This window comes from Siniperca chuatsi, linkage group LG9 (assembly GCF_020085105.1).
Source record: "Siniperca chuatsi isolate FFG_IHB_CAS linkage group LG9, ASM2008510v1, whole genome shotgun sequence".
Lineage (NCBI taxonomy): Eukaryota > Metazoa > Chordata > Actinopteri > Centrarchiformes > Sinipercidae > Siniperca > Siniperca chuatsi.
The window spans coordinates 13,200,952-13,333,555 of NC_058050.1; the positions used below are offsets into that span (position 1 = coordinate 13,200,952).

A 132,604-nucleotide genomic window follows, 5' to 3' on the forward strand; every position below is an offset into this window, starting at 1 on the left:
TTCAAAAACGTCTACAGATAATGGCAGCAGATAAAGGACTCCAAACAGCTTGTTTTGTCTGTAAACCGAATGAATTCATGTCAAGGCTGTAGATGCACAGATTTCTAAGTCATTGAATTTGCTTTTAGGTACTCATGAGACTTTAAATACCCTCAAAGAGTTGTAAAAGGCTGTGTAACAAACTGTGTGTATGACCTTTTCTGTGTATGCTTGTGTGTGACACACCTTGAGGGATGAGAGCACGTCCTTGGTACCCATCACAGTAAGTACAACTCTAGGCTGAGGGCCAACACGAAGCAGTGGAACGCCGGCAGGTAGGGCAGCGTCTCTGGGACCCCTGTTAGCAGCTGTGACAGAGAGGGGACTGACCCTGCAAAGAGGCTCAGAGAGAGAAATGAGAGGGTCAATGGAGAGCAGCTGGAAAACAGACCCTTCCTGAGAGTGGACAGACACTCGACATCTGTACGCACCTGCAGGGAATGAAAGATAGAGGAAGTGTACACTTTGTTAGTACAGTGAGCCAAGGATTATAAAGGGCTATAATGTGTAATGTTTATTACTGGTGTTGTGATCATAGTGTGGTGGTACTTCAGCACTGACTGTAAAAGGCTGGCTTGCAGTTGCAGGTAGGGGGTGCTAAAGACATCACAGGGTGCAGCCTTGAGAATGGAGTAGCGTAAGGCAGTTTGGTCAAGGAGTCATTCCCCAGAGGTGAAAGGATAGGGATAGTCGAGGGTTCCTCTTTAATCTGGAGCCACAAGACACGGTCCCATAAATACACAATCAACCCAAGGCAAAAACTCTATCCATTTGTGCATTTATCCATACATCTATAAATTAGCCCCACTTCTCTCAGGACTTGTTCTTCCTCTAGCCTGTAGTAGACCATCGCTGTCCCACTATGCTTTATGGCTGCCCTGAAACACCTGATTAAACAGCCGTCCGATCTGAGCGACAATTTGGTTTGCTCTAAGCTCTCCTGTTTGTATGGTACTTAAGCAGTGCATTTCCCTGTCAGAATGGATACAGAAAGGCAGAGATAGCAGGAAGGAAATGTAGGGGAGTGTAGTCACCGAGGGAGGTGTAGGTTGGATCCATTGGCACTGCTAAAACTCTTTGTCCTGCAGACAAAGTCTGGACACCAAAAAATGGCTGTCAAAATCTGAAGTCACCTGTGCCAGGTCATCTCTGAGTGGGAGGCAGAGAGGAGGATGGGACGGGAGGATCGATAGCAAAGGGCAGAAAAATCATTCTGAGACATGGCCAGATGAGTTTTTACAGTATTGATCTGCGCAGTTTGCATTCTCATCCCAGCTTTAAATCTGGCAAAACCAAAGTTGTACAATAAAAAATATGATATGAAAGAGTATTGGGGAGAAAGACAGAAATTAAAAGAACCAGAAACTGTGAAGAGATTACAAGAGTGTACAGGAGAGGCTGTGGGGGTGAGGAAGCGTGTGTGTGTGTGTGTGTGTGTGTGTGTGTGTGTGTGTGTGTGTGTGTGTGACTATTGTACAAGGTTGTCACAGAAGAGCACCCTATGACAAAGGGAAGACAGGATGACCTGCAGGATGACCTGGCCCTCCTACACTGTACAGGGATGAAACCCTAAACAGAAGCACAAAGCACACTAGAGAGACCTAGAGTTCAGCACACACACACACACACAGCATTTTGTTTGTTTGAGTTTCTCCTTTACCAAGGACAGAGCCATTACACATCATTAGCATCCAGTGCACAATTAACTGACCTGAACACTGATGAGCAGAGTCTGGCTGACCCCACGTGTCTCCATGGCAACGACCTCCAGCAGAGCAGTGCCCGTGTCTGGGCCACATTTCAGAACCTCCTGGGAGTCCACAGTGACAAGCCGTGTCCTGTCACACACTGACACACAGCAGGGTGCACAGGGCAGATGGCATCTCTGGTACACAACACAACAACACACAGTGTTTATGACAAACAGACTCTTGATTTCTGGGTAAATTTTACAACATTGCTAGAATTTATTGAATGCTTTAGGAAAACTTCTTTTTTCGTTTAAAGCCCCATCCACACGTACAGGTAGGGAGTGAGATGGATGAGCAGATGCTTATTGATATAAACTTTAAACTCATAATTCTGATTCAACGAGTCTTCCAACTCACTACTCTGTTGCCTATATGCCTTACACAAACACATGTGCACACATGGAATCTATTGGCATTCAATTTGAAGAAAAACAACTGAAAATTGGATTTAAAAAATGATTCATACGAAAATGCTGGTGGCAACTGGATTGTAAAAACACCATTTGCAGCACACTCAGTTTAATTGCTTATTGGTAATGACTTTGATGACTCTGGTTGATCTGTGGCATAATAAGCAGGTAATTTGCATTATCTCCCTATTTTCCCCACTCCTGATTATCCTGAACTGTTTTTGCTATATGACAGGATCTTGTTTACTGTAAACTGCCGCAAACAGTGTCTTACTGCCACAGGAATCTTTCTGCTGCATGGAAACAAAGTATGACTGAAAACCAGTTTAAATTGACCTACTGCAGTCACATTGTGCTGAAGGAAAGACAGATAGCAAAAGAACCACATTTTGGTTGGACAGGTTTTCCATCTTCCATGTCTAGGTAAAAGGAGATAAACATGATGAAATATGAGTGTAAGTGTGTGTCCCTCGTGGGTTACATCATGGTGATTGTAAAGGTTTAGAGTCGGTCTGCTTTGCAGCATGTCTTTCACCATTTCACAGAGGCAGTCAGAGTGGTGGCCCTGGAGCTCTACAGTCAAAGTTGATAAATTAGTAAACATATGCTTAAAGACACACGCAGACATCTGTGCCATGCACATGGACACATACACACACAAGCTTGCAAGCAGGCACAGAGAAATGGACAGGAACACACACACTACACACACCTCTGCAGGAGTGAGGGTCACTATGATGGATGCTATCCCTGAATGGCTGTGAGTATTAAAAGCCTGGCGACCTGGTAAAAACAATCAGTCATGTCAGCTTGTCACAGCTTGAAATTAATCACTCCTGTGTCTGTGATAATTTCCTGCATTAATTATTCTGACCATGTAGCTTAAATAGTCTGCGCACTGTGTGTGTGTGTCTGACAGCACTATGTGTGAAAGAACATTTAGGGAGATGAAGAGGAGTTTGAGGAGTCACTGAGAGGGAAGTGATGTTGTCAAACTGCACCCCCTTCTGGTCAAACCCTGTTAACAGCAGCTCTACACCCTTACTATGTGACACTGCCAAGAGGACAGAGATACAGAAGGAGGGTGAGGATGGACATAGGAATAAATCATTTCTGGTGCGGCTCTTTTTGGTGGTAAAAATACCAAAATATTTGTTCAGATCATCATCATGAGTTGGAGGGAGAAAAACAGGGTGGCAGAGAGAGGATGTAAACACTGGCTGTTCCAACCTACTGAGAATGTTTGAGCACACTGCTTTGTGTTGGCTAATTGCAGCCTACCTCCTAATGGAGGAGACAGATAATGTGTTAGGACTGTTGTCAATACTTTGCATGGGAGAGAGGCTCAGAAAATGTAAATATATAATAACTAGCCAGATGCCACTCAGTTGTTTTGGTTAGCCAAGTTGTTATTGAGTGTGTTTACACACAGGCGGCAAATGGATTATTGCCCCTGTCAGAAAAGTTATTCATGCATATTTCAGCTGATAGTTTACAAAGAAAACAAGTAGATAAATTCTGTATTTGAGCAATAATTTATAAAGGATGTGTTTCAAAAGTACACAGACAATACTTTCACAAAAATGTGAAAATGATGAAAGTGAATTCTTGTGCTACATACTGATTCCTAATCAACAGTTTCACAAATGCATGCATGTGAATGTGTGAGAGCGTGTGTGTTTTTGTGACTCCCCTTGTTCGGCATCCCTTCTAGTCCGTGTAAGGAAACTCCCCTCTGATACAGACATAGACGGTTGCTATGGAAACCAACATCACTTTTCAGGCAACTGGGGAGGGATGGAAGGAGGAAGAGAGAGTGGGGCAGGTAAAAGCACAGAGATTAAATGAATATGAAATTCTAATGTAATCCTCTGTGTGCGTGCGTGCGTGTGTGCGTGCGTGCGTGCAAGTCTCAGCATCTGTCTATGAGTGCATAAATATGATAAGCAGAAGGGAGGGAAGATAGAAAAGAGAAGAGGAAATAAAACTGAATGAAGAAACTTGCTGTGCTTGTGGGGTACTGGGACTGAGGGCAGGGTTTGGACCGGATGGAGGAAGAGGAGGAAGAGGAGGGGGGACAAAGAAGCAGGGGAGCTACAGCCCACTTTCAGCCTCTTCTCTGCCTTTGATGGCTGATGGTTAAGCTCCCTTCAGATGATAAGAAATTTGCTCTTCGCTCACCGCGAGGTAGAGCACAGAGCATATTGCATACACTTACAGAGGCAAAGCGCAGCTCAGGTATACGTCATCAAAAAGTGTGCAAGGAAGCTATTCACCATGTTTCTAGGCAACAACAAAAGTTGCAGTTGCAGACCGTTTTGTGTACGATGCAGTTGAGTTTATTTGAAAAGCAGGCCCTGGCAACTGCCATCCAGACCAGCTGGCGACAAAAAAAAAACGGCAATCAAGAAGAGTTTGGGTGCATGAAACATTGTTGTCTCATTATGCAAAAGGAGAATACACTTTTCCTGGTGAGATTGTGGTATGTCTTTGATGTTGAGTTCGGGGAAATCTGACACACAGAGTATGAGTTTTTCTTCCATCACTCTCTACCTCCCCTACTTGCATGTGTCGCTTCTGGCTATGTCACACACAGTTGTTATCTCATTGGTTGCGCTTTGAAAGGTCAGCGGCAACCGAGGTCAAGGTTGAAATAATTTGAACTTTGAGCGCAATGCTTGGTGGCAATTTCGAGCAGTGTGCCACACCAAGGGTAGCACTTCTGCCTATCTGGGCACCACCGCTCTCCCCATAGGAAAACAATGGCACAGCCAGTGCAGAGCGGTTTTATAGCTGATGTATGGGTGCCTTTGGATGCCTGACGTTTTAATACTATCAAACACCAGCCACTGAACAGGCACACATGCAGTTGTCTCATTTGACTTGAAGCACATACCAGAGTCCCACCTTGATGTTGAGCGCCAGATGAGTAACACTGCTGGCATGCTGCTGATTGTTCTTAAACTCTAATTGGCTGACTTTCTCCACCTTCATCCTGTCCACATCTTCCTCCAAGGAGCCAGAGGCCACGACTTGGGAACTGCCTCATATATAATGAGGCGTGACACTGACAGAGGGCACCACCTAAGAAACAGAAACCTATATGGAAAGAGAGGGGAAAAAAGCCACACAGTCCGAGAGAAAAAGAAAATGTGAACTGGGAATTCAACGTCTGAGTAACACTGGGCCCATTGCTGTGAGTATAGTATGCAGAGGAGTTACAGGTAGCGGAGTTATGTCAGTGGAAGTGGCAACAGTTGAAGTCCTGTCAGGGGAGGAAGCAAAGCACAACTCCCCCGTGGCATTATTAAAAACCCCATCGTCTCTCCCTTTATCCCAATTCAACTGAACAGCCTGAAAAATAGGTCAATTAACAACCTCTGCTCTCTTACTCCCTCTCTCTCTCACACACAGATACAGGCACGTCCCCTGCATGCAGCCTGAGGGGGGTGGGGACGGCCAGCGTTGCCATGGAGCTAATTTTGTACTGGTCCGCTTCTGTGGTGATGGTGACAAGGGTATGTCCTGGATCCACTGCTTCTACCTGGACAGCAACCTGAACCATGATCAACAAGGTTTACACTTAAACATATAGAGTATGCAGTTGATATTAACAAACGAAAACAAAGAAAACGTCTTTTGCATTATGGAAAAAGAAAAAGGACAACAAAGTTACCCTTGTACAGCAGCCAGCTCCCTGGGGACCATATGAGTAGCACTTCACCAACTGTATCGGTTCTTTCTAGGAATGTTCATCCCCTTTCGTTAAACTGCCTGGCTGGAAATATATGTACAGTCCACTTAACTGTATAAATTCCTGTTTGGGTGCTGGCCAACCTTCTTAAGTCTTGGCATTAAAACTACATAAAAGATTTATGGATTTCAAAAAATTAAAGGACTGCAGTATAGTGAGGGTGTGTTAAATTTTAATGCCCAGGAAGCTGACTGCACACCAACCTTAAGTGTGAATGGATCAGGTAAACATTTAAGAGCCTGTAATCTGATCTGTTATACCAACAAACACACGCATTAATCATTTCATCCAGTATCACTAATGGAATGTCAACATTGCTTCCATGATTGTGTATGTGTTAGAGAACCAACTAATCCAATCAAGTCTCAAATGGACTGAGAAAAGTTTATTGAACAGAAAAGGCAGAAAGCATATTGCCATAAACGCCTAAGCCATTTATTGTGTGCATCCAGCCCCATTAAATGAAAATGTCTACTTAGGTGTCTATAAAAGGAAGGGTTGGCATTAAGTAAGTGAGGGATGGTGATGTGCTTCAACAACTCTTTGACTTACTTGGGCCAAGCTGGGCAGAGCTGAAGACCAGTTAGTTTTGTCCCCAAAAAGGAAGGCGAGTCAAGTCACCCACAATGTGACTGTGTAAACGGATTTATGTCCCCACAACATGAGTAATATATGAGGCCTGGCCCTGTATGTGGGGAAGAAGAGTTGATGTCCCCTGAAACGGGTAAGGGAAGATTGGTAAACTGGGCAAAATGATGGTCTCCCTATCTGCAGTGTCCTCTCCTCGGAAGGACAACATGACCTGGACTCACCACATACAGTGGTGTGAAAAAGTGTTTGCCCCCTTCCTGATTTCTTATTTTTTAAGTATACACAAAATGAAGTTTTTAAATGAAGGTTGTTATTATTAAGGGAAAACAAAATCCAAACCTACATGGCCCTGTGTGAAAACTGCCCCACCTGTTAAAACATAACTTAACTATCACACTGAGTTCAATTTCTCTAGCCACACCCAGGTCTGATTACTGCCATACCTGTTCTCAATCAAGAAATCACTTAAATAGGACATGCCTGACAAAGTGAAGTAGACCAAAAGATCTTCAAAAGCTAGACATCATGCCGAGATCCAAAGAAATTCAGGAACAAATGAGAAAGAAAGTCATTGAGATCTATCAGTCTGGAAAAGGTTATAAATCCATTTCTAAAGCTTTGGGACTCCAGCGAACCACAGTGAGAGCCATTATCCACAAATGGTGAAAACATGGAACAGTGGTGAACCTTCCCAGGAGTGGCCGGCCGACCAAAATTACCACAAGAGCGCAGCGACAACTCATCCAAGAGGTCACAAAAGACCCCACAACAACATCCAATGAACTGCCTCAGTTAAGGTCAGTGTTCATGACTCGACCATAAGAAAGAGACTGGGCAAAAATGGCCTGCATGGCAGAGTTTCAAGAAAACCACTGCTGAGCAAAAAGAACGTAAATGCTCGTCTCATTTTTGCTAGAAAACATCTTGATGATCCCCAAGACTTTTGGGAAAATACTCTGTGGACTGAAAGGGAGACTAAAGGGAGACACAAAGGCAGAGCAGGTTGAGTTAAAGGCACTTTGCTTGAAACTATGGTCAATAAAGAGGCTCACAGTTTGGCAACATGAAGGCAGTCCAAAGAAATCTGACACAGCTAAGGCAGAAAGCAGATCACAGACCAGCAAACACAAGCAGGTTTACAGAACATGGAACAGGCAGGCTGGAAAGACTGTAACACAAAGGCAGTATGGCACAAGAGAGTGGGATGTGAATTGGTCTGGCCCAGCTTCTTTCCCGATATTATTTCTCCTTTCATCATCACCGCGGCAACATCACTGTCACTCTCTGACCACCTCACAATGCTACTTCCCAATTTCTACCTGCTCAGCACACACACATTCATAAACGCACACAATCACCCAACAAATACAATCTTTCTGAATTCAATACTCCCACTCATAATACATACATAAATACACACATGCATGCATGCACACACACGTACAGACCTGTATGTGTTGGTAGAGTTGTCCCTCTGGTTGCCAGGGAAATAGGGGGGTTCATAGATCCCCACTTCCTGGTGAACTGTGACTGGTGGAGTCATCAGAAGGGTTTTACTGTCATGAAAAGGATGGGAGAGTTTGTGTACGTGTTTGCTTGCTCCTGTGCTATGTGTGTGCTGTCCCCCTGCAACAATCTGAAAGAGCTACACATTTCTACAACATGTTTTGTTGAAGCCTCCAGTACACCACTCATCTCTAATGTCAGCACAAAGAGAAGTTAGAGATAAACATCCTGTTGCGATAGGAACAGTCTCCCACTGACAGAACCTGGTGACATTTGGGCTGCTTGTTATGATGATGACATTATAGCTGACAGGTGTACCACGTGATTGTGGACCAGGACAGAAAGGTGATAATGGTGGCATCCACCTGTCTGCCTCTTCCACTGACAAAGCTACGTGCGCACACACATGCACAAAAACACACGAGACATCCTTGCCAATACAGGAGTGTGGGGTTAGGTCTCTGTTTTTAAGCGGAATGAGGCAGCTGGACTCCACCATGCAGACAGAGCAGCAGGGCACATGGAGTTCAGCAGAATCAACCAGGCCTGGAGAAAACGATACATGGGCAGTCAGAGGGAAGGAGAGTATAAAAAGACAAATAAGTTGTATTGTTTTTTTGCATTTGCACCATAGAACACACAATACCTGATGCTCCTATTAAAAGTGATTTTTTTTTTAAAGCAAGGCAAGTTTATTTGTATAGCACATTTCAACAACAAGGCAATTCAAAGTGCTTTACATAAAACATGAAAGCAACATAGGGCAATATAAAAAGACATTTAAAAACACTAAATAGAAATAGTTAAATAGAAAATAAAAACAATTTAAATGGACTGCATTCATATAGCACTTTTATCCAAAGTGCTTTACAATCTAATTCACCCATTTACACACACCGATGGAAACAAGATACCATGCCATGCACTAACCAAGGCCCAATTATCTGAAACAATTGGGGTTCAGTATCTTACTCTACATGATGAGCCGCAGCTACCCATTTCTTAAAGACTAAGCACACACATGTTACTTTGGAAAGTGGTCAGCTGTATTGTGTATTATAATAAATGGCTTAAAACCTGTGAAAATGTTCATTCTACTAATGCATCTTATTTAAATTTATTAACATGTGTTCTTCCTGGTGTTACATTTTGGCCATTTCCTGCTTTTGCTTTTTCGTATATACGTATAGAATGTTCTTGTAGTCATATTCTTCTCATTCCTTTGGCAAAATTTGGCTGGAATATGAGTAAAAACATATCCCAATTTCCATTTTCTCTGGGTCCTTTGCTATTCTCGGCTCAAATAGCAATCCTGAAAGACTAAATGGATTTTCTGAAAAATGGAGAGAGCCTGAGAGACAGTTGGAGAGAGAAAGAGAGAAGCAGAGAAGAGTGTTAAAAAACTAGGCTATGGACATTACCTTGACCTCAAAATTATAGTACACAATGAAAATGCACATAGCCTGAGAGTGATGATGAACGCCCTGGGAGCAGAAGAGCCCGCCAGTAAATAACACAGATAACAAGCTCATCACATCTGGGTATGTACTGCTCCCTGGGCAGAATACTGCCTCAGGCGTCCTGGCTTTCACACCTGTTTTATTTTCAGCCTGGGCTAGACACACAACAGCTGAATTTATATGATGCCTGTTTTATGGAAAAAAAAAATCTATTTCCTCTGTTAAGGAGAGATTGTGTGAATGCTGTGACTGCCTTCATGCTCAAGTAAATTTACTTATGCATGATAAGCTCTGAGACAATTAGTGTGTAGTCACCTTTGGGACAAACATTGGTGTTTAATTTAAATAACTTTGACTCAACTATAATCAATCAGTAAGAAGACATATAACAAGTTGTTGTTAGGATCTCAATATATTGAATGTGACTCATTATTTCACAACATGAGGAATGGCCAGTAAGCAATTATAGAATATTTTTTTTAGTTTGGCGCATTTTGACAATCCATGCACACAAAATGTAATATGTAATAGCGAAATACTTGATACTATTCTGAACAGCGATGTCTTCACTACCTTGATGATGAATGTAAGCGTCTATTTGTAATCACACAGTATTTGAAACTCTTGTACTCTAACAATAATAGTTGGACAAATCTACACAGTCTATTCTATACAAAGACCAGACAAGCGAAAAAGTGTTTAAATGAACAAAAAGTCAAAGAGACAAGAGAAAACTAACTTCACCCTATTTCCATGGCTGCCTATTTTGAGCATTATAAACCTAACAAAGGATTACACCCAATTAGAATGAGGACATCTGACAAACATGCAAATCCTAATAAAAACAATCTTGCGTTGTAAAATGCATCTCTCACTGGCAATTTGAATTACAGAAAAATGGAAAATAGGACAAACAATCTTACAGTATGAGTGACTGAGTGACCTGTCACCACAGGCATTTCAGACATTATCAGTTAAGCAAGGACCCAATTGAAAATCAGTTCCGTAGCCACATCAGGCAATGCAGTAAATGCAAGCACAAAATGACTTTTATTCTTATTTGTGCCACATGTACATAAGATTATTCTTGCTGGCTTTTAGTCTAGTAAAGTTTTAGCAATATACTTTTCCTGCTTTTGATTTTTATACTTGATTTGAATCTTAACTCTCTGCACCAGCAGTCATCACAGTTCAACTAAATTATTGTACTTTATATTCACTGTTGTTGCATTGACTCACATGTCAGGTAAAGGTTGCATATGGTTTACTGCAAACTTAATCATAACCAACACATACTCAATACAACCTCGACATTTTCCCTAACTATAACTTAATCTCAATTTAGACTCAAATCATTTTTCCTTGTGCTGAATGCAAATGCAGGGAAACAAATTGACAACATCATTCTTATCCCTACTTAGACAGCCTTCTCTAATTAGCTGAATTAATATGTGAAATTGGTCCCAGATTTGACAAAGGTAAAACCATACACAGACATACACTGACCATCCACATGTCTCCACTTCCCCTCACCAGAGTCCCATGCTCACATGATGTTGGTGCCAGTATAGAGGACACTGATGGAGCAGAAACTAGAATCTACACACACAGCACATAGTTTTTTATAACACCAATTACTTAGACTGTCCTCTCTGTTAAAAATAAGTTTACACTCATTCAAAAAGTAATTAATTCCAACTTCAGGCGTGAAGGACTTTGCACTCCAACACCTGCTCATATCGCCTTGGCTAGGTAACACACACACACACGTAAATTTTCTCGGCTGCAATTCTGAAATTTATTTTGACACTATTTGACTTAACTGACTATTTGATTTTCTTACTAATATTAGCTCAAAGAAGCAAAACTACTGCAATAAACTGGTGTTTTCGGTTTGTCATGGTGTAACGTTTGTTAGCAATATCTTAATTAGGTTATCAGGTAGCTACAGATAGCTAATTTATTAACCCCTGCCAAGGTGCATTCTTCAAATATCGCGAGAGGATGAGCAAGTACAAATCAGTCTCAGTGACGTACCTGGGAACTACTGAATCCATGGTAACCCTGGAATGTAAACATCCCTCACATCAGAGCAAAAATAACGCTGTCTTCAATTTTTCACAAACACAAAATACCCAACTTACTGGGCTCCAGAAATGAGTTGGCCACAGTCACAGAGAGAGATAATCTTTTTACAAGAAGATATGAGAAAATAGGCCCACGATTGACCGACAAAATTAGTAAAATAGTCTGTAGCAACTCTAAAATTAGCTTGTAACAGTATGTAGGCCAAGTGTCCAAATGGTACTTCTTCAGTGTCGAGATGCACACAATTAACCGCAAAATGTGCTTACTGTTGTCACACATTAAGGGGAATTGGTCACACTGAATGAAAGCTATACAATCTGTAGGCTAGTTCAAGAAAGTTTTTTTTAAATCTTTCTAAAGCATCGCACAAGAAGCCCCGTCGCACCGAGAAAAAACCCCCCAATAAAAAACATACTAAAAACCCCACAGAAAACATGGAAGCTATAATGTTATAGATATATACTTTATTAATTCTCTCTGATAAAATAAAATTACAAAAAAATTTCAACCTCAAACGGCACTTTCCTTATTCATAATTAGGTATTGTTAATACATGTATCATAATTGTCATGATGAATGAGAAGAATTCTATAGTTTAGTAATATTAGATATCAGCTATAACTGCGTTTAATCATAATGGTAGAAAAGACTATGCAATACAAAGCTAGATTTCGTTAACAGCATACTATACAATATTCCAAGCGTATGTAATTCAGTATTCCGGCCACAGCGTGTCGCTATAAGACAGTTTTCGATATTGTCTCCAATGCAAGGGTAGGCTTGTCTCTTTTCCCATCACACCATTATAATTCCTCTCAGATATACCTTAGTCTTTCTTTCTATGTTGTATTTATTTCATAAACAGCTGTTCCTTCATGGCCATTTATCCTTTATAAGGTTTATTTGTGTTCCCTTGTGTTCATCCGTAGTCCACCATGATCTGCTTTAAAGCAGTGAAGAGCGGTCCATGTACAGCACTGTAACAAGTCCATGCCCAGATTTTCACAGTTATTCCCTCAGAAATATTGTCAAGATATTTGCAACGCAACGCCTCCTTCCATATTTTGTCCCCAGTGACAGCAGCGTTCCCTGCCTCTTATTGAAGTCCATTTAAGAGAGAGCACTTTGGTTGTCGAGGTGTGTTAATATCTTTGTGTACATGCGTGTGGGTGTCTGTTCCTGTGTCTGCATGGCAGTTTAAGTGATAGAGCAAGCAAGAGTGGTTGAGTGTATTTCTTTACACAGAATACATTCATGATGAGAGTGTGTTGTTTTGGGACTGCAAGCTTGAAAAAGAATGGCAGTGAGTAGTCTTCTTCCCTTCATAAAGGGTCATAGACACAACCGTACACTGTGAAAAAATATTAATCACATCAACTTATAATCACACAGCTAAATAATTGTTGGATGTTTTCAAGTCAATTAAATTAATAATGTAAAAATAAATATTTTAGTAATTCCAAGTAAACATATTTTCAGAGAATGAAAGCAAAACAATAGATACTACAGCATCCCAATCAATCAGACTCCAATGACTTAAGTAAAAGAATAAGCAGATCATTTATTATTGATGGATAACATTTTGACTGTTATTTTAACTGTCTGCAGCAGATCTCTCAGTAGACAGACTCCATTAAGTCTAATAACATAAAATGAGAACACTTGCCAAATGTGGAACATTAAGTTTGTGCAAGGCTCTGTCTTGTAGAGTCAGTGTTTTATAAATAGTCTTGATATCATCTTCAGAATGAATCAACCAGATTGCAATGCCAGTTTAATAAATGTTGTAATCTATTATTTCTTCCAACAACCATCCCAGTATTAATGCACTTGATACAACTATAAATTTTCTGAGGTTTTCATAAGAAATGTTCACATAAATTAAACAAAATCAAGTTTTTTAAAAGGCTAATTTCAGTACAGCAAACCTACAAATACACTTAAACATCAGTTCCACTTAATCTGTAATTCCATAAATGCAGTAATAAAGTCTTGTTGTAGTTGTGTTAGGTTATTTTATCATCTGCTACTGTCTTCCTCATCACAAACAGACGTTATGATGACTCATGGCCGTCAGTTTCGTACCAGCTTATTTCAACTTGATCTGTAATTTGTGTAGTTAAGTGAATGGTTACGATTCTCCCAACTGAGTAGTTAAAAATGTCACAACTATGCATTGTAAGTCTAAACTACTGCATTAGCTCACACCCATAAAAGATAAGTCGTTTGGATGAAAATTTTTTACAGTGTGTCTACATTGCTTGGCAGTGCTCTGTGGAGATTGACAGTGCATTGAGTGCTTGGCAGTATAGGCTTTAGTATTATATTGTGGGCTACTGCATTCATTTCTTTGTGTGAGTGTAAATAGGGCCTGCATTGTGAAATATTGTGTATTGATGTTTGTGCTGTGTTAACTTGTATTGCGTGGATGGTATGTCGAGAGATATATATATATATATATATATATATATATATATATATATATATATATATATATATATATATATATATATATATATATATATTGTTTGTGTGTGTGCGGTGCATGCCACTAGTTTTTTTATCATGGTCGTATTGATCGAACCTTCTGTTAAAGGGATGCTCGTTAACACACAATTAGCATTCAGATAGAAAATACATCATAAGGATAAAAAGTCATGGTCATTAATTCCTGATGAAAGGAGAGAGAGTTTGCGAGATAGGGAGGGAAAGAGAGAGAAGGAGAGAGAGAGATAGAGAGAGAATAAAAGGCCCTTTTCAGTGACTGGAGTGGATTCCATTTAGGAGCTATGAGTTCATATAATTATTCCTAGTTATTTCTCCTCCTCTCTCCTTCCCCCTCCTCATCCTCTCTACCTCCATTTCTCACCGTCTTGACATCCTTCCTCCCCCTCACACCTTTAGAGTTTCCATTTTATCTCCATTTTTCTTCTCCTTCCCTCGTCAGGGAAAGCGCCCCAAAGTCCCTAACATTTCTCATCATTCATACTGGCCCTCCATCTTAATCCTATTATTTCTCCTCATAGTCCCCTCTTTTTCCATCCCTCGTGGAGCGTTAGTTTCAGAGGATCACCTCACATTACTCTCCTCCTCCCTCCTCATTCCTCTCCTTTAATTTGAAGTGAGAGGACTAGAACAGTTCCCCCTGCTCTCTCCCTGTTTTCTTTCCATATTTGTCCTCTCCTGGTCCTCAGAGCTGTCTTCAGCAGCTAGAAGTGCAGGTGTTGAGGTTGGGACTGGCCTCCAGGCTCCCCTCTGGGCTCAGTGGTGGGGGCGACAGAGGGGACTCCAAGGCTAAAATAGGGACCTGGGAGGGGGGTTGCACTGGAGATGTGACCTGGACTGGAGAAACTGAAGCTGGAGCAGTGGTTAAAGAGGCAGCCGGGGACAGTGGGACCACAGCACCTCCTCCACCACCTCCTCTTCCATCCCTCGCATCCCTCTCTCGAAGCAAGTGGACCAGGGCGGCGTGCTGGGCGCTGAGCGTAGCCGAGAGGTGGGCAGGCAGGGTGTTGAAGCCGGCGGTGAGCTGCTCCACCCGCTGCTCCAGGGACAGCATCTGGCGCTCCAAGTCCTCGCTGCGGTCGTTGAGCTCCGACATGAGCTCATACATGACGCTCTGCATCTACGAGAGGAGAGGAGAGGAGAAAAAAGGAGAGGAGAGGAGAAGAGAGTGGGAGATGACTCAGTGCACACAGAGTATTTTGAAGAAAGGAGACAGATTGCAAATACGTAAACAGGAGTATTATGAGGGTTGCTTTATTAAAGTTCATTATTATTTTGGATAGAATAAGAAGAGACAGTGAAAGGGGTTAGAGAGTGAAAAAAAGTGGAAAGAGGGTGAGCATGAGACTAGGGAGGAGTGAGTAAGACACTGAGCAAAAGGAAAAAAGAGGGGAGTAGAAGCTGGAATGAAGAAGAGGCTGGAGGGAAGTCTCTATGGGGGCGTTATAACATTGTGAAGCAAGAGAGAGAGAATGAAAGCGTCCCTGCCTTGCACATCCTGGACTCTGTAACCATGGTAAACGCACAAGTGGCCAGTTGAGATGGAGTCACATTGAGATGGCATAATTGCAAAAATATTTGCTGCTAAAGGCATTGCTCCTTGGAAAAACGCAAACACACACACCCTCACTTGATTTTTCTCTCCCTTTTATTCAAGTCTCCATCTCACTCCCTCTCCTCTCTCTCTTTCACAATCACATACACACTCACACGCAGACACACACACGTGTGCGCTCACATTCTCACTCAGACACCCACACAGTAACAGAAAAACATGAGCACTCCCCTTCCTTCTCTCTTTTCCTCCTCACTCTCTCACTCAGTCATCCCTGTTTTAACACTTGTTCTGGTTGCTAGGAGACACCAAGCCATAGAAAACGGGCAGGTCAGCATTGAAACGGAGGAATGTTGTGGTATATTTTGAGGGGCAAAGGCATGTTAGATCTGAGTTACTAACCTGTGCAACGGTTATGTGTCTGTGCAAGTGTATGACCTATATAAATAAACACAGATGTGTGTGTCAACTGTGTGTGTGTGTCTCACCTTTGAGAGGTCCACTAGTGTGTTGGCCTGATCACTGAGTTTCCTCTGCTCCATTTTCACACTGCGTAATCTGCAAACAGATACATACACATACACACATTAAATACACAAACACACATACAAAGTTGAAACCCAGTAAATACACAGCGGCTGGTCCAGAGAGCTAATCCCCCCGGGCCCAGACGACAACAGTGTGGAGCGGTCACCTTGCCTAGTTCAGCTTCATTTCTACCTGCGGTGTGTCGCTAAGTACAAACATAGTGAGCACACAGTGTGCTCTGAAACACTATAATTTTGTAATGCAGGTGAAAATATACATACATTTAATGTTGAAATAGGACTCTGGCTCTGGAGTGAGTTTTAATATTAAGAAACCTTCAGGGGAATAATGCCTACGGGGAAATAAACTAAGGGGGAATGAAATTGGATAAAATAAAATAAATCATCTTTCTTCAGTCCAATTAAAAATAGGCTGGCTGACTCACACAATACAATAATTAGTGAACTAAAGGTCTAATCTGTGTCATAAAACAAACCACATGGCTTCCTCCATTATAATGGAGACTTATTTTATGAGGCTGCACCTCCAGATGAACTTGTCTCCCTGTTACGGTAACAGGTTTGAACGAGAAAAAGGTACTCATATCCCCATAACATGTTACTGTTACTGTGTTCACAGAGTCAGCCTGTCATCCACAGTTCACATGCTGCAGGATTAGCCTTTCTATGTTACAATTAATTGTCTTAGGTCTCTTGACTCTGGCTTTTGAAGGCACTTGTTAATGTTCCCAAGTCTAGGCTGCACTGTTCAAGATCAAAAGGAACAAGCAACAAAAAAGGGCTACTTAATTGTGATGCTAGACAGAGGATATACAAAAATCTTTGAGTATAACAACCTTTAACAATACAAAAACTCTATCCAAATATAACTAAACAATGCTGGGAATATTACAATGCACAATTAAGTTTGGCTCTATGTATTTGTATCATCAACAATACTAAGCACAGATAATATGATGATCAGAGTGTCTCTAATAGTACAAAATGCAACGATTATCCAGTCCCACAACTGTATTTGCCTGGAGTGAACCTGCCCTTTAGCAGATGATGATTCATTTGTGTGTGTGTGTGTGTGTGTGTGTGTGTGTGTGTGTGTGTGTGTAGGGATTCATGCACTTTATCTGATTATCAGCGTTGATTCAAACCTGTGGGTGGATAGAAAGTACAGCTGATTTCAAAGGATTCATCAGCTCAGCGGCACTGTTGTGTGCATGTGCTTATGTGCATGTGTGTGTTTTTGAGTGTGTGGGTGCGTGTAAGTTGTGGTCTCACTGATGTATGGCCTGTAGGAACTTCCGCTGGTGTTTGCGGACCCTGGAGTGGTCGATCTTCTTCATCAGCTTGGTGTGTTTGTAGATGAGCCAGGTTTCCCTTAGCACGTTAGCCGCTGCATTCTTTATCTGCTCCCAGACAATTAGCACACACACATACACACACATTGTTAGCAACAGGTAGCCCTTGGCAACTGAAGCAGGCAACAGGTTTGCCCAGCCCTGTTCTCCATTGTCTCCCTGCAAAGAAAAAAGACTAAACCATCGTTCTCTTCTTAGAGGCTGCCCTCATTCTCTCTGTCTCTCTCTACACACACTGGCTTGCTTGCCAATGCTTTTCATAAACAGCTCTCTCCTTAGGGAGATTTGGCAATGAGAACCAGCAAGAGTCTCTCCCTCACACACACTTCTCTCTTCTCTCAGTCTGTCTATGTGCCACATTATATCTTAGACTAACTTAAAGGGCCGCATTATCTTGGCTGGTTGGAAGTAATTCACTACAGCACTATCGTAGTTCATTAAAACCAGTGATCTTCCATTTAATTATGACAGCAACTGAAAGAAACAATAGCAGCGACTCGTGCTGCTCTTAAACTAGCTGTCAAAGACAAACCTCATCCCTGCGGAAGAGACACAGTAGAGAAATAGCCTATGTAATGATGCTCACTTATGGAAAGCCTGATAGCCATCAGAGTCCATGGCAAGATGGTTATTTATCTCCATGTTACTGGTCAGGCATAGGCTTTCAGTTATTTTAGTTTGTACCATCTGAATGTGAGATTGCTGTGATTTAATAAAATACTCATTCAAAATGTCAGTGTAGGCTTCAGATCGATTTCTGTGGACAAGGACCGGGATTCTGTTAATTACATTACATTAATTTATATCCATATCTGCTCCTGTATGTTTCATGAACTGTATATCCCTATACATTGCTATGTAATTACAACACAGGGGTCTGACACCCAGCAAAAAAGCGCGGGTGGACACCATAGAGAAGGGAGAGAGAATCTGTAAGGACATAAATTGAATGAGAGACTTCAAAGAGATGCTGAGCACTGAACAAAGAACAATTATACCCCCGTCTGAGGAGCACAAAAGACCCCGGCAGCTTGGCTAATCAGCACCTATCCACTGCAGTCAAGGACTGCTCACACACAAACACACCTACACGTACACACATGCAGACAAACACACACTATTGGCTACAGATGAAGAGAGTAGGAGGCCCTGGGCCTTGCAGATGTGTTTTAAATGACACAGAGGAAGTCAAACCAAAAAGAGCTAATCCATCATACTATAGATAATATATAAGAACCCTCTACGAGATTGAGTCATACAGCTAACTTGCCATGTTACCAATCACTCTTAATGACAGTTAGCATTACAAATGTATACATTTTACCTTTGTACAGCTTGTTTACTGGTAGGATATTCAAATATAGTATGTAAATCTCATGTGAATAAACCCAACAAAATAAAAAAATATGTTTAGTTCACACGTCATGACAAACGGGATTTGGATGTAAATCTAGGGCTGGAGTATGAGGTAAACCCTGCTATCCCATGTTTCTCCCTCTGAGCCTCATCTCCCAGTGTGTATCAATAGGATTACAGAACTCCTATCCATGTAGCAAGGACAGGCACTGACAGAGCTGAAAAGATCCTAAAGAGGTATCATCAAAATAAATGTTGCTATGGCACTAATGTCAACATCATTGTATATTGATGATAGCGTTACAATCAATGAACAAAACACAGTTTCTCTAGTTTTAATCATGGACCAGGTTACTGAAGAGCACATTTAATATCTCTACAGGCCCATTGCTAAATTAATATGTCAAATCCTATTTATCAGTCGATTAATCACTGCAGGGTGAGTGAAATATGATGAATGATGGCACCTTGTGTCTGTCCGGCCGGCTCGCTGTGGAAATTTTCACACAAACTTCCAACATCTGTCCAGCACTGCAGAGGGAGCCTTTTGCACTGCTTCAGGGCATTTAATTATACAATGCTAAAGCTTAATCCTGGAAACTGCTCCACATGCAAATAACAAGGACTGACAATACCACACTGTTTGTATCTTACAGTTAATTCCCCCAAACAGCCTCTTTATTTTTCTTTCTCTCTCCTCCTGGGAGCAAAGACGGCAACTCCATAAAAAAAAAAATAAAAAAAATAAAGACAACATGAAACGCTAAGAATACTCCACAAGAAACCAAACGACAGCAGCAGCAGCCATTCCTGGACCATATGGCCTGTACTTGGGCAACCATGATGGGGCCATATGGCTGGTTTGGGTCAAAGATCTGTTCTGGCTACTCCCCTACATGGCACACCTTATGGTAGGTACATGAGAAATCTGTTAAGACAAGGGGTTCCCACACCTCAGCATGTTGGGTGGTTGATGACATATTGTGGAGTATAAATCAATCAGTACAAATAGAAATATTTTGGAATTGTCATTACAGACAATACTACTACCACTATTAATAATGACAGTAATGTAACTCAAATATTTAGATATTAGTATCAGAAAATAGAAAAAAAGAAAAGAATTGAACTCTGACACTTTGTTTATTGCTTATACTGAAAAAAATCCTGCATTTTTTCCCCTTAATTTTTTGAAGTAATGGAGACATTTTTCTAACATCAGAGGAAAAGCAGAGGCGCCTGACCCTTCTAACCCAGAAGAGCATTAATAACCTATGTGAGTATGTAATTACTAATTATGCGCTGTGGTGCTAGAGATACAATGGTGTTTTCTAAGAGAGCAGAAAACATAAACAAACGGGCCAATTATCTTGGCAACAACCTCCCACCTCATCCATGTGCCACAGAGACACGTGGCCTTACCTGCTTTGACCTTCCCCTCAAAAGGCATGGTGACAAAGGGAAGAGACAAGTCTCTCTCTCTCTCTCTCTCTCTCTCTCTCTCTCTCACACTCTCACACACACACAAACATGGTCACACATCCATGAATGCACACAAACACAAGAAAGAAACTCTAACAAATAAATGGAAGGTCACAGAACATTTCATAAAATTAAAGTTATAATTGGCTTCCACAGGTTTTATACGTTTTGTGTCTCCTGAATGAGGTCATTTGCTAGACGACACCCACAGCACACCATAGAGAACCTTCATAAATCTAGATGGTGCTCCATTAAAAGGAAGAGTACACTCAGTTTCAGTTGGTAAAAAGTGAAAGAGAGATGTGTAAATGCAGTCACTGAGTGTCAAATAAATTTTTTGTCGCTGTCACAATACATCCAAGCTAATAATGATCCATCTGGCTTGCGTGTGAATTAAAAGGCTGTCAGGGAGTTATTTTTACTGTGTGGAGTGAAAGCTAGCTTAGTAGAAATCTTCGGGGGTTAGATTGCTCCCATTTGGCTAGTGGTGTAAACATTGGAAAGCAATGCAGCACCTTCTTCTTGGCCAGAGCCCAGAGTGCAGTCTGAATATTCAGAGAGGGCGAAGCTCTGAATATGCCACAGAGACTTCTAAAAGTGCTCGGAATGAACTGATGGTCCAGAGTGGAGGCAGAATACACATTCGGAGTGCAAATTTATAGGAAGACGTAACATTTTCAACTGACCCCCAGAAACAGACTCAGTTAGCCATATTCACATGGTCAGTTGGCTTATTGCTTCAATGAATGGCATTTAATTGACATGGTCGTGCCATCAAAAGGAAGGACTCCACACCACTGACTTAGCACGTACAGGAAGTGCATCCTGCTTTTTCGGTGTTGAGAGCGTTCTGTGAACGTTCAAGGCGATATTCTGACCAGATGGACTTTCAGCAGTGCTCTGAATAACCAATACTTCAGTTTGGAGCCACACTACACTGCTGCAACCAGAGTGCCAGCCTTTTTAACCCACGTTTAACACAAGCTCTGACATCAAACATGAGCACTTAAAACCTCACACACGGTCGACTTAGGGGCTATGTTAACTGTTATTTAATTAACATCCGTATTAATCCTATCAAAGGGTGAGGAACACTCCACTTCACTGAACTCTGCATGAAAATTAGTCATGTGCATTAAACTCTCCCTGATAAGGTTATTACGTCCTCAGCACCCAATCTGCAGCACACAAGATTTCAACTTCAGTCTTGTCGGGCGCGTCTAAAAATCTGATCTGAGGATGAAAGCAGACAACACTCAAGTGATGGAAAAGTTTATTTTACTGTGAGGTGTAGAAGTTAGTTTGCTTGCAGTTTTAGGGCTCTAGTTCTGTACTATTTAGGCACTGGTGGACAACCACACCCAACACTTTTTTTTACACAACACATGTGTAATGATAAAGACAACAACATCAAACATAGACATTATCAGCAACACGGTCCACTGGCTAAGAGCCTCACTGATTGGCATTTAATTGACATTCTTGGTATTCCTGCAAAAGGTAGGAAAATCCATTTTACTGACGCAGAAAGCCAATGTGTGTGCTTTTTGGTCTATTTGTGCATGTGTCTATTGTTGCATTATTCATTATAAAGCCTTGAGTGATTGTATTCTCTTGTTACGATGATATGGCAGAGAATGGCCCCAGCCATGTAAATCAATGTGCATACAACAGCTTCAGTCATTGGTTTCTCAGTAATAGAGGGCAGGAGACAATTACCAATGCATAAACCGAAGACCCTTTGAAGGAAATGTCACCAAGCAGCATGCTGTATTGTGTTGAAAGTAACTGCTGTATGGCACCTCCCTTACCTAATGACTGGCTTTGTTAAGATTGTGATTTACTGGATTAGGGACGACATTCACTTTAAAATTGTATGGTATGATTGTCTTCTTTATCTGGGTTCTGATAAAATATGATCAGCACCAGTTTTTCTATCTTTATGGAATGAATGGCATTGCAATGACTTATTAAAGTTGCAAAAAATATTATTTTCCATTTAAAAAGATGTCAGGAACATAAGACTACAGTTGCTGGGGGTGGGGGTGGGGCTGATCTTTAGTATAGTTTAGTTATAAACTGAGTGGGGAAGTTGAAATAGCTAAAACGAATGGATAAATTAATTAACCGTGCAGCTACTCCCGCTCCAATTGGTACAAATATGAGTTTCCATTTGTACGAGTAGCATACTAACATGCTCACAATGACAATGCTAACATGCTGATGTCAGGTAGGCATAATGTTTGCTCACCATCTTAGTTAGGCATGATAGCATGCTAGCATTTTCTAATTAGCACAAAACACACAGTACAGCTGAGACGAATATCTGTACAAAATTTCATGGCAATCCATTCAACAGTTGTCAAGATATTTCACTAAAAGCCAAAGATGTCAACCTGTTGGTGGTGCTAGAAGAAAAGTCAGGGGATCACCAAAGTCATTACGATTCATCATGGGGACCATAAATATATAACTGTGTCTTATATAAAAATATTTATTATAATTATATAATTAAAACTGTTAAATAACATATATAAAATTCATTCATCAGACACAAAAGGTTAGGCCTGCTTTAGATGGTCAGCTAAATTCCAGATTGTAAGTAATCTACATGCAAACACACAAACACATGGTTCAAGGTGTTAAACGTCTTGTGAAAACAGATTCTGGTTGACCTGGCCAGAGCCTACAGCAAGGTGAGATGAAAGCACGACGCCAATAGAGTCTATTTGGCTTCTCTGTCGATATCTTATCCACGCTGAAATTGATCACCCTACCCCGTTCAGTCACCCAGATACCCTGCTGCCATAATGTACCCTACATATTTGATATGGGAGCTATTTTTAAAACTTGGGTCTTTCAACTGTATGAAAAATTGAAAAGGACTGGAGGAGGGAGGGAGTGAGAGATGGAGGGAAGGAGGCAGGAAGAGGGCAAGGACGAAGGGAAGGAAAGGGCAAAGAAGGGAGGAGAGGAGAGATGGTGACAGATAGAAAGAGGGAGAGAGAGAAAGGGATTTACTGTAAGAGAGACAAATGTCAGAGGAGAGTGGAGGTGGGAGGGTGGAGGGGTGGCCATGTGGGAGGAAAAAGATTGGAGACGGAAAGAAAGAGAGAAACGGTAAGTGAAGGAGGAGAACAGAGAGGGCGAGAAAGAGATGACCTTTTATTGCCTTCAGTCACTCAAATGACATGGCACTCTGTCACAACAATACAGGGTGTTAGTGTTATGTAGTAGTTGGGGAGGGTGAAGGAGGGGCAGCAAAAGGACAAGCCGTTTCGCCGGGCTCTCGACCACCTTGTCTTCAACCCCAAAATAAATCTGAAAATATAGTACAATCACCCAAAGGATGATAACACATAAAAACTGTACTTTTATAAATTACAGTTCTGTTAGAGTCCCAAGGGTGCATTCAGAAAATGTGTGCTTTCTCTAAAAATGATAGTTTTGCTTTATTTATGCAAGACACACTCATTCACACCACACAAGCCTACACACCCTCTTGGTGAGTTGCGTGTCCATCATGAAGTTGTGTACGTGTTTCTCGGCCTTGGTCAGCTCCAGCTTCCTGGCTACCACGGCAACCACCAGAGCCGTACAGCCAGCACCCTGAGAGAGAGAGAGAGAGAGAGAGGAGGAGAAAACAGAGCACTGAGTCAGTCAGTAAAGGGGAGGAATTGGTAAATCGGTGGACAAATATGAGGAAGGGAGCCGCACGACAGAAGGAGAAGTGTATGGGAGAGAGGAGAGGATTAAGAGGGATAGCTCAGTTTCAGATTCACATTTCCTCATGTTCAGAGGCAAGCCAAGTCTATTTTCACATCCAATCCATCTGGTGTGTGATTCCTTCTATATCGCCTCTATATGTAGCTGAAAAATATGCCCCATATAGACAAAAAAAACACACATGAAAGATTGACACCACCTAATTTAATGTAATTAGATGCTGTCAATCTGAATTACATGGTGTCAGTCACCGGAGGCTCGAGGCCTGCGGGAAGTGTAAAACACGGACCGGTTTGTCTGCATTCCCACATGGGATATACGGCAAATTCATTTGGGAGAGAGTGACAGCAGTCTCTCAACCAGAAAGACATGCATGAGAGGAGAAGAGGAGCAGGAACACGGGAGAGGAAGACAGACTTAATTAACTTTCAGATTAGACACTGTTTTCAATGGGACTGTTGAGTGCTCACAGGTTCCTCTGAAGGGGCAGGCACAGAGAGGAAAAAAAGGAGAAGGGAAGAAAAGATAAAGAGAGTGAGGAGCTATGGGTAAATATAAATGGGGAAGGAAGGAAACACGGAGAGAGCAGTTGGAGAGAGGGATGAATGCAGGATGCGAGGGTGTGAGCACAGGGTAGGAGGAGAGAAAGATGGAGAAGAAGGCAATGTTAATGAGGTCACATATCTCCTGATAAGTAATGAATTACGATTGAGAGTGTTTAATGAAAATGTATGAGTGCTCTTCCTTCCTGCTTGTGAGTGTGTGCACCTCACAGTGGGAGAGAGAGAGAGAGAATAAAAGAGATATAGTGAGTTAGAGCGAGAGCGAGGGAGCATGCAATATTTTGAAGCGTGTAGGAAATAGCCAAGACTTCACCGAGCACAGTCTTGAACGATAAGACAGGTTTGCCAAAAATAACTTTGGCTGGGTTCAGTAAAATGTAACGCACAAACAGGCATTAGTGCCCATGTCTATACACTCATCCACTCTATTTGTGTTTATTTAAAAACTATGAATAAAAGATGATGAGAGCTGATGGAAAACCCATAGAGCATTCATACATGTCTGTACTTTAGGGAAAAGAGCCCTTGACGAATTGCTACAGTACAGTATGTACAAGTGCAGCGTGGTGTGCACGTACCCAACTGTGCGTATGTGTGTGTGTTCGAAATTGTCCTCCTCGGTCAGAAACAGTGGGGTGCTGATTGGTTTGTCAAGGCAGGCTATGTGTTTATATGCATGCATGTGCTAGCGAGTGTGTGCATGTGTGTGTATGTATGAGAGTTTGTTTGTGTATACGCCTGCATCCATTTGATTTCAGCAGGGTTCCCTGTGCAATCTCCGCAGAGTGACATGGCTGATGATGGCTGTGCCGCTGTGATTTGTTTCATACGCCTGGGTGTTTCCCTCGCTTCCTCCACTACAGCGCAGCCATTGACATAGCTATCAGAAAAAGGGTGGAATCACCCATCTTTGCTTCTGTGTAACATCTACACACTCCAGGTAAAAAAAAAAACAAACAAAAAAAAAAAAAAAAAACTGCATCTCTTTAGTTTCATGCAAAAAAACAAAAACAAACAGTGGTTAGTTTCCCAAACAGGACAGCAGGAACACATAGAGGAGAGGAAGATGTTCAACACGAAAATAGGTGAAGTTTAATTGCTCAATTAGTGTGCACAATACAAGCACTTAGGGACAGACAAAATACACAAATATAAAATAGGTTTGAAATGGCAGCTACTCTGCATTTATTTAACCTGACAACCCATCCAGAACTACAGTTTAACAAGAGGCTGTAGTAGATGGAAGACAAACAAAAACAGAAACACATATTCATATAGTTTGCAACACTTTTACTATAACCCCCCCCCACACACACACATTTGGCATTTATAGTTGTAAACATTAACACAATATAATGTAGTTGTAGGCAGATATGAGGCAATATACAGTATTTGTCAACAATTATAACTTCTCCTATGAAGACATGTTTTATATAATTACAACTGTGTTTCATTCATTATCTGTTTATACAACAATGTCCACTTATGGGTGCACACGGAAGGAATTATACTGTAGTTGTTGACAAATACATTGATTCACTTAACACATATCTGCATACAACTACATTATAGTGTGTTATATATCATGTATTAAACATTTATCTACTGCTTATAATAGGGTGGGTTAAAGTAAAGTGCATACCAGCATGCATGAATGTAGATATAAATATGCAAATATACACATGAACTGAATTATCCGATAATAATTCAGACAACATACACTTTTTGCTGTATATAAGGTCAAGGTATTTAAACATGTTGTGGAAGTCTACCATACCACTATTCACCCACCCACAACGACACACACACACACACACACACACACACACACACACACACACACACACACACACACACACACACACACACTAACACCTGGCACACCCCCAGGTAGCCTCGGGGCAGTGGTATATTCCAACACGGTTGCCTTTCATGTGTTGTCATAGTAACAACGCCGAGATTTTCTCCTATAGAAACTCATTACAATCATTCTCAACAAAGGAAAAAATCATATCCTAGCCTCTGCCCTCGACCTTTCACCCCTGCCCACCCTCCTTCTCTATCCTTTTCTTAAATCTTCTTTTCACTTCACCTCCACGCTCTGTTTTCCCACCACCTGGTCTCCCTCACCCATACAAGCCTCACCTTTCTCGTTCTACCTGCATCCTCACTCCTTCTCTGATGATCAACGAAAATAAACCACTCTGAACACAGAGTGTAGTGAGAGTGTGTTTGTGTGCGTATGTGTGTGACAGGAGAGTGTGTGTGGGAGTCATACTGAGAGTCAAGCTCTGTGTCAGTGTTTGTGTGGAGGATGCAGTCTGTAACAGTGGGCTTGGGACATTCTGTATCCACCCCTTGTTTTGTGCCTTTATGTGTGTGTTAACATGATAGTAAGATTTTGACTCTAAAACACAGATTAGATGATTCACCCAGCAAATGGGGTCTCTCTCTCTCTCTCTCTCTCTCTCTCTCTCTCTGTGTGTGTCTTTGTGCATGAGTGTGTTTATTCACACATTTAATGGACCATACAGTAAATAACGTGGGTGAGCTACAGAGAGGTTGCACAGACACAGTGAGGATGAAAAGAATATACATGTAGGTTTTTAGGAGTTTTGGGGAAGTTACAAATATAGACACCAAAATCATCAACAGTATGTGACCCTAGTAGATGATTTCAGCCAGTACTACACACTTACACTACAATGTCAAATAGCAAATTCATTTTAAAAGGTTAAAATAGTGCATCATTTTCCAAAACAGCACTAGTAAGCGAAGTATGTTACTTGTTGTGGAAAATATTATGAGATTTTGAGAGTTATATTGAGGGCTTTCTAATTCGTACTCTTGATTTTTCTTGAACCATCTTCTAGCACTCATTAAATTGCATCTTAAGGCACTTCTACACTGGCTTCAACATTCAGCCTTAGTGGTTACTGCTTTACTTTAGGCGCACTTTAACAAAACACACTCAGCTCAAGTGCAAAAGCACTAGGCATGTAAGTGTGTAAATGGAAGATTGGCACAGTGATGGTATTTGTAATATAATATAATGCTATTTTAGCATCTTATTATCTTATTTTCTTGACAAAACAAAGCCAAATCAGACGCTCTGCTGTTTGTTTTATAATCACTGAGCCAGTTGTCACATTATCACATCTTACCATGTAACTTGACTGACCTGTGAACTGTTTAGAGGTGCTTTTTAAAAATGTTAAGTGGTGCTCTTCTTTTGTATGAGCACATTGCCTTTACTTTTCATTCACTTTAGCAATCTCAAGTATGCTGCTGGCATTATTTCTACGAGAAAAAGTTTATGCACAATGATTCCCTCCGGTTTTAAAACATGGATGAAAGTGGCATCCATGGATGGCATTATCTAGTTAATGAAAAATGACATTTCAAATTTCTCAGGCTTCGTCATCTTTTTGTAGGAATGCCATTTTGAGGAACACATTGATAATGTAGTACCTAATGCATTACATGAGTCTGTAATGCAGAAAAGTAATATTATTACATAATTTGTTTAAGAAAAATGGCATTACCCCCAACTCAGATGAGCACCCACTGTGCAGTGACTTTCAGCTCTTTAGCTGCACACAGTCTTCTATTACTCACTGTACTCTCCCCTCTGGCAACATAAAACATGTGGCACATGGTGTCATATGAGAAAAGTATTCCCAGGTAACATATTATTATCATATTTTTTCATATCCATATCTTATTTTTTCTTTCCTGACCATATAAAAATCAGCAAAAGCCACCACATTTAATTTGAGATAACATGACTTTTAGCTGTAGAGCTATTAAAAAATTCTGATTTTTTCCTCCAATCAAGATCAGTGTATGTTAAAGTGATAGCATGGAAAAAGATAGTGTCTACATTCAAATTACTAAATCAGTTGAGTAATTGGACCAACTTCCAAAAACAAAAGGAAGCTAGACATGAAGAAGAAAAAGGCCTGTATGACAAAACAGAGACAGTTAATGAAACAAACACAGAAAGCAAGCAAGAAAGACTGAAGAGAAATAGTTTGAGGAGGGAAGAACACCTGTGAAGTGAAACAAATAGAGGAGCAGCTTAAACACTGATACTAACAGATGGACGGTGGATAGAAATAAACACATGGCCTCAGGGAAGGAGGGATGGACAGAAAGGAAAAGAGAGATAGAGGGATAAATAGAAAGAGAGAGAGACGGAATGCGAGAGAGGTAGTGGTACAGAAAGCAAGAGAGAGAGAGAGAGAGAGTGGGAGGACATGGCACACTGAAAGGTGGGACCTTCATTATGCAATGAGGACAGACAAGGGAATAACACACATAGACACAGATACACATGCACACACACACACACACACACACAAACCACTAACATGCTCTTGTTTGCACGCCTACACACCCAAAACACACAGAAGCACAGATGCAGGCTAATTCAGGGAGGATTGCCTAAATTACACAAATGGCAGAATTTCTCTCGCAGATGACAGCATGCTCTCTAATCTGCTGACCTTTGAACGAGGCGAGGACATCGCCGAGGGGAGGGAGAGCGAGAGATAGAAAAAGAGGGTAGAGAGGAAGGAAATGTACTGACCATGATTCCTGTGAGCAGACAGACTCCTTTGCCACAGTAGGTGTGAGGAACCATGTCTCCATAGCCGATGGACAAGAAAGTGATGGAGATAAGCCACATGGCTCCCAGGAAGTTACTGGTCACATCCTGGGCATCATGATACCTGAAAAGAAATACCGTCCGTGTTCAGAGGATAAAGTCAGTCAATAGTCAAAGATATAAATAAATAAAAACAACATAACTGGCCCACTGGTCCTGTCTGCAAATGTGGGCGTCAAACCTCAAACACGCGTCATTCAACTTTGCCTGACACAGAACATAACACATAACTGCAGCTCTTCCCTCCATCATTCCTGTCCTATGCACAACACTGTTGCCATAGCAACCAAACCTGGTGCAGATCTGAAACAAAGTTGTTTTCTCAAAAACAGGGCCTGGGATGTTAGCAATAGATATATTTGCTCTTAGCGCTCTCTTCTCTAGCCTGAAGGGACATGCTCTCCAAATTCTTAAATTTGCACCATGTTTGAAGCAGTTTAATTGAATTTTATGTTTTTTTTTCCTTCGTTAATTTGGTTTGGAGAGGAGAGGAAATGCCAATTAAACTTGGATGTGGACCAAACAACGGCTTCCCAGCAGCCGGGCAATGATGCATTTAATCAAGCTTATTAACCAACTGACATTTTCCCATATTTCCTTGATTATCTCCAGAAGCGTTTAAACACATCAAAAGGGGTGGTCACTTTTTGCTTTCCTTTTGATGGTACATCAATAACATTACATAACTGATAAAATCAGATTATTAATGTTTAAATATAAGTGGACAATTTGATTTTACAATTTGAAACAGTTCCTTAATAACAGTGAAATGGCTATGTCAGTAGCTGTTTCATATTTGAAGTATTTAAGTACAATTTGTATTCTTCTACCTGAATGTAGAAAAACTCACTTCAGGACATAGTGAGAACCTCTGGGAGAAATGTAATATGTGGACTTTGAGTTAAAGCAATGTTTCAACATTTTGGGAAACACACTTATTGGCTTTCTTGCCGAAACTTAGATAAAAATATTGATACCACTCTTGTATCTTTCCGGTAAATATGAAGCTACAGTTAGCAGCTAGTTAGCTTAGCTTAGCATAAAGACTCGAAACACAGGGAAACAGCCTGGCTCTGTCCAAAGGTAATAAAATCCACCTACCAACTCCTCTAAAGCTCACTATTTGAAATGTAAAAAACAGAAGCTAACCGGCTGCTGCTGTGGCTTCATAATCATGGGCCAGAGATGACAGTGGTATCAATCTTCTCATCTAACTCTCTTATTTCCCGAAATGTCAAAGACATTTTTGTCAAACTTTTTTCGCCACTCGCCAGTGAATTATTTGCACATGTGTGTAAACAGTAAAAAAAAAGCTTAACAACACACTAAGGATTTTTTGTGTGTTTGTTCATATTGTGATTTTGGATATGTTATACTGTGTTATCAATCGCTCATTCATATGTGTATACACCATTTACAAATGCATCATAGGAGAAGGTATAGCTGACAAATGATCAAATATTAATGTGCTTATATCTGCTTAAAACTCCATTATACTGTGCTATAACAAAATTAAGTGTTTGTGTATTGCTTATAAATGCTGAATGAGGGGTTTAAAATAAAGTGTTACTGGAGGTATCTTTGAGGACACTATTATATTGCTCATTTATGAGACAAAATGGACAAACGAAGTAACAACTCCATTGCCTGGATCAAATTAAGTGTACAACTGGTGAGAAAGCCCCATAAACTGAAGTCTAAAGATGGATTATGTTACACACATGTCCCAGATTATATTTCATGCCAACTGAATTTAATTGCTTGGTTTAATTCCTTGTCAAATCACAGTCCAGCGCTCTGTCTCATGCACACACACAAACACATACAATAAAAAACAAACACAAACACACACCCAAACAAACCACCTTTGTTACTGACCTCTCGCACACTCGTACGGTCCAGGCAGCGATGATCCACAGAGAGATGCTGAAGACCAGCAGCACCGTCCCGGGGCAGATAGTCATGAGGGTTTTCATTACAAACCGTGTGTTAAAATGCACCTGCAATGCATGTACATACACAAGTACACACACTCAGTATAGCAGAGCTGATTAATGACATTGTAATAAACGTTTTTTCAAGGGTTAGTGTTGCGTTGCTCTGAAACCTCATCCTGCACACTGTTTCCCACACAGATTTGATGTTTTACTAATTAGTCTTCTGAGTAGCTTTTGATAGCGGCAGCACTCGGAGAATCTCCACTGTAATTGGAGTCGAGATCGGGGCTCGCCCTCTGACATGGGTCAGGCTATACAGTGTCTTTGAGTAATTGGCCTATTTCAGTGTAGTTTTTATCCGTGGCTCATTTGTTATCAACTTCTGGCAGATGGATGATCTGAGAGCAACTGTTGAGCCCTGGAAGGGTTAAGCAGCTGATAAATGAGTTGTCATGATAGAGCTGAACTTCAATGGCAGCTTCACCTCCTCTCACCATCACTGTAGCCTGATGGTCAGAATAGTGCCATCGCAGATACACTCGCAACCTGCTAAATTACTCATCTAAAATCTACTCCATCTCTCACGCTGTCCTTCTCTCCTCCTCCTTGTAGCTAGCATATTTCCACCACACACTACATCTCTACTTCTTGATTTTACAATAATGTTTATCATTTAAAGTCATTAAAAAACCTGGCACCAATCATTTCTTGCATGACTTGTACACATTTCTCCGCACTTGTATTGCAATCTCATTCGAGTCCTTTCTTTTCATGCCCCATTTGAGCCGTATGCAATATCTTGTTCCCATTTCACGCTCCCATCTCATATTGTATTATGAAAGATCCACTACCGTTTACATCTAAGTCTCTATGCACGTTGATAGCAAAAGGAGAGGAAGGAGATTTGAACTGGTAGATGAAAAGAAACTTGAAGGACAGAGTGGAAGGAAGGACTTGATATAGTTGGAGAGATGGAGGCCAGGAATGAAAGGGACAGTGCGGACACAGATTTAATTCAGAGGAGAGAGCTCTTGACCTTAATGCCTTTACAACTCCCTCGCCTCTTTCTGGCTATGAATGCATACTGCAAGCACAAAACGCTTCTCACCTTATTTAGGGCACCTATACTCCTGGAGGAGGCATCGGTGAAGAGTTTGCTGTGCAAAAGCATAACTCTGGCGATGAGGTAGAGGCGCAGGAACATGGGCACGCTCAGCACCATGTCCAGGTCGGCCTCGGCCTGCGACGGCGCATAAGAGAAGGCCAGCCGCGCCCGCCACTGAAACTTAAAGTCCCCGGGCACTGGATGCACCGCAGACACCAGCAGCTCCAGAGCGATCAGCAGAACCCTCTCCATCGTCATGGCGATGCGCCAGTCGTCTGCTCCGTTGTCGATGACAAACAGCTGCAGGGACAGGAAGGACATGAGAAAAGTCAAAAGAGGGAAGGAGTTATACTTGTTTTAATGTGTCGCTGTGCAAACTTTTCATCATGATCCTCTGCTGGCACAGTTCACTCATCAGTACAGCTGACTGATCTGATGATTAAAGGAACCAGCAGCAATTTAGAGTAAATGTCTCTTTTCCTGAGATGTATTACACCATCCATCTAATCAGTAATCTATTCAGTCTCCACACAGTGCCTTGGCTCATTTTCATATAACCTACAACTTTTACTAAAATTAAACCAAAGATGCCAAGTTATTTGAAGCTCGTCAGCAAAACAGGTTCCTAATTATCACAATATTTTTCTAAAAAAAAGACCTGGTATACATGCTGGTATTTTCGGCCAGTCGCATGAGCATGTGCCTAACAATGTTACTTTAATTGCAGTTTTCTCTCCCTGTATGTTGATGTTTTGTGTTCGTAATTGCTGTAGTTACTCTTGATATTGTTGCCAAAGCTGATGTTATAAGGAAGTGGTAAGAGCAGGTTTCATGTCAGGGGCCCTCCTCCAGACGGTGCTGGCAGGAACTGGGGGTGGGGGAAGTTGGGTTGATGAGAGGAGAAGGCAGTGGAAAGAGATGGATGAAGTGCAGAGGAAATGAAGATAATGATGGGAACGAGGAAATATCAGGGAAAGGAGGAAACTGCCAAAAAAACTGTTGTTTTTTTAGTCTTATTTTCTTCAAACAAGAGAATTTGCCAGTGCAGTAAAATTATTTCAACGTGTTTCTAGCACAAATAACTTGTTTTAAGAATTTTCTAGAAATGTATGTCTGTAAACAAAACATAATGCTTAATAAAGATCAAAATGAATTGCACTCATACAATATTCTTGAGGCATGATGATTTACACCTGAAACAGGTTGGAATCTTGCAATTTAGCAATGCAATTGCATGTATTTTTTCATTTATTAAAATAAAATAAAATAAAATGTACAGTATTGACAGGAGATTCTTGCAGTGGACAGAAAAGGTTACACAGAGAAAGAAGCACACCATAGTGCCTAAAAAGAAAGGCCGGGGCACAGTGAGAGAAATGAGGGACTCCCCTGCTCCCGTGAGTTGTACTGCCTCGAGAAACAGCCTGTGATAACAATTGCTCTTCACCACATAATTCATCTCAAGGGCTTTTAGCCCACACAAACATTTATTTAAGAAAACAAAACAAAAATACAATAATAGGTCAAACATCAGAACAAGTGGGCATGACAGCCTGCTGGTCACTGTCATGATGAAGGTGGACTGAAGCTCTGCCACTTCCTCAACCACCTATGGATACACACACTGCATATTTCATCATCATCTATATCTAGCTCAGCATGATGTATGTGTTTCCCTTGTTCTACTATTGTAACGTGTGTGCACACATGTAGCCAACGTGTACACACACATATGCAGCCTACGCAAACGCTTGTCATTGTGTAAGCTATCATTTGAACCAAGGGTCAAACGCTGGCTGTATTCTTTAATGATTTCAGTAAGCGTGTATGTGTGTGTGTGTGTACTGTACTTGTGTGTATTTGTGTATGCCTGAGTGAGTTTGAGAGAGAGTGTGCAGACCCAGCCTCGTCATGGTGACTGTTGCCAAGGCGACAACATCAAAGAGCAGCCAAGCTTAATTAGGATCCCCAGCGAGAGAGAGAGAGAGAGAGAGGAAGAAGGAGTCAAAAAGAGAGAAACACACTGAGAGAAGAGACAAGAAGAAAAAAAAAGGAGCTACAGGAAAAAAGACAGAGGTGTGTGTGTGACAGCGAGTGAAGAGCTACAGTACAGAGAGGAAAGCACAGACAGGTTATCTAACACATGTTCTCAGCAGAGTTTGCAAAGGTTTATGGGTGTGTGTGTACTTTGGGAACAAAAATAAAAAATAAATAGTCACACAGTCACATTACGGGGAGTCACCTCCCATTTGGGAACAGAAAGCTGGATCACCTAAGGTAAACCACTGAATTTCATGCAGGGTTAATGTTATCCTAAATGACAAAAGTAAGTTGCTGTGTGTGTGCTTGTGAGCCAGAGAGTAGGGCACCAAACTCCATGTTCATGTTGTCATTCATTCTTTTCTCTCAGAATGTGTGTGAGACAGAGCCACTCCATCAGCCTTGTCTTTCTCTTTTTCTCTACCTCTCTGTTTTTCCTCCTTCCAACATCCCTCACTCCCCTTCTTTCTCTCTCTGAATGACATCTCTCCAAATCAAAACGGAGGTGATCCAGTTTCTTGCCACTGGAGGAAATGAGCGCCTCTCCCTTCCTCTTCCCTCCGCCCTCCCCTCCTGTCCTGTCCTCTCTTGCGCTCCTGCTGTCGGTCTTTTCCTGGCTAAATCGCCACGAGGAAGGGATAAATAATTAAATTCCATTAGGAAAGTCATCTGTCAATGGGAGTGAGTGAGTGCAATTGCCCCTACATGACTAGGACAGAGGGAGGGAATGAGGGAGGAGGGGTTGGGAAGAGGAACAGTAGGTAGGGATTGTCTATGTGTGTGTGCACGAGGGACTTCAAACACAAGGTGTCAGCTTTATCAGGAGAGAAACAGGGAGGAAGGTCAGAGGACAGCAAAGCTAAATAAACTTAGACAGAACAAGCCCATAGGGAAAAATGTACAAGATCATGGGGGAAAAAGTGTCTTCTGTTATTTTCTTTTTTTCTATTTTAAATATAACATGGCATCACTGTGCAGAAGGCAAGGGACAAAGAAAGGCAACAGAAAGCGGACAGGACAGAAGGAGGTCAAAGTAAGAAAGAAAAAACAAAAACCAGGCCAGTGGGAGACAAAAAAGGGGGACAAAGGAGAAATGTGTGACAATGACAGCACCAAAGACAAGCTGAGGTGAAGGTGTGAGGTCTGAGACAACATGTTCCACCACAAGTATCCCCCAATGCTAAAACTGCAACCTGCTGGAGGAGTTTGCCACCCCTCCATCTTTCTTCTTCAGCCATCCATCAATCCATACTTCCATTCCTTGACCCCTTCCAGTCCCCACGGTCATCGTACCTTAGTAATCGTGTTAAGTCCCTGATTGCAGATGTCTTTCATCACGGAACCAGATGCAGTGCTGGCCAGAATCTGCCAAGCGAGCAAGCGAGACATGCAGGGACAATTTTGCACACATGCACGCACACACACACATACATACACACATCCAGACGGCCCTGTCAAATGCAGCGCAGACTCTAAAAAAAGATATAGATGCAAGCAAATCAGCTTCAAGTTGGCATTTCCCACAGGAGGGAAAAAGACTAAACCTCAGTCTGGGATGGAGACGGTCCTAATCACTGAAGGAGACGGTGACAGAGCGAACACTGCAAAGCATGCACGCATACTTTTACACACATAGTCATACCTCTGGGAAATGTCTGGGTCCTACAGCATGGAAATCCCTGAAACAGGCAGAAAATAACTGGGGCGAGCCAAACACACACACACACAAGCACAGACTCACACACACAAATATACGTGAATATACAGAGAGGATAACACGCTTTCCTTGACTGTAATTGCAGCTCTGAGGGAACACCCCCGTGGCTGTTTCTACACAGTTGACAGAGGAAAGGAAGGAGAGGGGGTGTCATGGAAGTGAAAACGAAGTGTTGGAAAGTGTGAGAGATGAGAAAAGGTTCACGGTTTCAGTGTGTGCATGAGCGATGTTGCCGAGTTTGCCACTAGAAAGTCTAAAAACAGCAACTGGGAGAGAGTGAAGAAAGGATTTTACCAGTGGTGTCTTGAGACCAGGAATCTCCTTCATTCATTGCAAATATGAAAAACAAACTGGGTTACTAAAAATGGCCAGAGGCTAGCAAGACACAAATGGCATCTGATAAATAAAAATTTCTTGGAAATGCTTCTTCCATGTCTATAGTCTAAGGAGGAAGCTGTGGTTAACCTCACTCATTTTTCTCTTTATAATTTCCAAGGCGGATGTACATTATGCAGAATCTGCAGAACTTGACATCATGAAATGAGTGTCCAAGTATTAGACGTCATGACTTTAAAGAAGACACCCTTTTTGGAAGACTACTGCTCACTTTATTTTCCTAATGGCATCTGCTTGCCTTTGAGTGGCTGTGAGTGCCAAGCCAGTGTCTTCTTGATCAATGGACTGCTTCTAAAATCCTCCAAAAGTAACTGAATAACACATTTCACTAATGCTTAAAGTGCACTAATGGACTGGAGAAATATCTCTTTCTCACACACTCTCTTAGAGTTTGTATTTGATTCATTCCAACAACAATTCAATTTTTGCCTTTCAAGTCTGGATTTCTTGCAAGTTTATGAGCTAAAATGAATCCTATAATTTTAGAGTACTTGTTGCTGGGTATGTAAATGTTTGTGTGTCTGTATGTGTGAAGAAAATAAGAGAAGGCCACTGGTGAGCTGGCAGATTAGTGAGTCACGCAACAGACAAAAACTTCAAACACATGAACGCATGCATGGACGTCCCTAGATGTTACATGAAACACATTAACTATAAGTTACAAGCTTCCTAAATTAGCAGATATTCTGAGTTTTTTAAGAAAACATTTAGCCTGGTTTTGGACTTATGAATCATATATCTTTCTGATTAGCTTCATAATAAAAGCTGTCATTAGAGTGTTTTTTTTTATCATTGGCTAAACTGATGATATTTCAAACCTCAGTCTCCATTATTCCTGACCAATCTCATGTTAACTCAAACTAATGGCGTGCAGCTGCACAGATTGGACAGTCAATCACAGTAGTTCATGGTGGTGATAACAATCTCAGTTCAGATTCTAATAATATCTGTAGATAATAGTCTTTATCTGTTAAGACTTAGTCTATACACAGTTACAAAGAATAAGTGGCAAAATCTTACAAAGAAGTACACAAAAAACAAGGTTAAACTCAATCGTACAAAATAAAAGGTGATTGAGGAAAGAAACACATTGTCAAGGGCAGTGATGAAACCATGAATACAAAATAACACAATACTGATTAATGTTGATGTTGCAGAGTTAAGGAGCTAAGGTGGTCAAGCCCTGATCATTTTGTGTTTTCAGTCTGTTTTACTCTTATTCAATGCTCAGTTCAATAACCAGGCCAGTGTCCAGTGACCCAGGCAACAGGCATAAACAAGTTTTCTCCTTAAAATTTCTGTTAGGATGTTAACTTTTTCTTGATAGAATAGATTCCTAAACCAGGTACAATACTAAATGATTTGTCACAGTCCAGCAGGAATATGGTATAGTTACCATGACAACACTGTTCAAGTTAATCCAATATTGACTGTAATAACAATGGTGTTTATATAATGTGGCTATCAAAATGTTATGCAAAATCTGAAAAAAGAGGAGGAGATGACAAATGTGTCTAAAGTGCATATACACAATATATTGCAAAGTAAATAAGATCTGAAATCATCCAAAACTGAGAAACAAATACTGCATAAATAATTGACAAAATCATGTATGTGAATGTATCTTTAGGGATAAAACCTTTTAAAGGAGTTCTCCACCGATTTAGCATTACACTCCCATAACATTGTTGGACTCAGGATGGGCAGTTTAAAAAAAAAAGTTCAAAATCAGAACCAGAGATGTCATAACCCCAAGCATTCTTCAAAACCTGGCGCCTAAATTACCCACAATGCAACTTGACTGCCAACAGTTTGCTCGGAAATTCAGGAATGTTATGCTAGTAGCAGCTAAGCTTTAAGGACAATGTGAGTTCAATTTAATGTGTGCAACTCATTGTTTTCGTAAATAATGACTGTTCTTAAGATGCTTTATGCAACACTACACTGCACACATGCGAACTGTGCGGAAGTACATTTATAGATCTGTAGAAACAAACTGTTCTGTTAAGAGCTGAAATTATTCCAGACTGCTTTAAGATCAAATGTCATAACTTTTTCACAGAGCCAGAGCCAGCAGGGTCTGATGGCCACTTGCAGTCCAATCTTGTGCTTTTATGCAAATTGCACAGGAGAGCTGAAATTCCAGACATAACACCCGCGGTGGAATGTAACTACATTTAATTACATTTACTCAAGTACTGTACTTAAGTACAAATTCAAGGTACTTGTACTTTATTTGAGTATTTCCATTTTATGCAACTTTGTCCTTCTACTCCACTACATTTCAGAGGCAAATATTGTACTTTTTACTCCACTACATTTATCTGACAGCTTTAGTTAGGGCTACTAGTTACCTTTCAGATTACAATTTTTCATACCCTTCCTGTCCAGTGGAAACCATGTATCTCCAAACTAGGTGATTTTGAAAATTCTCCTACTTCTTAAGATAAATAAACTATATACATTGTCACAAAGCTGAAAACAGCTGTTTTTCTGAGCTCATGAAAAGTTGACTATTTAAAGATATGTGGTTCTCACAGGACAGTGACGCTATATGATGATTTTATAGATTATGATGCATTGCTGTAGATTAAACTACCCAACAGCATGGGGCAGTGGTGGCCTAAAGGTTAGAGAAGCAAGTTTGTGACTGGGAGGTTGTCAGTTCAATCCCCCAGACCAATAAGACATTATCAGAACAAGGAAAGGCCTATTAATCAGGAATTGTAAATAAATATAACTTTATTTATATAAATTTAGATATTTTTGTACAGTTAATAATAATAATAATAATAATAATGATAATAAACTTTATTTATAGAGCACTTATCAAAACAAAGTACAAAGTGCTTGACAGAGAGAGAAATAAAATACCACAGTGAATGATAAAACACATGAAAAAAACAATAAAATAAACAGATAGCTCTGGTAAGATCAGGATATGCTTTCCGATAAAAATATGTTTTGAGAAGAGACTTAAAAGAAGACACTGACTCAGACAACCTAATTTCTTTGGCAAGTTGTTCCAGTTGGGAGTATGTGCAAAGGGCTGGAGACAGGCAGTCCTGCAGAGAACTCAGCATACTAACGTCAGTGGGCTTGACAGGGAGGTACAACTGTGTGTCATCCACATAACAATGAAAAGAAATACCATGTCTGCAGATGACATCACCCAAGGGGAGCATATATAAGGAGAACAGTATTGGTCCCAGAATTGAACCTTGAGGCACACCATAATTGATATGGGAAAAGGATGACATTAAGTTATTAATGGCAACAAAGAATTTCCTATTGGACAGATAAGATGAGAACCAGTCTAGTGCAGTGCCAGATATGCCCACCTAGTGCCTCAGTCCATCTAAAAGAATGCCATGATCAACTGTGGCAAAGGCAGCACTTAAGTCCAGCAGCACAAGAATTGAACACATGCCTGTGTCTGCATTCATTAAAAGGTCATTAGTGACTTTGAGAAGAGCTGTCTCAGTGCTGTGGTACTGACGAAAACCAGATTGGAACTTTTCAAAAGGTACTATTATTTTCCACAGCATCATGAAGCTGCTTAGAAACATTTTTTTCAAGAACCTTGGAAATAAAAGGCAGTTCGGAGATCGGACGATAGTTATCCAGGAGAGTAGGATCAAGCCCAGGTTTTTTTAGGACTGGCTGGACACAAGCAGTTTTAAAGTAATCTGGGACGCAGCCAGTTCAAAATAGTTAGCAAATGGGGCGCAATACAATCCATAACTTCCAATAAAAACCTAGTTGGGATTATGGCCAGAGGACTGGAGGATACTCTCATGTCTGTGAGTTCAGGCAGCATAACAGCAGAAAAACTGCACAAAGAATCCCTGAGCAGGTGATGTGGTTCTGGGTCTCAAACCCATCTGATCAGTAAAATTCGAAAATCTTCTAAAACTAATATGTAAATAATAGATGATGATGAGATATTTCAGGGATAATATCTTTTTGATCCAGTCAGAACCCTAGCTGCATTTTGTACAAGTTTAAGGAGGATTCTTGGGATTAGTTTGCTCAAAGAAGTATGTGAGAACAACTGAGAGAACATGACAGACTTTGGTAAGAATCAGAAGCCATCCCAGAAAAATGCTGGAACATGACTGTGAAAATCTAACATTTGTGTATTTTAACAGCAAATATCTCACTGCAAAAAGATTTAGATAATTTGGCAAAGTGCTAATGTGTGTTACAGCAGCATTTTTTGTTTAATTTTGCATTTGTTTTCATTTTTGGCCAGGATTTTAACTGCTGGATTGAAAATGAAAGAAACAAACCCAGTAGTGTCAATGTGGCCCTGCTGACTGAGCACAACACAAAACTGCAATGTTCTCATTTCAAATCAAACATTTTTTTCATGTCAGCTCCCTGTCATTTTTCACTGAAATGCTGGAATGACCTTTAAATCACACACACTACTGTTGTTCATGTCGGTTACAGCATGTTTATACAGAAAACAACTCTCTCTCTTCCATAACAAGCTAATTACTGTCAATAGTTCATAAGAACTCAAATTATTTTCTTTGATGGCAGTGAAAAAGAGATAAATCTGTAATCTGCAGTCTAGATTGATTGCTTTTCTTTATTTCATGCTGAGCACAATTGGTTTGGACTGTCCCTTGACAGATTAGAAGAGACAGTGAAGATGGAGGAAGAGGAGAGAAACATCCAAAAGAGGAAGACAGAGAGGTAAGATGCGAGAGAGGACTATAGCAGGGAAACACAGAATGGAAAGGGGACATAAAAGGCAAGGCGAGTGTTAAAGTACACAGGAGAAGGGCAAATAGGTTGAATGCTGAGTAACAAGGGAGGAGAGGAGTCAGGAAGAAAGGATGTAAAACTCAGCAACAAAATTGAATTGAGGCCCAGTGGAGGAGAAAGCAGACAGATCTGATCTGATAAGCAGGAGGAGAAAGAAAGAAAAAAGAAAGAAAAAGAGAAGCACACTGATGGTGGTAAACAAAAAGTACTGTGAGATAAAAGACACAAGGAGTAAGAGAGAAATGGAGATCAGTGTGTGTGAGAGAGAGAAAGGTGGTATAAATGCCAGCTAAACCCGATAACATCATTCTGATCTCCAGCGACTCTGGCTTTCCAACCTTCTGTGCAAATGTATATATACGTGTGTGTGTGTGTGTACGCGCATGTAATATCCTGTTACATGCTGGGCAAAATGCTCCGGCAGAGTGTGTCATAATCTGAGGATGAGATCTTTATTGAACAATGCCTTTCATTTTGCACAGCATTACTTCTCATGGTTTGTATCTGTGTGTGCTTGAACCATTCAACAATAAAAACCAGAGACAAACTGACTCTTCTTATGCTGCTCATGTATATAAACAAATAGGCTTGGCACCAACAGGCAGGCACTGAATAATAAAATTAACATGCATGTAATTAAACGTGTATGGTTTCTGGTGTAGCCTACATATATGAAAGCAGTTTTGCACGCAGTCTGGGGATGCTGCACACTGTCACTGCACTCAGCTGTTATGGATGTAACTCCCACAAATTTACAACCACAAATTTTTGTTTTTACATTTCCGTTTATGTAAGGGTAAAACAAACACGATATGATGTGTTAATTAGTTAGCTTGTAATTTTGAATTTAGACAGAGCTAGGCTAGCTGTTTACCGCTGCTTCCAGTCTAATGGTGACGACCCACTGGCAGCGAAAAACACTGTCTCTGCCACTTCTGTCTTTTTGCTGTGGGCATGTCAACGCAACATGTGAATGATAACGTTGCTCCGTAACTGCTGGATGTGTAAATAAGCAACTGTTTGCTTAAAAGTTGTTATAATACGTCAATGTTGTGTTCAGAACCTATTTCCGCTGCTCCCAAGTAGCTAAAAACTTGTTACTGCAGGTTTAAGGAACATTCCCCTTTTATCCAGTAACAATTTAAAGGGAAATTCCACAAGTTGGGCTTTATTTTTGTAATTTTGGCCATCATTCCTATTGATAATCATAACATATTACTGACAAAGTTAATTGCTGAATTGTGGAAATGCGACAACATTGCTAAAAAGGAGTCTAACGGGCATGAATCACAAGTGGTCAGCTGATCAGACAAGTTTTAAACAAACCCCCAGATTAGCCACATTTTTTTTGGAAGAGACACAAAGTGAAACAGTAAAATGATTAAACTTCCTGTTTCAACTTTGACCAAACTTGTGTGCATACAGTTTTCCTGTGCAATGAGGAATCATTACCAGCATTGGTGGATTGTTTGAAACCTGTCTGATTACCTGACTGCAATGTCACTGTGTTCCCAGATTTCAGCAATTTTAGTGAGTACAGTGTTAATATAGGTAATAATATAACCAACAGAAATGATGGCCAAAACTACAAGTACTACTCAAGTTGTAATAAAGCAGGATTATCCTTTAAAGCTGTCAGCTGCTGTAGTGTAAAAATGCTTATAAATTATCACCATCCTCACTCAAGTTATTATTAAAAGTAATATTGGAATTAATCCAAACATCACCTCCCCACCATGCTGTGACCCCCCCACCACCCACCACCACCACCCACCACCCACACACACACCCCCACTCCCGTACCTTCACAGCATCCACTCCTAACTTCATTTAATCAAAAGGAATGATTTCTCAGAGATTAACAAGACCCCACAATCTCTTCTTTTTCTGTCAGTATTAGTGTGCCTGTCACGTGCAGCTGCCACAGTGTGCGTGGGAGGATGAGGACTCTGAATGCGAATGTGACATCAAACTATCAATGAATTCTTAACCATATACACACACCCGTGCACATGCACCACATGTGCATACATTGAGTCGGCGCCTTTTCATCATGAATCTTAATACACGGCGGCTGCCTATTACAGACTGATTACCAGTCTATCAGTCCCTGTGTATGACAGAGAATAAGCAACGGCCGTCTAGTTATTGATCCACAGATGGAGAGCCTGAACCTCAGAGCTGAATGCATCAGAATCCCCATCATAGACCTGCTGGAACTTTAATAGACATTTCCAGCAACATCCAAGCTGTGATGTAATGAAAAAAAGTCACAGCATTAAACTTGTGGTTAGATGGATGAGTGTTGCTCTGTGGTTTAGCTAGTGGGAGTAATAGCTGGTGTGGGGGCACTCATTGGGTCTGATTCCCGCAAGGCTCCCATAAATAGTCAATGTGCATCGATTGCAAATGGCTTCAGATGAAAACCCGGGCTAAATGACCGTGGTACCATTATATTAGTGAAAATGACAAAGAGCAAAACAGATATCATGAAGCATGAAAGCATTTCTGATTCATTGTTTCAGCCTTACAAGAGGTTGAGGCTATGTGTGTTTCTGTGGCTTGCACGTGTGTTTGTATGTTTATGTTTGTTCTCTGTGCATCTACTGAATGATTGTTATTGGCTGAGTGTGTATTTAACATTCGGTGTGTATCTACTTGATGCAAAGCCATGCAGACAGTTTGGCCGATCCCACTACGACTCTCATTAATGTCATTAATTGGCTGGAGCCGACACACACCTGGGTCCCTTGGTCTATCTCAGGAGCCTGAGGGGCGGCAACATAATGTGTACACTATGGATAGTGCCTCTGCTTATATATGAAGAAAACCACTCCTAAACAAAAAGCTGAAGGCAATAAACGAATAGTCACTATTTTGGGAAAAAACATTTTCTTGCCAACAGTTAGATGAGAAGAAGGATACCACTCTAACATCTGTCCACTAAATATGAAGCTACAACCAGCAGCTGGTTAGCTTTGCTTAGCCTAAAGACTGGAAACAAGTGGAAACAGCTAGCCTGGCTCTGTCCAAAAGGTAACAAAGTCTGCCTACCAGCACCTCTAAAGCTCACTAATTGCCGAAAAGTTGTGGTTTTACAGTGTGCGTGACTATTTCTTGGCCAGGGGCGGTGACTTCCTGTAGTCTTGAAATAGTCTCTCACATGACTCTTCGTAAAATCACAAATGTTCTTCTGACATTTTAACGGCTTAAACAAACAATATAATGTGTTAATTAGTGAGCTTTATAGGGGCTGGCAGGCAAATTTTGTTACGCTTAGACAGAGCCAGACTAGCTGTTTCCACCTGCTAAGTCTTTATGCAAAGCTAAGCTAATCAGCTCCCAGCTCTAGCTCCAGACTTAACTCATAGACACGAGAGTGGTATTGATCTTCTTCTCTAACTCTCGGCAAAGCTAAGCTAGTAAAGCTACCAAAATACGTGCCTGTGAGTTAGTTTGTGCCAGTGTGTGTACAGGTATGTCTGCCTGTGGGTGTATGTGCATGTGTTTTACCTGAACTTCCCGTGCATGGTAGGCTATGATGAGGCCCAGCAGTATGACTGTGGATAGACTGATCAGACACTTCAGGGCCAGAGAATACATGGAGCTCTGTAGAGAGAAAATTGACACACACACTCTTAGGAACACGCAGCACAAACATAATATACATTACAGATCAACTTTGTGATGATGGTTGTTTTAATATTCAGAGTACAATGACAAAAAACATCTTTGAAAGATCTGACACTCATGATAGTCCACATTCTGTCACAAGTCTGGTTCAACTTGGAGCAAGGTCCAGATGTCCCACAATGTCCTCTGTCACTCCTCTGCTAAAATGGCATGTGTATCATAGTAGCACTGCCTCAGCATTGACAATAAGAACTAACATTTACAAAACAGACTTTCAAACGGTAAGCAGAAATAGAATGGTAGTATTCCACCCGTCAATATCACTGCAGTCGAGCTTTAAATCCTCTGCTTGTCTAGTTTCATGAGGGTTACAATCAATGCACTGGGGAACTTCCGATCAATACAACTCATAGCACTTCAGTGGCTTCTTTAACCCCCCTACCTCACGTGCTCAGCGCACAGAAACGCTTACTGGAGTTGCATACGCATGTGTACACACGCATATACAGAAGCACATTCGTATATTAGCACATTTACACAAGAAACACTAACACTAACACACATTAGGTTGTTTTTGTTAGCTGTTCTCTTCTGAGTGTATGTGTTCATTTCAGAATATATTTTTATTGGTAACAGCATGTTTGGTCGTGTGTGAGCCAAATGTGATGTGGGAATAAATGAATTGTTCCAGGTGCCACAACATCATCAGAAAGGAGAAGGAGCTTGAGCACCAGGTATCACAACTTAAAAAAGACATTCAAAAGCTGGGATAATAAGAAAGCATGCATATAACTATTTAAACACAGCTTATTTTATTTCTTTGGTAAGTGGCCATGGCATATGTGAATTAATGCCCTCTGAAGCATCCTGGCATATCAACAACAACATAAAGATTCAGTGGAGGAAATGTTACTCCACTTCACCTCCTGTTTTTTTTTCTCCTTTCACCTCATCCACAACTGTCATGCATCAGGAAACCTTGTTAGCCATGCTAGTGGCAATGTCGGTCTGTGTGTTGGCCGGTCCACCACTTTGGTCCAAACTGAAATATTTTGACAAGTATTGGATTAATTGTCATGAAACTTTCTACATACATTCATGTTCATGAATCCTACTGCCTTTGGTCATCCTCTTCATCTAGCACCATCAAGTCAAAGTTTTTACCTATTCAGTGAAATATCTCAACATCTTCTTGATGGATTGACACCAAATATTGTACAGATATTCATGGTTCCCAGGTGATGTATTCTAATGTACTACCTGACTTTTCCTGTAGCGCTTCCAGCAGGTTGAAATTTTCGGTTTTATTGTTTTATTGTATTTTCGGATGAATTGTAAAATTTTTTATCCCCATCTAGGGCCATCTTCATGCCAACATTTCTGTTTATCCAATACTTTATGACCAAATACCTTTCAAAATTAAAATCCCCACCAGCTTTAGGTGATAGTAAACATTATACCTGCTAAACATCAGCATGCAAGCATTATCATTGGGAGCATGTCAGCGTGGTGATGTGAGCATTTTGCTCAAAGTACTGCTGTGCTTAAGTACAGCCTCATAGAGCCCCTAGCATGGCTGTGGGCTCTTAGTCTTGTTTTTCATAATCATTTATTTTATTTTAGCATACTATCATGATAGTCAAGTCAATTTGAAAAACACACGACAAACTTTATCCTAGATCCTTGATTCAGATAATGAAAAACCCCATTTAACAGGAAAAAAGGGAGAAACGGAGTACACAAAGTATGTAGCAGTAATAGAATTGCAATATGGGGAAACAGAACTACAATAATAAGTACATAAAGTACATAACTATGATAATAAGTAACTAATAACTGCAATTAATCAATTAATGTAATTATTATATAAAGCACAGTCTTCAGGGGCACAGCATTACAAGTTATGCATAATGTTAGGTGTTATTTCAGGTGTCAAACATCGATAGATCCTGCATATAAGAAACATTTAAGGATAAGGCTGGTGATATTCTTTATTCTTCTTACTGTCAACAAATCTAACAAAAATACCAAAATCAACAATGATTCTCTCAATACTTTCCAACATCCTACTTCTTTACCATGTCTGACACTCAGCCCCAAGCGTTCCTACTGAAGAAGTAAATTAAAAAAAGGGTCACAAATACCTAGTTTAAATTTTTTTGGAACCCAGTGCAACAGTGTGGCTCATTGATGTGTGATATGAGGAACAAGATATATCAGGCTTTGGCAATGCTTGTTAGTAGGATCAAGTCATTGTTGGTTTTGGTCTTTTCATGGGATTTGTTAACAATAAGAAAAATATAGAATATTGACCTTTAAATTTTTAAGAAAAGAGGAAAAGAGCTAATAACAAAATTACATATGCGTCAGGTAAAACTACACTGTTTTAGCTTTGTCTACTGTCTATTTATCTATAAACAGGCATAAATAAGGCTTAGACTGATATTGGCTTGCTGATCTTTTATCAGAAATTGGATTTTGTGTCATTCATTAATTTCTGATTGAGCATTTTAGTATCACTATGCTGTTTCAAAAGCTTTTCCAACCAGAGTTACCTGTGAAATATTGGCAAAAAAGATTCTGCACACAAATGCAAAATGTCAGGAATCAGCAGTCAAACAAAACTCATTTTTCAAGCTTTAGAAATAAAACTAGCTGCATTCACTGCTTTGGTTTCTAAAAGCCACACTCGCTAAATTGATTCATTTGTCTACAGCAGCTCAAGGACTAAGTTTTGAATTCTGGAGTATATTACACAAAAACCCCAAAGTGCATTCATTCTCGAGGTCACCACAAGATGAGCACAACAGCCTACTGTCCTCTTCAAGAGAAGAGTTGAGCCACCTTAAGACCGCAGTATCTCAGATCAGATAATCGCCAATCACTCTCTTAATCTTTATACACGTACATTACCCAGCCTTTCCTTTATGATGTTATTAAGCACATTATACATTGCATTTTGGGTTCATGAATATATATTACAAGTCAGCCTCCTGGAAAATAGAGTGTGTTAGTGTGTTACTGTGTCTAGTTAGGGTCTCTGTAGATGCTTCGTGGCCTTAATGGTATTAAATCAACATCACACAAACACTTAGAAACACATACAAAGTCGAGTTTGTTAATCCTCACTGACACCCTTCTCTCTTGAGTATTCCCTTTTCACATAATTATCAAGATCTGAGAGGATTGAATATGAGACTGGGTGCCCTTTCTACCATTTACATATAGACATACACACACACACACACACACACACACACACAAGGAGAACATTAAGCGAGTGTTGTTCATTTGTTGCTCATATCAGTGTGGTTATGGGCCACTGAACAACATTGGGAAAATATCATCTAGCTTCAGCTTTCTACTGATTTCCTCTATCGGCTTGCCCAAAGCTCAAGCTGTTTTTTGGTCTTTATTTGCTCATGCTCTCTTTTCCTGTCTCGGTCTGTCTCTCCTCTGCTAACATCTCATTTGCACTTGCTGAAGCAAACTAGGTGCAAAGGAAGCCAACATTGTTGTGCTAATGAGAAAAATGCAGAGTTGGATTTCAGCAGTGTGTCTGTTTAAACACACAGTCACACTGGTGAGCTGAAATGGGATTTGATTGGAGTTTACTTCCTCTTTCTCTCTCTTTACTCTCTCACCTCTCTCGCTGCGTTTACCTCCAGCCGTCTGTTGGTCGTTCATTTTTTTTTCAGTTCTGCCCATCACACTGTCAAGAGCATTTTGTTTCTGCCTGTTTCCACTTCACTTACTTTGCCTGTATAGTAAATGACTCGACTGTGATGGAGAGGTATGTGTGTACATGCTTGCCTTCTGTCCATTTCGGCTTTTTTTATACCATGACCGCTGAGAAGTCTCGATTCTAATCGGCCGGCAGGGGTCCATTAATTTCTAGTAACTGGACACATCTGATGCAAGTGTTTGCGTTCTAAATAAATGCACCTGTATTGAAATCTAGATAAAGACAGCAACAGTGAGGCTAAAGGTTTGCTGTGGACAGCAGATGCACACGTGCGTCAATACATACTACAATCTGTGGCACTAGAAAACAAGATGGCGACCTCACAACAGCAAGAAGAAGAGCTCCTTTGTTTATTGTATTTGACTGAACAACAAGAAAAAGTAATTTGTGTGTCTTTGTACTTAGATGAATGATATTATATTAGTTGTGGATAGCAACATATCTCTTTGCACAGCCTCTCTTAACAGCTTTTGTGCAGTCTGCGCGCTTGTTGTGTTTACAGGCCACACAGACCTTTGCAGACATGGGCAGACGACAAAATGTACATCAAGTGGACCCTCGCAGCCATGTGGATGCAACAAGTATTAATTGGGTTTTAGTTAAAAAGCTTTGAAATGCCGTGACGTTTGTGTAACCAGTTAAAGTTACTATCTTGCACATCCCTACACAAAACACAGCTCTTTCATTTAAATAACAGTCATATTGTACAGATTTTTTTCACATTTTATTGTCAATTTTCTATTTATGCATCTTGATTACTTGCTTTATCATTCTTTATATTTTCTACTTACTATTTTTATTGTTATGCACCAATATACCAAGGCAAATTCATTGTGTCTGCAAACCTACTTGGCAATAAATCTAATTCTAATTCTGACATTTTGGGAAATATGCATATACTCACTTTCTTGCCAAAAGTTAGATCGATGCCGCTCTCATGTCCTTGCATTAGGTATTGAGTCAGAGCCAGCAGGCAATCAGCTTAGCATAAAGACTATAAGCAGGGGGAAACAGCTAGCCTGCTCTGTCTGAAGTTCAAAAATACACCTCTAAAGCTTACTAATTAATGACACATTGTGGTTTCACAGGGGGGTTATATGCAGTACTGTTTCTTGGCCGGGCAGTGACTTACTTCCTTCTCATTTGTTTAATCCGTACACAAACAGAAATGTAAAAATGACAATCTGTGTTTTTTTACGGGGAGAGCAGAGTACCTTTCCGGAATCGTGTCGTCACAGTGAAGTTGGTACAAGCACAGGTGTAAATAATCAAATTAATGATGGCTGAATACCATTTAGCTGTTTCAGTTTTAGGGTTCTGGTATTGTGCATGCTGGCTCACTGTCACACTGTCATGGCTCACAAGGACACTTGAATAGAACAGAGCCATTCTTAATGTTATTAGTTACACCTGTGCTTTTCCCACCATGACAAATCAGAATGTCTGCTGTGGAAAAGGCTAAGTGCAAGTGCAAACTGTTGTTCATCAAGAAATAGCATAACATGCAACTCCCTTTAAAACCTTTTTGAACATTTCTGTTTGTGTACAGATTATCAGAAAATATACCGTGTTAGTTGGTGAACTTTAGAAGTGTTGGTAGGTGTTTTTCACTTTGGACAGAGCTGCATAATAACAACCTCGTAGATTTAATCTTAAATCTGTTTGTTATTTGCGCGATTCTGGACATCCAAATTAACAAGCAGTAGACTTTTGAAATAATGTTAGCTTGACGTTGGCGGTCTGTGTACAGCCATAAAGGTAAGTTGTGAAATGTACAACTTGTTGTATTTCAGACTATCCCAGACATATACTGTATATGTTTGCATTCGTGTACATGTGTAATGTGTGTGTGTGAGTGTTTTTTTCCTGTTTCTTTTTGTCCAGCTGTGCATAAGTGTGTGATTAGTGTGTATTGATCTATGGCTTTGAGGACAGCATGCAGAGATAATTTGAGCTTCTTTAGATCAGTCAGCAGGCAGACACACACATACACACACACACACACACACACCAAACCAGGTAGTATCTAGATGAGGGTTTCCCCAAATTGTCCCCACCTCACCCTTATTGACACAGATGTGAGAGCAAATACACGTCGCTTAACAACACATTACTCTCATAGTCGCCCACTACATGTGTTAGTAATGCATGTAAATGTGAGTGTATGTGAGTGTGTTGTAATGAGTTAGCCTTGGGGGTCTCTCCCTGTCAGAGCGATGCCTTCTTACAATCAGTCTCCAGGAAAACAGGAACTAGACTGAGGACCGATGTCACCTCAACGGGATAATCACTGTCACACACACACACACACACACACACACACACACACACACACACACACACACACACACACACTCGACTGCACACACTAGCAGGTGCATTTATGGGTACTAATATGAGAGAACTGAATACATAGAGACATAAAGACACATACTCCATAGGTGTTATATACAGATGAGACGACTCAGGGACGTGAATGTTTACAATACCGGCAGATGATGCAAGTTCTAACACCCATATCTACCAACACACTCACACATACAGAGAGAGGTAGCCTAGCCTTGTTACACTGAAAGAAATGAGCATATTTGTACCTGTTAGTAGCAAGACCTGTGGGATCTACTGTCCCTTAGAAGCCTGTGATCTAGAAGATGAAGAGAGTGGGGAGCAGAGTGGAGGAAAAGAGAGGAGGGGGAGAGTGGCAGAGAAGTGCTGAGATAGCTGATAGCGCCTTTAGAGAATATGGTGGCAGTTGGTGAGTTTAATTCCCTGATGATCCTCATGTACTGTCTGAAAAGCAGCACGCAGCCACTGTAAGTGGCCTTGCAGAGAAAGGTCTGGAAAGGTCTCCCAGTAAATGTCGGTGAGAAATGTCATAGATAGGCGAGCAAGGGCTGGGAGGGAGAGACGGAGGTAGTGCAGGGGGAATGTGGGAGATGTTGTAAGCCTGCTGAGATGGCAATGACCTCCTTGGGAAAATGGAGACTATTTAAGACTCGCCAGGGGAGGAACATAAACAATCCTCATATATAAGAAGGACGGAAGCTAGGAAGGAAAGGGAGACTGGGAGCGAGCACTGCTGCAAATCTGCTGTGAAATCATCGATACTTGTGGTGATAAATGGACAGTAAGTGTGTACATACTCACGCCTGATACCCCGTCCTTCTGCCTTTCACACACACACAAACACACACGCGCACACACACACACACACACACAACACCCATCTGTATGTTGAGATGTCAGTGAGATGAAGTGTGTGTATTGACAGTGTGGCAGGTGAAGTTGACAACAGCTGTGCGTTCCCTCAGAATAGCCATGTTCCATTGCAAGCCTGAAACGTGCCGTGGAGCCGGGGCCCCGAGGAGTCACATGGGCCTTGAAATGATCTATTGATCTGACAGTGACAGGCCACATGCTGAAGTCCTGGGTGTCTAAGGGCCTCTCAGCTATTCTTAGCTAGAGACACAAGTCAGACCGGGACCCCCTGCTTTTTAACCTGTTCCTAATAAAATCAATAGTAAAAGTGTTTTTAAGAGGAACTTTCCTCATTCTGTTGTTAACAAGTGTCAAGGTCCTGGATCAGTGACACTGATCATGAAAAGAGGCCACAGAAAATGTAGAGTTAAAAAGACAGTGTGATGCTTGACACTCTGAAGATGTACAGTATAGAGACTCTCAGAAACATGTCTCAAGATAAGTTATTATAGCAATTTGAAAGGTTCAGTTTTGCTTTTGTCGTGGATGCTTTTTATGGGAAAACTCACAATACTGCCTGAGAGCAAATTAAATTATTTCACATTCATGAATTATTTCATCATCTAATATTCTCTCTGCATAATCTATCTTGGCTCAACAACTGTGATTGGACATTTACAGTATAGGAATTCACTGCCACTGCCTAGAGCGCTGAATATCAATGGTGGAAGAAGTATTCAGATCCTTTAATTAAGAAAAATTACCATAAATATACAAAAATGCTACTTTATAAGTAAAAGTCCTTCATTCAAGTAAATGCACATAAGTATTATTAGCGAAATGTACTTAAAGTATCAAAGTAAAAGTTGTTCTGCAAATAAATTGCCCCTGTGAGTGATACATTATAATATATTACATTATTAGATACTGATGTATCGATGTGTAAGTTTTGTTGTGACTGGTTGAAGTGGAGCAAATTTTAACTACTTTATATTCATTTGAGTATTTATGTAAAATCTGAATCTAAAAAATAACTATAGCTGTCAAATAAATCAATATTTACTTGTAAAATGAAGTAGAAGTCTAAAGTAGCATGAATCCCCAAAATTGTACTTAAGTGCGGTACTTAAGTCAATGTAATTAGTTACTTGTGGACTTTGTCTGAATTAGACAGAATAATAACTGAAGATAGAGGCTATAATAGAATGAATGGAAAATCTCAGCTGTAACCATATGTGCTGACAGGGTTTGCACATGAATATACATATGCTTACTCACTATACCCACAGTCACGAACACCATGCCCTCCTCTGTTAACCTCTCTCCCATTATCCTTCCTAACACACACACACACACACACACACACACACACACACACACACACACACACACACACCATCCAACCCACTCTGTTTAGTTCCATTCTTATTCTTCATCTCTATTTTTGGGAGCAAGATAGAGCAGCTGGTTTGGTAGAAACACATACACATACCGGCAGTATACAGTGACATTTAGTTTACAGCTACTGTCAAAGACACAAAGTCTTACAGTACTGTTAGCAGGATAAATATACTGTATATATACACATGTATATTTTCAATAATGAAAAAGGATCTGTACCTATCACATTTCCCCACAAGCTGTCAATACACAGCACACAAGCTAGCACCTCTGAAAGGCAGCATCCATTTCCAAGGTGCGAGTTTGTACGGCACGTGTGTTCTTTGGTGGGTGAGTGATTATCAATAATCAGTTGGAGAAATCATTCAAGGCTCCCCCCCAGACTAGTTTAAAGCGCTGCATGAACCTCTCAACTTCTCTCTCTGCCGTTCTCCCATCCATCTCCCTCTCAGTTCTCTCTTTCATCCTCATGATCTATCCATTTTTCACAACAACCAGCGGGCTTCTTTCCACCTCATTTATCTAAGTGAGGGCTTGAACTGTCTGATTCCAGTATCCAGTATCTGTTGGAGTCAAACCAAATCTGCAACCATAAAAACAGATACTATATATAACTTGGCACTCGGCATTTAAAAATTAATTTTGATCAGGCTTTGCTGAAGCATACTTAGCTCTCTGGATTCAACCTCTTTTAAAAAAATGCACAACCCTGAATGGAGACTATGAGGTGCAAAGATATTGTACATGCTATTCTGCCTCAACTCAGACTTCCTGTTCTTAACTAAATATCTTAATGAACATAGATTAACAAATATAGTGAGAGCACTGGAAAACACAGTGGCCATCCTGCAGGCTTTTCATTATCGCCTTTCCTTTTTTCTCTCCTTCCACAGCCTTTCATTTCTCGCCCAGCCGCTTCTCTCTTCCGATCACACTCCCCCAGTTTGACGCCCACTGGAAGAGTGCAGGAGCAGAGGGAGAGCGAAAGTGAGGGGAAAATGACAGAAAGAAAGAAAGAACAAAGAAAGCAGGATAAAGAGACAAACATTAAATAGAAAAGAGACAGACATAGAAAGAGAGCACAAAAAGTGCCGGCCTTCTCCTTCAGGGAGGAGAATAGGCCAACAGAAAGGAAGAAAAGAGACAAGGAGGGATTGAGGAAGAGAGATATTCAAACCATGAATTTTCATTAATAAAAAGACATAGGCTCTAAAGGAGGGATTTTCATAAAATAATGAGTGGGAGACAAAGGCAAAGAGAAAAAGAAGCAGAGACAGAGCCAGCAAAACAGTAAAGGCAGATTTTCTAGCAATGACAATAACAGAGAAAGACAAAGTATCAACTGGAGACCACAGACTACAAACAGAAACAGAAGAGGAGGGAGACAGAGATGAGAGACACACCCAGCTGCTCTATTCTAATAGGCTACCTGTAAATCTGTGCTCTCACATGATCCCGTATCACATGATCAGTGATCCATATTTGACAAGCTGACAAGTGGAAGTAATGTTTCCACCTTATTAGCTAAAGAAAACCAACCCTCTGTGACATATCAGACTGAAAGAAGAGATTGAATAAGGACAGAAGTATCTCTGCATTAGGAAGGTGATAACAACATACTTCTCACTGGGACCCTGTGGCGCGCAAACACAACCAAAATAAACAGACAATAGCAGCTAGGGGCCGATTCAGCTTATTACACTCCCCATTACACAGACAAATGAGATATTCTGCCCCCCATGTCGTTGTATTACATCACCCAGAAGCAGCAACTGTCAAGTCTGGTCATTACAGTACACAACCTTCCAACAACATGGGCACAGTGCTGGTCAGACTGAGTGGGATGTACCAATCATGAATTCGGTGATTAACTGGTGAAATCTGACTCTAATTATCTGGCCACTGACCCGTCAGAACCAACCAAAGTTTGGGCGTCCTGGTGACCTGGGGGTTGAAGACATGTACCATTTAACGTCCCCAGTTCGAATCTGGCTGGTGACCTTTGTTACATGTCATTCTCTTTCTTTCTTTCTTTTCCCCCTGTATTTCCTGTCACTTTTACTGGCTACCATCAAAAAAAAGGCAAAAATGACCCAAACATGCTTAAAAAGAGCTAAAGTTAACCAAGGAGATTCCAGCTAAGCACCAGTGTACAATGCTACAACCACCATGACAGCCTGGTGTAACATTTGTGGACTTTGTTGGACACCTTTAATGTACTGAGGCTACATTAAAAGGTCAGATAGAATTTATTGTTACACTTCCATAAAGTTGTGGGAGACAATGTGGATCCTACACTTCCCACAATGCAACTTGATTGTTTCTTAGACCCTCCCTGCCTGGTAATGACCATGCTTTTCAAACTCCACACCCTCAGTTTGTAACTCAGGCTTTCCTCTATAAATGTGTGGTCTCCAAGCTAAGATGACCCAGATTGCTATGACATCATCAGGGTTATTTTCTCACACTTGACAGAGCTCCTCCAGCGCCACAGAACACATTGTACAGCTGTAGTTGTACTAACCATAGTAAACTGATCTTTATGTGTGAAATCAGTTCCCCTTTAAGTCTCACTGGTCTGTCCTCTCACCTTGGTGTACACGCCCCACGACAGCTCCGTCTCAATCACCATGACGACGATGCCAAACATTCCAAAGATGAGGGCATAGTCACTCAGCCTCTTTCTCTTCTCGAACAGCGCCCTGCGATGCCCCAGTTTATAGCCAATGTTTTGGTTCTTCCGTTTGGAGGCCTTGGAGGTGCTGCCCCTGGCCCCGGTGCCCACCGCCCCGACCCCCCCCTGCCTGCTGACCCTCCCCGGCTGCGCCCGCCTGCTCTCCACTAGAGCATGGTTCTGGTGGTAGATGGACATCTGGTTGGATGTGGAGTCGGTGATATCATACCCGGCTCTGAGGTACGGCGAGTCTTCTTTGGATGAAATCACAATCTCTGGAGGGCTCTGAATTGGGGGTTGATTGGTAGAGGACTGGGCCACCAAGGAGGTAGGAGGGGCTTCTCGCTGTCGGTCATGCCCCCCAGCGGCCGTTGCCCCGGCAACAGCTGAAACGCCACCCTCTTTGGTTTCACTGCTGCTGTCTGATTCGATGAGGTTTCTACGGGAGGCGCTGAGGCGGCTCAGGGGCTTCATGACCCCGCCTGTGTACTTACAGGAGCTCATGGCGATCTCCGTGAAGGGGTTACTGTCCCTACGGTGAACCAGAGGGCTAGCCTGTCTGTGTTTGCAGCCCCTCTCCCGGTCACGCTCCCTGTCCCTCTCCCGCTCCATGGAGGGCGAGTGGGAGGAGTAAAAGAGGGCGTTGTAGACCGGAGAGTCCCCGCTCAGGCTGTGCTGCGAGCCTAGGCAGGATGAGAGCGGGGTGCTGGTGGGGTGCAGGGCATTGGGGATGGGTGGGGGCAGAGGCTGGGCTCCAGAGGATGACAGGGGCAACTTGGGGAGCGATGCTGGAGGCAAGTTGGGCGTGGCAGGGGATGGGGTGCTGCCATTTAGACGGTCGAGGCTTGATCCTCCCATGTGGTTGGAGTGGTTTGAACCTGGCTGGTTGCCAGTGGTGGAGGGATGGGATATACTGCCCAGGGGAAGGAGGAAGCGCTGGTCCTCATCCTCGCTCCCTCCTAGTAGAGCTAAGCTCAGAGAGGGGGGAGGCTCCATGGTCACGGCTGTGGCCACGCACCTGTCTACAGACAAACACAAAAAAAGAGAAGAACTTTAAAGACACGGGAGAAAAATGACAGAAGAATACAGATGACAGTAGTGATAAAGACAGGACAGACAGAGAGAGAGAGGCTGGAGGGAGGAGCGGTCTAGCTTTGTGATAGATAAAGGTTAGTTAAAAGAAATGAGGGAAAAGACTGAACTCCAAAAGCTGACACTGTGTGACAAAGAGGGGCAGCAGAGTGAAGAAAAGTGGCCATAATTGGGTAATATGTTATTCCTTGAGTCGCATTTGAGTCAGCTGCCTAGTCAGCCCCTCTCAGCGCTGTCTCTCTCTATCTGTGTCCTCTCCTTCTCTCACATCCGACAATGCTTCCAACAATCTATGCCATAAAATGTCATCTGTGTTACATTGCTGTTAGCCAGGAGGATGGGGCAGATCATCTGGCTTTACACCATGGAAATGAGATCATACTCAGAGACTAAAGGATAATAATTCCACATCAGCCTGTTTTGATAGCAGGAGAAGTAACCTACTGTGACTGTGTGTGTGCCTCAGTTAAGCACAAGTTGCATTTTGTTGCATTTGATTGATCCGAAACAATAACCTACTTTCAGTATGATATAACCAGACACCTTCACGGCCCCCTCCTCCCTGTCTGTTTCTCTACCTACCTCCTACCTCGTCTCTCTCAGTCCTTGTCCCCCAGGTTAGTTGTGTTGAATCACTGGCTGGATGAAAATAGACCACCACACTTTTTCTTTTTCATGTTGTCACGGCCATCCCGTCATCTTTTCGCTTCGCCTCCTTTCATATAGCTCCTTCCACAGGTCCTCGCTTGTCTCCTGAAATTGTGCGTCGCTTCCTACAGATGTTGCCTCCGTCTCCGCTCACTTGATACTATCAGTTTGTCTCTTTCTCAATCATCAGAGATCTCTCGATGGTTCCCATTTCGATCCCGTCAGTGACAATCGACTCGAGATGAAGAGGAATAATCCATGGTGACTGGATTAAATCGGTCAACCTGTGGCTGCACGTCAAAAATGTGCTGCAACATAAAACGAAAACAAAAAACAAAAACGCAAAGCTGGACGTCAAGTATCCTAACAGTCATCAGATGAGCAGTAAGCCTATGGTTTAATATGTGAAATCATCGACTTCAACTCAATCTACAGCTCACTGTCTCCCCGGATCTGTCTCTCACTCTCTCCTCCAACTTCTCTCCCTCTTTCTCCGCCTCCAGACCTGCCGTTCATTCCCATTGGACGGAATCAGAAAGGCGAAATAAGCGCTTAAAACAGGTGGCATGATTTGTAAGATGTAGCCGCCAAGCAATCTAATTGATTGTACCCGTGTTATTGTTATTATTATTATTATTTTACTGTAGCCTAAGAAAACAGCATTTGTGGCTGCTGCCTCTATATAATAAAGACTCCTATATAGCATATCTGGTCGCTTATGGCACCTGTTAAGCCCGTAAAAGGACGCTGGAACTGGCAACTCAATGTCAAAAACACAGCCATTCAGAGAAGAATCTATAGAACACGTGAATACATTTGTAAAACAACAATATCTATTGCTTATAAAACTATGATGTGCCAAAACAACCTGCAAGACATGGAGGTGGAGGACTGTGTGGAAGCAGAGGAAGCAGGAGCGTCTCTGTGCGCCTTCAGCTGAGTAACTACATTGAAAAGAAGTTCACTTCTGTTTTGCGATTAAATTGAGTAATGGAGAACTCCCCCCGGAGAATTGATCATTTAGACTACAATAAGATATTACAGGCTAATGTATTAGCCTATAACTATATTGTTTGCTGTAGTTCCTTTCTTATCTGTTGCTCTGGGCGGCGAGCTGCTGCATACAATTACCCTTACAGTGGTAAATAAAGTTGTATTGAATTGAATATTAGGTTACTAATTAATGCCTTAAGGTGAACACTTAACAAAAAAAATCTGATGCATAATTTACAGCAGATGGATTTAACCACAGTTTTTCGTTAGGGAGTCTGTGATTTCACTCCTCGCAGACTAATCAATTTATAATTCTAACTCTACAGAGTCTATACAGCATAATCCTACATAATTAGACTATTCTACCTGGCCTAATCGGTTTAATATTATGGTTCTCTGCGTGCGTTATGTGCGCCCTTAATCGGATGAGCACTGACGCGGAATTCTGTGGGAGCGGATTAGTTTCCTTATAACAGGACAGCCCATCCTGCGATTATGCAACGTGACAGACATCAGTAAAGCAAATCATGTCGTGTGCAGGATGATTCCAAGTATTTATACAACACCAGCCAAGTGCCAACGCCTTACTCAAAGAGTTAACGTGGAAGGATTTGGTCCATTAATGACGCAGAAAAAAAGATGTCCTACTATATTACTGTCAATATCATATTTAATTATATTTTTTCTTTGTATGTTTTTGTCGTATTTTATTCTCTAAATGACTCCTTGATTTGAACTATTGTTATTATTTCATCCATTTCTTCCTTATGAGGGGTGAAATAAACACAGTAATGTGCTGTTTCAGCCCTGGGCTGATTCGTGATGGGTCAGTGATGGAGAGTGGCTGATTCAACGAGGAGTAAATCCTTCATAGAAAAAGGCCTGGGGAAAGGTCAAAGGTCAGGTCTGCACCATCACAGATCAAAGTCCTTTACTGGGGACAATGGGACAGAAATAGGAAAATAGAGTGAAAGAAGTAGAAGTGAGGAGAATTTTAGGATTTTTAGGATTAGTACAGTGGTTTAGGATTAGGGTTAGACTCAGTTTTGGTAAAAGTCAGGGAGGGCAAGGTTAGACATGTAGGCTAGTTTTAATAGAATGTAGAGTTGAAATGATTAGTTGATTAATCGATTAGTTGACCGACCGAATATTAATCAGCAACAATTTTCATAACCAATTCATTGTTTTATGCAATTTTTCAAGCAAAAATGTGAAATGTTCTCTGGTTCCAACTTGACTAAATTGTGAGGATGTGCAACTTTTCTGTGTTTTATATCATTGTAAACTGGATATCTTAAAGTTTTTGACCTGTTTGTCAGACAAAACAAGACGATGTAAAGATGTCACCTTGGGCTTTAGGAGGACATTTTTCACAATATCCGGACATTTTACTGGTCAAACAATAAATGTATTAATCATGAAAGTAATCAGGAGATTGATCAATGATGCAAATGATCATTAATTGCACCCCTGAATGCAGTTGATGAGTGTAAAAACACAAATGTGTGTGTGTAGTTATGGAGGGTTAGCCCATGTGATTTTGATGTCACCTGCATAGTTGGTATTTGGGTTTTATCATCTTATCTCCTCAAGTAAAAAGACTCAGCTACATTTATAAAAGAATAATCATCTGGGCTAAACTTTAATGGTCTGGCAGCAGTTTCTTCACAGCTGCTCTGTCAATAAAACACAGGAGAGAGAGAGAGAGCAAGAGAGAGAAAGAGATTTGACGAACACAATACAATACAATGACGCACAGAAAATGGGAAAAGGGGCCGCTAGAGACCCAGGGGGACATTAGGACTGACAGAAAATAGGAATGATGGCAGGCCACACTGTATGTCTTTCACAAGCCTTAATAGTGTTGACAGAGGTTAGGGGGCAGGAGAGAAACATGGAGAGTTTGGAGCAATGAAAGCAGAGGGGAGTGACAGAGAGTTGGAATGATGGACCCATTGAATGATAAGGTTAGTCCACAGTCCTGCACTGCAGCATACGTCAGATGCATGTATGGTGTGAGAAATATGTGAACGAGAAAGTGAATAATAGAATACAAAGAGGAATAATAAAGTCGGATGGCAGTTGCTATGCCAACGCTGTAGTATACAGATGAATTCTCACTCCACCTGATCTAGCTCTTGTGTCTCCCTCTGAGTCTAAAGCCACATAAAAGCTTGACTACAGGAAATGATACTGTATAAATCACATAAAACTTCGAAGTAATACAACAGATGGGTGGGTGGGAGAGGAAATAGAGGAAGATAGTAATGTGTATTGGGTGGAAAAAAGAGGTGAGAGGAAATGTGAGAATTTGGACAAGGAGGCTCATAAGTGAGAGACATTGATTAGATTCTGGCCAAAAGGACAAAAGACCCTCCCACCACACACACACACACACACTGGACACTGCATTTCCAGTACAATTATTCCATTCACCATTTCCTTCAAACCTTTTCACATTTTATTGAATAGGAATCCACTTAGGACTGTATAGGTGCTGGTTGAATAATAGCGATGTTCACCTTGGTTTGTCTGTAAGAAAACACAGGACGCTCTGATACGGTTAATTCTAATTTGATAACTTTATCTAACAAAACAAACAAATACAAAGCTGCTGTTTTACCTTGCCTAGTTTCACCTGTTTCAGGTGAAACTAGGCAGGGCTAGTTTCACCTGTGTCAGGTGAAACTAGTTTCTGAAACTAGTTTCACCTGTGTTACTTAAGCCTGAGGGCAGGAAGGATTCTTCCTGAGGACAGGGTTTAAGTAACACAGATTAGCTTAAATTTCTGAGTTCTCAGACCATTTTTGACAATTGAGAATGACTTCCGGATGTGTCCAGATGACTACAACTGAAACCTTTTCTACGATGGAACATTCCTGGACGAATGAGGGACTACACTGTCTTAAAGTACAAGTATCTTAAAATTATACATAAAGACAATGTAAAATGTATTTAATAATGTACTGAATAACATAACCACACTCTGACTGAACTACAAGGTCAGTCAAAAAGAAAAAAGGAAATGGAGAAGCTGATGTGTCTTTTTTTCTCCAAATCAGACACCTGTTGTTGACCAGATTTATGGTAAATGTCAGAGAAGTGATGAGTAAGTGCATTGCATAGCTGCATGGCTCTTCTTAATAAACCACTGGGCTGGCCCCACTCTATCAGACTTTCTCTAATCGTTGCCCTACACCGGCTCCATTGTATCCTAATGGCTCAGATTGCATTAGGGGCCTGGAAGCTGTGTGGGCTAACCCATAGCTTAAAACCGACTGCTGTATGCAGATGGATCTCTGCACAGCAAACGGCACTCTGATCTGACTGCCTGAGAGAGACATATCAAATGCAGAGAACAGGAAACTACAGGGAGTGAAAGATGGTGGTGGGGGGGGGCGGCGGAGCTCACAGAAGGCTGTGGGTAATGCGGCCCTTCTCCCATTTAAGTGGTGAGCAAGCAGTGCGGAACACCTCGCCTCCAAACAACTGTGCCCTTTTAATGAAAGGCATGAACACACATACAGGCATACACACACACAGCATATTGACACAGCTTTATTGGACTCTGTCTGTCAGAAATTGTATCAAACACCAAACAAAATACTTACCAGCCCATGTCAGGTCTTGTTTTATAAGATGTAAGATATTACGTGGACGTAGAGCATTGTCACCCCTGACTGAAGAGCCAATTGGTTAAGTGTGCTGCTTACAAGTGTGTGCAGCTGTCATGTTACTAATATTTATAAGTGTTTGAAGAGTTCAGAGGCTAACTACAGTTTCACAGTGTCAGCATGATAGCAAAGTGTATGCAGTGGTGGTGCTGATGTACTGGATATGTGTGCGTTTGTGTCAGTTGTCTCCTGACTAAAAGTCACAAGTCAGCACACTAGTCCCTGAAGCCGAGATAGATCAGCTGCTGCATCTTCATGCCAAGTGGCTTCAGTCCGTTTGAAAGATGCCTTGTCACTGTTCCAACCAGGCAAGGTGATTAGTTTGGCTTTTGTAGGCTATTAGTGGTTGCTAGTTAGTTATTTTTTATGCCTTTATAAGAGATTTCATTGTTGGGGTCTTAAACCCCTTGGCTTGAAAGTAGCTAGGTACCTAGCTAGGAAGCTAGAGATGGCATACCCATTTGCAATCCCATGTACTAAGCTCTGATTGGTCAAGTCAATTTAAGTCAACTCAAGACCCAGACTCAGGCCCAGGAAAAGTTGGCGACCTTCTCTACTGCCTCGCGGAGCAGTCATGTGTAAAAAGGGTGTAAAGTAGTGGACTAAGCATGCATCACTGTGGAGCACCGGTGCTTAGGGATAGAGTGGATGATACGTGCTTGCCGAGTCTTTGTTAAGAAGTCCAATACCCAGTCGCATAATAAGGTGTTGAGTCCCAGTTCCCGTAATTTGGTAATGAGTTTGTTAAAAGCCGAATTATAATCGATGAATAGACTTCTTATATGTGTGTTTTTATGCTCCAGGTGCTCCAATGTAGTATGACGCAACATAGCAATTGCATCTTCTGTCGATCTGTTCTCCCTGTAGGCAAACTGGTGCTGGTCGAAAGAAGCTGGTATGATCATGACCAGTCCCTCCAGATATTTAACGGGTAAGGGGGTGAGTGCTACAGGCCTGTGGTCGTTCAGGCATGTGACAGCTGACTGTTTAGGCACTGGGATTATTGTTGATGTTTTGAAGCATGCAGGGACACGTGATGAGGATAGGGAGCGGTTAAAGATGTTTGTGAAAACCTCTGCAAGCTGATCCGCTCAGTCTTTAAGGACACCACCCACCACACCGTCTGGTCCGGCTGCTTTCCTGGGGTTGATGTTCTGTAGGCAGTCTGACTTTGTGAGGGCTCAGGATGGTTACAGGGAAGGGGCTGCAACACTTGGTCTTTGTTTTCTCTATCAAATCAAGCATAAAAGACGTTAAGTTCCTCAGCTAGAGCTATTTGGGGAGAGAGGGAGGGAGATGTTGTCCCCTTGTAGTCTGTGATCGCCCTAATTTTCTCCCACACCTGTGGGGGTTAGTTGAGTTGCTAAAATGTGTTTCAATCTGCTGTTTATGTTTAGATTTTGCAGATTTTATGCCTCTCCTGAGTGCCGACCTGGCTTCGCTATGGGTGATTGTTCCTCCAAATGGCAGAAACAGTCATCAGGGAGCTCACCAGACCAATTTGAATCCCTCAACAAATCTGAGATTTGCGCAGCAATTTAGATGTCTGGAATCAGGCTAACATTATCCGTCTTCTGAATCTTACCACTGATCAACTGCAAAAAAGTTGTGGCTGTTCCCCCCTTCAGCCATCACCATCCTTTCTTCTGTTGGTTAAAATGACAGTGATAGTTGTTATAATGGTAGGGAATGTGGTGTGAGAAATCTGTGGCCTGTTCTGCGTCGTCATAGTTCTGAGAGGATGTGTCAAATGGAGGCCTCTTTTAATTCACAGGTAGCAGGGAGTCAAGGTCTCAAGCCTTTTGACAAAAGGAATGTTGTACTGTATGAGTCAGCCTTGAGTGAAGAGGCAATTGGCTACGTATGTCTGCAAGTGTGTGCAGCTGTCCCCTGATACTGACATTTAGAAGTGTTAAAGGAGTCTGAGGTCGCCCTGAGTCAGCTGTCTCTTATCGCTCATCTAAGTGACACTGCCTGATTCCTGCCAGACTTTTGGTGACACTGTATATCTTTAAAAAGTACCATCGTACAGTAAAGTCAGTTTTACTAGATCCAATGTACTGTGCCATCATGGTAGTGACCAAATTACCATGCCACTGCACTTCCATGGTGCCAGGGTACTGTACACTCACTGTGGTATCCAAATTTCCATTCAGTAGTACTACAATTGACATTATTGTAGCATTATGGAAACACTAGCTTTGTGCTACTATACAATACCATGTGAGGAATAACCACCATTACATTTAGCTACCAAATGTAAGTAGGGAATGTTAAATGTCATCATGATTTAAGTCAAATCCAATAACCAACTATCCAGTTATTTGTTGTAGTTAAAAAGACACCATAATATAAAAAACATTTAACCATATTGGAAAATATACCAGAGATAAAAGTAAGTAAGATTTCCTCAAACAAAAACAAGCCAGCTCTGCAGCACTTCAGTAAAAAGTATCTTTGTCAGTGATGGAGTTTTTCCTCATTACCAAACTTGTCTCTCTGCCTTTCTAACGTCAGCCTCCACATTAACCACTCTAGTTGTGTAACCTGATAAAGGAGTGAATCAAGGATATCAGTTAGCAATTTACTGTAGTCCTCACACATGAACTATTGGCGTGGTTCTCATTTTGACAAAACAATCCCAATTCAAGGTCCACTTACTTGTTTGTTCTAGAGCTTTCCACCAAATCACAAGGTCCTTATCAGCAGATTGAGATTGCTCAGATTGCCATGGAACTGTAGATGTTCAATCTCTAGGACTGTTGTTCAATACCTTTAGGACTTCTCCATGCTGACTCAGAAGTTGAGCTTGACAAAATATTGTAGCTTCAGAACAAGCGAGTAAACTGACCTTGAGCTGAGATTGTTTGGTCAATTTCAGCTAAACCTCTTTATTTATTTAAATCCCAGGATAAAGCGGCCTTGTTCTTTAATCTTTGTTGCTACCTTTTCTGTAAACACATATACATTACACACCACAACTTTCCAAAATTGTGTAATGGAAAGTCTTCTATGAGTATTTTGTAAAGTGGCTCAAGCCTCCATTGGGCCATATTTTGTGCATTTCTGTTTGGGGGTTGCAGTCATTGGACAGAACCAATATATTTTTTACTAATCCTCAGGGTATGAAAAGTCACATACCATTACATGAAAGGCTAAGAGTCCACAGCCAAGCTAGCGACCCTGTGAAGCTGTATTTAGATTATACAATTTCACTATGTACCATTTATTCAATGACCAACACCACTGCAAAACTGTACTCAATATGGCAGTAAAATGGCAGTTCAACTGGGTCATTTTTAAACTATCACCAGTACCATGTACAATATTTGTACCAAGCTGAAAATACCACCCATTACCCTCACAGACCATGGTACTTTTCCAGTGTCCCTCTTTGCCTCTCTGATGCTTCATGGACTTGAGGTCCGATCCCTCCTGTCGCACCTTTGATGGCCATTATAAATTTGCACCGGACTCCACAGGTTCTCATGATCTTGTGTTTTTAAGCTTGGCTTCTAAACCATTTTTCTCCCCACTCAGCCTTCATGTATTCCCTCCTTCCCCTCTCTCATTTATTTCCATTGGAGAGCATCGATTGGCTCATTTAAGCTCTTCGGTATGGACTAATATTACACTCCATGCAGCCCCGTTCCACTCGTCCATCCTGCCCTCCATCGTGCTTTACTCCTTTCCCTCTATCATTAGTTCTGCCCTCCCACCATCCAAATACTTGACAGAAGAGACAGTATGAATCCAACATGATGGGTGGAGATCCTGATTGAAACACGCCCTCACTATTGCACAGAGACCATTTGGACAGCACAAACACGCTTCTATATATGTACACGTTTATGTCACTATTGTTAATGTGAATTACGTCCAACTGTAATTGTAGGTCTATTATACAAATTGGTAGAACCACTGTATGCCTTTAAAATATGTCTATTTTTTAAAATCAGAAGTTGTTGGGATTCTGCTGCTTGGAGGGCATTAACAATAAAAATATTTATGAGGGACTACACTGATTGGCTGGCAATATTGCTACCATCATCCTGTCCCTTGACAGAAACAATTGCTGCTGAACCAGAGACAAGACCGGATCTAATACTACACAGAACTGATTCAGAATTACACACAGAATATCACTATTTGTTTCCAGTGAGACATCACACCAAGCGACAGCTCTAAATGGCATGTTAAAATGTTCAAAGTGTTACTGCATCACATTAAGACACTACAGAGACAGTGTGGAGTATCAGTATTATCCAGTATCATGATCTTACAGCACATAATTAACATCTCTGAAAGACTCACCAATGGACACATTTTGACTTCCATAATAGGACCAAATATATCATAAGCTTGTAGAATCATGTAGTTTATGAAGAGACCACATAATATAATATGCCAGTCTATAGATAAAACAAATGTCAGCGCTGCACAAAGCTTAATTTTGATCTGGGGCTGATTTCACGTTCTCCACATGCACACAGCCTCCAGCCCTAAGGCGAGGACATGTTTCCATCTGCTGATCCTTTGGAGCATTGCAATAGGCTCTGCAGCTATTTGGAGGTATACTGGATCTAAACGCCACCCCGACGAAAGGAGCTCCTGCTGTGAAAATTAGCATCTCCTACTCAAACTTTCAGCCTACAAAGTGTCTTTCCAGTCATTGTTTCTGCATAAGTGTAATCCAAAGCTTTCTCATGGATGACGAGTCAGAAGCAGAGGTACTGATAAACATGTTCAGTCCCCTTAATAAAACTCAACAGCAGCTCTGACAATAAATATCTATAATCCCCCCCAAAATGTCAAAGCCCTTGTATCATTCAGACACCTTAAACCACCAGGTGAAGGAAGTAGTCCTTTGGAGATAGAAGTAGGTGACAAAGAAATGTAACAGACAGTATAACAGGCTCTGATAAGAAAATATCAGACACACATCACTGAAACACTGCTACTTATTTTATTTTTATTTTTTGGTAAAAAAACAGCATATTCCATTGCAGTTTCATTAAAACATCAGGAAAAAAAATTATAGAAAAGCAATTGTAGATGATTTACAAAATATATACATTAAACCTATACATATACATACACACACAGACAGACACTGCATATACAGCATTATACTCATTCATCCATTTTTGCATACAGTGGGGTCCAAAAGTCTGAGTCCACTACCAAGAACTGTACGTTTCAATGATAAAAACTACAAAACTAATAAAAATGTAATTCAGAGCTGACATAAATCAAAATAACAATCTTTAAAGAAATGCAAAAAATACTAAAAACAACTGATCTGTTTTGCAGCTAGTGCTGTAACTTGATAAAGGATGATGAAGAGGACTTCTGATGAGAAAATATTTTCCACTTGTTTTTAAGTCTTTATTAAGGGTCAAACAATAGTATATATCACTGCTGAAGACAGTAACAAAGTCCTCAATTAAAACTTCAGGGCTGCAGTAAGAGAGCTAACAACACATTGACCAGAGAGAGGTGCCACTCTGTTCTCTAGAGGCATATCATCACTTGAAGCTTAAAACTTAAAAGATTTTTAAGAATTTTCCAGCAAAACAATGGCTGTGTGTGCGCATCAAAGCTAAACCAAATAGTTTGAAGTATCATGGAGTGCTGACTTGCATGGCTTTTCCTCTGTAGTTACCAGACGTCAAACACAACACATATCTGTGAGAGACAAACTGTGACATATTACAGTACATCTCTGACATGCTCTTAAGAGTGCTCAGATAATGTGGATTGTCAAGTTCTACAAAAAAACCTCTGCTGCCTTTCTGCACAACATTGACCAATACAAGCGCAGTGCAGTGGACACAGCAAATACTGAGAAATCTCAGCTTTCTGTAAATACAATTTTCTTTTACTCACTGCATTAATAATAATAATAAAAACAACTGTACAACAAACTGTATGCAATATTTTGAGAAATAAAGTATTTAACTAAACATATGTGTTAGTTTTCGATAAATTATAGTTTCTGGAACTGGACTCAGGCTTATGGACCCCACTGTACATCTGTGTGTTCATGTATTTGTATATACCTGATGTATATACTGCACCATCGATCTACATGTACCCAAATCAAGAACAGACTACACACTTTCCTTAGACAACAAAACTGTCCTCACTTAGCAGTCCTCAAGAACTGGCCATGCAAAACAAACTAAAAGCCTTTTCGTATTGAGATGTAAAAAACAATATGTAGGCAGGACAGTAGAGATATTCCAGGACTTGCTAGCATGGCCAGCTACTGATGAACTTATTGACAGAAGTGAGGGAAACAAAAGGAGAAATACTCAAACACACACAAGAACACAACATATGAACAGAAATAGCGTACTTCTATATTGTAATTCTTTATAAAAGCACAGCGAAATGATGGGGCTGATCAAAGGGATGCACTGACCTATGCTAATGGCAACCATAGCAACAGCATGTGGATGGATGGACAGCTGAGGGTGTACAGTAATTTAAAATTTTATTCGGAAAGAGGCCTGATCGAAGGCTATGGAGTATGTACAGGAACTAAAGCCTCAAATGTTGGACAGTGAATGTTTGTCACTGATCAGAGTTAAAGTTGCCATTGATGTTCTTCTTATGTACAGTGAAAGCTTCTTATGTGCAATGTAAGCTGGGACTGTGCTGAGGAAGGACTAATTTCCAAGTTTACTCATGACATCTAACCAGGGTGAGTGCAATTTAAAAAAATAAAGATTCCTTCTGAGAGCATCCCATTGTTTCTGCTCACTGTCCTAAATGCAGCTGCTTGTATTTCCATGCAGCAGAACATAGGGAGCAGAAAAAATATTAAGCACTTCATGACAGAGGACTTTAATTCTAAATTAACTTAATCACAATTAAAAACACTACTACAATGGCGGGTCATATTAGGCTCAATGACAATTAGCAGCATTTGTCAGCTACTCAAGCTCTCGCGGCAAAATTAGACAACAAACAGCGGTCTAAAGAGGCCAAATCAACTGGGTCCAAACTACAATGGTCAAAGAACCTGCAAAAATTAGTTCACATATCAAGTAGTGGAAAGGTGGAAAAATAATGGCAGCATATGCCAAACACTACAATGACAAAAGAAAAACTAAAATAACAATTTGAATCCAACCCCCAGTTATAAACAGTATAAAAAGGAAGCTGACAAGAACAGAAATTGTTTTGCAAACTAATACAAGCCAGATTTGTAGCAGTGTTTACCATGGTGATTTACTGACTTCAAACTAATTCCTTTTTAATGTAGTGTTTACATTATTCTGTACACCCCGTGGATCTCTCCATAGCTCTCTCTGACCCTACTCAACCATCAGGCTTTGCCATCTTACTCTCATTTATTCTGTCCTTTTCCATCACTCTTCCTCTAGAGCCTTTCACCATGTTCCATCAGAAGATACAGTTCTGGTCGCTGGCTAAGAATTGTTTGATTGTCCTTTTTTCCTTCTCATCCAACTTTTAATCAGCCATGGCCTTGTGCTTTTCTCCCCCCATATATTTATATTACCCACTTAATATTGCAGCCTGCATTGTTCTATGCCTCCTCTTGCTTGTACTCCATTGCTCCTCCGTTTCTACTGCTGCCGTATGCCACAGGGACACTTGCTCCATTGCTCCTGGTTCCCTCCCCTGCCTCAAAGGTCTTCTCTTCCAGAGGCTTGCCGATCCAGGCGCCGTAACCGTGGACGCCGAGAGCTCGGAAGAACTGCTGCTTGGCTAGCTGGAAGGACATTGCTGACATCTTGGCGTGGGAGTAGGAGGGCAGGGAGAGGAGGTCAGTGCGGCCGCACCGCTGGCACAAAGAGTGGAACAGGCCGAATAGGTTGGACTTGGACACTCTGGACACACCTAGCTTGTTCCTAGAGGGAAGACATTAGAGGGCTCTTTACTTGAGTGTTCATCATGCAGTGTTTCCTATTTAGCTTACTTAACTGCCTGCTCACTGTTTTGGGTGATTTAATTAAGCGTGTGGTTATTTGACAGTTTTTACTTAATACAACAGAGCACTTGAGATTATCCATAATAAAAAAATGCTGCCAAGGGTATGTGTATATTTTGTAAATTGTTTATTCATATTTTGTCACATTTCATATTTCTTATCACAGGATGTGGTGCTGCAAGCAGTTTAGGATTATTTGGGACGCACAGTACTAACTCAAAATTTAATTATAACAACTAATTGTGATATCTTCAAATAATTCTTCTGGAAAGAAATTCCAGGGATGTCTCTTCACACTGATATGGTGTTTGATTAATGTCACGATGATCATTGATTCATACAGTCGAACAACAAAATCACATTTCTGGAAAGCATTTTAGAGGCATACTGAGCTACTGGGTAAATCAATTCAAATTCAAAATCTCTGCTCATGCAAAGGATTGACTTGAATGTGTGGTGAGTTAATACAAACTTATTGTTAGCCACTAGAGAAAGACGAAAAACACTGAACAGCAGCACAACACTGCTTAAATAATAAGTTGTTACGTGGACAATTACAGACTTAAATACACAATGCATGTTGCCACCAGGAGCAACAGGATTTGGTTTAGTTACATACCCATCCAGTTTGCCTTTGGTCCCGTCCAGCACCTCTACACTGTGCTGGTCTGGAAAGCTCCAGTTCACACTGGACTCCTTGGTCTTGCCTGTGTGACGTGTGGAGTCGTACACACTCACCCTGCCCACCTACAGTCCAACCAGGTGGTGTGGGAGAAGGAGAAAGAGAGCATATTTAGTTTTCCACCCCCCAATCAGGCTAATTTAGCCCTTCAATTTGAGTCAGCAATTACAAACAGAGCATGTAAAATTTGTTGTGTAATGCATGTGTCAGTGTGACGTGATTACAGATGGTAGATTCAACAAATGCCACTATGTAAATGAAAGCCAAGAAAGTGTTCAAAAACGTCTTAAACAAGCTGAATGGTGTGTAACTGCCAGATACTGTATTCTCAGGCATTTCTCCCAGCAGTATGACAGTGACCTACCTGCTTTTTGTTAATTGATGGCTGAGACAAATTTAAAGAAGATGAGCAATAAAGTAACAGTTGTGCAGCCACAAATATGATGCTGGCAGCTTAAATTGATTAATTTAGTGAGAATGACCTCAATGCTCCTGATTAATGTCCACATGTGACATTGCCAAAAACTTGCGGTTACCTCTGGGTGGTTTAGCATGAAGGGAGGAGGGAGACTTTGGGTGAACGCGTCACTGTCTCTTGCCAGCCGACAGCAAACAGCACGTGTCAGGTGCCCGTGGCTGTACAGATAGCCTGACAGAGAAGAACAACAAAAACAGGTTGTAGAACAGAAATTTGAGACAAGAAGCAATGTAAAAGTGGGAATTCATCCAATTTCACTGCTGTTAATGCTCATGAATATTTGTCACACTATCTCTTCTTCAGCTGGGAAAACAATACAACAGTATGTTTTACCAAGCGTGATGGACTTCAGGTAGATGGGATGCAGGAAATGCGTGAGGAGCGCCCCCTGCAGACCCAACACGTTCCAGCGCAGGATCTTATCACTGCAACTCATGGTTCGCAGCCTCTCACCGTGCTGGATGCCGTCCCAGGTGGGCACAATAGCACTTGACTCCACTGGGATGGTGCCCTCGCCTGGCACAAGAATCAAACACAAACACAAACATAAACACACACACACACACGTCTTGCTTATAGACCAGGGAGTGGAATCATTTGCATCCATGCACCACGCTGATATATATTTGTGAAGTCAGATGTGTGTCAGTCTCATCTCTCACCATTCTCCACTTTGGTGCGGAGCTTGCCCTGCTTAGCATTCTCAAACAGAGGCTGATGACCCTCAACTTCATCCCCTGACTCACTGCATGACTTGTCAAACAGAGCGCCATCCCCACAAGGTGCCGTGCTATGGATAAGAGAGAAAGAACAGACATAAGGTATTGATATGACACACATCATAATGACATGCAGTCAAATGTTTAAAAGAAGAGGGACCACATTGATCCAAACATGAAACACTGATGTATCTGAGTGATGGAACAAAAAATGAGAGCATGGGGGGGAGGTGAACAAGGAGAAATAAAACCCTGTTGATATTCCCACCTGATATAGAGGTGAAAGGTGATGTCAGGTTTGATTCGCAGTTTGTTTTTCTCCGCTGGCTCAAATATACTATCATCTGTGTCATCATAGTGCTTGAGCAGCTCACTGTACAGAAACCTGAGCGGAAAGGAGATGATGAGTTAGACTTGTAAATAATATCCAGCTGACTGGGTCTGGGAGATGAGTGGGGTATTTTCAGGACTGGGAGAGAAACATTGATAAGCAGCAAGATCTATTTCTACCGAACAAATCCCCTTCTGGAGATGATTTCAGCGTGGCAATCATTAACTGTCTCCCCTTTAAGGCTCAGCTCCTCCCCTTTAACACAGCGATTTCCTGACAAAAAAAAACAAGAGAAACACATTCAATGTCAAAGAACACAACAACGCCTCTCGGTTCTGCAGTGACCTAGTTCTGTTTTAGCTTTTTGACAGTGCATGCCTCTGAGCACAGAAATCCATAAGACTTCCTCACATCATAGAAAAATGCAGGGACAATGTATTTTTTATGCTGCAACACAATTCCTTATACTCCCTGTTATTCCAACCTCCCTTTTCTTCATAGATTATATGCTAAAGGAAATGGATATACCAGTTCCCAGGCTGACAACAGTCCCCAGGCCCTCCCCCCTCCTCATGACGATGGTGGCCAGAATCTTGCGTCCCAGAAGGCTGTGCTGGATACGTGTGGTCAGGGCGTTGAAACGCTGGTGACTCAACATTGCTATCTGGTCATGCAAAGTGCTGCCACTCACTGGAAGCTAGAGAGAGGGATGTATACAGGACAGGCAAAATAGAGAGGAAATGAGGATTATTTAATAGTTGGTATTTCTGAAATTTATTTGACTGTGCAATCCAATAATGAGTCTCAGATAATAGTAAATGATTATGGCTTTCCAAACAAATCTAAGGCAGGCTGACTGTGGATATGGTAGACAAAAAAAACCCAAACATGTGCAGCCAGAGAATGTGAAATGTTTGTATGCTGTCAACACAAAGTGATTCATTTACTGTGAAGCAGCACATGTATTGAGTTATAGACTTTGGGTGTAGTTTACTTTAGATTGGTTAAGTTTTAGGTTACAGGTTGTAAGTGTGCATATGGACATTTATTCCGTTTTTTTGTCAGTGAATCAGTTAGTCAATTACATGCAGGCGTTTACTATAATTTAGTTGAAGCTCAATCTTTCAACACAGGTAATGAGGTAAGCAAAACCTCTGCTAGCCTAGCTATGCCTCTGCTATTTTTCTCATTCCATTACGTACTGCCTTATCTCCATGTTGAGCCAGAGAAGGCTCTTTTATTGTTGGTGTATATTCAGGTTTCATGATAGAAAATATGAAAACATTGAAAAGTCAGTACCTCAGCTGGGATAAGCTCCCCAGTGCGGGCTGCCCTCTCAGCCTCTCCAATCAGAACTCGTAGAGCAGCATCTGCTGCTTCCTGTTTTCCCTGCTTCTTGTTGGACGCGCACACTGGAGGGAACCAGCGTCCGCCCAGTTTGGCCTGGTAGGTGAACCTGAGCAGGAGAGGCAAAGAGAAATGCAATCAGACGAGGACTGGACAGGGTTTTCTCACTCACTTTAAGAACCAAGGATCCCATGGTTGTTTTAAAACCAATGGGAGATAAATACAAATATCCATTTGAGCATTTTCCATAGCATGTCAAGTGTTGCTAGAACAACAGAGATCCAGAGAAATTAGGCAAAAGGCCTTCATTAATGTTCCAAAACTTGAAATTACTATATAAATATTTTTTTTCTCAGGTACACAGAACATGTTTTTTCAAGCACATGGTAACCTGGACAGTAAGATTTTTTTTTAACCAGTGCGTACATGTTAATTGTGTGTTTTTGTGCATTTGTGCAGTTCACACATACTTAGGCTCATGTGGCGGCCCAGATTGGCCCACTAGTCGAATCTCAGCAGCAAAGCCCCGGGCTCTAGCATACTCCAGAAGACCTGACACAGCGTTGTTGTTCAGGTGGTTGATGAGGTCCCCAACCCCTGCCTCATGTGCTGCTCGCAACTCATCTGCAGTCAGAGGGGGCAAAGAGGGACATGTAGTCCCAGAACCACTGCCATCACTATCACTGGAAGAACCCAGGGGCAACTGAGGCTGGAAAAGAGAAAAGGGAGTAGGAGTAGAGACAAAGAGAGGTGAACGGTATTGAGCAAACGAAGCAGAACATTACGACAGAGGCGACAAAATAATTTCTTTCAGCCTGATTGATCTGTTGTTTTTCTACAGTCATACCACTCATTTTAGGGATATGCAAACCCCCTCTCTTTCCTCCCAAATGAACAGCTCGAGTTATTCTCTGCTTCTCACTCCTCACCTTGTTGAGCTGCAGTCTCCCGTCAGCCATTAATTCTTTCACGGCCTCCTCTGCTGCCAGCTGGCGGGCTGCCTTCTTGCTTGGAGCTGAGGCTTCTGGAAACAAGTTCTCTCCGACCTTCACCCTGTACATAAACCTGAACATTGGACAGAGAAGTTGAAAAGGGTGGACAGAGACATTTGTTTTGGTTTTACAACTGAGATCATAGATGATATCACACTTAGTTAAGTTACTATTCCAGATTCCTGATTTATCACATTTAGATAAATGAGCGGATGCGACTGTGTCACAGTGCCAGTAGAGTCTATGGTGTACTAGTGATCAAGACAGATGCATGCAGCGTTTCTAAGTGACTGGAGGAAAACACAAGTTTGCATTGTATCTCCCAGCTGGCTGCCTAAAAGGGATGGATTATAAACAGAAAGAGTGGTAAAGAGTGAATAGACAGAGATGGTATTGTGTCTTTGTCAGCTGACTACGGTACTGAAGAGAGATTGAACAGAAATAGCTGATCAACTGCTTCCCCGAGGAGGAAATGTACGACCACAAAGAAACTTGCATTGTAGGGGAGAACAACATCCAAAAGGACAGATTCAGAGGGAGGTGAAGGAGCCAGTACCTTGGGTCATGTGGTGGGCCTGCCTGCCCAGTGATGATGAATTCGATGGGGTTCCCGCTGCGCTGGCTGTACTCCATCAGGACAGACACCGGATTCTTCCCACCAGGCAGAGAGCGGGACAGTGGCTGGCGAGGTCCCTCCGTCATCCCCATCCCTTCTACACTACTGGTCCCACAAATTCCCCCCGTGCCTTCAGCTGGCCCCTGGTAGACAGTGGGATAGACAAACAATATATTTTGCATTATATATTTTATATATATATATATATAAAATATATATATATATATATATATATATATATATATATATATATATATATATATATATATATATATATATAAAATATATATATAAAATATATATATATATAAAATATATATATATATAAAATATATATATATAAAAAATATATATATATAAAATATATATATATAAAATATATATATATAAAATATATATATATATATAATATATATATATATATAATATATATATATATATAATATATATATATATAAAATATATATATATATAAAATATATATATATATAAAATATATATATATATATATATATATCTTGGTGATTGGAATTTATGAATAAAACAGCTACTGATTTATTCACAATTTTTACCAGGGCTGCAAAATAACCACAAACAAAATGTTGGCCTCCACAGTCTCTTAAACTTGACTGATGTATGATGTATTGACACTTTGCTGTTTACAGTGTCTGCCCTGGTGCATTAAATGTAGTGCTCTCTACATTTTAAGTGCCTGACCAATCTCAGGTGTTTAAAGCAACATTTGGCAGTCTTTAGATGGCTGATGGGGGCTTATTTCCACACATTCAAACACAAACTTACACTGGTGTCTGGGAGTACATCCATCACTTGGTCCATACTGGCAGTATTTCCCTCGTCCCCTGTGCTCGCCCCTCCCTGCATCTCTCCAATGAGAATGCGCAGGGTGGCCGCAGCAGCGTCTTTTTTTGCAACCTTCTTACTGGAAGCTTCCGCGAGAGGAAACAGCCTCCCGTTGAGCATCACCTGCATACGGAATCTGACAGAGGGAGAAAAAAATATACAGATGAGACACAGTGATCTGTCAATACATGATTAACTGAGCAGCTACAATTTTCTGAGACTACTGTGTTACATAAACAAAGTAATTTTCATTCTTAATTGGCAGCATCATATGTCTTCATTAAGGCAGATTTATTTCTCACAGACTTGGAATCGATTTTCACCAGGTGCTTTACAGAGGGCAACAAACTTATGCATATGCACTTATCAAAATTATGCATATCACATAATGAAACAACAGATAGCACTTCAACACCCCTTTTAAATCACAATTTTACGACGGTAGACGGCTCAATGGCAATCGGCGATGGCATCGTTAATCGTCCCAATCATAGTTATATTAAGGGATGCACTGATCCAACTTTTTCTTTCTAGATACCTCAACTCACAGAATCTGCCAATACGGATTACCACTTACACATCAGTACTCCCTTTTCCCCCAAATTTAAAATCTACATGGAACTAATTGAGTTAATTTTTATGTAAGGTAAACTGAAGCAGAAGATTACTGTGGCACTGAAAACTCAGTCTGTGGCTTGCCGTGACTTAATGAATGTAACTGATATATTTACATTGACAAAGATGCTGTATTTAATGTGGATTGGTCAATACCTGATCCACTTCCCATCCCAGTAAGGTCAGTACATACACAGACAATGATCACAGATTAATTTACTTTTCCCCTTAAAACTTTACACTAACAGGGAGTAGATTACATGACTAACCTGGGGTCATGAGAGGGTCCCGACTGGTCGAGGAGCAGGAACTCACAGTTCTGGCCCAGATACTGGGCATACTCCATGAGGCCGCTGACAGGGTTCTTCAGCCTCACCTCCTGTAGTTTGGCCCACAGGTTCTGGGGAGGTGGAGCAGCCAGCGACACAGCTACAGTTCCCACGGCGTTGGCCTTCTCTGCTGCTAGTTTCCCAGCATCTGTCTCTTTGCGAATGGCGTTTAGGAATTCTGGGATGTCGTCAGTGGCCCACTGTCCTTCGTTGATCTCTTCGTCTTGACATGGGGTAATGGAGGGGGGCTGGAGCGAGGATTGGGACTGAAAAGGGAAAAGCAGAGACAAAAATCAGGGTAGAACTCCATAGCAGATAACCTTAGCTGAATACGATTTTTTTTTTTTTTGCATGCAACCACTCACGTCTGTCCGGTAAATAGAACGCTATGGCCAGCAGCCTGTTAGCTTAGCTTAGCATAAAGACTGAAAACAGCAATTAAGTGTATATCCAAAAATGTCGAACTATTCCTATAATCTTTGTAGAGGATGTGCTGTATTACTTTGTGGGAAATATTTTCATTACCTAGAAATTGTTGGCAGCCATTAAAGATTACATTCCATTTTGTTATTTTTAGTTATAACAACATATAGACAGGGGACAAATTAAAGCAAAAACCTGAATAAAAGAGTGGAGAAACATATCAAATGCAGATGCGTCCGTGCACCAGGGCTTACTGAATGGTTTAGTGAGTATGAAAATTATGTGAATAAAATGCTACAGCCTTTACACTCTCTAGATCTCAACCCAGTTTCACCCCTATGGAACATTTTGGACCAATGTGGTGGTTTTTCCTTTGTCACCCACACACTCTTCTTATCATTAGTATGAGCAACCTCATTTGAATGAATCTTGTCAAAATATGACTGCCATATCAAGTTTAAGGTTTCCTTCTATGTTCATAAGAATGTATTCACCTTAATACCATTAAATAAATACAAAGCAAAATTTTACCTACCGCTTCACTATGACTTTGCTCGGGCATCCAACCCTCTGGAAGTGGCAGTGGCTCGAGGCCTGGTATTGGTGGTAGCGTTGACGACGGCAGAAATACGGACCCTCCTCCCATCTCATCTCTACTGGGTTCTACCTGTGTCTTACCCCTCTCAGCTGGGGTGCTCTGTGCGGCTTTAAGGCTCCTCTCCATCCTCTCTCTGCGGTGGGTGGAGAGCTCCCAGGTGGGAGGGTTGACTTCTCCATTCTTAATGACTTCACCTTGCTTCTCCAGGGAGTAGAGGGTAGGATTGACCTGCTTGGCATTCCTAAGACCAAGATTTTTGGCTATGACGAGAGCAGTTGCCTCCCTTGAATGCAGGAGGTACTGCAGAACTAGCTCCTTCTGCTCTGCCATTACGGGAAGCTTGAATTCCTGATCAGGAGAGCTGGTAGTGCTGGGATGTTGTTTCTCCTGGTGCTGACCTTTTGCTGGTGACTGGGACTCTTCAGAATCAGATGACTCTAAAGAGGAGCAGTTAGAAGAACTGGATTCTGTGTCAGAGTCCTCTTCTTTGGCTTGTCCCCTGTTTTCTACTGTTTCTGTTTTTAGCTCAACCTTGGCCGCAGGTTTTGGAGGGTGTTCTGAGCTGACACACCGATGGGAAGGTGGACTTTGTACGTTTCGATCTTCTAAGCCTCTGACAGGTTCTCTGTAAAGAGTCCACTCAGGAGGGAGGAGTCCTTGCTTGGAAGCTTTCTGTGAGCGCTCTAAAGAGTAGAGAGCCTGGTTGACTATCTTTTTGGGCAGACGCAGCTTTTTGGCTAACAATTTTGCAGAGATACTCTCACTTGGCTTTAAAGCAGCCAAAGACCTGTGAACATAGCCCTGGATGTCAGGAGTGAGAGAGATGTTACCTCCAGAAAAGCTTGAATTTGCAGAGCTGCTGGATGCAGAATGTCTGTCAAATCTCTCTCCTCCTCTGTTGGGCCTGTCTCTATAAAGGGACAAATTCTGAAAACTGTCATTCAGAGAGTCTGTTTGGTCGCACCATTGTCTGTTGGAGTATTGGTTGTGGTTTATACCTTCAAACTGGTTTTGATTCTGGTGTCGAGGGCCTGGAGTTCCTCGCGGGGCTCTTATACTGGGTGGGTATACAAAACAATGATCCTGACTATACCGCCCTCTTCCCCTAGGGCTGCTGTTGAGGTTTGGATATCTACTGTAGCCTGACTGGGGCTGGTATGAGGAACTAGGAGGCCTACCAGGTACCACTCCCCCTCCCCCTCCACGTGGACTGGTTCTGAACTGTGGCGCCTCAGAGCTCTGCCCTCTCAGGAACTCCACCTGTTGGTACTTAAAGGAATTGGGACCAGGAATGGGACCGTGATTCTGATTATGTGAGCTGTTATGGGCCACTGGATTAGGGGCCGCTTTATTGTGGTTTAGTATGGGTGGAGCGGAGGGGTTGAAAGAAGGAGCTGGGGGCTGTATGGGACCTACGGGACGGCCAGGGCTGTTGTAGTAACTTGAATATGGGATCTGCTGTGGGCCAGGTCTAGGGTAGAATGAAGTTGGGCCAGGTCTGTGGTAATTCTCCTTGGCCTGGAGGTCTGGTGGTGGATGCCTGTGGTAGTGTTCTTTGGAAGGCCCTCCTCTACCTCTGCTCATAGCGCAGGGGTTGAGCGTGAAGGGGGCCGATGCAGCTGGATGTACAGCTTCTGTATGAGTGTACGTCCTCTAGCACAAACAGGAGACACTGATGGAAAGTCAGGGCAGGCCAATTGCACACTGAGAGCACCTGAAATACAAACAAAGGACAATGTCAGGAGAATATTAATAAATAGAAATAAATAACAGTAAGATAATTGAATGGTGGAAAAATGAGCAGCTGCTGGGAGGGCAAGAGAAACTGTTGTTCCAGCCAATAACACAAGATCAGGTCCTGCTGGCAAGCCTCCGACCTGCTCAAGTGTACTTGGACAAGTTAGTGAATATATACCAGCTCCGAGGACATAGTTTTTAAACATGATCCTACACTCTTGCCTTCCCTTAAATGCAGGAAACAAAACTATACAGTGGACAATGAAATATATCGGTATTATGGAAAAAAATTAAGATTATGTGCAGAGGATAAGCTCTGACATACGCCAAACTGTCAGCGCTGCTGTGTATATCGTCAGACTGTACCCTAGTCAGTCTACAAGGATAATGCAGGGTGACATACTGCCTCTCCCAGTCACACTGAAACTTAATCCCAGGGTAAAAGGATGGTGATTAATAATTCAGACCTTCTTGTGACTATTCTGTTTTATTTCTGGCCTTACAAATTATTGCTGGATCTGGATCCATAGCAGAGGGGGAAAGTGAGACACCAATGCAGATAAAAAGGACAGTTCCAAGGACAGACGAAAGCGAAGGGCTGCCTGTGACAAGCTGTGTACTATAATAATAAGGTTTTGCAGAGCAAGGTTTATTCCTTCCTCCAAAAACAAAATCACACATGAAAGCATCCATTGAGTAGAAATGTAGATCCTGAACTGCATAGTTCAGAATTCCAATGTCCTTCTGTGGTACAACAAACATTGATTCAGCCTCAAGTGTCATATCTGACAACACTCAATAATGTATATATCAGTGAGACTGACAACAAGGGGACACCCAATACTGAGTCAGGTTTCATCCCCTCTGGCCCAGTCAGCATCACTGGTCTGTCACATAGAGCTGAGCGGTCCCGAACACAGACACATTAATAGAAAACACCATAGTGTTGGTTCATCACAGTAATAGGGGCCGACAGGGCTGGCAGCCCAGGGGCCAAACAGGGCTGGAGCTGACTCATCTTGACCCTGATGCAAGGCAACAGTTGACAGCCAAAATCACAACTCTGTTTTTCAGAATCCACTGTCATTATGCTCCTCTCTGTTTTGAGCCTGGGCAGAGGCATGGACAAGACAACCCATTTGACAACTGATGAATCAACTCTTTTGCACACTTTATGCTGCCATGTCAGGACACAGCTAGATACCACCAAAGCACAGTTTGATGTTCAATGTGACCCCTTCCTCCATCACGGAGACCTTTGTGTCCACTGTCAACTTAGCAGTGCAGAAAAACCAAAACGGTGCACATATCCTCACGAGTGCATGCAACACGCCAAATTTACTGGTAGCACGAAGCCCAGTGGACTCAGAGTATTGTGGATCTCACCTACAGTAGCTGAAACGAAAGTGACAGCGGGGGAAAAAGTGGGAAGTTTTAACGCCGCTGCTCCTGCAGTTTCCCAATAACCAGATGACTTAGGCTAAACCGAGACTTACGAAAATAATAGTAACTATCAAAACATAGCCACATAAAGTATGCACGGGACCGATTGTAGATTAGAAATGGTTAAACTATCTGATATATTAATTTGTGAAACGGCAAAAACGCGCAGGGTCTTCCGCTTTGGATGAGCGAGGTCCTTTCCGCAGCTTCCACAATATAAACACCAGTGCTGTCGCTCGCTTATAAATGCTGTATGCAGTGCTGTAAAAACGCGTTGCTTTACTATTACACCACGAAAGTAAAGGGAAAATCCACAGCCTGACTCGTGTAAGTAAAGGAAAGGAAAGTAAACAGTGGGCAACAGAGATAGAGACAGTTTCGTTTTCATTTCTGAGGAAAAGTTAGGTTTCCATTGTTGGTCACGTGGCCCACAGAGGCGCACCGAGGGCTGGCAGATTGAAACACTGACATAAAGATGGACAGACTGTCAACAAAGCATAAAAAAGTAATAAAAGTATAGCTCTTCTGTGGCTGTCGATTACCTTACATGCTTAAAGAGGTCGCTCTGCGGTGCCTGTGGAGCTACAAGGACATCCTCTCTTGAATGCACAGTACAGTGTGGCAGAGGAGACACCACATGCTCAGATCAGATTCTCACATTAAAAATAAAACGAGGAGGGAAAACGATGGAGACTGATAATAATGTAATACATTTTGGGGGATACAAATATCACAGCAAGATCTTGTATCATAGGATGGAAAAAATAACGTCAGAGAGTACTATAAGGTGAAGGTCACTATAAAACACAAGCCCAGACACATGCGCCTAAAAGAATAACACAACCTCCTTTCACACATGGATCTAGCAACATTGCTGGGAGGCGTGCACTCACACAAAGACATGACTACATCAAAGTCAAACTTCGCATCACTGTGACTTATTTCCCACCATTTAGGTTTCAGTGATTGCGCCTCATTTCATCTGAATTATTAGCATATTTAATTAATGAGTCAATTAAATTACATCAAATCTGTGTTCCATTTCATTCAATTACAATTCGTTGAGATATGTTTAGTCTATTATCTTTGCCAAGTACAAATGTAACAAACTGCATTGCAATATACTGGATACATACAGTTAATATTACAAAAACTACTTAGCCACGTAGCGTTAGATATATAAAACAGTCAACACACAGTTTCACATTTGTGTATCATCGTTAACTTAACGTTAATCTGGACGACTCAAGGCAGCTCATGCTATGATAAAAGTTTGACAGGATGTCTAAGTCACTATACAAAAACAAAAGACCGAGACATTCAGAAAACACTGATCATTTCTTCTGAAGATGCTCTTCCTCGTTCAAGTAACGCTAACATCTAGCTGTTTGACGCTTTGAATGCATTTATCATTGGGGTTTATATGAGTCAAAACAGATGGATACACTCTATTATCCATTTCAAAAAGGGTAGGGTTATTTTAGGAGGGTTAATCGCTTGCTTTGCTTTTGCTTGACGCAAAGTAGCACAACAAGCCCACAGTTATTCTTTGAAGGAACATAAAGCTGTAACTTGGAACAGCTAACGTTAACAGGTTAGACGTGATGCTTGAATGTTATTAAAAACACCGAAACACGTGTTCTCAGACTTTGCTTTCTGGATGTGTTACGGTAAAGCCATACTAAAGGACGAAGTGTGCAGCTAGCGGCAGCCAACTGAACATCGTTCCTCCTCCAGCTAGCGTTAGCTAGCCTGCTAGCTCATCACTGGCAGCAGTACACCGCACTGGCACTGCACCATTTCCAACTACCGCCTGCAACACAGCCAATTCCTTGTCTGCTAATGCAAAACATGCAAACTACTCTTCACCCAAGCCATAAAAGTGATTTAAAGAAGTTTAATCGCTTTAATCTTTTACCTTAACTCGCAGGGTTTCCCCTCAGTGGGCTCTTGTTGGTAATATTTTAATGTAGTGGCACAAACAATCAAAGAACTGGTGCGCGAAGAAGTGACGCTTATCGCTTGCGACCGAAACAAACGGCCACACGTCGCATGTGGATGGCGCAGCCTCATCGGCTAGGTTCGACTATTTTTCAGACGTGTCCTTCGCATACTTTTGGTTTGGATGTCTTAACAGAGGGACATGCACTCCACTTTCAACTTTCGCACTGTTGATGAAACGTGTTGCAACCTAAATTACACATTTATGTCGCTCGAGCAGGGCTGTCTTTGTATACTTCAATTCAAATTTGCTTCATTGGCTTGACCATAGTTGTTAAATTTAGTCAAAGCAGGTTATAGGGCATTCAGGGTTTGCATGTTATCTCTGCTTCCATTGCAATATCAGTTATGCCCCAAGTAAATATTGAATTTGGTTTTGTTATTTTTTTATTTGGCAGTAAAATGGCAATCAAACAGTAACAAAATGAATAAAACACATTCAAAATAGATAAGTAAATATGATAAATACAGGATAGGAGGGGGCAGTAGATACAGATCATGACAAAAAAGCCAAATTCCTGTACACAAATAAGTCTTTAAATGAAAAATATTAACAGAACCAGCCATTTTTAACATATGGCAAACTCTTCCTGAGTCCCTTCAGATTTGAGTTTATTTAGAGGTTTGTCTGTGTCAACATCGCTCAATGTCCAGGTGGTGGTCATTCAGGCAGACGGTATTTAGTTAATTTCTTGCTCAGTTTTTAGTCTGATTGTTGTCTTTTGATTATCAGCAAACATTTACCTCCCTTCCCTTGCATGTACATTTTAAGGAATTCCTGTATTTAAAGCCATTCTTTACAGTCATGATTTGTCACCCTCATTTATGGACTTGAATGGCACTTGTAAATTGCTGTCATATTTAGGAGACTTGTCTACATCTTCAGAATATAGTACTGTTATTATTACATTCTAAACCGAAGGAACTTGTCATCGCTTATACACACTTAATAGTTCTCTCCCCCAAGGGCATTATTGACCAAAAATCAATCAATATATTCATATTTCAATATGATATGACATTTTCAGTCACCAAATTCACTTTGTAAGAGTAATTAACTTATTAACTTCAAAACAGAACAGCAACAAAACGTTGTCAATCTTTTGGAAATTGTTAGAGATGTTAAAATGAGATCTAAATCTGTTCTATATGTGTATTTGTTATTTTAAAATAAAGTTATATTTGAAAAAAGACTGTGATTTTAGTGTCACTGTCCATAAATTTGTGGGCGTCACATATTTGTTATAGGTGCTTATGGTAAATGCTTTCAGCTCATAATAAGAGAGAGACAGAGAGCGAGAGAGAGAGAGAGGGTCTATTAGGTTGAATTCTGACCATGTGATGAGGTAAGAGGTGAGGTGCTCTACCACCCTAAAAACAGGTTAAGTATTTTTTGGAGAACTTAGGACTCACAATAAATGTGTTTATAATATACTGAGCTTTTTAGGAGATCACAGATTATATCTGGCAAGATACGTTTTACACTTTACTAACATATCCAGTGGGTGTCAGCATTGCCCTGTGAATGCACTGATGTCAGATTGGACTAAAAAGCAAAGCATCTTTTAAATATTGCTGCCTGGTGTAAATTAGAAAGTGTCAGACTGTAATAACTTAAAACAGTTTGATGCTTCAGTATGTTTCGACTGATTTCAGATTTGTTTATGTTTCCCTGAAGGTCGACAGTGTGTTTACACAGAACATTGTTATTTTGCTCCCTTAATTTCCTTCCCAAGCTTTGACTTAAAGACACTACTGCTGCTATATAATCCCATGAATTGGATCCGTAGACTCTCTCAAAAATGATCCAGATTACCAACCGGGTGGGCGACAATAAGTCCACGGTAAAATGACAGAGGATGACTGATGTGATGACAGATAAGCGTATATCAGAAAGTCTGCAGGAATTGATGAACAGAGAAGCATGAAGGGTGACTTTGAGCTGTAGGTAAGGGTATGCCCAACTCTCAGTACCCGACCGACTCCAACACAGCGTCTCCCTCTTCAGAGGAGTATTCGTTTCACTGCATTTCTCACCCACTCTGTCTCCTCTGCTCTCTCTCCCTCTCCCTTCCTCCTTCTTTCCCTTCTCTGCCACTGCCGGCATCACACTCTCTCCACTTGTTTTCTACTACCTCTTCAGACCCAGCTCTCTACCTCACTCTCCTTTCTTCACCCTCCCTCATCTTCTCTCCTTATTTCTCTCTCTTCCACTCTTTTTCTGTTAATACAGAGGAATGCAGTATGTGGCAGGCTGTGGCTCTCTGGCTGTTGATACTTGCGACTCTGCTCCGGGGTGAGTGACTTTCATTGGTGCTTTGAGTGAGACTGTCCTCTAACAAGTGTGTGTTTTCTGCATGTGCTGTATACACTGTATGTGCTCTTGCATGTCTGTGCCACCGAGCACTCTGTTCTTGATAACTGTGCACACAGCAACTCACTTGGACACTGGATGAGTGTTTGTTGGTGTGCAGCAAGATGGAAAAAAATTGATTTATTTTTACAATGAGCAAGCAACAGTATGAAATGTAATTATATTTACTGCAGATTACATAGCTGAGCTGGCATTTTTGTTATAGATGTATAGATAAGACAGTACTGTAGTAGATAGATCGAGAGAGAGATAGATATAGAGATATGGTGAGAGAAAGAGAAGGGTGATTGTGAGGCTGCTAGCGGTTAATTTACTATAGATGGACTTTATGGACACTAGGGACTATTAAACTGAATTATAGGCATAGCATCTGTGGAGTCATATTGATATTAATTAAGGTCTAGTTAGTGAATATAGATTTGACACCATACAGTAAGTGCATTAATCCAAGACCATTTAGCACTCCTACTTTATGCAAAGGGGTGTATACTGTTTGGCTGTAGAACAGGCGTTGTGCAGCTATTTAAAGTGTGTAGTAGTTTTTAAACTTATTCAGTGTGCCTCTTATATCCACCAATGATAGCTCCCTCCACATCAAAGTGATTGCCTTGTGGAGAATGAATCAAGAGTGAATCGAAGCCCTTGGTGGAGTTATAGGGCAAAGAGAGACAATTCCCCGCGCTCACAGTCGTGAGTGCTGTGTGTGTCTGTCTGGGGTGTTTCAGTGTTTAATGGCCTCACTATTTCCTGCATTGGAATGAAACTGACATTTTTACAGCTGTGGAAAGACTCTGACTGTCTGCTGGTGATCAATCAGAGACGTAATTGATTAGGAGGAGTGGGATTCTTTCTCTCTGCTCTCCCCTCTCTTTTCTTCCTGCCTCCTTTCCTCTCTTTCTCGCGCACATTTTCATTCTCGGTTCTTTTCTCTTGTCCTGTGTCATCCACTTTAAGAGCAACTCCACCTTTAAAACGTTACCTTTTCCTATACCTCTCAAAGCCCACCCTCTGTTTTAACTCCAGTGGAGCATATCTACTCTCCCTCTGTTAGTTTGTTTCTTACCTTGCCTACAATGTCTGCACCACTTTTTTCTCAAACAATCCTTCCATCATTGTAATCACACCGTTTTTCTGCTAGTGCTATCTCTTCAGTGCCTTTTCCTTGTCTTCCCCGATGCAGCTTTCTCTTTGTAACTGTCACTTTTTCTCTTGCTCTTCTTTTGCGATTTGACTCTCCCATTTTTCCCACCCATCCTCTCCCCTCCATAAAAAAACTCCCTCCTCTATTCAGTATCAGTGCAGGGTCCCCACCAGCGATTTCTGCTCAGGGAGCTGCTGAGGGACTACAACCCCATGGAGAGACCGGTGGCCAACGACTCCCAGGCTCTCACTGTTCAGTTCTCATTCACTCTAATGCAGGTCATGGATGTGGTACGCATGCAAGAAATGCATCATCAACACAATTATACACCCATGCAATCCATTCTAAAAATTGTTATAGGATAAGTTCACATTTTCAAGTTTCAAGTCTATCTTAATACAATTTTCACATTCTCATTTGTACATTGGACATGCAAGTATTTACATTACTGTAAATGTGAGTATTGTGTGAGTATTGTTTCAAGACAAACATGAACAAGTATGAACCTATCCTTTAAATCATTAAAACACCTATTCCCTGATATGCTTTGTGTTTTGCAAGGATGAAAAGAACCAGATCATCACCACAAATGCCTGGCTGCAGATGGTTAGTATAATGAACAACATTAATAATGTGATATTGATTTGTGGAGTGAGAATGTTTTTGTACGCCCCCCCACCCCTTGCAGGATCAGTTACACAGTACCATCCCAGATGATGGTTGGGTTTCAGTGTCATGATAATGGGTGAAATCTGAAGACATTGGGACTTCAGTGCAGATTCCTTCATCCTTCTGCCCCAAACATGGCCTTATTATGGATATCATGAGAAGTGGCCAAGCTATTTATCTCTGTCAAGTCAATCTTATTTATACAGCCCAAAATCACTAATCACAATTTTGCCTCAAAGGGCTTTACAATATGTACAGCATACGACACCCTCTAGCCTTAAACCCGGAATAAGAAAACAAATTCCCCCAAAAACTTTAACAGGGAAACAAAGGAAGAAACTTCAGGAAGAGCAACAGAGGAGGGGTCCCTTTTCCAGGACGGACCAACATGCAAAAGATGTTGTGTACAGAATAGACCAAAATATCAATAGTAAAATTAAAATATGGAAAATCAGTGTATGTCTTGTCTATGTAAATTTGTGTATGTCTTCATGTTTTTGCTCATATGTAAAACTTGTGTTGTGCGTCTGTCTCCCAGCAGTGGTACGACCATTACCTCCAGTGGAACCAATCAGAGTATCCTGGAGTTAAGAACCTCCGTTTCACTCCTGACCAGGTCTGGACACCTGACATATTGCTTTACAACAGGTATGTAGCACACAAACATAGACACATACCCAGTGCTGCTGCTGCTGAGCTCCAAACTCTCTCATCACTGTGTCTCTATCCCCCAGTGCTCATGATAAGTTTGATGCCACCTTTAAGACAAATGTGCTGGTTAACTCCAGCGGCTTCTGTGAGTATCTGCCTCCAGGTACGTTTTTATTAATCAGCATCTTGTCCTCAAAACCACACTAAGTCTTCAGTCATTCTGCATTCATACAGTATTACTCATACTGAAGCAAATTAGTTCTAAGACTGTTTACTGCAATCAAATATTTTCTTCTTCACTTACTTCCAGATGGCTGCAACAAACAATATTTTTAATCAAGTTTTTTCCCTTCATTACATCTTGGGATGATTTTACTTTACTTTGATATTTTCTTCCCTTTCACTGTAAACTATTTTAACTGTTGTTTTTTCTGCTTTTCAAGGAATATTTATCAGCACATGTAATGTGGATGTGCGATGGTTTCCATTTGACATCCAGCGCTGTGAACTGAAGTTTGGCTCCTGGACATTTGATGGCTGGCTGCTGGACATCCAGATGAAGGAGGCAGATGTGTCAGGATACATGCCCAATGGAGAGTGGGACCTAGTGGGTAAGGCAGGTTGTCAAGGGTCTGGATGACAAACACTGTTGCTTAGTAACAGTGCTTACATTACCGCCATGCAGTGCTGCACCTGACCTGTAAAGACTTAAAGATTAATTAGATTTATATATAGATGTGTAACACGATTTTAGTGTAGAGAATTAGCTGGAGTATGCCTTATGAAGTGAAACTAAACTGAATGAAAATACAGTGGCAATACTTCCATACACTTTTAGCTTTGATGTTTTCATATGCTTTTATGCACTTACAGTATGGTTCATATTGCCACCACAATGTAAATGTGAAAAAAAAAATGTAATATATAATTCTAGCATATTCTGCCACCAAGCAGACACCGTCCTTGATTTTCATAAAGTCACTGATTTTCATAAAATTAGATCTGTCCTTCTACTCTCTGTTTCAGCTCTGTTCAATAACATCTTTTTACGATGCAGATCATATGTCAGACTTTTTTTGATATGCTTCTCAATCCACAGCACTCTGCAGCCTACTTCCTCCTCACTCAGTCAAAAAATATCCAGTGGTTGTAACAAAATACAGTTTATTAGTTATATTGAGTTCCTGACATTATTTATGTGTTGTTTTCTCAACCCCTCTGGTGTTCGCTGCATTAGTTGTCTCCAGTTGTCTTGCTGGATCTGTGTCTTTGTCCGCTCAGAGGTCCCGGGAGGTCGTCATGAAGTTTTCTATGACTGCTGTGCAGAGCCCTACCCTGATGTTACCTTTGTGGTGACCTTACGAAGGAGGACCTTGTTTTACGCTCTCAACCTCCTCATCCCCTGTGTGCTCCTCTCCTCCATGACCCTGCTGGTCTTCCTGCTCCCTGCCAACTCGGGGGAGAAGATCAGCCTGGGTGAGGAATAATAAGAGGAGGGTGGAAAAGAACAGAACAGAACGAGGGGGTTGGTTACAATAAGAAGGGTTGAATGTGAAAAAATGGAAAACAAGAGGTACATCTGCTTTAAGATAAAATATATTTCTTGCTGCATATTCTTTACTCCTTCCTTGTGAAAGCATGGGATTATTTCACTCTTCTATTTACAATCTCTCTCTGTCAACATTACTGGAAAACCTTCAATCAGCTCTATAGAGCTTTTGTGCGGTGTCAGGAGGGCTGAGATGGAGAGACAGAGAAAAGACAAAGACAGAAAAGGCGGCAGGGAAGATGAGAAAGACTAAAATCGAATGAGTTTTCCTTGGAGTGTCAGAAAGACGTGATGAGAAGTCAAGTGCAACATACCAAATATACTGTTCCACTGAGTGTACTCATGTACTTTCTTCTCTAAAGGATTCTGTCTTCTTTTTTTTGTAACCCACTCCCTACTGTCTTGTGTCTGCCTCCAGGCATCACGGTTCTGCTTTCTCTGACTGTCTTCATGCTATTGGTTGCAGAGATTATGCCTGCCACTTCAGATTCTATACCCCTGATAGGTCAGTTTCTTTCTGTCTATGCACATGTGTATCTGTTTGTGTGTTTTGGTGTTTTTTGGGGGGAACTGACATTGTTCACAGATTGTCAGCAGTCTTATGAGTGAACTGTGCTCCCCTCCTGTTGTTCTCAGGTCAGTACTTTGCCAGCACCATGGTGATTGTCGGGATGTCAGTAGTAGCCACAGTCATCGTCCTTCAGTTCCATCACCACAACCCCAACAGTGGACACATGCCTCGTTGGGTGAGTTTTGATAATAATATAATAATAAACTTTATTTATGGAATATTCAAAATGCAATAAATCCAAAAACAGATAACCACAATAGTACAATGAAATACAAAAACAAGAATAAATCAAGAAAAGACATGCTTAAAACACAGTGGTTAAAAAGGGATGAATATAATAAGAGGCAGCCAAATTAACTAAAATCAGGGTAAGCTATATGATAAAAGTGTGATTTGAGAAGTGATTAAAAGAGGGCACACATTCAGCTAAGCTTCTCAGGCAGGTTGTTCCAGAGTCTCAGGGCCTTAACAGAAAAGGCTTGATCAGCCCTGGTTTTTATATCTGACTCTGGGGTGGAGGTCACTGCTCAAGGATCTCAGATTATGTGAAGGTCCGTAAGGACTTAACAGTTCAGTAATATAGCTAGGTGCCTGGTCATGAAGTACCTTAAAAGTTAACAGCAAAAAATTCTAAATCAATTCTGAAACAAATAGACAGCCAGTGTAAAGAAGCAAAAACAGATTTAATATTATCCCATCCCATTAGTTCTGGTTAAATGCTGACTTTTGTAGCCTGTCTGAGGATTTTTGATTAAGGTAGATGAAAAGTGTATTGCAATAATGTGAAGATGTAATGAAATAAAGGCTTGTATGAGATTTTCAGTGTCTTTAAAATAGTATAGGTCAAATCTGTAGCAATGTTCCTAAATTGATAAAAATAAGACTGAGCAAGCTTAGCAACATAGTGATTCAAATTTAAGCTGGGATAGAATATTATACCAAGATTTAAAACTGGAGGTTTTAATGTTGCACGAATACTAAATGTGGTTGAACCTGATCAGGCCAATAAAGACCATAAATAATTCTTTATTTTCATCTCATGTGTGTTTATGTGTGAAAATGTGCTTCTGTGTTCTTTAATTAATAAAAATTCTTATCAGTATTTGTGTCCTTGCGTGTCAGGTGCACTTGGTTCTGCTGCAGTGGGTTCCTTGGTTCCTGCGGATGAAGCGTCCGGGAGAGGGAGCGGAGCCGACTCTTTCCAACAGCCAGACAGACTCTCAGAGCAAGACCCTGTCCTCTCCTACCACCACCACTACCACCACCACCATCCCCACACCAGTGCCCTCCAACCTCCCCCAGAGCCTCAACTCCCTACAGGCCAGCCTGGCTCAGCTCAACCACCCTCTGTCACACTCACTGCCCCACCGGCCCAACTCTCAGGCTGTTAACCTCCCTAATCCCAGCCACAGAGATCCCAGCCACAATCCACATTCACAGCCCAACGGTCATCTGCTTTACATGGGCTTCCAGACTTTCCAGACCACTGCAGAGCTAGAGCCAGTTCAGAGGAGCAGAACCTCAAGTCATGGGAGGATTAACAGTGGACTAGGTGGAGGAGAAGGAGAGGGAGCAGCAGCAGGAGGAGGACCAGCTGGAGATACACCTATTCATCACCACCTCCCATCTTCCAAGTTTGGGAGCCCCCCACAGGAAACTCCTTTGTCCCCAGACCCTGACCCATCAACCACATCCTCTGGACCCTGTGGCCTAGAGGCTGTGGCTGGAGCAGGGAGATCAGCTGCTATACACACCCACAGCGGTGTGATTCGATCTGTGTCAGTAGACAACCAGCTGCAGGCTCTTCTGGGAGAGGTGCAGTTTTTAGTTGAACGCGTTAGGGAGCAGGACCGCCAGCTCAGTTTGGCGGAGCAGTGGCAGTTTGCTGCAGCTGTCATCGACCGCCTGTTCCTGGTGGGATTCAGCGTTTTCAACATCATCTGTACCATTGCTATTCTCATGGCTGCACCAAACTTTGGAGAAGCACTGTCAAAAGACTTCCTCTGACAGAACAAAAAACACAGAGATTTGAGAGTGGGAGATGTTAAGGTATAATACAGATAAAGATTTGTTGGAAGCACAATTGCTGTTAATGACACTGGGACATACAACAGCAAATATTTCCTATTCAGTAAGCTGGAGTGGACTATGATTCAGAAACATTACGGTGCGATTCTTAACTTGAAAAGTCTGCCATTTTTCATGATAAATCACGCTCACATTTACCGTTCACACATTCTTTTTGCAATGGTTTCTGTTGAAGTTTGATTGATGTGTTTGTTTCTCCCAAAAGGCAGCACTCCACAGCAGTAAAAAATTTAAATAATCACCTCATGCCTTGCTCATTTGGGTGAATTTTATTTTCAAGGAATGGACTGACAACTGAAATTGAATTTCATCAGAGCATCAAATGTCTCATTGGAATATCGATGACGGTTTGTGGACTAATCAACAAAATCATCAGTGAATTTTTTTTAACAGTTAAATAAGGATTTTTTTGGAATAGTTTAGTGAATGAGGATCCCAAAGGAAATGAATTTATGTGAAAACTGGGAAGCATGACTTCATTAAATTTGTTATAAAGTATTTGTACTATCGTCTTGAGATGCTACATGGAGATGCTCAGTAGAAAAACTGGAAACTGATGTGCTGCATGTAAAATGATGAGCTTTTACAAACATGCAGGATTAATTTCACAGTTTACACTTTCAGAGTTACATTAAAATTGACTATGTTTACTGTTTACTGATAGTCTTCCATTGATTATCAGTGGACATTTTTTTGTTACATGCTTCCCCAAATTTTATGAATACTGCGGTACACACATTTTGTTACGACTGAGGGGTTTCTCTGCAGGATTTTATTATTTGATTTTTGTAGAATTTCAATTCAATTCTCACTTTCATTCAAGGTTTTCCCAAGTGTTTTTTTCTTTTAATATGATGTCCAAAGTCATTGTGATCAGTATTGTTCCACATGAATATTCTGTTCCTGAGATTAAAAACAGAAAAAGAAGAATCTTGTCACAATAATACATGCAGTGGGATGATGACATTGGTGATTAATTTCTGCAGCACCATGTTAGCTTCATATTATACTGTAGTGCTTACTATGATGCAGAAAACATACTAATATCCCTAGAAAAATATGCCAACTACTGCTGAAGGGATTTATTTTTAATTATTATTAAATGAATTATTTATTCATTTTCGATAAATCTAAACTGTGTACAATGACATGATATCTCAGCTGAGAGGGTTGGATAAAGTAGTCTCTCTCTTGTTTCAGAATATAGGATACACTTTGAAAACAGCTAGAACAAAGATTTCAAAGCTTTGGTTTTATTCGTGATGTGGAACATTATTGTCTTTCTGTACAGACACACATAAGGTTCAGATTGCAATGTGTGAATGAAGGAAATTATAGGTCATATCACAAGGTTTTTTATCTTATTGACAAACACACCACAGCATACCTCACACTCTTGTGTATGCAGAAAATTATAATCTCCACGATCCTGACTTTGAATGTAAATCATACCATTTATTTTGCAGAAGTGTTGGACATTCGAATGCCAATAGGTTGTGACAGACCGAGCTGTGAACATTGTGAAATAAACTGTCTCGTCTTTTGTACTCTCTAGGCATGCATCAAATGTTCTATTCTCTGGCTTGCCTCCCTTCGATCGAAGTTTAAAAAGGACACAGAAACAGAGGAGAGGAGTATTGATGGAGAGGGGATATGGGAGGAAAAAGCCAGAGAGACGAAAGGGAAGATGGAGGTAATGAAGCACAGGAATAAAGAGGGCAAAAGGAAGAAAGAGACAGAAAGAGAGATGGAAGGGGGGGCTATGCAGAGGCACAGAGACGGATAGGATGCAGAGTGAAAGAGATCACAGGAAGAACAAGGTGGTTGTATGGTTGAGAGAAACAGAGGAGGGAGGAAAAAATGTGCTGAGAAAGCAAATAGGAGCCGATAAAGTTTTTAACTGATTGCTCATTAATGAGAGAGGGAGAGGAGGAGTGGGAGAGGAGGGGGGAGGAGGAGGAGGAGAGGATTGAATTCCTCCTCCTTCTCCTCTGGGATACTGCTGCTGCTAAACTGTACTTAGACCAGCATTTAGGGGTGACTGGACATATATTTTGCATTGGCAAGGGGTGTCTTTATCAGAAGTTATGCGAAGGATCTTGGCAAACATTCCCATGTAAAATGATTGACTATGAAATAATGCAAACACTTTATGATGATTGAATTTGGCTAATTGGTGTCTTGGCACAGCTGCACTCAGACCTTCAGCCCTGAGGCTATTCATTTGGCTTTAAATGTTTTCATTGTAAGAACAGTATGTGCAGGCAGAGTACTTCACTATTGAAGCAATTCACCGTGCATTTCAATGGCCTACTGAGCTCCTTTTGTCTGTGTGACTGCCAGGGCTGCTGCCTAACACAGTTGAGAGATGCAATACAGCACAGGTAATAAATCTAAGATACTCCCCTCCTCTGGTGAGTCAGTCATCCACCTGCTCTGTCGTCAGCTCATGCAGAGCTGTTTGTTCAGCAAACCAAGTCACACAAAAGAGAGGAGCATGATGCAGCGAGCAGGAGAGTGGGATGCAGAAAGCGTATCTTTGGTATCAAGGGGCCACTGCAATGTGTGGCTGCAGCTGTCGCACAAATTTGCACCCACATCCACAGACACATGAAGCAGCGCAACCACAAACCCACATCAAGTGGTAAAGTGAGGACCCTGCTGCAGACCTAATGCAGTAACCACGCATACTCCTAAAGTCGTTTTATGTCTCTCTAGTTCTTTCTCTCTCTCTCAAAACCCCCCCAAAAAGAACTACTGAAATTAAAGAAAGCTATGACCACACAATATTTTCTTTGTTTACCCGCTTATCATCCCAGACAGGTTTCCAGCCCATCATAGGTTTTTCACAATCAGTCCTCTGGACTTGCATGTCTTTGCAAAGTAGGGGGGAAACCGAAGAAAACACACCAGTACAGTGGGAACATGCAAATACCACACATACATACAGGCTAAACCAGCTAAGACAGCAATTGTAATGAATGAGTAATGCAACAGTCCTGTCTTAATATTTCAGCTCTCCAATGTTACATTTTGAAATATCAATTTATAGATACAATTCAGCAATAAAGTCTCTTTGTTTTGTTTTAGGGATATTTTTCTTTAATTAAATTATCATTTAAGTTACACATCAGCTTGTCCCCTCTCTTCATATGATCAAGGCGTGGTATGAAAATGATCAGCACTCTACAACACTCAAGTCTGACCATGTGCAAGACGTCTCTCAGGACAGGACAGTTAGCTTTTCAAAATTCAGATGTTCTAAGATAATATCCTACATCACCAACAGTCAATAGCTATTAATTATTTGGTGCAGACACGCCATGCAGGTCGATATGGAACAGCTATTTCACTGCCTGCTGGGTAATTGTCTCCCAGATCTCATTAGAAGACACTGAAGTTGGGTAGAGACGAGGAGGACAATGCAGAAGAGAGGAAGAAAGAAAACAGATCTGGGTACACAAAGGGAGAGTGGGAAAAGGAGTGTAAAATCATCTTTATAGGATAAATCTCACTCTGTTTACTGAGAGGCTTGTGTGAAACTTCATGATTTTGGCAGTCCTTAACTCTCAACTCCCACCCACTGGTGTTGTCTCAGGTTCCAACCATATAATTCCCACACACAGACACACACATCCTTGTACTTTTATCTTTGTGAGGACCGTCATTGACATATTGCATTCCCTAGCCCCTTAACCTAACCTTAACCATCACAACTAAATGCCTAACCCTAACCATAGTCTAATTCTAACCTAACACTTAAAACCAAGTCTTAACCTTCAAACAGCCCTTTGAAGTTGTGAGGACCGGCCAAAATGTCCAGACTTTCTAAAAATGTCCTCACTCTCTAGATAAAAAACATGTTTCAGTCCTCACTATGAAGCAAGTACAATTACACACACACACACACAAAAACTAACTTTGCATCAATAAATCGGTTTATTTAAAAGAATATGTTACAATTTATTACAGTAAGCGACGTAACCAAACACTTTGTCTTTAAATTTTACATTTCAACATGTCAAAGAATATGCAGGTTGTCAATCTCCATTCTCCTTCTTAGTGTGGCTCTTTGAAAAGACAAACCATATCAGAAAAACTTAACAGAAATGCTGAATTTAACATTGTATCTTACTGAAATAAATAATGCTAGTGACATTTAACTTTAGTCAGAATGAGAGAGAGAGAAGGGGGGGGGCACACTTAAAGGTGGGCAGATCAGACAATCGACCACGTCAGACACGGTCCAGTAAACAGACAAGAATCCTGGGAAATGCGTTCAGCATTCAATCTCTCAATTCAAGACTCAACACATTCCATTAAACCTCCTTTACACACCCACCAAACCCTGTTGAAGCTCATTAATCACCCAAAATGGCTTTTGTGAACAGCACCACCATTATAAGAAGCACTCTTAGTAAGAGCCACTGATATCAATCCAGGACTCTTTACTTGCTTGTGGATAACAAAAATACTGTTGATATCGTCACTACGAGCTAAATAGGAGTTCGGGCTGGGCGATAATTGAATATTATGGTTTACTGGCATTCAATGACATCATATTTTGATCACATGATCTTATCGTCTTTGCTTTGAGCATCAGTATGATTATCTTACATGTGATTTTGCATAAATTTGCCATATTATGATGATAAACAACCATATCACCCAGCACTAACAGGAGTTCTCATTTTGTGAAAGCTAGTAGCAACTGAACATGTAATATATTTCAAATAACTTTCAAAATGTAAGAAAAATGTCCTTCTGAATGAGTTGATAATGCAATAAAGCTACTTAGATTTGATGAATAAAGTAGTAACATCACAATATTGCACTGAGAAATTATGCATATTTAATGCCAGCATTAAGAGTGCCAAGTTTTAATGACATAATAACCTGTAATTAAATTATTCTTTCTTTATTTGTCAGTCTGAGGTCACTATTGCATCATTAGATAATTATGTTATTACATTATTATTATGACATTATTCTAGGAATGAGAACATTAACTGGGCTCATTTAAAGGGACATTAAATTACACTGTTTATTACATTATACTGCAGTTATGTGATCAGTTGCTACAAAGCCTTTAGTGACTGTGCAGTTATCCTTATATCCTTATATCCATCATGTTGATGAAGGGTGCAAGCTGCCCTTTTTGCTAAGAAATCCTCTTCCCACTTAACCTGAATCTGGAGTGCATGAGTGGTTCAACAGTACAGCAAAGTACTAGCTACAGAGATAAATAGTACTGCAAGTGGAAAGGCTGATTGAATTACAGGCCTATTATAAATCCTGTGGGAGATCTCAGAAACAAAGTAATCACTGCCGACAAGAAAGACAGACAGGAAGAGATGGACCCCTGCTGTCTTGTATGGGTAATGCACACTAAACATACTGTACTACACTTCCACTCTTCTGATCAGTGCTCCACATCACTACTGCTCTACAATGGCCTCAAAACATTTGCATGGAGTGTTAACATTATACTGTAAATACAGAAAAGTTTAATGCATGGCTCTGCACACTGCACACATCATTTGATGATGCAGTACGTAATCATACTGTAGTCAGTCAGTCAGTCAAAAATGAATGTAAACTAAGTACAGGCTAGTTCCAGTATTACGCCCACTATCTGCTTCTTAGGTTACATTTCCCACATTTGGAGGTTGTTAATACTGTTGGATAAAGTGCAACAATAGTCTAAAGTTTAACATGTTCCTTCTCATGTGTCAAATCCTCACAGCTGTGTGCTCTGTGCACCCAAATCTCTGAGTGAAAAATGTGTCTAACAATCCTACAAAATGTCTGCTTTCTCTTTCAATTTTCTCATATGCCATATTACAATGTTAATACTTTTCTTTTATAAATGCAAATTTAGCGGCAAACAGATGAAAATGTATGTATGTGAAGTAATTCAGCTGTGACTTACATCCTGAGGAACTCGCTCTGGTTGGCCCCTTGCCTTTTGGGGCCCCCTTCACGCATAGTTAACACCCACAAACACACATGCACGCTAACAACTGGCCAAAAAGACAAAGAAGACACTGCTGCTCTGATCCATAAATTGAGAAGCTAACTGTCTTCCTGTGGTCTCCCCTGTGCGAGCACTAACAGCTTTCACTTTCCCTTGTTAGTCCGCCAATACTTCCTTTTTCACTTCAGCTTTCTCTTTCCAGTAGGACTACTTCAGAGGAGGCTCAAAACCTCCTCATGTACAAGTAACATTCCAGTTCAAGTCCCTTCCAGTAAGAAGAAGGCTTGCATGAATCCATGGCTTTGCTCTGCTTAATGAATGATTATGATGTGCTGGATTCAACAGTTCTGGTTTATGTAGCTTTTTATGCTTCTGTTCATTCGATTTGTTCATTTGCAGATGGTTGTTGGTTTGCATGTATCGGGGGGTAGCTTCTCAGGTTGTAGCCGATGGAGTGAAAATGAAGACCATGTGAGTGTTGTTAGGTCTGGGGCTAGATGAGGGCCGAACTGAGCTGAGTTGGTGATGGTGGTGTCTAGTTAAGAGGTAACAATCTCCCTTCCTAGGTGCCTCCATCCCTTCTGTGCCTCAGCAGCTGGAAAATATTCTGCAACAGAAACAGCAATCAAGAGAGACAGAAAACAGAGAAATTCACCCAGGCTATTACTGGATCATAGACTGGACAGAGGCAGGCAAAGCCTTACCTTGCCACACATACCATCTTTACTGCAGTTCTTATTGTCCTTGTCTGTAGCCTCCTCTTCCACCTGGAGAAACACACACATTGCAGGTATTAGTAAAGGACACAAATAAATGGCTTGTAATAGAGTAAGTTAGTCTGTTAGTAGATGGTCCTTACCTCCTTCCTCCACTTCAGCTCACAGAAGACTCTCTCGAAGCACTCGTGCATGTAGTTAAACTGAACATCGACCATGCACAGCAAATACAAAGAGAGAAACATGGATTTAGATAAAGAAATAGTTTAACATTTTGGGAAATAAGCTTACTCGCTTTCTGGTGAGTAAGACGACAAGATTGATACCAATCTCATGTCTGTACTGTAAATATAAGGTTACAGCCAGCAGCTGGTTAGCTTAGCTTAGCACAAAGACTGGAGAAAGAAGGAAACAGCTAGTCTGGCTCTGTCAAATGATAACAAAATCCACCTACCAGCACCTCTGAAGTTGCTGGTAGGTGGATTTTGGTAGTGCTATGCCAGACTATTTCTTAGCTGGAACCTTTAACTTCCTGGAGTCTCCACTGGTTGCCTGGCAACTGCTCACCGCCAAGAAATAGTGTACAAGTGTAAATTGTATGGAGATACAATGTGTTAGGTGAGCTTTAGACGTGCTGGTAGGCAGATTTTTTGTCCGGTCTTTATGCTAAGCTAAGCTAACCGGCCGCTCGCGGAAGCTTCACATTTACTGTACAGACATGAGAGTGGTATTGATCTTCTCATCTAACTCTCTGAAGAAAGCGAATAAGCAAATTTACCAAAATCTAGAACAATTCCTTTAAATTATAGCAGTAACTCTACTGATATTGAGCATTTTTATTTTACTTAAACAATTACAAAGAAAAGCAGGTTCTGAAAGTATGCAACAGGAAATCATATACTGTATATCCAGACGCTTTTTTTAAATTAAAAAGATGTTATGAATGTTGAAGGCGAATAAGATAGTCAGGAAAATGGTTATCTAAGTCATTACTCTTTAAAACTGAACATAACCTGTTGAAAAGGATGATTACCTAAATTTAAAATACATTTCCTTTCATTATCGGTTTTAAAATTTTCACATGATTTATAGTTAAAAAATTCTATAACTTCATATTTTTTATGCCTGTGGGAGTTTTATTTTCACTACAATACTTTGAGTACTATAGCACATGTATAATAATGTACGTGTGATACTCACGTAGGGTGTAAATATCTTGACCCAACGTGGTTTCTTCTCTCCTCGTGCATATTCAAAGCAAAAGGCCATGCCCTCCTCATCTGTGTCCCACCTCTGCATCTCCCCCCACTCAAATGCGATCACCTGGTTCTGGAACAACACTGAGGCTTTAGTGCACTCACTCCATTTTAAACAGAAAATATTTTTATATAAAAAGGCACACACGCTAACAAACCCTTGCCCTTACCTCGAGTGTCCCTTCCTCGGTGCAGGCGTGCAGCTTAAAGTGGTGAATGCTGATGGCTGTGATGACGTGGCCTTTACGTCGGGAGTCGCAGGAACAGTGGGGGAATATGATCTCATTGTAGCCCTCGCAACCCCTCAACAAACTCAGATACTGAGAGAAAGAGGCAGAGGACAGAGGAGACAAGATAGTGTATTTATTATACAGTATATTACAATATGTAGTTTTGCAACTAACTAAAGTTTAGATGCAGGATGCATAGGGCGGCTGTGGCTTAGTGGTAGATCGGAAGGTCTGCGATTCGATCCCGGCTTCCCCCAGCCCACATGTCGAAGTGTCCTTGGGCAAGACACTGAACCCCAAATTGCTCCCAAGTGTTTGTGAATGATTAGTTCGTTTCTTTGGACTGATGAGCAGTTGGCATCTGCCATCAGTGTATGAATGTGTGTGAATGGGGTGAATGTGATATGCAGCACGCTTTGAGTGGTCGGAAGACTAGAAAGGCGCTATACAAGTACAGTCCATTTACCTTCTGATGTTTAACTGTATCTATGCTTTATAGCCATAAAGCAGAGTACAGTCAGACACTATAGTTATTCTCTGCAGCCCAACTGATCTGAAAATAGGATGTGAGTATTTACTTGTAGGGGCAGGTTCTCTCCAAAGTGAGGGTAATTTATTTGTTTTCTGACAGAAGAAAACTCACTCACTTTCTATGCACATTTTCATTGTAAGGATTTGTGTCTTTGACACTCCAGTCAAACCTGCACTCTCATTGTTAGACAACCTCCATCCCCCAGAAGACTTTTGTTTTTTCCACTTTGTTAGATCACACACAGTGAAGGGAGAAGGGGATGACATAAGACACACTGAACCACAATGCGTAACTCTATCTGTCTCTGTAAGTTACTCAGGAACAGCAGTAGAGTAGCAGTCTGGTGTCTGTACATATGTGAGAGACTGACCATGGACATCTTCTTCTGCTCAGCCAGCTTCTGCAGCTGGTAGGACTTCTGCTCTGCTTTGATGAAGCCTTTCTTCACATCATCTGCAGCCTGTAAAAATAGAGCCAATCAGGGGACACTGTTTAAATAAAACAGAAAAACCACATAAATACAGCACAAAGAAAGACAGACATATGCACACACCTGGTGGAAGAAGTAGTTGACAGCAAGCTGGTTGTCATTGAGCAGAATCTCCTCTTCTGTAGTGAAGAGCCACTTGCGCAGGGTGAGGCAGGTTCCTGGGATGGCTGAGGTATAGTTCTGTACATACAGTTTGTGGGGGAACTCATTGGGGGCAAGCTTACGCACTGAAGAAGAAAACAGAAAAAGTGAAGGGAGGGAGGGAGAGAGTGATATCCCATTCTTATGTGGCGTGAAAAGTGTTCAGTCTTGAAATACTTCCTAGTTTCTCTAAATGTCTTGATATGAATTGTATTTCTTATTTTGTTGCATATTTGTTTAAAGCTGAAATCTATTATCTTTCTGCATGTTCAACAAAGCATTTAGTGTTCAATATGTTGGATAACAGATGCTCTGCTTGATGCCCTCATCTTGTTGGTATGCAGTGGGGAGAAAAAAAAAGGAAATCAACTGACTAACTGACAACTAGTAACTACTAAAATAATTTAAGTTTAAAGTTAGACAGCATTGTTGAACAGACAGGTGCAACCTGACAAACCTGATTAACATTTCTCAATAGCAGAGCATGGAGTTAATCTCCAAACAGGCTCAAAAAGTCATTTTTACTTCTTCCCCACACTCCACTATACAGATGGAAGATGGATATAATAATCATACAACTAAACTAAACAACTAAAAATATTACAGATTTCATAGTACCCAGAGAATGAATCTGACTGACTTCGGTGATCCCCTGACTTTTCCTCTAACAGGCTGACACGTCTGGCTTTTACTGATATATCCCAACAAATATTGTATGGATTGCCATGACATTTGGTAGAGACTCTCATGTCCCTCTTAGGCTGAATTGTAATAACTTTGGTGATCCCCTGACATGCCATCTCAGCCTCACAGAGCTGCTAGCGTGACTGTAGACTCTCAGTCTTGTTAAATTCTGCTTTGGCATTAAAGCTTGTTTAAATTTCAAATTGAGAGACAAAGAAACAAAAAATGACCAATTACAAAGCAATAAAAACAAGAGCAAGATGTGTTACAGAGGTGAGAACAGAGGTGCAAGACCAAGGATCAATTTCAAGAAGTGATCTAACAGGTGACTTGATTTAGTCGAAGCTTCTCAGGCAGACTAAAGTCTAATAGCTTTGGTATAGGCAAAGGGCCAATTTATGCCAACAGATGCATATGGAGTTAAAAGGTCAGTGACTTAACTTCAGTTATAGCATGCACAATAAATGTAAGGAAAAATATCTTCAAGTAAACACTGAAACTAAAAGGTAGCCAGAGTGAAAAGGCTAGAGGAAGGGTGGCTAGCCATCTTCTTGTTTTTGCACCAAGAAGAATTCTGCCGCTGCCTTTCCTCTAGTTTGGAAATAAGAGAGACTTTGGAGAGTGGAAGGAATGCAAATATTTATGATAATCTAATCTGCAACTGATAAAACTATGGATGAATTTCTCCACATCACATATTATTTGCCTGAAAGACACTACTTTGAACTCTTGTGACCTGCATGCAAAACTCAAATTCTCATAAAAAATCCCTTGTTTTTACTGCAACTGTACTGCTGCTTCTGTCTTTGCAGTCAGACAAAGCACACTGAATAAATTCAGTGCGGTGAAAAGAACTAGTTCCAATACAATTTCATTTAGTTGCTTTAAAAAAACCACACTAGCCTTGAGAAAGCGAGGACCAATTGAAGTGACATATAAGAACTTTCATATACAAAGGCACTCAGGTATTTATTCTAGATTATTTTGAAAAGGGTGGCTGTTGAGGAATGATAATAAAGATGGAAAACATTTTCGGTGTAGAAAAGGAGCATACACACAGACTCCAAGCTCAATGACATGTTCTTACTAACCGAAGGTGTGGTTGATGACCTCAAACAGAGCAAAGTAACTGGCTGTTACACTGTCCATCCCTAGTTTCATAACCACAGCCTGAAAGAAAGAGCGAGAGACAGAATAAGAGAGGGTGAAAAAAGGAAACAGAAAGAGTAAAACATTTACGAGATGACTATAATAAGGTCAGGGTTTTAATAGTTAATAGTTATACAGGCCTGTGTATGTGTTTACCTGGTAGACCTGGTCTGTAGTAGAGTTTTTGCGAACTCTGACAGTGAGCGTGGTTTTATCGGGCATGGCTATTCTCAACTCCACATCTGACACGCCGTTATAGTTCTAGATCATGAGAAGGAGGGACAAACTGTACAGTGAGTCACAGGCAGAGGACCACAAAAAGACACACACATGTAGGTTTTTCTTTTTTACCTCATCTGATTCAGACAGGAACTCCTGCATGATGTCACTTTCTCCAATTACCCGTACAGAGCACACTGCAGATGAGAAACTAATTATATTAGGTGGAGAGTTTTTTATATAAAGTATGTGAAATAACAATGGTTATACAATGACATAAAAGGTGTAGTTATGTACTTTGGAGTGGACAATATTTCTCCAAGACCTTTCCACACTTTTTGCCTATTTTACAAACCCCAGAGAGGATGATTACTACATTCTGACTTTATAATGGTTTTACAGAAACCCTACACCTCCTTCTCTCTCCCTGACCTTTCTCCAGGTATTCTTCCAGGCCTCTGCGTCGTGCGTCCAGCTGCTGCTCCGATAGGGAAAAAGGCCATTTCCCAGGCAGCTTGGGGAACGTAAAGTTGGCAAACTCCCTCTTCAGGTTTTGGTGTAGGATCACAAACTCACGGTAACGCTTGGAGCACAGCTGCCTGCCTGCCATGTACACATTATATACCTGGAAGAGAAAGAGTGTAGGGAAAGAGAACATTGAAAATGAATGTCCCCGTGAAAAGACGAGGAGTCCTGAATACAGAGTTCACGTTAAAGTCGTGGACACTGTAGTCAGTGTCATCTATGTTGTGATCCGATTATAAAAATTGTGGTGTAATCATGATTTTCTTATTCTCATCCACTCCTCTGTTTATGCTAAACCCTCACAGAACAGTCCTCCTATCTGAGCCTTCACTTATTCGGCCATTTATGCTTCCAAATTCATCGTCCTCCTCTCAATTAGCCATCTATGTATTCATCCACAAGTGCACCCACCACAAACTTTTCCTGGTTGAGCTCAGTGTGTTTGTAGCTCGGCACAGAGATGGGGACGGCCTGCTTGTCGGAGTAGTCATAGCAGGACTGGGCTGAAACGTCGTCTCCGGGATCCAGGCAGTCGGCCTCCTGGGGCGGTACAGACAGCACGGCCAGCACCAGCTCCCTCTCTCCAGCCCGGATCAGGTCCACCACCTGCTTATGGGTCGCTCCCTCTACATTCACACCGTTACTGTTGAAAACATGAAGGAAGAGATGTAGATGTTAGGGTGGTGAGACTATTAATAGTTAACTTTTATCACTGTTGTTGAGTTTATTTTTGATTTATGCAGAGCATTTTATCATATACTGCAATAAATACTATCTTGCTTAAAATATTTCATTTTTAATAAGAGTATTACTTATGTTGTTTGTGTCTATGGCACATTCTGAGGCTGGACTAAATTATACTGAAAGGTTTTACATATCGAGGAGTAAAAATACAAGACACATCTTACAACATAAAGCAATCAAATACAATAATACTAGAAATTGAAAAATTAAAATTGAAAGTTTCACAATGTTAGCATTATACAGGACTGTTGTATTCAGACACTTATAACTCATCGTTTTGCTTTGCAAGCTTATCTCAAGGGGAGAAAGCAAAGCACTGAATTATGAGATTCTTAGCAGAATGGATTTCAAGAATTATTAAAGCCCTAAATAGTACATATATTCTGAATGAAATGGCAGAAAGTGAATAAAGTGTTATAAAGTCAAAAAGCTCCTGTTTTTGCGTGGCAGAGTAACAGAGGCTTTGTCCTCAAAATCCCTCTGGGTTCACATTTCCCCCCTCAGGGATAAGACCTTTGGTTCATGTCATTAGCACAACTGAGCATGTGCAACACTGGGTGTGTGCCTTTTGGCAGGCATCTGTCAGAGGCATGACAGTGCTGATGACAGTGCTGTAGCGACCTGACCTATAGTTAACTTTACTCAAAACAGCCACAGCATCTCTTCTAAAAGCTCTCAGGATCACCTCGAGCTGTTTCTGACACTTTTAAAAAAACAAATTACAATGTTATGGGTAGGTTGGTGAATAATTATATTATTCTGTGCTTTACATTTTGTGCTAATGTAATGGGTTTTTGCAATTTAAACAATAGCTTGCAAATATAAGCATGAATGCACAAGTTGGCCTACCTTCTACTTGAACATTTTCGAAAGACTGCCTCAAATATCAGTTGTTAATTCATTTGCATAACCTGAATGCAAACCAGTCAATACCTTGGGGAAAATCTTAATCACAATTTCTGTGGCATAAAGTGGTTAGACAGGCTCTGATCCTCTAATACAATGGCTTCTTCTTTGAGTTGTGCAAAATAGTTTGATGTTGTTTAATATGTTGTTAAAATATACTTTGAACTTCTCAGATGGATAAAACTTCTCACGTCTCCTTTCCCCACCACCTAAGCCCTGTTCTCAATTCCCACACTGCCTAACCATGACCAACAATTTCCATTATTGTTTAATAGTTACCAGGGATGTAACAGTATGCAAAATGTTTGTATATGCTAATCCTACTTTTAATATGGTCTTCAGAGGATTCACATTTTGTCTACAAACATGCCTAACTCATATCCAGAGAGGTCGACAAATGTTTTGTCATCTCTTCCTCATGAAGACTACTGTCAATGTACACAATGAACACAATTGGCAGTGTCCACAGGTGGGAAGCCTGTGAGGGACCACAAAGCTGAAACTAGTTTTGGTGAAGAAAGATGATTATGTAGGTAGAACTAAACAAAGACACAAATAAAACCATTTTGCAGGTGTAGTGGGAAAAAATGTCTCCTACAACACAAAGTACAGACTAAGCAGTAGACTAAGCATTTTGGCAGCTCTTTCATTCTAGCAGCTTTATGACTATATAATAAGCACCTGACGTAGTGGCCCTAACCCTTTGCACTATCATCACTTCTGAGTGTGATAAGAAGTTTTAAAGAGACATTTTCCTGTGTGTCATATTTTCAGTTCTCATGTCTTTTTATAATTCAAGCTTTTGGTTATATCACTGCTGTAGAGTAGAGAGTTTTATATTTTGTACTCTATAATGTATGCACAAGCAATGAGTTAAATCTGCCACAACATATACTCTGCACAGCTTAACAAGAGAAGGGGTATTGTTTAACATGATACATATCATCAAGAAATGGGCTGAAAAAAGAGGGAGTTGTTTGTAAATGTGAAAAGAAGTATTGATTGCATAGAGAATAGCAGAGGCTGTATACCACTCCAGCTAGTATGCAGGCACTCCACTGTGTGTATACTTACTTATTGTGTACATACTGTGCCTTGACAGGAAGGCAGAAAGGCTGCATGCACCAAAGTCAAATCTTCAGCTATAAGTACAACACTGAATGTGTAAAGATATAGTCATATTTGGACCTGTCTTATCCGCTGCATGGGAGACACAGTAGATGAGACCATCCCAAATGAAGCTATATGCTATATTGACCAAAATAACTGATACAGGAATGAAATAAAAGGCCAAATGCACAAACATACACCCACATGCTTGCACACAAGCACATAGAAATAATGGGGTCAACAAACTGCCAGGTTACTGCAGGCCATCCATTAACAAAGCAGTGTGCAAAAGCCAGCCAATGAGATACTGAATTTTAGAGAGCGAAGCCAATCAGAATTGAACTGAAAGCATCCCTCCCTTTCTGCATCACCTTAATCCACACAAACAGACAGACAGAAGCACCAGTACTGATGCTGAGCTGTATGCTGAGTGTTGCTCTCCATAGCAACTGAGCCTAACATCAGCAAGCGATCTCCATGCATACTAACATGCCTGTGAGGACAGCCACCTCCACCCTAAATGCAGCACAAACATCAGTACTCATTGATAGTAACATCAAAGCCATGTGTGCTACTTTACCAAATTCAGGTATACTGATGATAATGACTTGCCTTGTTTTAACCTTCATGATTAAAGTAAGCAAAGTAAGCTATTCTAGATGCAGTGTGTAATGCAGAAATATTACACACTGCATCTGGTCACAATGATATGAATGTGTACAAGGGATGACTTGAGAATATTTGGCATGCTGTGGATGAGTAGAATCGGTTTCAGTGTGACGGGAATTCCTAATGATCCCTGGATCTTTTCTCTAGGACACACACAGACACTCCTTTCATTAGGATGAACGACGATTCTGCTCTGCAAGACCAGTATGATAGTGCTTGCACACACAGGCTTTTTGGTGGCCGAGATTGGACCGAGTAAAGAAACAGTGAATGATACTCACAGGTCCTGCTTGCCTTGATTTTCATTGAAAAGAGTAATTTGTACGTTACTTATAATATGCTTTTGGTTAAGCTAAGACAGTAGCCACTTTACTTACACCTCAAGAATCCTGTCCCCCTTCGAAATACCGGCTCTGTCGGCGGCACCTCCCGGTAGGACAGCACTAACATGCTGCAGTGGAGCGTACAGTTCCCCGTTAATGCTCCGTAGTTGCCCACCTTCACTAACTTGTCCCCGAACATTGAAACCATAGCCTGAATTAGACTTCACTATTCGAACTAGCCGTGGGCCTGAAGTAACGGTGGTTGCCGTCTGGCAGCTGCCGCGGGTGCCCGGTGTAACGTTACCGCTACCGGAGCCGTTACGAGAGGAAGGGTGAGGCAACGGAGGAACCGATGAACAAATTCCTTCTCCCTCGACGTCCGCCATTTCCCTACACTATTTGTATCATCCACTCCAATTCAGGTAACAATAAATATCCTACAAACATTAGCTGGTAGTAGCAGGCTAATCAGCTTGGCTAGCTAACTGACCGAGATCACCGGAAAAAGCCGATGGAGTCCGATGATTCGCGAGACCGCCCCAGGATGCGTTCCATGTGGGTCACTTCAGACTCCTTTTTGAGTGTGGATCGGTGTGTTCCCTGGGTAGGCCACATAATTGTATTCAGGCAAGTTGAGAGTCAGTCAGTGTTATTTTCAGACTAAATTACAATATAATAAACAAGTCTGACTGTAACCCAGTGGTTCCCAACCTGTGGCTTGGGACCCAAGAAAAGTCCCAGGGGTCTAGAGATAATGGATAAGAAAGAAAAATATGTATTGCCTATTTCTGTTTATTTTTTCTAACTTTTCTCTAATTACGTTTGTGAAATATTGGATAGTTTCACCTATGCGGTAATGATTAAGTCCTTTAAATTAAACTGTCCAAGAAGGAAAAATCATGAGTAGGCTAGACTTTGCTGGGTCACAAGCCGAAAAAGGTTGGGGACCACTGCTGTAACACCTTCTAATTGCCAAGGACTGGAATGGAAACAATGTAACTAGAGCTGAAACAATTTCTGTCGATCAACAGAAAATTAATCACCTATTTAGATAATCAATTAATCATTTTAAGTCATTTTCCAAACGTAAATGCTTATCATTTGTAAGAATTTGCTGCTTTTATTTGTCTTATGTGATTGTAAACTGAATATATTTGGGTTTTTGGACAAAACAAGCTATTTGAGGAGGTCAAGCTGGGCTTTAGGAAATAGTGATTTTCTGACGTTTTATAGACCAAATGATTACTCAATTAATCAAGAAAATAATTGGCAGATTAATTCATTCATTAATTCATTCAATCATGAGAATAATCGTTAGTTGCAACAACCTTGCAAAATAATACGTTTCATACATATTCCTAAATAAATTGTATTTACTGTGATTAGATTATTTAATTCAGCTAAATCCAGTTATATTGCAGAACAAGAGATGATTGAAACTGGTTGGTTTCTGAGTGTCTGGGAAAATAATGAAGCTGCCATGAGCAATGTGCTTCGTGGAAGTGACAGGGTTCAAAGAGAGCACAGAGGGAAGGACATGTGGGCGTCATTAGATTAGTCCAGTCATGGCTCCTGTTTTGTCCCACTTCAGCTTGAGGCTTTGGACAACTCTTTGTAGTTGTTTTTTTTCCCCAGATCCACCTCTCGTTCACGTTTTATACAGGCTAAATTAATGCATAAAGTAAGTCCTTCTTCTCCTTCAAGAACATTTGGTGAATACCGTTCATCCCCTTTATTTAATAGGCTAATTTATTCCAGCCACAAGACCACGCACTGGTAAATAAATGGCATGGACATTTCAGAGTGAAAAATATAAACACAAGGATGCAGCATTGCTGCATAAAGCATCTGTGGTGGCTAACCCAATGGTATCATATGGGAACACAACACAATTACTGAAATCTTTACGAACATGTACATGAAGATCACTTTAAGATATCTCAGTTTTATGGAGATGGAATAAGCTGCTTATAAGGTTTGGAGATGTATTTAAACATACTTCATGTGAGCCACTCTAGTTTTAAGCTTTTTATGGACCACATGCAGAAATAAAGCTGTTTGGCTCTCCCTCAGTGTTATTTCCTGTTCTATGTGTAAAGCATCCAAACAGTGACATAATAGTGAATATTTAACTATGGGACGGGCCCCTGAATGATGAGCTAAGAGAGACTGCCATGTTATATGAAAAGGCAGATTATGTTTTTAAAGATGATTTTAAAGGCTTTTCTGCCTAGTAGATGTGCAGTACAGAGGGTCGGATGCTTGAGTTTGCACAATGTTTGTATTTTGTTTAGGAACACACAAAACATTTATAAAATGTGACAACATTTATTTTTGTTTCTTTATTAGTCACCTCTGACATTCAACATCAGTGATACACACTCAAAATCAGCACATTTCAAGTCCCTTAAACCAATATGGTCAATATAATCTGCTTTCAGTCTGCATGATAAGGGAACATCAAATCCTTCAGATACATGGACATCCATAAACTGTAGGGACATGTTTTTTAAGAAATTAACTTAAAGATCTGTTTTCTTTACTTATTACAGGGCAACTATTGACCATAAGTTTCAGCATCCTTCATTAGTCAAACTACCACAGCTGTTTTTTCAGGATGGATCCCAGGTCTACAACAAACTACCGCATGCAGTAAACCTGACAGATGCAAACATTAATATTGTGCAGTATGTTATATACAGCTCTGTCCTGACTTGTCTTTAGTAAACAAAACCATATTGTCGTAAGTGTCATGACCTGTGAACACAAGCAACAAGGATGGCACCCATACGCAGCCAAAGCAGGCAAGACTGGTAAAGATCAGGGATTTATTGACCAGATTAAGGTACATGAGGCAGGTAGGTAGGCAGGTATAGGTCCCAGATTGCAGGGTGAGGGGTGCAGAGATCTGAGGCTTGAAAGCAAAGGTATGAGGTGACAAAGCAACTATCTGGCAAAGTATTAGGGGACATGGGAACAGGTGAGGAGGTGGGCGGGGAAGGTCAGGTGACTGGGACTGGAGGGAAAGGGGTTATTGCAGGACAGGAGGGAGTGGCTGGATGTGGGGGTGAGGTGACTGGGACAGGAGAAAAAGTCAGAGGACATCTGCTGGACTGGAAGAGAATGGCAATGAATGGGTTTGAGGAAGTGGGAATGTGGCTGGAAGAAGGGACGGAGAGGCAGAATGTGACAATAAGAGCTGGAAAGAGTGCTTTCACTAACTGTACCTGACTACAGTTTAGGGTAATGTTTATTGACCTTATTATTCTGGTGGGAAATATAGCTTTATACCACTACTTTTATCTCACTGCTGTAGTGACTGGTTCATTTGCAGATAAAGATTTTACACAACAAGCCCAAAGAAATGATGCAGTGCATTAGACTAAACTACTGTGCAGAGCACCAGTTTAGCAACTGCATCATTAAAGCACTACTATTAGACAACACTGGGTTTTCCAGATAATAGGCTAATTTATTCCAGCCACAAGACCACGGGTAAATAAATGGCATGGACATTTCAAAAAATCTAAACACAGTGTGGTGGCTAACCCAATGGTGAACATATGTGAACACAGCACAATTACTGAAATCTTTACGAACATGTACATGAAGATCACTTTAAGATATCTCAGTTTTATGGAGATGGAATAAGCTGCTTATAAGGTTTGGAGATGTATTTAAACATACTTCATGTGAGCCACTCTAGTTTTAAGCTTTTTATGGACCACATGCAGAAATAAAGCTGTTTGGCTCTCCCTCAGTGTTATTTCCTGTTCTATGTGTAAAGTATCCAAACAGTGACATAATAGTGAATATTTAACTATGGGACGGGCCCCTGAATGATGAGCTAAGAGAGACTGCCATGTTATATGAAAAGGCAGATTATGTTTTTAAAGATGATTTTAAAGGCTTTTCTGCCTAGTAAATGTGCAGTACAGAGGGTCGGATGCTTGAGTTTGCACAATGTTTGTATTTTGTTTAGGAACACACAAAACATTTATAAAATGTGACAACATTTATTTTTGTTTCTTTATTAGTCACCTCTGACATTCAACATCAGTGATACACACTCAAAATCAACACATTTCAAGTCCCTTAAACCAACATAATAACCAAGTTTTCCTCCTCAGAACATAATGACATGTATATTTCATAGATGTGACTGTAATACTGGTGCAAGTTGGACTCAGCACTCAGTTTTAAAATTTAGTACACATTAAATAAGGCAAGAAAGTTCTGAGGGAATGTGGCCAAAGTAATTATTTCAGATTGCAGATCACGGCGAGGGCTGCTACAAAAGTGACATACTCCTGGAAATCAACAACACCATCCCCGTCATTATCCAGCGCTTTGAAGAATTTGTCCGCTTCAGCTTTGTTTGTAGCCTAATAAAAAGAAAAACAATAGGAGTTGCAAGTAGATTATAAAACACTGTAAAATATGTCAAAGAAGCATTCACAGCTCTCTGTTGCAACAGTGCTACTTCTTTTATACTTACCTGAAAACCCTCACTCTTGAGCAGGTCAGCGAGTTCTGCCTTGGTCAAGGTCTCTTTACTTCCTTCTTTTCCAGCGAACTTGTCAAAGGTATCCCTGAGGATTACTATTGCATCCACAAGCCCTGGCATGGTGGCTGGAACAAGAAAATAATGTTGACTTTGTAGTCCAGTGTTTATTTTTTTATTCATTTTACATGGCTGTGGTAATGCAGTGATGTGGTTGTGCTTCATGCTACTTTTAAACACATGGATTGGACTCTACTGCTTTGGAATTTTTTATTTTCCTTCTCTCTAAGTCTTGCTCTTTTGTTTCCTTGTCATCTTATCTATGTCCGTCATTTCTAGTGACCATTGAGAGACACGAGACATGATTAAGTATGGGTGGTGCAACAAAGAAGCAAATTGGTAGTTTGGTGTGAGAGGAAAGTCTGCATTTTCTAAAACAAGGCGTCTAAACGCTATCCTGCCTTTCAGCACTGTCTGCTTGCCCACTCACTTCACTGGTTGTTTCTTCTCAACGGCTTTGGCTCGGCACCGTCATACACTGTTCTCACTCACTAATTTTCAGTTCCTCTCAGGTTTCCCACCTTACTGCATGCCTGTAGATCCTTTTAAACAACTTTTCATTTGTTTTATATGTTTTTTCCCCCCTGAACCCTGTGTAGTCTTGATTTACTGAATTCTCACCAATTTCACAATTGTTGCTAATTATAATAATTCTTATAATTGTACCATAGATTGACATGTTAATCCTATTCAGAGGCAGCACTCTACGCAGCACACAATCCACAACCAGAAGCTCATTCATGCATCTCATACCACATAATGCCACTGCACATATGTGGTATCAACTATTAGATAAATTAAATGCAAAATGGTTAATGCTATATTTTAAAAAGGATTTTGAAAACATATTTCCACTTACCAAAATTGTATGAAAACTGGTGTAGCTCGACAAGATGGAAGAGAGAGATTTGTGAAGAGAGCATGGACACAAACCTTTTTTAAATAGAGGTTGACACAACCCATTTCCAAGACCCCACCCCTCTTTCTGTCTTTTTTTCTTTCCTTCATGGGATCACCAAGAAGCCCAATTCTTGCATTAGTCCCTGTTTTTATTTTCCAGTCAAATGTCCCTTAATGAATTACTTTCTAACCATTTGAAAGTCCTCCATGTAAGATCCTCACTAACACATTTATGTGTCAATAATTAAACACCAAATGGGACCATTGTTAATGGAGAACTTTTACTTTTAATGCATAAGCTCATGTTGCAAGTAATTTTTACTTGCTATATACATAGTATTGCTAATTTGAAGTAAAAGAACAGGATATTACTTACAACACTGTCAAATTGGCAGCATTTTGTCTGACTAACATTACACCAAACAGTAAGCTTTGATGAGTTACCACGGCAACATGGAACAGCAAATTTAATACTATTGTACGACTCTTATCTCATAATTTATTTTACTACTCCATGTCAGCCCAACTTTGTGTCTCCATTGTTTTTAATACAGTCTTTGTATTCAGCATTGTGTCCTAGAGGAACAAAGCAACAAGTTCAAAAGACTGTATCCTCCAGGCTTTTGTATTTTGAGTCAGAACCTCATCATGAATCAACAACTTGTCTCTGCACACAGACAATATGTTGCAACTGTGGGTTGTTGCTAAAATCATAATCTGTGAGGGGTTGGTATTAATGAGAGACAGAGACACCAGTACAGACAGTGGGACAAAGACAAAAGCAGAAGATAGGCGTGGTCATGAGGCACCATGACTCGCTGGTAGAGAATGTTTGTGGATACCAAATGTGCCCTAAACAAACCATCATGCACAGATGATACTGTCCTCCTTCCACAAACACGCCAACATCTACTGAAAACTATCTGCGTAGTGCATCAGCCATTACAAATGGTGGAATGGTTTCAGAACTATTGTGATAGTTAACCCTTTCCCAGTCAGGATTTTTCCACAGATTCAAACAGACTAGGGACCGTGTAGTGTGACTGCGTGGTAGAATGATGTTGTGTTTTCTGAGTTCCCATGGTGCAGCACAGCTGATTGTGGTAGAGTCCTTGTGGATTATCCAGTTAATTAGAAGGGCAGTCCAAAGTCTCAAACATTTACTAAACCTAATTTCAAAATGATTCTCAACCAAATTCTGTCCTAACTGTATTATTACAGTTAGTTAAGTTTTGAAACAGCCCTGACACAAAATGCAGGACAAGTTTCAACCACTTTGCCATTTGTTGTAAGATTAGTTTGGCGGGGGAAAAGATTTGAAGGAATGCACCAGATAACCACAAGAGTTTGCACAGACTTTCATGGATGCCAATCGATGAATCCTCATGACTTTAGTGATCCCATGATTTTTCCTCTAACACACCACGAGGTTGACATTAGTGCATTTCACTGTGCCTAAGTAATGCCTCAGAGGGTCACTAGTTTGGCTGTAGACTCTTAGTCTTGTTAAGATATTTTATGTTATGTTAAAAAACGTAAATCTGAAAACTGGAAAATTATTTGACTGGAGTGTGACACACAGCAGCAATATGTGCAGATATATCCAGCACTAAACTTCAGGGAAGTTTCAGGGTTCCACTCTTTAGTTTCTGATATGTCTTATACATATTTTAACTACACTTCAGTTTACTATTTGTGTGGACTACAACTGGACTAAAGTATTCTTATAGTAGTAATACTTTAGTAAGTAACGTAAGTTTTTTAGGAGACTTCTAACAGCTACCTTTAAAAGTACAAGTAAAGGCTTATTTTTTGCAAGTACAACTTCAGCAACTCCAGCAAAAGTGTGCCGTCTTGGTCTTGGTTAGTTTTGGTTTTTACTGTAGGAAAAGTAAGTATAACATAAGTATACTAAAAATTGACTTTTCCGCACTTTTTTTGTCAGCTAATGCAAACCTGCAGTGTAATACACTACTGCTAGTGTTTAGAGCAGGGCTCTCTGCTTTTGCCAAAACAGGATGCTGTTGTGTGCTGTGTGTACTCTCTGCCTCTCCCATGGTAACAACACCAAAACTTTCCACTACATCGGTTGATTGTGTGTGTGTATGTGTGCGCAAGTATGTTTGTTTACCTCGAACAGAGGATTTCACAGAGGAAGCAGCCAAATTACATTGTAAAGTACCGGTTTCTACTGAATTAAAAAGAAAGAAAGACTATAACCTTCACTTGTGTTTCCCCCTGTCTTCGTCCTCATTCTTTCTCTGCCCTGTACTTTTCATCTTTTGATAAAAGTTTCTCTGCTTGGTGCTCTTTTGCTGAAACATGTACATAAAATGCAAAGTTATATGATGTAGTCTACACTGATGTGAACAAATCATTCACTTCCTGATTTCCTGAATTAATGTAGCTTGATCAAAAAAAAGCCTGTTAAGCAGCGCCACTTGGGCAAGAGTGTGTCATAACCCTGTCGAGTTAATTATAGTTTATGAGCTATGGTTTGGCTGAATGTATCCCTAGTGTAGCGAGGAATGATAGATTAAAATTGGAGCTTAGTTCTCTTGGCAGTGTGGTTTTAGCATAAAATAATTCTGCTGCTACCACGCAGCTTGGTTTACGATGAGTCATTGGACAGCAGGAAATATGAGACCGACAGAGTGCAACACAATGGAATCTGAGTTTGCTCCGTGTATGACTCTCTTCTTTGCTCTGTTTCTTTCTTTGTGCTTTATTGGCTCTGGTTTCCATTGTTTCTGTGCTTTGTCAGTTTGTATTATTGCTGCGTATGCTGGAGCTGTTGTTGACAATATGCTCTTGTAAAACAAACAAACAGTTGGTAATTTGACTGTTTGCAGTATATTATTAAATATTGCCCTTTTTACATGTGCAGTTACACTATAATGTCCTCCTTGCACATTCGCTAACTCCATATACCGCAGCAAACAGTCTAACTCCAACAACGCACCATTCATAAAAAGTAACATCTGCTGCCAGGGCTCTGTTCTGGCTGTAGCTGTTGAGCTTAGAGAGTGTTTTAGGAGCTTTTAATTGTTCCGAAACTCATTGCCTGCTTGTGGATGTTAATTTTAAATGGATATCTATCTGCCCTATAGGCATTTCTTTCCTATGGAGGACTTTGCTACAGCATTCTAGTGTACATGTGAGGTTTCTGTTGTGCAGTTGTTGATTTGACTATTTCTGACCCCCCTATAATAATGTATGATGTTATGATTTATAGGGATAACCTCATGTTTGTAAGTGAAGCATTTTGTGTTTAGAAAATTCTTAGAAACAAAGGTGCTGTCACAGTCTGTCATGTTCTCTCCAGCCACTCCCCTTCACTCTGCACTCCCTCACCTGAGTACTAATGCCAAGCACCTGTCACCTCGTACACTCCACTCACCTATAAAACCCAGCTCCTCACCACAGTCTGTGTCCGGTCTCGTTCAGACACAGGATAGAACGCTTGTTCCCCTGACTCTACCAGAACGAAAACTACTACCAGCCTCCAGCACCCAGTACCACTATCCTGGCTCCTTCGTACTCCAGTCCTCCGTGTGTGTCACTCCAGCTCCTGGTCCCGTGTATCTCTCGTCTTCCGTGTGTGTCGCTCGGGTGTCCAGCCTGGTGTGAACCGAATCCCCTGTGTTCAGCCACTCTACTCCCGAGCTCCACGATCTCCATACTAAGGACAGTATACTTCCCTCCATTATCTATCCACTCTCCCTGTGTTGCAATAAACTATATCATAACCTTCCTTGTGTCTCTGGTCAGTTCTGTCTGTAACAGGTGCCGCCTATATAGCCTCTTGCCTCCTGGGTAGGGTGTTTCTTCTCCCTGTATGAGGTGTGGTCAGGTGATCCTTCTAGTAGAGACTTGTGATGGGAAGATTGCTGAATTAGACAAACTGAAGCAGGGGGATGTTTATAAGTGACAGCAACATACTGTACTACAACATGCATTCACTTCGTTTACTTTTACTCTTCTGGTGTCTTTGTGGAGTAGAATAGGCCTTAGGGTTAATTTATGCTTATCCTACTCCTGGAATAGATTGCTTCTGCAGCATGTAATTTGGGTCCCTTACAGTCTAGTTATCAACTACATTTGTTATAATGGATTTACACAGAAATACGTTCTTGTTGTATCTGGAAGTTTCATGCCACAAAGACTCCAAGAGTACATTTAAACTGTCACTTACAGTAATATTAATTTGAAAGTAGGATTATTGTATGGCCAATAGCGTTCTCGTAGAAGTTTACTTCTATTGCCCCACCAGGCACTAACTGTTAATATAAACCTGCACAACCTATTCTAATTGTACAGCTACTTTCTCATGCAAACAGGTTAAGCATTGTATTATGTATGTGTTTCTTTTCATTAAAGCCTGCAGCAGCACCTTTAGACTGCTGGAATGTGAGTGAGTTAACACATTGGGGAGTGGATGAAAATCCACTTGAATTTATGCAAAATGTAATTTAAAATTAGTTTTAAGGAAATTGTTATGTCAACAGAAAAGTGGTATGCATTCCTGTTGTTTGAACCTAACATCTCTCCCCTGAGCAAGGTAGGTGTGCTATTGAAACCTTTGAAGGGATCAGTGGCTAACAGCTAACCCAAATGACTTTATCAAAGAGTTTATTTATTAATGTATGAATAATATAACATTTCTCTGCAAATATGGCAAACTCTGACTCTCTTGTGTAAGCCTCTTTCTTATGGTTATGCAGAAATATGTCAGAGTGCCTTCTGTGTTTTGTTCCTAATAAATATCAAGCAATCCACTGTGCATTGAGGGGTTGAGAATTTCATCACGTTTCAAAAGAGATTCTTTAAGACTTAAAAGGAGAATCCAGCCTCCCCATGGCCTTGTTAAGCCTGATAAACTGATTATTATAGTTAACGACATGAAGTGCATCTGAATGCTGAATAAGAAATAAGAAAACAAGTGAATGTGTAATGTATAGATGTGTATTGTAACTGTGTCATGTAAAGTGAGTGTGTTGAGAGACTTAATTTAATCTCAGGGTTTTCAGTTTCTTTCTAAATCAGCTTCTTCACCTCCTCCTTGTTTAACTTGCCATTGTCGTCAGCATACTCCACAAATATATCCACAGTAGCCTGTTCCAGTCCAGCCATAGCTGTAGCTGGACAAAAAGACTGAGATTGATTTTGAGTTCTACAAAAAGAAACACAGGTGTTAATGCCTTTGAAGCATACATGATGAACAGAAAATCAAGTTGTTACCAAGATTTTTTCAGACACTATATTATCAAGTCTTATCAAATCTCTTAATATTGGTAAATTTGATTCATACACTGTCAGACTAAAGTTTACAGGTAAGAGTTAACAATGAAAGAGGATGAAAGTCAATGAAAGAGGATGACAAATGCTCAGTGCTACTTGTATTTGCAGTAGCACCAAATAAAGCTTTAGTAAGTGTAAGGAATTATTCTCAACATTTAGATCAATAATAATGCTATCAGCTTACAGACAATATTTTGTCATTTCCTTGCACGTGTCAGGCTTTTTTTGCACTTGTTCATGCTTTGATTCAGAATATATTACAGCTATTTTCTTTCCTTCCACAAAACTAACTCCCTCCATATCTTTGCGTCGATTCAAAGTTCACGTTCACCAGGTGAAGAGAGATCACGTCTGTGTCACCAGCTTGGTCCCAGATGAGACTGATGTTAGACTCAGGGATAAGCCTCTTTTTATAGGAGCAGAAACACGAGAAAGAAAGAAACACACATGTGGTGGTTCATGTTCTGGAAATCTGGCCCACTCCCCACAAACCAGCTTCACCAGTCCTTTTGTGCCATACTGTATAAAAAGAATTTATCATTGCTCAGATTGTCTATAGAGAAAAATGTTTGCATTTCTTGACATGGATTATATGTGTATCTGCATGCATTGATGTGTGAAGTGTTTTGTTAACAGGTTGAGTAGATCATCTAAGGTGGGGAAATCCTTGTGTTGTCTGTTGTGTGATATCTGGGTTGCCAGATCTCACGAGAGTGTGTTGCAGGTCTTGAACAAAGTAAATTTTCTCCTGATTTGTCTGTCTGAAAAATGGCATTTTAGCGAATGTTCGGAAGATATGTGGCTTGTGAAAAATGGGTCCAATATTTACTTCAGTGACTATGGGGTGAAAGAATAGGTCATAATCTGTACTCACGTTCACTTCTCCCATTGGTGAATAGACTCAGTACCTGCCACTAGTCACCTAAAGGGGCGGGGCAGGGGTGAAACCCATGTGACACAGAAGCAGGAAATAACTATTATTATTATTATTAGAACTGGATAGCGGACCCCAAGATGGTGCCTATTCAATCCAATGAGAATTGCTCGCCTAGCTTCCGGGTTTACTTCTAGGTATATGGCCCACTGAATATGCACAGTAGTGTTTATCCTGCTAGCCCCACCCGCGAGTTCCCGCTTGGCCCATAGACTTTACATTGTGATGACATCACAGATGTTTAAATCGCTTTTTTTATAAATATAAAACCTCCATGGATAAAACATTCATAACAGAAAGAGTCATAATTGACCTTGTTTGTAGTTCTGTCAACAGTTTTACAGTGGCCTATAAAATGGACCACCAAAGATGGTTTCTGTCATTTCAGATAGTTCTTATCACGCTGATGTATGTTCAGGTTCAAGTTTAGTTTTAATTAGTTATTTGATGCTATAAAAAGGGGGTTTCACGTCATGATTGACAGCTGAATAATGATCGCAAATTAGTCGGCCGGGCTGCACGGGGCCTCGATACCGTGGCTCTAACCCCGATCACTACTGTGCAGATATACTTCATTATTAACCATACCTTAAAATAAATTTCCAACATTTTGGGAAATGTGCTATTTGCTATCTTCCCCATGCCTTCAGTCTTTGTGCTATGCTAGAATATGTCATGCAGCTACATCTGTAATAATAATAACTTTATTTATATAGGACCTTTGAAAACAGAGTCTACAAAGTGCTTTGACAGACAAAGCAAAGCTTTGTATTGAACACAGATTAAAAATGTTTGATCTTCTCATGCTCTTGGTAATACTCCACCCAAAATCTATCTTTGGACAGGGGCGTGTCCAGGGAGTGGCTGAAATCTGATTGGCCACCCCAGGTGTCACCCCATTATCTTAAACTATGATTGGCTATCTGCCCTGTTAGAGGACCTTAGTCCGAACCAGCTGTTTGATGAGTATTTTTTGAATGTGCATTGTTTTCTTTTGTATGTAGCTTACTTTTGCAGGTACAATTTCTTTCTGAGAACTTAAAGATTAAAGTATGGAAGCTTTATAGTACATTTGTATGGTGCCACTATGTTGTGATTGGTAGGTCTATTTATCTTTTAAATAAAACATTTAAACATAGGAATGTAAGCAACTGTAAGATACTGTAATGTTAGTTGTAAGTACATATGAGAAATAGTAAATTAATGCTATTCCGACGTGTGTGTGTGTTCTTATTTCATGCCACCCCTGCATAAGTTAGTGCCCCCTTTGGGCCACCCCATTCAAAAAAGTCTGGACACACCACTGTCTTTGAAGTGTGTAGTAACACTGTAAACTGCGGTTTTAAAAACTTTACAGGGGCAGCACTTCACACACACACACACAACTGTAGCGGTGGCAAAGAACGAGGACCCATGTGCAGAAACAGACAGGAGACAAGGCAAAAACTCAAACTGAAAGAAGGGCTGGGCGAGTGCTGATTGTTGGCAGCTGCAAAGACTCAGCTCTCAGCCAGGGAGGCAGGTAGGGACCCCTGGAGGATGTGAAAGATAGCACAGGGATTAGTATCTGCCAGCATGAGAAAACTATCCACCAGTGTGACACACGCTATATTATTATTGGTCAGGTGTTTCAGTCCATAAAGGTGATAACACAAATAAAAATACAATATATATTTAGAAGCACTCAAACAACAAATTTCAAAGAAAAACAAAATACAGTCCCTACAAATCAAATTGGCTGTAGCGCCAAACATTATACCATAAACTATAAAGGTAAAAGCGACACCTTACACAATGTAATGCAATTCAATACAAAAGTCCAAGTAATAAATGTTTTATTTGTGAAGTTTAAAATATTTAATAGCTGTAATCAAGCTGATTTTGGTGGAATTGACTCAGTTTTCATATGAAGTTCATTTGACAAGAAGACAGCAACATAAATTATTTGATTTTAAAATTTGTGGACATTTATGATTAAGCAGCATTGTTGGCAAATGGACACATGACAAGGCAGAAACTAAAACCAATCCCAGTTAGAAACAAATATTCAAAAATGTATCGCATTATATAAATATCATACTACTAAGAAACAAATTAAATTCAAAATAAATACAATTAAAAAGTAATTCATCTGCCTCTTGCCCAATGTGAGCTGGGACAGACTCCAGTCATGGCTATGACTTATACTCAACATTTTGGGCTGGGATGTGATTTATCTATTCAATCTAATCTCTGGCATATTTTCTCTATAGACAACACAAACATGAATCTACCTTCTGAACAATGATTAATGCTTTATCTATATAGTATCTATACAAAAGGACAGGTAAAGCTGGTTTGTGGGGAGTGGGCCAGATTTCCAGTATGAATTACCACATGTGTGTATCTATATGTGTCAGAAATTGTGTGTCTACGCTTATAAGAAGAGGCTTTTCCCTCAGTCTGACATCAGTCTCATCTGGGACCAAGCTGGTGACACAGTCATTGCATGTGTAGTAGTATTTGCTTTCTCTCTCTCTTCACATCTATTTGCATGAAAGACAGTTTAAGCTGAATATACAGAATGCACCTGGTCTGATATCTGTGAGCTCTCTCCAGTCAGAACTCAGTGTTGAATATGTAAAAGTCATCATGTCTGTACATCAAAAGAAAGGTGTGAATCAAACCCAACTTTTTGTCTCCTCTTCTATCAGAAAGAATCTTGTTTAAGCCCTCAATTCACAGTGGATAATTGCCTCATGATTATTATTAACAAAAACAGAGGCACTCTGACTTAAATACACATACACACACACAAAAGAGTTAGAGTTTTTTATATTTATCCATACATTAGTCAATAAACTCTTGATAGAGTCTATTGGGTTTGCTGTTGCCTGCTGATCCCTTTAAAAGTTTGAATAGCACACTAAAAGTCAGTTTGCAACTTGTAATTTATGTTTTATTTTATTAGTTTCATAGCAGCATTGCCATAATAAGACGGTGTAGTCCCTCATTCGTCCAGGAGTGTTCTATCGTAGAAAAGGTTTCAGTCGTAGTCATCTGGACACTGTTTTCAGAATCAAGACGTTTCGGCTCCCATCCGGAAGTCATTCTCAATTGTGAAAAAATTGGACGGGAACTGGAAATTTAAACTACTCTGAGTTACATAAGCCCTGCCCTCAGGAAGGAATCTGCCTGAGTATCTGTTAATAGCTAGTTTCACCTGAAACTGACCTAATAGTTTCAAGATGGCCCAGTAATCAGTAATCAGGCCTATTGTTTTCTGGCTGCACCTACCTCATCACTGTTAAGTGCCTGATTAGCATGTGATAGGCGTGACCAAGGTGATAATACACTCTGATAGACTTTGGGCAGATTAAATCTCAGACCACCATTTCTGTTCAAAGAGGGGTTCTCTTTTTTCACAAAAATGGCTTCCTTGACGCCCCGTTCAAACCAACTTTTCTCTCTACTAAGAATCTTCACCTCGCTGTCTTCAAATGTGTGGTTTGTAGCTTTTAACTGCAAATGCACGGCGCTCTGTAATCCTGAGTTAGCGTGTCGTCTGTGCTGATAAAGTCTTTTGTGAAGTGGCTGTTTGGTCTCGCCTATGTACCGTTCTTTGCAGTTTTCCTCACTGCACTGAATGGAGTAGACAACATTGCTCTGTTTCTGTGTGGGTAACTTGTCCTTAGGGTGAACGAGTTTCTGTCTTAAAGTGTTGCCTGGTTTAAAGAAGACAGGAACATCGTGCTGTCTAAAGATCCTTTGTAGTTTTTCAGACAGTCCAGATACATAAGGAATGGAGACACCGTTCCTTCTTGGTTCAGTTACACTTTTGTCCTGTTTTTTGGCTCTTTTAACTTTGTTGATAGCCCAAGTAGGATAGCCACAGGCTGAGAGTGCATTCTGGACATGCCTTTCCTCTTTCTTCTTACCCTCTGAGCCGGTGGGCACTTCTTGGGCTCTGTGTTGTAATGTCCGGATTACACCCAGCTTGTGCTGTAGTGGATGGTGTGAGTCAAAGAGCAGGTATTGATCTGTATGTGTTGGCTTCCTGTACACTTCTATCTGGAGCTTTCCGTCCTCTCCTCTGAGAGTAGAACAATCAAGAAAGGCCAAGCGGTTCTCTTTAGCGTCCTCACGCGTGAACTTGATGTTGGGGTCCAAAGTATTAATATGCTCTGAGAATGCTTCCAAGTCTTGTTTCTTGATTTTCACAAAGGTGTCATCCACGTAGCGGTACCAATGACTTGGTGGTGTGCCCGGGAATGAGGATAATGCCTTCTTCTCAAACTCTTCCATGTACAGGTTGGCCACAATGGGAGAGACTGGAGAGCCCATAGCACAGCCGTGAATCTGTCTGTAGAAGTGTCCCCGGAATTGGAAGTAGGTTGTGTTGAGACAGATGTCTAATAGTTTACATATGTGTTCAGGTGTAAGCTTGGTCCTTTGCTGCAAGGTGGAGTCCTCCTGCAGTCTTCTCATCACCGCTGTCACTGCTTCTGAGGTTGGGATGCAAGTGAACAAGGACACTACATCATAAGAAACCGTAACGTCATCTGGGTCCAACTGGAGATGTTTCACTTTGTCCACAAATTTCTGTGTGTTTTCCACATGATGTACTGTGTTCCCCACCAACGGAGCCAAGATTGTAGTCAAATGTTTGGCTATGTTGTATGTGATGGAATCAGTGCTGCAAACGATGGGTCTGAGTGGAACATTCTCTTTGTGAATTTTGGGAAGGCCATAGATGCACGGAATGGCTTCCCCAGGGTATAGTCTGTAGTACAGAGGCCTGTCTATCACCTCCTCCTTCTCAAGCTTCTGTAGACAGTCTATAACCTTCTTCTTGTAGCCATTGGTTGGATCTCTTTTAAGTTTTTGATATGTGGTTGTGTCTTCAAGAAGGTTGTTGACCTTGGTTTCATAATCGGCTGTGTTCAGAATCACAGTGCAGCGACCCTTGTCTGCTGGTAGAATGTTTATGCTGTGATCCTTCTGCAGTGCTGATTTTTTCACAATTGAGAATGACTTCCGGATGGGAGCCGAAACGTCTTGATTCTGAAAACAGTGTCCAGATGACTACAACTGAAACCTTTTCTACGGTATTGCCATAATGTTTAATACATTTTTGAATGCTTGTTTCAAACTTGGATTGGTCTGTGGTCTCTGCCTGGTCTCCCTGGTTGGTACCTTTGCTGCTGCTTTATCATCAAGGACCACGAGATTGAAAGTCGAGTTCTCATTTCAGTGTCCTTTACAGTTAAGCTGAGGTGTATCTCTCTAGTCACTCTCTCTCTCTTAAGTTAAGCTTTGAAATTTAGATGTGACATAGACCACATAAGGATGACAATTTGATAGACTACATACATTTGATGGGTTTACTTTACAGAATGCACAATGTAGGTCAAGTCATCTTGGAGGGGACACGTAGCAGTTAGAAAAGCCAGTTCTACAGTATTTCATACTCCCAAAGATTCATTTTTCCGTCAGCAAATTAGCTTATTTGCTGTCTTACAGGACCTTGATCAGAAGATCAATTTACTTTTATAATGTTTATGACATGTTCTAGCTTAGCACAAAGACTGGAAACAGGGGGACGACAGCAAATAGAAAGATTTTCAAAATCTTTCTTTAAAGTATGGTCAATAATGAACAATTATAGAAGCCCATTTCCACCAGGAGAAGAAAAAAAAAGCTGAAAATTTTGTCATGATATAATATGATGGAAAGTCAAAATTTTTAATTTTAAAGACTTTAATTTTTTGTTTACTTTTTATCTCATAATGTTGACTTACTATCTCATAATGTAAACTTTTCGTAATTTTACCTTTTTATCTCCCAATTTTAACTTTTATCTTTTTATGGAAATGGGCTTCCATAAATAATACTTCAAAGGGCTTAGGTTTTAAAATATATTGTGCTGAAACATGCACACATTTATTTGTGTCCACACTCCTCTGTTTTTTAGGACTCATGTCCCTATAAGAAGAGGGATTAGGGCTCATTTATGCTTACACAATGTATAGCTTCACACAAGCAATAGTTTTGCTTCCACAGTCAAAATATGTTAAGTATTCTGTATCTCACTTAAACTCACACATGATACATGATAGAACATAACATGCTTGTATGGCCAAAAATGTGCTGGCAGATATATTTTGGCAGATATACAGTATTTCGATACAATTGCTCCACCTAGCAGACAGTAGGGAGAATGCAGTTATACAGTAATATCTGCTGGCAGTCAACATGACAACTACATGGGTGGGAACTGGGTGTGACTCTGATTTAGGAAGTGGTTAGGTCATAGTAAACACTTTTTTTCAGCCATACAAACATGCATTCTTTTGTTAGCTAACCACATAAAGGAACAGGTGGTATACTATGAAGTCAATCTTGGAACAAATTCACTATTAAAACTTAAATCCTGTTGTTATCTGTACTGCTTTAGGCTGCTGGTCTTTCTCGTACAACACTAATGGTACACCCGAACATGCTGTGGGAGGGAGGTAGGAGCGTGGAAAACGAGAACCAATAGAAATGTGTTTTTGTTTTGAAACAGGCCGGAATGTGAGTGAGTTAATATATTGTGGAGTGGATGAAAATCCACTTGAAAGGATGAAAAAGTGAATGGAAATTGATATTAATAAGTGGTATGGACACATTCTGAAGGGATTATTTGGCAACAATAAACCCCAAAGCAAAGAGAGTTTAATGATTAATGTATAGAAAAATATGAACATAAAATTATTAAAAGTGCCCCCTGTGTTTTGTTTATAATAGATGATAAGCTGTAATTCCACTGTGCCTTGAGGGGTTGAGAATTTCAACATTTTTTAAAAGAGTGATTTTTTTCCTTAGAGACAAGGATATAAATGTGGGGTGTGATTCATACCTTTCTTGATCATGGCTGAGGCATTCACACATTTTTGCACAAATGTCATTTGACAGAAATACATCGAAAGAGAGAGATATAGATAGATATTTTCAGTGACTTTTATGACATGAGAAAGATCTGATATCAGTCAAGTTTTAACCTGTGGGGGACTTCAGTCAATAGTATTGGAAAGAATAGAGCAGACATTTCCAATGAGGAAGCACTGACAGTGATATGTGCACTGGAGAACATAGCAAGTGATGTCTGTTGAATGTTTGATGAGCCCATGCTGGTTTCCTTCCACAGCAATGACACCAGATATCTAGCAACAACTACACATGCAGTGATTGCCATAAACAGATGAGGAAGCCCACAACAAATCAAACTTCATAGATTTTATTTATTTTCAATGCATTAGTATTGAAAGGAAAGTTTTTTGAAAACCAGTTTACAGAGATATGCCGACAAAGAATATCACATTTTGCATGCAAGTTTAGAACACAAATAGCAGACTTGATGGATATGCAAATGGTCTAATACCAGCTGCGTCTGTTTTCAGGGTCGGCGGTGTCACATATGTATATGCCATATGTATAAAATATTTTTAAAGACATTATAGTGCTACAAACATTTTAAGGGTTTGTAGTTAATCTTCAGTCTTCTTGTTCACCTTCTTGTACTTTGCATCTGCCTCTCTTGCCACCCTTGCTTGTCTTCTTCTGGTAGTAGCATTTGGCCAGTACACACACACACCGGCAAAACTCTCGGAAGTTGACCTCGCCATCATGGTTTTTATCCATCATCTCTATGGCTTCCTCAATGTCATCTGCATTGATTGTATCCTGGAGAATACATTCTTATCGTTAAATAACAGCGTGAAATGCACAAAAGCACACCTGAATGGTGTGTAAGAATCAGGATAATGTAATTCTTTTTATGAATAGATGTGCACATCATGTAAAGTGAGTATTTTGAGTCTCCTACTTTTAACTCAGGGCTTTGTATTTCTTGCTGCAACACCTTCTTGAACTCTTCTTTGTTTAACTGCCGTTTCTTGCCTTCATCATCAGAATACTCCAGAAATATATCCACAATGTTTGTAATGACCTGTTCCAGACGAGCCATGTCTGTAGCTGGAGAAAAAAGATTGATGCTGATTGTGAGTAATTAACAGAGAGGCAGGAGGAAATACCTTTAAAACATACTGGATGAACATAATTTTTTTTGCAGACACTGTATTGTCAAACCTTATGAAGTGTCTTGATAATAGACAGTTAGAGACATATGTTGTAAGACAAATGTTTATAGACATGAACATAAGATGTAAAAGTCAGAGGTTCAAAATCAACATAAGGTGGTTGACACACTCAGAGCTACTTTGGTTTGCAGTAGCACTGAATAAAGCTTTAATAAACACCAAGAAAATACAAGTTCATGCTCAGCATCTGAATTAAATGCTGCTATTTTCTTTCTTTCTTTTTTTGCTTTTCATCAGTACTCACCTTAGAGTTCACGTTCCCCAAGAGAGATCACGTCTGTGTCACCAGCTGTCCCAGGTGAGACTGTTGTCAGACTGAGGGGAAAGCCTCCTCTTAAAGAGTAGACACACACTGTTTGAAACACACACAGTGGCATGTACACCCCCCCCCCCCCCACACACACACACACACACCAGCGGTGACTCATGCTCTGGAAAATGTGCCCTACTCCACCCAAACTATCTTCACCAGTTTTCTGTCTCGCAACTGCGCCACACTAAAGAAAATGTTAATATGACCAAACTAAAGACAATGTTTTTGTTTGTGTTGTATAGAGCAAATGGTTGACATTGTGTAGGTGTCTGTGTCTGTGTTGGTGTGCTTCATGCTACTCTAGCTACCATCACAAACTTAAAAGATTTATTTGGTTTTATTTTCATTTATTTATTTTTAACTTTAAAAACTCTAACACTAAAGTGTTTGAGCCAAGAGTGCCAGTTTTAACCGTGTATTTTATTGCTTAGTTGTATTAGAATAAAGTTGAATACACTTTAGAATGCATATTTTTAACTTAAATTAAATTGCTGATAGTATGTACACCTGCAATCATCAAGAATCCCAATGGAAACTAATAATTTAAGTAATTCAATACTTAATTTTGCCATTCTTTATTATATAGTTAAGTGTATCTGTGAATGTCCTACTTTAGTTCAACTGAACTAAAGAAAATCAGCCGCAGTTACAAGAATATGAGTCTCAGAGTATGCCAGTGGGAGTGTTTTGACTGTTGGATTCTGACGCAGGTCGCTCCCATTCATTCTGCTCAACTGTTATGTAACTCATCCTCCATTTTCCACTCGTCTGTTCCAAGGCAGCAGAAAGGCAGCATTTTCTTCCTCTCTTCCCCTCTCTTGCCCCCCCTGCCAAGACCCTTATATAGGTCAGTTCAAACTGTTCAGCGCCAGCCTCTCTTCACTTTGGCCATATTACTTTCACTTATTGAATACGATCAGATTCTCCTTGCAGGGGAGGAGAAGAAAATAGAGACGAAGGATCATGTGGTGTTAATTACAAAAAAGTTAATCTTTCCACACTCTGCTGGCCGAGGTATGAGTTACAGTTTCACTGCTGGAGAGGTTCTGTACCTCTGCAGTGGTAAGTCTGCACCCTGAACATGAACACTGTATTAGAAAATTACTTATTAAATAGAAATAACTTTGAACTCCCTTCTTAATATTTGTTTAACCATTCAGTCTCGGAAGTAAATGTTTTAAAAGCAGTTTTAAAAGTTTAAGTTAAATTAAAGTTAAAGATATATAATCAATTATTTAATGTAATCTAACAACTGCACACTGCTGTGGCTATGTTCTCTTCATAATCAATATAATCCACCAGAAAAGCAAAAAGGTACCACCTGTCAATGTGAAAAAAACAACAGAAAAAAAAAGGGTTAAATAACTTCTTGACATCCAAGCCACGAATCACATAGCGATGGAAGGAATTTCCTTGACATAATTTGAAATTTTCCTCAAATATACAGGTGTGGGGTACAGGTTTCTCTGCATTTTGGTATGCACAAATAAAACAGATAGGAGGTAACAGGTATTCTTATTGTCACGTTCAGTGTAATGTAATCATACCCGTAAGTCTTACAAGGGAGTGGGGGAAATTGTCAGCTCAGAAAATACAAATATTCTGTTGAATGGTCTCATGGGAACTATTAAACTTAAAATGCATATGCAACTGACTGCTGTCCGGCTGGTCAGTTGCACAGAAGTAATGTGTTCATCACGGCTCCTGCACCATCATCAACAGACACTTTGTGTTAAAAAGGCCATTATATTCATCAGAATAATATGCCTTCTGATATACTTCTCTCTCTCTGTTGCCGAGATTGAATGATTGACGCACAGCATCCAGCACAGCAGCCAATCAGCGTTCACAGATCGACGTGCAGGCGATCATCCCGCCCATAGCGCTCAGTGCAAAGATGAAAGCGAGTCCAGCGGAGCGTTGACACAGATGCTGAACTTTTCAGTTTTATATCTTCTATAGTTTATTCATCGTTCGGGTGTTGTGCGTCTATTGAAAACAGACCACACACACACACATACTGAAAACACCCAACTAAGTAAACTTTTCAACTTTCTACTCATAACTGAGTTGTTGTGGTGACAAATAAACGGGTTACTCCCATATTTCAACCATCTTTGCCTGTCTCTTACCGGACACCCTGTGGCGGGTTTCAAACCTAACCAGCAATATACTTAATGGGAGTGTGCTACCAACAGCTAACTCATCTTTACATGGTCCTTCGAGCCGGATTGAGACTTGCTGCAGGCTTATAAGATGACAACATATGCTGAAGAAGAGCCAAATGGGCGTGTCAGAAGGAAGACTGTCCTTCCCGCCCGGTATGAGGGTTATGATCTTACTGGATTTGCCCTGCCTACGTTGTTTCCAGAACCCGTGTCACCACACACTCAGATACCTTCCAACCTGTCAGAAGACGAAGACCAAGAGGAGGGTGCAACAGCATTCAGTCTTCCGCCGGTCCCAGGTGATGACCCTCACAGTTCAGAAGAGTGGTCCGACACAGACCCAGGCAGGCCTGAGAATGCTATACTTAAGCAACGAAACAGGTATCTCCGCCATGGAAATGAGAACATGCGTCACACTGTACAGACGATGCAACAGGAAAGGGATGCATTGCAGCAGACAAATCAGCAGTTTGCTCAAGAGCTCTCCCAGCTTAAGCAGCAGATGCAGCAGCTACGAATTCAGGTTGATCAACAACTTCAGCCCCATTCATCTGCCATTCCTGCCCAACCTTATCCTAGCAAACCTGTTCCTGCACCACGCCATGTTAAGCACGTGCAGCCTTCGGAGAGAAGCTTCGGGCCAGTACCAGCACCACGCTCAGACGAGACCGTTATTCAAGTCAAGAACAATCTCCAGCTTTGGTGGCTGCTCCCAGAGACAAAATGTACTCTCCTTATGACATTCCAAGTGCCCAGCCACCCCCACTGGGGGCGCCAAAGAAAGAAGAACGCTACCACCATGACCGTGATTATTATCCCTCATACCAGCGGGATTATGAAACCTCCTCACCTTATGATTCTGCTTGGCACCTCAAAATGCCCCATAGTTCACCAAGTCAGTTGCCTCAGTTTGAGCAAGAGTCAATGTACAGAGGCCCTACTCCCACTATACCAGACTTCGTACATCCAAACCCGAGAGAGTTTTCACGGTTGAAGATCGCCTTAGAGAACACATTTCCTGCTAGTGCCACGGAGAGGTATAAATTTCAGATACTTACAGACCATCTCAAGTTAGAAGAAGCGTTACTCATCGCTGATTCGTACAGCCATTCTCAATACCCCTTCACAAGAACGATGGCCGCTCTGGACCAGCAGTATGGTCAGCCACACCAGCTTGCATTACAACGAATAGCAGAACTTATGGATGGCCCAAATATCAGCAGTGGGGACATAAAAGCATTCAGACTGTTTGCACTCAAAGTTCGGTCGCCCGTTGGCATGCTGGAGCAACTTGGAAAGAAGGGCACCTTTGAATTGCAGTGTGGCTCCCATGTCACCAGATTATTGGGGAAATTACCACATGATCTTAGGTCAAGTTTCCGCCCGATTTGCACATCCACACCATGTTCCAATTCCAACGCTTCTGGATCTTTCTGAATGGTTGGAGTACGAAATCCAAGTACAAGAGGACACATCAAGATTTGCAACCAGCCAACGTAGAGGGCCCACTGCACGGACCAGAGAAGTAATCAAAGAACACAAGCCCTTTAACAAGAATGCAAACATTCTGCTGAACACCGAGCAAGCCCTGCTTGACACAAATACCTCAGCTCCTACTGAGAAAACTGTTCCAAAACCCTACTGCCCCTACTGCGATCAAACTAAGCACTCCTTGAACAACTGCTCAAATTTCAAGCAACTCACTACAGATCAGAAGCGTAACTGGATCAAGGAGAACAATCGGTGTTGGCGCTGTGGCAGGAGCCATCAAGCAACCGAGTGCAGTCTGAAAATGCGCTGTAAGCAGTGTAACGGTCGACATCTGCTTGTTCTTCACGACGTTACAGTGAAAAGTGCTAAGAGCTCACAGACTGTGCCAATTGCAGCTGCTTCCACTCCTGCAACCAACTCCTGCCTTCTTAATACCATGAATGAGATTCTACTCATTCGAAAGCCTCCTGCCAGCCGAAAAGTCCTGCTGAAGATAAGTAAAGTGATACTCAGGAATGGAAAACACCACATGACTGCCTATGCCATCCAGGATGACGGGTCAGAAAGAACCATCCTTCTT

At 40.9% G+C, this 132,604-nt stretch overlaps 6 protein-coding genes and 1 long non-coding RNA gene across 12 annotated transcripts; 2 read left to right on the plus strand and 5 right to left on the minus strand.

Annotated features, from left to right (window-relative positions):
• The first annotated feature begins 2,255 nt into the window (after positions 1 to 2,255).
• LOC122882166 lies at positions 2,256 to 6,881 on the plus strand. The gene is made up of 3 exons (XR_006379302.1): positions 2,256 to 2,368; positions 5,217 to 5,396; positions 5,615 to 6,881. It is a non-coding gene; the product is annotated as an uncharacterized LOC122882166 (long non-coding RNA).
• A 5,162-nt stretch (positions 6,882 to 12,043) lies between these two features.
• kcnn3 (potassium intermediate/small conductance calcium-activated channel, subfamily N, member 3) lies at positions 12,044 to 58,653 on the minus strand. Of its 3 annotated transcripts, none has more exons than XM_044209265.1 (10): positions 57,659 to 58,653; positions 55,894 to 56,999; positions 44,840 to 44,935; positions 32,401 to 32,697; positions 31,234 to 31,355; positions 29,278 to 29,419; positions 23,896 to 24,006; positions 17,480 to 17,607; positions 16,148 to 16,217; positions 12,044 to 15,224 (listed from the first exon to the last, which is right to left on the minus strand). In XM_044209265.1, the coding sequence occupies exons 2-10, from the start codon at positions 56,971 to 56,973 to the stop codon at positions 14,802 to 14,804; spliced, it is 2,469 nt and encodes an 822-aa protein (XP_044065200.1). In that variant the 5' UTR covers positions 56,974 to 56,999; positions 57,659 to 58,653; the 3' UTR covers positions 12,044 to 14,801. The 3 variants fall into 3 exon arrangements, with proteins under 3 accessions (XP_044065200.1, XP_044065199.1, XP_044065201.1); XM_044209264.1 differs by having other exon boundaries at positions 57,652 to 58,652; XM_044209266.1 differs by lacking the exons at positions 55,894 to 56,999; positions 57,659 to 58,653 and adding an exon at positions 49,609 to 49,940.
• Positions 58,654 to 67,336: 8,683 nt separating this feature from the next.
• adar (adenosine deaminase RNA specific) lies at positions 67,337 to 83,590 on the minus strand. Of its 2 annotated transcripts, none has more exons than XM_044209267.1 (16): positions 83,437 to 83,590; positions 78,276 to 80,052; positions 77,258 to 77,583; positions 76,314 to 76,509; positions 75,453 to 75,655; positions 74,834 to 74,969; positions 74,375 to 74,613; positions 73,857 to 74,013; positions 73,086 to 73,254; positions 72,737 to 72,830; positions 72,495 to 72,611; positions 72,170 to 72,297; positions 71,841 to 72,023; positions 71,566 to 71,678; positions 70,967 to 71,094; positions 67,337 to 70,267 (listed from the first exon to the last, which is right to left on the minus strand). In XM_044209267.1, exons 2-16 carry the CDS (start codon positions 79,920 to 79,922, stop codon positions 69,943 to 69,945), a joined length of 4,161 nt encoding a protein of 1,386 aa, XP_044065202.1. In that variant the 5' UTR covers positions 79,923 to 80,052; positions 83,437 to 83,590; the 3' UTR covers positions 67,337 to 69,942. The 2 variants fall into 2 exon arrangements, with proteins under 2 accessions (XP_044065202.1, XP_044065203.1); XM_044209268.1 differs by lacking the exon at positions 83,437 to 83,590 and adding an exon at positions 81,462 to 81,864.
• A 1,960-nt stretch (positions 83,591 to 85,550) lies between these two features.
• Positions 85,551 to 94,116, plus strand: LOC122882169 (neuronal acetylcholine receptor subunit alpha-7-like). 2 transcript variants are annotated; one of them, XM_044209269.1, is made up of 10 exons: positions 85,551 to 85,815; positions 87,185 to 87,324; positions 87,596 to 87,640; positions 88,242 to 88,351; positions 88,438 to 88,517; positions 88,798 to 88,965; positions 89,636 to 89,830; positions 90,322 to 90,408; positions 90,540 to 90,649; positions 91,597 to 94,116. In XM_044209269.1, exons 1-10 carry the CDS (start codon positions 85,764 to 85,766, stop codon positions 92,479 to 92,481), a joined length of 1,872 nt encoding a protein of 623 aa, XP_044065204.1. In that variant the 5' UTR covers positions 85,551 to 85,763; the 3' UTR covers positions 92,482 to 94,116. The 2 variants fall into 2 exon arrangements, with proteins under 2 accessions (XP_044065204.1, XP_044065206.1); XM_044209271.1 differs by having other exon boundaries at positions 88,245 to 88,351.
• A 2,362-nt stretch (positions 94,117 to 96,478) lies between these two features.
• snx27b (sorting nexin 27b) lies at positions 96,479 to 108,774 on the minus strand. Of its 2 annotated transcripts, none has more exons than XM_044209273.1 (13): positions 108,288 to 108,774; positions 104,893 to 105,124; positions 104,389 to 104,581; positions 104,089 to 104,153; positions 103,894 to 103,998; positions 103,680 to 103,758; positions 101,827 to 101,990; positions 101,644 to 101,733; positions 100,682 to 100,831; positions 100,456 to 100,584; positions 99,399 to 99,458; positions 99,244 to 99,306; positions 96,479 to 99,146 (listed from the first exon to the last, which is right to left on the minus strand). In XM_044209273.1, the coding sequence occupies exons 1-13, from the start codon at positions 108,617 to 108,619 to the stop codon at positions 99,102 to 99,104; spliced, it is 1,707 nt and encodes a 568-aa protein (XP_044065208.1). In that variant the 5' UTR covers positions 108,620 to 108,774; the 3' UTR covers positions 96,479 to 99,101. The 2 variants fall into 2 exon arrangements, with proteins under 2 accessions (XP_044065208.1, XP_044065207.1); XM_044209272.1 differs by having other exon boundaries at positions 99,258 to 99,306; positions 108,288 to 108,773.
• A 3,474-nt stretch (positions 108,775 to 112,248) lies between these two features.
• Positions 112,249 to 113,813, minus strand: LOC122882173 (ictacalcin-like). Its single transcript, XM_044209276.1, has 3 exons — positions 113,657 to 113,813; positions 112,732 to 112,865; positions 112,249 to 112,618 (listed from the first exon to the last, which is right to left on the minus strand). Exons 1-3 carry the CDS (start codon positions 113,718 to 113,720, stop codon positions 112,493 to 112,495), a joined length of 324 nt encoding a protein of 107 aa, XP_044065211.1. The 5' UTR covers positions 113,721 to 113,813; the 3' UTR covers positions 112,249 to 112,492.
• A 13,361-nt stretch (positions 113,814 to 127,174) lies between these two features.
• Positions 127,175 to 128,457, minus strand: s100w (S100 calcium binding protein W). Its single transcript, XM_044209275.1, has 3 exons — positions 128,297 to 128,457; positions 127,779 to 127,927; positions 127,175 to 127,636 (listed from the first exon to the last, which is right to left on the minus strand). Exons 2-3 carry the CDS (start codon positions 127,917 to 127,919, stop codon positions 127,448 to 127,450), a joined length of 330 nt encoding a protein of 109 aa, XP_044065210.1. The 5' UTR covers positions 127,920 to 127,927; positions 128,297 to 128,457; the 3' UTR covers positions 127,175 to 127,447.
• Between the last annotated feature and the right edge of the window lie 4,147 nt (positions 128,458 to 132,604).

What these genes read in the sequence shown, in the direction of transcription:
- kcnn3 (XM_044209265.1), bottom strand. Translation starts at nt 56,973, where the DNA reads ATGGAGCCTCCCCCCTCTCTGAGCTTAGCTCTACTAGGAGGGAGCGAG. An exon ending in TTCCTACAGGCCATACATCA is followed by an intron (nt 16,218 to 17,479) that starts GTGAGACCACAA and finishes ATCTGTTTGCAG; the next exon opens with ATTACGCAGTGTGAAAATGG. An exon ending in CACTAGTGGACCTCTCAAAG is followed by an intron (nt 15,225 to 16,147) that starts GTGAGACACACA and finishes CTCCTCTCGTAG; the next exon opens with ATGCAGAGCGTCATGTATGA.
- adar (XM_044209267.1), bottom strand. Translation starts at nt 79,922, where the DNA reads ATGAGCAGAGGTAGAGGAGGGCCTTCCAAAGAACACTACCACAGGCAT. An exon ending in GGACCCTCTCATGACCCCAG is followed by an intron (nt 76,510 to 77,257) that starts GTTAGTCATGTA and finishes TCCCTCTGTCAG; the next exon opens with ATTCCGTATGCAGGTGATGC. An exon ending in GGAGACTGCAGCTCAACAAG is followed by an intron (nt 74,614 to 74,833) that starts GTGAGGAGTGAG and finishes TCTCTTTTCCAG; the next exon opens with CCTCAGTTGCCCCTGGGTTC.
- LOC122882169 (XM_044209269.1), top strand. Translation starts at nt 85,764, where the DNA reads ATGTGGCAGGCTGTGGCTCTCTGGCTGTTGATACTTGCGACTCTGCTC. An exon ending in GACATATTGCTTTACAACAG is followed by an intron (nt 88,352 to 88,437) that starts GTATGTAGCACA and finishes TCTATCCCCCAG; the next exon opens with TGCTCATGATAAGTTTGATG. An exon ending in GGGGGAGAAGATCAGCCTGG is followed by an intron (nt 89,831 to 90,321) that starts GTGAGGAATAAT and finishes GTCTGCCTCCAG; the next exon opens with GCATCACGGTTCTGCTTTCT.
- snx27b (XM_044209272.1), bottom strand. Translation starts at nt 108,619, where the DNA reads ATGGCGGACGTCGAGGGAGAAGGAATTTGTTCATCGGTTCCTCCGTTG. An exon ending in TCAACTACTTCTTCCACCAG is followed by an intron (nt 101,734 to 101,826) that starts GTGTGTGCATAT and finishes CTATTTTTACAG; the next exon opens with GCTGCAGATGATGTGAAGAA. An exon ending in CCGAGGAAGGGACACTCGAG is followed by an intron (nt 100,585 to 100,681) that starts GTAAGGGCAAGG and finishes GTGTTGTTCCAG; the next exon opens with AACCAGGTGATCGCATTTGA.
- LOC122882173 (XM_044209276.1), bottom strand. Translation starts at nt 113,720, where the DNA reads ATGCTCTCTTCACAAATCTCTCTCTTCCATCTTGTCGAGCTACACCAG. An exon ending in CCAGTTTTCATACAATTTTG is followed by an intron (nt 112,866 to 113,656) that starts GTAAGTGGAAAT and finishes TTCTTGTTCCAG; the next exon opens with CCACCATGCCAGGGCTTGTG. An exon ending in TCAAGAGTGAGGGTTTTCAG is followed by an intron (nt 112,619 to 112,731) that starts GTAAGTATAAAA and finishes TCTTTTTATTAG; the next exon opens with GCTACAAACAAAGCTGAAGC.
- s100w (XM_044209275.1), bottom strand. Translation starts at nt 127,919, where the DNA reads ATGGCTCGTCTGGAACAGGTCATTACAAACATTGTGGATATATTTCTG. An exon ending in TACAAAGCCCTGAGTTAAAA is followed by an intron (nt 127,637 to 127,778) that starts GTAGGAGACTCA and finishes TGTATTCTCCAG; the next exon opens with GATACAATCAATGCAGATGA.